Here is a 116,813-nt window from a genome sequence, read left to right on the forward strand (position 1 = left end):
CACATCTAAAAAGAAAAGATTGAAATGGTGAAACATAATGTTTGACACATATATTTCTGACTCCACATACCATCTCTGGGACGATGCAAATGAATGGGTTTCTTACACAGACACCGATGACATCAGCAGGCTTTAAAAAAAACGACCCCCTCAATCTTAGGGCTTCATATTTTGATATTCATCCATATCTATTAAAGCAGAAGTAAGCGGAATATTTGTGTTAATATAAGTCTTAAATAGTTATATCTTCCGACAGCAATCACTTAGGATATATCTGTCAGTCACTCTGCTCTGCTCTGAGCCGAGGAGAAAACTTTCCTTGTATCCTACAACCTTTATCCAATGAGGAGAGAGAACGGCATAAAGGGGCAGTCCTCTCTGTGTGTGCAGCCAAGGGATGCGCGTGAATGTGGTGACGTAGGGACGAGGGCGGGGACTGCTAACTCCATCTGCTGACAGGAAGTTAGACAAAACCACCGGAACGCTGACTTCTGCTTTAACCTTTCTCTGGTGTTCGGGTCACCAGTGACCCGTTTTCAGGTTTTAAATGCATACAAGTACCACATAAATTTGTTTATGGCATCAAGGTTTTTAGACTTTGTCAGGAACCTCTGTTTAAACAAAATAAAACAAAAACTTTTTTCTTTTTTTTCTCCACAAAATTCTAAAATGCTCTGGTTAAAATTATGACATTTGTGGTGATAGGGGCAATTTTAATTTTAATGAGAGTTCAAACTGAAATCATAAGTGCTAAACCAACCTTTTCATGGATAAGGAAGTCTAACAATGTAACCAAGAGATGAGAAACAAATGGGATGATAAATAATTGTTTTAGTTTAGTTTTAGTTTTACAGCCGATTTAAGACTCTGGTCGAAACCAGAATAGAATAGAATAGAATAGAATAGAATGTCTTTATTGTCTTTGCAACAAGCACAAAGAAATTTAGAGTTTCAATCCTCCTTTCGATGCCATTGAAAAGAGAAGTGGCCTACAAAAAAACAGGTAAAAAAATATATATGTGATAAATAAGAAAGAAAGAAAGAAAGAAAGAAAGAAAGAAAGAAAAAGACCAGACTTTTGCCAAAACAATATTTTGTAAGATTTTGATTCTAAGATGGAGAATGGAGGTTGTTGCACTGGATTGTGCCAGAATGAAGCGTTCACTTGTATTTTATTTTGAAGGGACGGGATAATCACCAGGATGGCTTCGCGCGTAAATGGGTTTAACTTGGCGGATTTCTCTGCAGCATCCAAGACACGCAATCTCTCTGCAGAGAAGTGAAGATGAAGATGCACAAGACAAACACAGACGAGACGAGAGGAGAGGAGAGAGGAGAGGGCACCTCTACTTTAACCAGCTCTGTCCTGCTGTAAATCACCGTTTCTCTGCTGTCACCGTCACATTAACGTTACTGCAGCGGCCATCACACAGGAGCAGGAGCACTAGGCTACCTACTGCTCTAACATTGCTGATATTAACACAAATTATGACAATACAATATTTATGAAATTAATATATTATGCGCTCTTTGTATGTGAAACGTGACCTTTTCATGTTTTCCTTGAGCAAAAGATCAGTAGGCTACAACAGAAATAAATGTAGCCTAATGATGATGTAAAGACATTTATTACACATAGATATTAAAATGCAGCCCTTTTCAAGTGGTATGCTCTGTAACTTAGTGTATGCACTGAATGTAGTTTTATAATATTTTAGGCTATAAGACTTTTTATTGATCCCACGTGTGGGAAATTCACTTGCAACAGTATGGAAGCACTGGACAAGCAAACAAGTAAGGAATAACAATATAAAGACTTCTCTATGTAGAAATATATATATAAAACACATGAATGTACAAAGATTATTTAAAAAGAGAAAAATAGCCTACATATTATTAGATCAGGAAAAGGCTACATATTTATTATATAGGCTATTGATTGCAGCACTGCTTTACACTTGCTGTTGCACCACTTGAGGCTGACTTGTTTACAGACACAGTCTCATGTTTCTAGTGTAAATACAGTGAGAAACTCCATACAGGCATTAACAGACTGGCCATCAATTACATTACATTTGAGATTTGTTTTGATAAAAACAGATGTGTTTTGATAAAAACAAATACATCTCAAAGTGTTACGGAGTGAACATAAATCAGCAGTATTGTGTTAAAAAAAATAAACACTTACCGGTAACTCTTTTTCTGTCTCGTATTATACGAAGGTAAAAAGGTAGTTCCCTGACCGGGAATCGAACCCGGGCCGCGGCGGTGAGAGCGCCGAATCCTAACCACTAGACCACCAGGGAGGTGTACACAGTTTGAGTGACTTCCGGTTTATAAATCCAGTACTAGTACAGTAGTGCTATTACTGGTGATAGTAGTAGTATTGGTCAAAGTTGATGGAGTTCAATGATCTATATTATATATTTATATTGATCTTACCTCAGGGGTTGTTGGGTAAACGGGGCATCAGTCAGTGTTTCTGCATGAAGTAAGTTAAGTAACGTTAAGCTAGCATTAACTACCCCACTCAGTCACATGGGAACTGTATCGTGGAGCTGGTTAGCTGGCTGGTTAGCATTAATTAGCCTACCTACAACTATCAGTAACTGGATAAATGTCTTAACTTGCTGATTAATCATCCACGGACAACTATTTTTAACTCGGTTACTGAGTCCTGGCGGCGTTACAGTTAGCGGACTAGCTGGTTTTCATCATGCTACAACAACTGTCGGTAAGCCACGTTAACGTCACTGTTAAACCGTTTTATTTCAAAAACTACGGGGCTAAGAAACGACCCCTCCTCTGCTTATTTATCCCACATTGGCTAGTTCGTTACTTTTACACATTCAGAAGACATTACAAACTACATAAACACGTACACATAAACGGACTAGGTCGGCAGTTATAACGGCAATATGTAACAGCTGTGATACGGGACCTCGTGGCGCAACGGTAGCGCGTCTGACTCCAGATCAGAAGGTTGCGTGTTCAAATCACGTCGGGGTCATAAATTTTGTCTTCTCATTTTCAATGTAAATATAATTATTACGTGTTTTTTGCTTTACTATTTTTTGTTAACAATGTAACATTAGACGCATTTAGAAAAACAATGTAGAAATTCAATACTACAATGTTGGTAAGAAATAAGGAAGGACATAAATACATTTTCAAATGTCTATATTTATCTGTTACCTACAGTCTATGGTTACCTATTTCATTCTTTCTTTTTTTTCAAAAGGTTTTTGAGGCAATTTTAACTTTGACCTTTTAGGCAACAATATGATGCATTTAATATATATCAATTTTGAAAACAGTAATGGAAAGAAAGAGAACAAGAATAGCCTATAAAGAAATGTGAAATGTAATGTAATGAAGTAGCTAATGAAAATAGTCATTAATTGCAGTCCTGAGATTGAGACTGAGGCAGAAATCATGCAGATACATGTAAAAACAAAACAAAAAATAATGTATGGCTTAGAAATGGCAATGATAAATGGAGCCATGTACAGTATCTGAAGATCTTTATGCAAACAGCCAATCAGAGGTTAGAACTGGAACATCTGACGTGAGAATAATCAAATCTACTTTTTGTCCTTAGCCTCATTTCTAACTGTGATGTAGGTTGTTGGCGTCTATTCTTTTTAAAGACAGACCTACATTCTCTGACATAGGCCTACTTCCTCTGTCTTTGTCCCACAAAACCACAGTACACCTCCGTCCACTGTTTGAGAAAGAGATGTTTGAGGGACAGAGCTCAGTGGATCCACAGAAATAATAATAATAATCAGCAACTATTTAATTATAATTATGTTTTTTATTTATTTAATATACTTCACTGTTCATTGACTGATATATTGAGATACCTATCAGCAGTAACCAGTAGCTATACCCTTGGAAACACTGATTACAGCCTAAATAACGCAGAGAGAGAAAAGCTCAACATGTTTTTATTAATGAATATATTTATTAAGCAAATAAATAAAAACAAAGCTCCACACAGGTCATAAACAGGGAAAAAAATCACTGTGCAAAAAAAAAAACACTGTGATGAAATGAATTCAGCTTTGACCTCGGTTCTCGGCCACTGCTTGTTTTTCTAAGCGGATGAGAATGTGGTGAACAGATAAACACGTCTGACTAAAGCAAAACACGCAAAAAAAATACTAAATACAGGTACACAAACTTGTTGAACATGTTGTGATTCATGTCGTGGTTCCCTCGTGGTTAACTTGAATACAATGACACTGTTGTTGACCTTTGTTGACGTAAGGTTCATTCTTTATCTATTATTCATCTCAAGTGTTGCACATACAAAAAAAAACAGCAGCATCACATTATACTCTTTGTTTAAGTTAAAACAGGTAAATAAATCCACATTCACAAGAAAACGGATGTAAAAAAAATAACTGGGAGTTTTCTTTATGCAAAATTAGAAAATGTTATTCCTCGTTTGACCAGCGGTGGCGCCAAAGGAAAGGTTTTAAAATACAGTGAGAAGAGGTCGAGGCCTCAATGTCATGTGAAAAAAAAGAAGCTTTTTAGACTTTAAACCAGGGGTGTCAAACATGTGGCCCGTGGGCCAAAACCGGCCCGCCAGAGGGTCCAATCCGGCCCGCAGGATGAATTTACCAGATTTAAAAATTACATAGAAGACAGAAGAGGCATTATGTTGTTGAAATTGCATGTATTTTTCTCAAGAAATTTCAGGTTGGTCATAATATGTTTTGTAATAGGATAGTTCTTTAATGTAAACATCTTAATAATGCGCTTCTTTGCACTAAAACAAAGAGAAAAGTTAGAGTTCTTTATTATTTATAGGATATTATGCTATTATTTTACCAGTCCGGCCCACTTGAAATCACATTGCACTTAATTTGGCCCCTGAACTAAAATGAGTTTGACACCTCTGCTTTAAACGACCCAAAAAAGGTAAACTATTATCAGTAGATGATGCACAGGGCTTTTGTAATGGAATTGAATGATAAAAAGTAAAATACAGAGTCACATTAAAGCAGAAGTAAGCGATCGGATCGAACTGGTACGACTTCACAGGTCGGAAAAACACGAGTTACGGGCTGCCTTGAACGCACCATAACAGTCCTCGTCCCTACGTCACCACATTCAGGCGCATCCCTTGGCTGCACACACAGAGAGGACTGCCCCTTTATGCCGTTCTCTCTCTCCTCATTTGATAAAAACTGTAGGATACGATAAAAGTTTTCTCCTCGGCTCAGAGCAGAGCAGAGTGACTGACAGACCCGTGTTTCGGTCCAAACACTCTATGTAAGTGATTGCTGTCGGAAGATACAACTATTTAAGACTTATATTAACACAAAAATATCGCTTACTTCTGCTTTAAATAAAGGAAATGTTTTTTCTAAACCTAAACGAAGCTGCTTGTGTTTCCTGTTCTTCAGTTTTTCCCGCTCTAGCCCTCTGAGCCGGAGCGTGACTTGTGGACGCTGACCCTCTTGCGGGTGTTGTCGGTGCAGCGCTCCAGGATGAGCTCTGCGCTCGGCCGGGGAGGGACGACCGGAGCCTCCCTCTTGGCCTCGCCCTCGGAGCTGGAGCCGGACACCTTGGGGATGTTGTCTGAGGGTAAGAAGGCAAAAAGATTGGAGGGACGTGTTAGAAATATAATAATAAATGTCACATTTAATGGGATAGTTCGACATTTTGGCAAATTGGCCTATTGCCATAATCCCTTTAGTCATAGCAGTAGGTTCGTTACCTTTAATTGTCGGTGCTTCTTGGTTTCCCTCATCAAACTCATCAAATACACAATCCAACAACTCCACAACGCTCTGGTGGACAAGTTGTGAGCTGCACATTCACCACGCTATGAGATAATAACACAACGTTACCACACAGAGTTGTTTTAGAGGGAAATACATGCAAAACCGCTGATGTGCGTTGCCTTCAAGGACAGTTTTTCATCAACAGTCTCTGTATTTCCCTCTAAAACAACTCTGTGTGGTAACGTAGTGTTATTATCTCATAGCGTGGTGAATGTGCAGCTCACAACTTGTCCACCAGAGCGTTGTGGAGTTGTTGGATTGTGTATTTGATGAGTTTGATGAGGGAAACCAAAGAAATCCCATAATGAGCCTCTGTAGCGTAGCTCTGAGCAGCTCACGGCTCTGCTCCGCCGTTCTAAAAATAGCTTGCACCGACAATTAAAGGTAACGAACCTACTGCTATGACTATAGGGATTATGGCAATGGGGCCAATTTGCCAAAATGTTGAACTATCCCTTTAACGTGTTGCAGCAGGTTGTTACCCTGGTTCTTCCTCTCCCTCAGCGGAGACTTGGGGGTTTTCCCAGAGTTCCTTTGTGACGGAGCGAGGCGGCCGCCCTTCTGCTCCAGGTACCGACGGCTGTTCTTGCGGTAATTGTCCTGACTGAGCCGCCGGCGAGACCGGTTGTGGATGCTCTTGGCGTTCCTGATGGTGGACCTGAGAGGAGCGAGGAGCAGCAGCAGCAGTGGTGAGTCACACGGATTTGTTGCAGAAATGAATCATCATAGCTGCTACAAACCAGCTCTGGACCAAATGTTCTCCACAGAAACAAGTCAAACTGTTTCGTTTCTGGCAGATGTTTTTGCATGCGCCTTTTTTTTTTTTTTTTACCCGTTTACACCTGGCAGTTTTCTCTTCTTCTATTTATTCTCTTTTTTCTTTTTTAATTTCATTACCAATCCACCTTAGAAACTGCACAAGCATAAATTCATTTAAGAAACAAATAATTCACTTTCTATTGGCCCAATTGAGCACATACTTTTTACATCACCTTTGATTTTCTCTCTCTCTTTTTCTAATTGTTTTATGTTGTTCTTCACATGACTGTAAACCAAATTCATATTGAATGCTTATCTTAACAAATGTATGTTGAATGTTTATTTTGAATTTTCACACAATATTGATTTTCTCTCTTTTTTTTTCTCTTTTTAATTGTTTTATGTAGTTTTTTTTATTCTGTAAATTAAATTTATGTTGAATGTTTGTCTTTAGGAGGACCACTTGACAAGCCCTGAGGGTTTTTTTTGGTTTCTCCGGCACATTTGCTTTATCTACTGTATACTTTGTATGTTTTTTTGTTGTTGTTGTTGTTCCACTTTTTAATGTGCTGTTTTATATATCTTTTATGTGCTAATAAAATACAATACAATACAATACAATAAAATACAATACAATTCACCTGTACAAATATGTGATGGGATCTCAATGTGGACACTGGAGCAATGTTAATATTAATGCCAGGTGTAAACGCTTCTGTCCTGGTTTTATGTCACCTTGAGGGAACCTCTTTACATTTAGTAGCTACAACTTTTCCCGTGGACGAAGAGGATGAACTCTCAATTAAATTTTGATAGTTGAAAAGTCAAAGGTCAAAGGTCACTCACAACTTCAGACAGTAATTATGACCAATTTCACACAAAGCGTTTATGTTTTGTGTGATTGGAGAAATTAGACGTCAACTGAGGTAGGTGGGTAGGTGGTGTGGTCCAGACCCAGAAGGTGGATCAGACTACGCACAGATGTAGTTCACATTATTATTATTAGCATGATTTCAAGTATCACATTTTAATCAAGAAGTATGTATATACATATATTTACATGTATGGTTTAAAGGTTAGGGCATCTATAAGCTTGTAGCTTCAGCCCTGACCTTTCGATCAGCCATGCAGCCCTGCTTTTAGAGGGATGTGTTACTGGTTTTTTTTGTGGTTCTATTTATTTTTTTATGTGCTGCTGATCGAAATGAACTCAAACTCAAACTCAAGTATTTCTGACGTTCATAACAAACCAAACCGTTTGTAAATCGGTCAAAAACTGAGTAAGTTCTGGTTATTTTAGTAAAAGATGCTCCAGAGGCTAAATGCTCTGAGGGAGCGAGTCGGCTGAGCCAAGATGGCGGCTGTGTGGCGACACCGTCTCATTAAGCAGCAGCATCAAGTGAGGCATTTAGTCTTCTTATACAGATCTATGGTGCAGATTCTCTCTGAATGCATCTGTATCATCAGATCACCGGTAGAAACCGGGTCTGAACGTCGTGGTCTAAGACCCGTTGCCGCGCCGCTGCGTGGAGTCAAACTAAACCTTCAGGAGGAAACAGGTGAATTCAGCAACAAAGAGAAATGAAATCACAAGTTGTGGTGAAAGACGGAGGCAGAGAGTGTGACAACAACACACTTCCTCTGAATTTCATAATAAAACACCAGAGTGGCAACACACAGGGCCTACGTGCAAACCTGCACCTGCACATGTGGGGGCGTGGCCTAACACACAGCTGCTCTACAGTACTTTATTTTTTTTTGTTCTTTTCACTTTATTCTACTTGCTATCCAGTTCTGGCTCATATGTGTTTTATATTAGGTATTTGGTTATTATCTGTGTACTGTAAAATTATGTTTAAGGGTTTTGTTGTTTTATTATCATCATTTTAATTGATAGATACATTTCTTTCTTCTTTTAATAGATAAATATTCTATTCCTTCGGCACCTTTAAATTGATGCTGATGGTGGAGTCCACACATACGAAATGGTGCAATTTAGACCCAGAGACTGTGGCAATACTGAGGCAAGATGCAATATATAGAAAGTGCAATAATTATTTATTACTTTGTATGAACTATGAACTTAGTCGTACTGTCTGTAAGTGATCTCTGTTGGTTGTGTGTGTGAGTATGTGAAATGGTGTATGGTTTTAAAATCTGTTTTGCAGGATGTACAGCATTGCACAATTTTCCCTCCGGGGACATTAAAGTTTATTTTGATTTGATAATAAAATATTATTTTTAAAGTTTAATATTGTGTGTGTGTGTGTCAGAATCACATGAATTGGTAGATTTCCCCTCTCACCTGCGCGGCGGTGGTTTCTGTCCCTGCAGGTTTGTTCTGCTCGCCATGTTCTTCTCCTTCTTCCCGGCGTTTTGCAGATACATGGACGGGAAGTGGCCGGTGTCTTCTCCTTTCCTGCACAAAGCAGCATTAACAGAAAGTCCACGTTAATGAGCGGAGAAGAGAGGAGCAGAATATGTACAAAAAAGCAGAAAAGATAAAAAAGATTCTGGACAGGAAACCACTGCAACAAAACGTTTGAGTTTTGACAACCTAATGATGAAACTCTGCAGCTCCTTTTGTACAACTTTGCTCTGAATTTACAGTCAGACCCCTAAGATCTGTTTCCAGGGGCGACTGCGTTATTCCCATGCGACGCTCCCCAATCGGCTCAATCGGCCTTTTCATGGACAACCATCAAAGAAAGCAAAAACAAACCCTTTAGAATTTCTTTCATAACTTAAAACAAAGGCTGGCAATGGAGAACCGAAGTTGCCTGCACTGTTAAAAGCAGGACACCTGTACCTGAAACTGGTTATTTATCTACTTTAGTACCTTTAAATGCATTGAGTTAAATGTAAGGAAATATTTTTAGGATCTTTGTAATAGGATTTAAAATGTTTTACCGTGTTTTGTAGCTCTAAATGACTTAGTTTTTCTTCTTTCATTGACCATACAGGGTAGCGACACCTTGTATCAAATGCATTGACTTGATAATGTGGTAACACTTACAGTAAGGGTCCCTTAATTAACGTTAGTTAGTACATTATTAAGTATTAATATATAAACTAATGTGTTAATTAATGCTGAGTAATGTATACATAATGATAACTAATTACATTATTCAACTTGTATTATTACTTAATAATTGATTAACTAACTTTGAGTAGTAAACATTAATTAACTGCTTACTAATAGGCTACATTAATTCATGTGTTTCCTAATCCTCTGTAATACATAATAATGATTGTTAATATATCTGTAAACAGTTAATTAATGCTTAATAATGTGCTAACTAACGTTAATTAAGGGACCCTTATTGTAAAGTGTTACCGATAATTTTTTATGTGTAAATTGTGTGTCTGTATTGTCTCTGTGCTGTCCACTGTTACTATATCTATCATGTTTTAGATTGTAGTGTCTGTCTGTTGTGTAATCTATTACATGTTGGGACTGCAGATGGAAATTAGCAGCTGTAGGTGAACCTGGTGCAAGTTACCACCTCCTCATTTTCTTACGAATGATTTATGTCATTGCACACGGTCCCTTAATAAATAAACCTTAATAAACTAATCTAATAGTCCAGCGGTGGATTTACTGTACAGACGTCACGTCAACATTCAACACTTTGCTCCATAGTCAAATATCTTACACAAAAGAGTTGAATGGATCTGGTTCCAAACTTAATTCTGTTGTATTCGTTCATGTTGTGTAAAGATAAAGGTCAGATTGGTTCAATGAGTTTGTTTTAATTTCATCATGTGCTGTTGCAAATGTGAGTTCATTCTTCGTTAACCGACTTCCTAAACACACTGCAAAAACTCTAAATCTTTCCAAGAATATTTGTCTTATTTCTCGTCAAAATGTCTCATTTCTAGTCAAAACTAATCTCTTTCCACTTAAAATTAGACTCATCACCTAAAAATTTACTTGTCTTTAGATCATTTTCATTTGTTTCAAACTAATTTTCACTTGAAATAAGTAGAAAAATCTGCCAGTGAAAGCATGTTTTTTGTGCTTGTAATAAGAAAGAAAAACTTGATCCACTATCAGATTTTTCTACTTATTCCAAGTGAAAATCTGCTTGAAAGAAGTAAAAAGTGTCTAAAAACAAACTACTTTTAATATGATGAGTCTTATTTTAAGTGGAATTAGATTTGTTTTGACTAGAAATGAGACATTTTGACTAAAAATAAGACAAATATTCTTGGTAAGATTTTGAGTTTTTGCAGTGTATTGTTATCAATGAGCATGTGTGTAGCCTCCTACTGTGTGTGTGTTCGTGTGTGTGTGTGTGTGTGTGTCATACCTGACGACCCACCAGCCGTCCAGCAGCTTGTGAATGACCTCGATGGTTTCACCAATCTCCAGTGAGATCTCGTCCTGCTGCTCGGCCTCGTAGGCGTCGATGGTGACGTACAGCTCTCCTGCAGGACAAAACACACAACACACAACACACAACACAAACTGTGAAGACGCACACAAATTAAACCTGACATCAACTCAGTGAAACACATTTTTAAGCTTCATGGGTGTTAGAAAGAGCAGCGCAGCCTCTGAGCATAGCCTATGTACAGAAAACACATTTACATCAATAAAAAATGTTGCACAATGAAATGTGTATGTTTGTATGTATGTATGTATAATTAGTGTGTATAAGTAAATTATAAGTAAACGTAAATTAAATTAAAACGTAAAGTAAATTATAAATAAATTATATTCATGATTTCGTAACATATATATGTTTAGACAAGGATCTTAGTTAGTCATATACAAGGAGAGGGAGTGGGAGTTTATAAGTTTTACTTCTTCTCACTCCTTTTCGAATATGTATTCTATTCTATATCTCATGTTTAAATGTTTTGTCTTATTCTCTTTTTTTAATTACTTTATTTTCATATTCGAAATAAACACTTCAATCAATCAATCAATCAATCAATCAAGACCTTCGTAGTCCGGTTCAGCGTCCTCGTCCTCCTCCGGTTTGTCCAGTGGCTCCAGGTAGGAGGCCGGTACCCAACCTCGTCTGGAGTCGCACTGGCAGAACCACCAACCTGCAGGGGAGGAAGTTGTGACATCACAAAGTGACAGGAAGTCCTGACGGCTGGTTTTAAAAAGGCTCAGTTTCTGAATCCAGGCTGTGTGCATTTCTCTGTGGACTGAGGCTTTGATACTTTCACAGTATTAATATAGAACCTAGAGCTGCTTTATAATCACACTACACATGGACATCTACCTTTATACTGTATGGAGCTTTAACACAAACATCTACCTTTATACTGTATGGAGCTTTAACACAAACATCTACCTTTATACTGTATGGAGCTTTAAAGGGATAGTTCACCCAAAATTGAAATTTCCCACATTATCTCCTCCCCCTCATGTGGACTAAGGGCTGGGAGAAGTTTCAGAGTCCTCCGTGGCTTCTCTGAGTTACAGGGGGTCTCGGCGTAGCAGTGCATGTCCATATGACGGTTGCAAATGGATACCAACTGTCTTCGTAACAAAAAGACACACCAGAAAACATCCAAATACCTCCATGCTGCTCGTATGTAATGTCCGTCTTGTATTGAAGCCCCGAAATGCGAAATTGTCCCGAAAAAAATGAAATAAGTCTATATTTCAAACTTGATTTGTAGCGGAAGCTTCTCGAAGCTCCTCTTTCTGGTTTGTCAAATTTGGAAGACAAATTTCTTGAAATATAGACTTATTTCATTTTTTTCCGGAACAATTTCGCATTTCGGGGCTTCAGTACAAGACGGACATTACATACGAGCATGGAGGTATTTGGATGTTTTTTGGTGTGTCATTTTGTTACGAAGACAGTTGGTATCCATTTGCAACCGTCATATGGACATGCACTGCTACGCCGAGACCCCCTGTAACTCAGAGAAGCCACGGAGGACTCTGAAACTTCTCCCAGCCCTTAGTCGACATGAGGGGGAGGAGATAATGAGTGCAATTTGAATTTTGGGTGAACTATCCCTTTAATACAAATAACATAACACATCTACCTTTATACTGTATGGATCTTTTTTAAACCGAGGTTGTTTTGGCTCCTGATCTTTAAATGTTTCTTAAATCTTTTTTTCTTCTTTTTTTTCTCACCGTTTGGATTCTTCTCCACGATCTCCACCAGGTCGTCCGTGTGCAGCTGAATCTCGTGTTTGGTCGTCTTGGTGAAGTCAGCGATCACTCTGTAGGTGTCCAGTATGATGGGGCCTGAGATCTCTGACGGGGGAAACATGGTACATCATCATCGTCATGTTATTTATAGATTAACCTACAGGATATTTAAATTTAAAGGGATAGTTCAACATTTTGGCAAATACTGTAGGCCCATTGCCATAATCCCTATAGTCATAGCAGTAGGTTTGTTACCTTTAATTGTCGTTGCAAGCTATTTTTAGAACGGTGGAGCAGAACCGTGAGCTGCTCAGAGCTACATGTACACTACGGAGGCTCATGGGATTTCTTGGTTTCCCTCATCAAACTCATCAAATACACAATCCAACAACTCCACAACGCTCTGGTGGACAAGTTGTGACCTGCACATTCACCACGCTATGAGATAATAACACAACGTTACCACACAGAGTTGTTTTAGAGGGAAATTCATGCAAAACCGCTGATTCACGTTGCCTTCAGGGACAGTTTTTCATCAACAGTCTCTGTATTTCCCTCTAAAACAACTCTGTGTGGTAACGTTGTGTTATTATCTCATAGCGTGGTGAATGTGCAGCTCACAACTTGTCCACCAGAGCGTTGTGGAGTTGTTGGATTGTGTATTTGATGAGTTTGATGATGAGGGAAACCAAGAAATCCCATAATGAGCCTCCGTAGCGTAGCTCTGAGCAGCTCACGGCTCTGCTCCGCCGTTCTAAAAAATAACTTGCACCGACAATTAAAGGTAACGAACCTACTGCTATGACTATAGGGGTTATGGCAATGGGACTACAGTATTTGCCAAAATGTTAAACTATCCCTTTAAAACGTATCTTACCAGCCACTGTTCCCTGAGCCGCCTCCTTGGTCCCCGCTGACGTCTTGGCTTTTCTCAGTCTAAAGGAAAAATTAAACATTTTTTCATAATCCTGACTTGTAGATTCTGTGTGTGTGTGTGTGTGTGTGTGTGTGTGTGTGTGTGTGTGTGTGTGTGTGTGTGTGTGTGTGTGTGTGTGTGTGTGTGTGTGTGTGTGTGTGTGTGTGATAACTGACGTGCTGGTGGCGCCCGGGTTCTCGTCCTCGGGTCGCACCCTGAAGAAGGCGGTGAGCAGCGAGCAGCGGGAGATGTGCGGCGGCAGGTTGACCAGCGAGTGGCAGTAGTCGGCCAAGGTGCTCTGTCTGGTCTCTGTCGACTTCTGGCTGTCCACCCACCGCGGTGCTGACACACACACACACACACACACACACGCACACACACACACACACACACACACACACACACACACACACACACACACACACACACACACACACACACACACAGAAGATTACATCCAGATCTACTTGAATCGTTTCATAGAGACATCTTCAAGGTCTTGGTCTTGTCACTATAGCGGTGCGGTTGCATATCTGAACGTATTCTTGATGTTGACATCACCACATTGTGCTTTGGTCATTTACCTTTTCCGGATTCAAATACTCCTACACATGTAAAGCAGCTCAAACATGCTTTGCTTTAAAAACATCATATTGACATTTACATATGTGGATGTGAATCATTATGACTGTATAGTAACTTCAGTAACACTTTATAATACAGTAAGTACACACTATTAAGCATTGGTTAAGCATTAAATACTGAATTCTTGATTTATAACACATGGATACTCATTAGTATGTAGTTTATAAACACAGTTAAAATGTTTTACTCATCATTGATCAGCACTAACTGGATTTATAAACTACATACTAATGAGCATTCATGCATTATTAATCAAGAATTCAGTATTTATTAATGCTTAACTAATGCTTAAAGGGTTAGTGTGTAGGAATTCCCCCCATCTAGCGGTGCGGTTGCATATCAGAACGTATTCTTGATGTTGCATTCACGTGAAATGGGGCAGACGTCAGACAGACAACAGACGCTGCATGTAACAGGATAAACAAGCCTCTATGGGTTTTAGTTTTGAATGCAGTGATTATTTTATAGTTTTGCACTGCTTTATCCGTCTAATTTGTTTTGTGTACAATTTTAAACTTTACAGTGAAAACAAACCTGTTTTTTCTTCTTTTTTTTAACGAATCGGCTATAAAATTTTAAGTCAATCCAAAGTTAAGGCTTATTTGCATTCATCAAACCAGATTTCTGTCATTTAAACAACTCAGACTTTAAGTTTAAAGGTATAATACGTAGGAATTCCCCCCATCTAGCGGTGCGGTTGCATATCTGAACGTATTCTTGATGTTGCATTCAGGTGAAATGGGGCAGACGTCAGACAGACAACAGACGCTGCATGTAACAGGATAAACAAGCGTCTATATGTTGTCATGGTGATGTGGTATTGTTTTACCGTCTTTCTCTGGTGGAGTAAAATGACATCCGGTTGGTTTGCCGACGGCCGTCTGCCTGACTGCACCTGAATGCAACACCAGTGCCTCCGTCCTTCCTCACACTACACAGTGGTGACAGTTTTAACAGGCCGAGCCCACAGCTCCGCTCAGTTTCCGTGGTTACCTACGGTCACGATGCAACATGGCCGCCTCGGTTCGGTGCGTCGCCCACTTATGTATTTGTAACGACTTGTAACAACTCATTCTAAGGTACCAGAAAGCTTTCATTTGGATGCAGCTGTGATTCCACTGAAATACTGAATATTTCGACTGAAATACGTTTGAAAGCAATATTTGATTTTTGCTAATAAAAAGCCAAATAAGTTACATACTGCGGCTTTAAAAAAGCATTTGAATCACTTGGATAAAACACCAGAGCTGCAAAAACTCACAACCAGAAGTGGTGAACCTGGTTGTGAGATGAAGGCAGTTTGCTTGACTAGCCTACATTGTCCAATTTGGGCACTTCCATCAAATGCAGCCTCCAAAACTCAAAAAACGACACGGACAGAGAGTCAGTGACATAATGACCTCAGTTGTTTCTTTGCTTTGAGTTTTCTTGCGTTCAGTATTAAAGCAGAAGTAAGTGATATTTTTGTGTTAATATAAGTCTTAAATAGTTATATCTTCCGACAGCAATCACTTACATAGAGTGTTTGGTCTGAAACACGGGTCTCTCAGTCACTCTGCTCTGCTCTGAGTCGAGGAGAAAACTTTCCTTGTATCCTACAAGTTTTATCCAATGAGGAGAGAGAACGGCATGAAGGGCTGTGTGTGCAGCCAATGGATGCGCGTGAATGTGGTGTCGTAGGGACGAGGTCCAATAGATCCATGACGAGGGCGGGGGCTGGTAACTCCATCGGCTGACAAGTGCGTTCAAGGCAACCCGTAACTCGTGTTTTTCCGACCTGTGAAGTCGTACCAGTTTGATCTGGTACGACTTCACGGGTCGGAAGTTACGAGTGGCCGTTATAGTGACTTTCACAGGTAAAACAGGTCGGAGAAACACGAGTGGGTTGCCTGGAACGCTACAAAGTCGTAAGTCGTGACTTGAAGCTGTAATTTACAGTTTCAAAAGCCTGCCTGGAACGCAGCATTAGCCAAAACGACCAGATAGCTTACTTCTGCTTTAAACTGTCAGACATGCTGAACCCTGAGGGTTAAACTCTGCTGTTGCCCCAACCTCTGAGGCTTTTCCATGTTGCCACACATGTTTTGTAATGAAGGTTTCATAAGCTCAATGTGCAAAGTTTGAGTTCTGTTTTTTGTTTTTTATGAAAAACCCATGGTGACCAGGAACAGAAATCGACTGTCAGCACCTGTTGGGCTCAGGGAGGAAGTGGCTCCATATGAAACTCAGTAAACCAATTTCACAGCAGAGCACACAGTGAATTTGTTTGCTGTGTTTGACGCCTCGTCTCATTAAACAGAGAAAAGAGAAGCAGGCCTACAGACAGGTGTTTCCTGACAGAACGACACAGCAGCTAGGGGAACTTTAACTTTAACACTAACGTCACCAGCAGGAAACTAAGCACCAACAGAGGCAGCTCTAATTTAAACGTTTTGTCTTCTTACCTGGTAACGAAGGGATGATCCTGTCCCTCTTCTCTATTTGACCCGACTCGATGGGAAACATCTCCTTCAGAGATTTCTGTCCCACCAAAACAAAAACAGAACTATATTCACTGCAAAAACTCAAAATCTTACCAAGAATATTTGTCTTATTTCTAGTCAAAATGTCATTTCTAGTCAAAACAAATCTCATTATACTTAAAATAAGACTCATCACATTAAAAGTAGCTTGTTTTTTTTGACAGTTTTTACTTCTTTCAAGCATATTTTCATTTGAAATAAGTAGAAAATTCTGATAGTGGAACAAGTTTTTCTTCCTTATTACAAGCACAAAAAACTTTTTCTACTTATTTCAAGTGAATATTAGTTTGAAACAAGTGAAAATTATCTAAAAACAAGTTCATTTTAGGTGATGAGTCTTATTTTAAGTGGAAAGAGATTAGTTTTGACAAAAAATTAGACATTTTGACAAGAAATAAGACAAATATTCTTGGAAAGATTTTGAGTTTTTGCAGTGTATATAAAAAAAAAGCTGAATTTTACTGTACTGTAGTCCCAGGCGAGGACTATAGGAAGAGGCGAGCAGAGCTTTTATTTTGGAAAGCAGAGGAACTCACATGGAGGGTGTGGATCTCTGGGTACGTCCTGTAGATGAGCTTCTCTGTGAGGTCGCTCCACTTCACCATCATCAGGTAGACCTGCAGAGACACGACAGGAGGTTAAACACCGGATCAACTGGACCGGATCGACCGGACGGGATCGACCGGACCGGATCAACCGGACCGGATCAACTGGACCGGATCAACTGGACCGGACCGGTTATCCTTACATAGTGCTGACTGGGGACGTCTCGTCTCTCGAAGCCCAGCAGCTCCACATGTCTGACGTAGATCTGCTCCATGCTGAGACGCCGAGGACAGACTGACAAACTGAGTCCTAGTGAGGAGGCAGAGGCTTTTATAGCTACCCTGTGTGTGTGTGTGTGTGTGTGTGTGTGTGTGTGTGTGTGTGTGTGTGTGTGTGTGTGTGTGTGTGTGTGTGTGTGTGTGTGTGTGTGTGTGTGTGTGTGCGAGCTCTCCTTTACCACAAGAATTAGTTCCTCTTTATCACAGAGAAGAAGAAAAGAGGAACAACTGTGTCAACACTGTGATATACAGTAAAACTCTATTCTATTCTATTCTTTCTATTATGTTATGTTATGTCATAGTATGTTATAGTATGTTATGTTATGTTATAGTATGGTTATGTTATGTTATGTTATGTTATGTTATGTCATAGTATGTTATGTTATAGTATGGTTATGTTATGTTATGTTTTGTTATGTTATGTTATAGTCTGGCAATGTTATGTTATGTTATAGTACGGTTATGTTATGTTATGTTATAGTAAGTATGTCATGTTATGTTATGTTAGGTCATGTTACAGTAACACGGCAGAAAACTCTCAACGCATCATACCATAAAGTTATCACTAATAAGAAAAGAAAAGACTTGTAACACTGAGAAATATCGCAGATGTTCCCGTCCTGTCAATCATCCAATCAGTTATTGGTTGACTATAGTTTTCCCAGTATGGCGGTTTTCCATGAAGCTGTTTCCCTCCTGCCTTAAAATGTATGTAAATGTAAATGTTTGTCTAATGTGTAAATAAACTGAAGGTAAAAGTTGGAGAGACGCTGTAACAGAAGAGTTTCCCCTCTGAAGTGTTTCTCAATCCAGCAGAAGGGGAATCACCCGGAGCGATTCCTCGTCCTCTCACTCAGGAAAGTTCTTTATTTTCAATGTTCATCCAGTAACTTCTGTGATGTCGTCAGTCATGGGCTTTTTTTTTTTTTTTTTTTTTTTTTTTTTTGAGGGGGCATTTTGGCTAAATTTGTAATTTCCTAAAAACCTTTGCAACAGCAACGAGGAACAAAAAGAGTTTAAAAGAAACACAAACCCATAAACCCACATGTCTGTGTGATACTTCCTCAGTAAGTCAGACTGTTTCACTTTCCATTTACATTCATGTGTTTCAGAAAAGAAAAATATTTTGTTTAAAACCTTTATATTATTATATGAATGATTTATTTGAATAATTGTAATAATAGGTCAGTGTCATGTTTGTGTAGTGAAGGTGGTTATTTCTGGAGAAAGCAGATGACTTCCTCTCACATCCACAGTCACATTGTTATTATTATTGTCTGTCACTGAGGAGCAGCTGATGAGTCACGCCCTCTCCTTCCCACAAACAAAACCTCATGCACACGTTGCTGTTGGTGTCTGTTTGTGTTCAATCATATGTTTTGTTTTGATTTTGACTAAAAAATGAAATAAAATCGAGTTGAAGACAGTGGATGGAGGCCTGGATAATATTGTATGTGCGTTCATCACAACTGCCATGTCAGCTCTTTGTGCTTTATTTTATTGTTTTAGCCACATCATTGTTAGTACATGTTCTATTCCTGTTATAAACTTTTGCTTAATGCTGATTTGAGATGTTTTTATGTTTTTTTTCTCAACCAACAAACTTTATTAACATACTAATGACAAAATATAGGGAGTACAGAAATATCACAAGCAGACAAAAATATATAAAAAAGTTATATAAATAAATACATAATAATAAGAATAAGAATAAAAAGGAGCAGCAGTAGCAGCAATATTGTATCTGGCATGATGGTCCACAATGTTTTTCAGTGGACTGGATGTCTTGAAAACTTTTTTTGTTCTTCTTTGTAGCCTACTGTATAGACAGAATAAAAATAAAATAAAAAAAAAAAGTCTGAAGTTAAATATTAAACAGGCTTTTTTCATGCTGAAATCTGCCTTTTCTTTTTCCTGGCTGGTTTCATTTTATCCTTAAAATCTCTCCTTTATTCATTTATTTTACTTATTTATTTATTCTTCACTGGAAAGCGACCTTGGGTTTCTTGAAAGACCCTATACTGTAAATAGAAATTATTATTATTATTATAAAGCAACATGTAGAGAGCAGAGTAGAGAGCTAGTTGTAGTCTAATCATTATAATAAACATCATAATCCTCATGTTGTGGACAAAGAAAACAACTAAACATGAGGCAAAAGTTTAAGAGTGTAGCTACAGTCCGTGGACTACAGAAGGTCCCCGGTTCGAAACCGGGAGGAAACAGTTTTCCTCTCCATGATACATCTGATAATCACTCAACTCATCTGTACAATCGCGAGGGGACTTTTGTAAAACATCGATGGTCTTCACCGATCACCCACCACATAACATTTGTTTGATTTTAATCATCTGTTTTATACAATCTTGAATCTTGTGCAGATGTTTCATATTTACCAAGTTTTATACTAACACGTATGACTAGCACATCTGATGCAGCATTTTGTTTTTATAGGCTAGTAACTATGGGATCAAATAAGGGTCCCATAAGTAACACAATAATAGATAGAATATACAATTCAACCGTGGTTTCCCTAAATCATCTGTTATCTGTTTCTGGATGTTTTACATTCTGACCACAAGATGTCGCTCTGTTCACATGAACCATCGGGACATAAATAAACTCAAACTCAAACCACAGATATTCACTGTGCAGCAACTGTGCATCAATCACGAATCTTAAAAACGTTTTTTTTTAATCCATAGACGAAAGTTGAGTCAGACAAGTTTTTTCCTTTACTTTAAAATAAAAGAACAAATTCTTGCCGAAGCTCAAACAATAATGCTAAGAAAGCAGTTCTTGCTCGGCCATCGTACTTTACCTCTCTACGGTAAATAAGTCGGAAGTCCACAGGCTTCTCTTTTCTCATAGATGCTCTTTTCTGGCCCACACAGACCCTATAAACGATCTGTCGATAGATAAGATCGATCGATGTCCTCTGGCTCCATCCTCGTTAGTATAGTGGACAGTATCTCCGCCTGTCACGCGGAAGACCGGGGTTCGATTCCCCGACGGGGAGGAAATCTTTTTTTTTTCCTAGGATTTATAACGAACCCTAATTAAACTCCTACCTAACCCTAAAGATCATTTACTACCAACCACTATGCTGTCGAGGACCAGGAACCGTGGAGCTTAACTCTCTTAACTTTTACCATTAATTCTCTATGGTAGTTCTTATCACTACGGATGTAATATATTTTTGGCCACAAGCGGATTTTTGGGGGCGCTGTTTCCACATTTTGGTAAGAGTAGAGCAAACTCAACTGATTTTGTATCCTCAGCATGTCCTGAGTGAGGGAAAAAAGGCCCCCGGAGAAGGGTAAAGTTTCGAAAAAAGACCAAAATATAACCCATTCATATGCCTATTAGCCTATTTATTTTTCTCACATGAATAGGGTAACATTTTTAACCTTTAGATATCACCATGAAAATTACTGAGTTGATTACTTACATTAAGACAAACAAAAAATGTAGGCTATTGCAAGTTTTTTGAACTTCTTTGTTCATTTTAACTTGTTCAAACAAAGCCTCTCAGAGTGATATATCATTCATCATTTAATATTTCTATACCTTGTAGGCTACAACTGGAAGCGTTGTCAGTTTATCTCTTGCTGAAACTTCCACCATAAACATCTTGTCATAGTTTATTTCTTTGTCCATTTGATAATCAGTCTGAAGCCTTCATCAATTCTCAGTGTGAATATCTTGTTACAATCATATTTTAGTGCAATTTTAGTGGACTCGGCTGTCCAAACAGGGTCAAAATTCATACTTGTAATTTGAGCTTTGTACACTTGTAACTTTAGTGTTGCAACTTGTGATTTCAGTCGCATGTGAAGGTAGGAAATTTGTGTCAGTCACTTTTTCTTTTTCTTTTTTTGCAGATGCACAAAATATTCCCACAGATACAAAACTTTTTTTTTTTACATGTGCACAAAATAGTTTTACAACTACAAAACTTTATATGTGAACATCACTGTACAAGTGCATCATATTTTTGACCCTTGATCTCATATACTCAGCTGTAATGGAAACCTAAACCGAGCCGAGCTGCATGAATGAATGAATGAATGAATTTATTTATTTTTATTTACCTGTCGTGCACCAATTAAGGCGCCCAGCCTATAAGGGCTTACAAGACACATTTCATATTTAGACACCAAACAAAATCATCAGAGCACAGACAAAACAAAACAAAAACAAAAACCACATGGAATTCACATAAATAATTCACTTTTTCTTTTTGACCAGGCACTTTTTATGAAAGTAGCTCTAGTAAAGACTTCTTTTCTGAAGAACCATTCCAACTTTACCTCATCATTAACCCAAAACAACTCAGGTTTCACATTTTGCAACTGTGTAGTGCGAAGTGGCCACTGGACTGTGATTAAACAGGGTCAAATCAGTGACATAAAGTTTTAAAAAATGTTTCGAGCTTAACTCTCTTAAAGCAGATATCAGTGGAATGTTTTTGTTAATATAAGTCCTAAATAGTCCTATTTTCCGTCAGCAATCACTTACATGAAGTATTTCAGCCTAAACACGAGTCTCTCCGTCACTCTGCTCTGCTGTAACCCGAGGAGAAAATTTTCCTTGTGGGATACAAGTGTTATCCAATGAGGAGAGAGAACGGCATGAAGGGCTGTGGGTGCAGCCAAGGGATGCGCGTGAATGTGGTGACGTAGCACGAGGACCAATTGATGCCTGACAAGGGCGGGGGCTGCTAACTCATGGTGCGTTCAAAGAAACTTGTACTTTGTGTTTTTCCTTCCTGTGAAGTCATACCAGTTCGATCTGGTACGAGTTCACGGGTCGGAAGTTACGAGTGGCCGTTATAGGGAACTTTCACAGACAACAGGATGGTAAAAACACGAGCTACGGGTTACCTGGAACGCTACCAAGTCGTAGTTGTGACTTGAAGCTGTAACTTACGGTTTCAAAAGCCTGCCTTGAACGCAGCATTAGCCGAAACGGCCGTGAAGCTGATATCTGCTTTAACTTTTATCATTCATTCTCTATGGTAGTTCTTATCACTACGGATGTAATATATTTTTGGCCACAAGCGGATTTTTGGGGGCGCTGTTTCCACATTTTGGTAAGAGTAAAATAGACTCCTTACCGCGTGAAGAGGGAGAGAGCAGCGCCAGCATCGGAGAAAGTGATCGTCCGACATTTTACCACAACAACAAAACGTAAAACCTTCGTTTTGGCGTGTGAGGCGAACGTGGTTGGCCACTACACTACGGAAACGATGCAAAAATCCATGTACAGCTCACTCATGGTTTACTTTATAATGACAATGTTCGCTGCTGCGTGGACACCAGTTTCCGTAGTGTAGTGGTTATCACGTTCGCCTCACACGCGAAAGGTCCCCGGTTCGAAACCGGGCGGAAACATAATTTTTATTTTTTTTATTTTTTTTTGTGGAGGGTTTATTTCAGGCGTTTTAACCCGGAGCTCTAACCCTAACCCTCAACATACAATACTGCATCCAGAACTTTAAACCAAAGTCCAGTCGAGTCGAGGGGTTTTCTATTTTCCAGCTGTGTCCCTGTATTCAACCACCAGGTGGCAGCAGTAAATAAATGAAATGTGAGAGGACAAGTAGCTACAAACTTAAACTTAACCTTCAGGAAAAAGACAAACACACAGATACACACATGACTAATTTAATTTAATGACAAATTAAAAGAAAAAAAAACCTTACCTTAATTAGTTTCTAAAATCTAAATAATGATGTATGTAGACTCAGTATTCAGGCCACTTAGTTTGCCTTTTTTCAAAAATGCCTTTTTTATAGGGTTAGTTTTGTGTATGACATCATAAATGGTAAAACTGTGTAAAACATAATATATAATACTTAACAAATGCATCTTAATGTTTTCTAAACACGTTTAAGAAATATATATAGGCTATACTGTATATGTTTGTTATTTCTTTTTCCAATAGCCTACTGGGTCTGTTAAAGTTTCAAAGGACGTATAAAATGTTTAGCAAAAATAAAAATTATGCAAATTATGTCAAACAACATAAATCATTGTGCTGCTTTGATAGAAATGCTGTTAAGTAGCTAGTGTGTCTAAATTTGTCCTTTTTCTGATGGTTCTGTTTTATCGTTTTATTCTGCTCACATTAATACCGCATAATGACCCACAATAAACTTTATTGTTGTTGTAATTAGTGCAATATCTGTGTTAAAATTGACTCACAATATAAGTATAGCCTACTGAATGTGAATTAACAGATTAAATATATGGTTCATTTGCTGGTGAACGCCCAGTGCTGTGTCTAGTGCAGAAGCTGCTTGGTTATATTGTATGTGTCCATTACATAATAACCTACAGCAAACATGTCACAGAGAGGAAGCTGAAGTGAAACCAGAACTTCCCGCTCTGGTTCCCGAAATATAACATATACAACAAGTTACTTCAGCCTGAGTTTGACCCGTATGCTTCACCTCCGGCTGCCACTCTCCTGTACTGACTGACAGCTGAAGGTTTCCTGTGTTGGTAGCCTATACTATATATATGCAGAATTGTGTCCAGATGTGGAGATTATAGCATTTGTTACAATCCAGCTGCTGTATATAGGCCTATAGGGAAACCAGGCCAGAGGAGAACAACTAGGGATCCAAGATGAAAGCTGATGAAAGATGAAATAAAAAGCAGTTGAAGTGTAAAACAATGAAGAGTGAAGTGAAACGCTATGAAGATTCATAAAATGATACAGAAAATCAGTTTGTAATAGAAGAAAAGAAGTTAGTGGAATAACTTTATATTTGATACCGTCAATATTTAGAACTCTGTATGAAAATAAAACTCCTATAATGTTTTATGTAACTTGATAATATTGGGAAAAAGAAGCCAATAATGTCTCTTCTCATTATCAGTCATTATCAGTCAGACTATAATCCCAGTTGTTTCAAATTGATAAAATTAACCCTTCAGGGCTGTAACTCTTATACGCACACACATATACACACTCTCACTTCTGTCCGGTCCTCATCAGAGTTTAGATTTAATCATCTGGCAAATCAATAGCATAGAGAGAGAAGGAAACAAACTTAAACTACTAAAGAAAAGCAAAACAAAAAGAGAAAGTCACAAAAATATAATAATGCTGAGAAAACACCACTGATTTTCATTCTGAGCCAATAATATCAATTAAAACCAAAGGTGTATATTCATATTGTCAATATCGATAACAAAATGTCCAAATGAGAGCCCTTCCCAGATTTTTTTCAAAGTACATTTCCCACAATTGGTATGAAAATTAGAAAAGTTGAGGATGACATCGACCATTTGCAATCACATTTAAAGGAATAGTCTGCAGTTTCTTTGACATATGCAAATCAATCACAGATTATCTTTCAGATTCTTTGATTGGAAAATTACGTAACATCAAACTCCTGCTCTTGTTATAGGTCTATGAGTTCAGCAGTGTGTGTGTGTGTGTGTGTGTGTGTGTGTGTGTGTGTGTGTGTGTGTGTGTGTGTGTGTGTGTCTGGAAGGAGCGCATTGATTTACACAACCGTATTCATCTTGGAGATGTAAAAAGATGTAGCTAGTCTATAGTCCCTTCCATGGGGAACTGGTAGTGAAATAATTCTGGATTGTGATGAAAATGCTTCTTAATCTCAATTTACTGCAGATTGGTGATTAGTCTTGTTGATACTTTATTATGAGTATCGATCCTAAAACCAACACTTTTGGTATTGATCCGCACATCATTAATCCAGTTTTATGACTTTTATGCAACATAAACAGACACATCAAGTCCAAATAATAAAAAATAAAAAATAAAACTAATGATTAATAATAATAATTTATAACAGGTCTAATTAAATTACATTCAACCAAACAGAAGGGTTAGCACAATGAAGTTAAATAAGATAAACCAGTGGTTCTCAACTGGTGGGTCTAGACCCGTCCTGGATGGGTCGCGGACAGCTGGTCAAAAAAGTAAATAATATTTAATGCACATCTGATGTTGGACATGTCTTTTATTTTGAAAAATAACTTATATTGAAAGGCACGAGACACGTGAACACATGCAGTTGTAATGCTCCTCCTCACTTTCTTATTATTTGCTCCATTCGCTCTGAATGCAAAGATATCAGTTTCTTATTAATGTGGCCTGAATGCAGTGAATCTTGTTTTGTTTTGTGGGTCTTTATTTTGTGCAATTTGATATTTATTCACTTTTGTGAACATGCTCTGAATGCAGAGATGCATTAGAAGTCAAATATATTGTTTTGTTGGTCTCCATTTTGTGCAGTTTGATATTTTTTTATTCACTTCCGTACATGCAGTTGTCATGGTAACTCCTCAGTTTCATTCATGTGCTCTGAAATGCACTTTGCTCAATAAAGAGCAAAATGAGTTTTTAAAGGCTTAAAAAAAAAAATTCTTGGTTTGAATTCTATAAAATTGGGTCGCGACTTAATGACCACGGGAAAATGTGGAGCCCAGAGTGAGAGTAGTTGAGAACCCCTGAGATAAACTACAATGAGCTAAGCTAACGTAGCTAACGTAGCTACTGTAGCCTAGCGCACGGTGTCATTGTTCAGGGTTAAACTCGCCTCGCCTCGACTCAGCGGCGGCGTCGGTCGAGGTTTGTTCTCGCATGCAAACTGTGTCAAGGTGAAGGATGACAGCAGCAGCAGCAGCAGCAGCAGCGTTTTACGACCGGCCGCCTCATCAGACTTTCCATACGGAGCAGCAGCTTTATGGGGCTTCGCTGGTTAATGGTTCACCTGAGGACAGGTGACAGAGGGGAAACAGACACAAGATGGCCGCCGCCCAGTTCACACACACACACACGTCCCTCCTTATCTCCTCCACTTCAGTGATCTCTCTTTCCCTCTCTGTCTTTCTCTTTCTTCGTCTTTTCATTAGTTTCTTTTTCTTTCACCTCGTTTCTTTGCTTTCGCTTTAGAAAACTTCAAAAAATAAAGTTCATCAGACGCTTTAACTGACTTTAACTTTCATTACCTTTATTGAACCTGTCTGAGATCATCTGAGATACTGATCTTATTAATAACTCATAAACATATATTTTTTAATTATTATTATAGAAAATGTCTGTTAAAACTAAAATAAAAAGAAATTCTACTGCTTTTCTGAATTTAATATGAGGCCTATTTATTTTATTTTATATTGTCTTTCTCTGTAAAGTTTTCTGTATAAAAGATATTTTATTTTTCATTCTTATATGTTTTTGTAGTTTTTTCAATTAGTTTTTCAATTTTAAATTTCAAAAGACTTTATCCCCTTTACATAGAGTTGGAAATGTTTTTTTTGTTTCTTCGTGTTTGTGACTGTTTATAACCGATGTTTCTAAATATAGGCCTACTGTGTATTTCATGTTTTACTGTATAGTCATTGATTATCTGTTCATACAGGAGCCTCCATAACATTAATAAAACATCTGATTACAGCTGCATTATAAGTCTGTTAAACCATTTATTACCAACATGTTTATGTTCTGTTACAGCTGCTGTTAAGTGTTGTAAAGCCACTTTCACCCTCAGTTTATATAACTGAGGCTAATTCACCTCCGACTGAAGGACCTGTTACAGCGCCGTAAATTGGAAGCATAAACATGATTTTCAGAAGATTATATTACAATATAATTGAATAATAATTACAGACTAATAGCCTATTATAATATCATATTTTTTGTTTTTCTGCAGGCCGGAGTAAAAGTAATTGAGTTGATCAGCTGAAACATTCAGCCAAATTAGTTCAATATCTATTTTCACATCCTTATTTTATTTTATATTGAGTAATAAAATGATTTCAAACTGTTTTATTCTGGGTTTACTGTAAAACTATTTGTTAATGACAATTAACATTAACAATTTTCTCCTAAATGTATTATCAGACTAAAAAAGTGATTGATATTGTTTTTGTTTCTTTTATAGCGAATAATAATAAAAAGCATTTAGGTTTTTTCGATTTTTGTTTTTTAATTTTTGAATCTTACTTCTTTCAGATTTGATGTTAAATGCAGCTACAGTTATGAGTTGTATACAATATAATTGCAGTATAAAAACGAAAGTTTGTGATAATTTTAACATGTTTTAAAATAAAAGATCCAGAGGCAGCTGAAGCCTCGACATCAATCAAACACTTGAAAACACAAATAATCTGTTTAATGAGAACTATTGAGGCTTTTATTGATTTTACTGCAGCAGAAGAAACTAAATACTCATCAGTGTAAAACAATAAATCTCCATAAATCCATAAAGAAGCAGTTTGTTCTTCTCCAGGAGGACAGAGGGATTTATAGTAAAACCCCTCCACTGAAAAAAAGACTAAAAATGAGTCAAATTAAAATTTAAATAATAACAGTAATGGTGACAATTAACCGCAAATATGGCCTCAGTATTGTAAAAGTGTTAGTAGGCTATAGGCCTATTAATGTTTTGTTTTTTTTAAGTTTCATATTTTGCACCATTTTCCCTCAATTTTTCTGTTTTATCAACAGAATTAAAAGATTAGATTTTTTTTAAAATCTAATTTGTCTCTGTTGATTTAATTCATCCAGTTTTAAGACACAGCAGGCTAAACACATAAAAAATTAAATCCAGGACAGAGCAGATAAAACACATAATACTATATAAAACATTATAATCTACTAATTAACCTGCAATAAGTGACACAATAAAATAAAACTGAATGAATGTAATCATCAACAAGTTTCTTCATTATAGGCCTACCTGTATCTTACACTACACTACACAGTAAAAGTGAAAGTATCAGCACGGATATATATTGTAGCTCCTATTATTATTAATATTATTATTATTATTACTCTTAGCCTACTATTGTTATTATTATTCTGCTGTTCGGTGCTCTTCATAAATTAATTCAATGAACATTTCAAACTGATGATGATGATGACTTAAAAGGAAATATGTATGGCTAAATAATAATAAATGGCCTATTGTTATGATTATTATTATGCTTTTATTAAGCTATTAATTATTATTATCAGTAGTAGCTTAAACAAATATGGGCTATAAAGAAGCAGACTGAGAACCTTTGTTATATTTTATTTCATAATGTGACATTTTTCCAACAGAGGAAGGATGTGACCGTGAAAGAGACTGAATGAATGAATGAATGAATGAATGAATGAATGAATGAATGAATGAACCTGTCGTCACTCTGACGGAACATCTCGGTCCTTTTCTTCAGCTCTTCGCCGTCATTTGTAGCTTTTCCTTCTTCCCTTTGATGGAGCCTTTGAAATGCAGCAGCGGACTGTCATGCAAATCCAGGCCGCGGAGGAGAGGCCGCAGCCCGGGGGAGGGAGGGGGCAGAGGGGGGTGGAGGTGGAGGTGGTGATGAAGTGAGATATGAACTACGTGTATATATTTTCATTTCTTTATTTTATGTATTATTATTATTCATTTAATATGAACTACGTGTATATATTTTTCATTATATAACAACTTAATGACACCTAATCTGTGTATAAGAGACACTTCATCACATGCATAGGGTATACAGTATAAATTGATCTTTATTTTATTTGTATATATTTGATTCTGTTTTGTTTCATTGATTCTTCAGATGCTTTGGCAACATATATATAGTTCTCGTCATGCCAATAAAGCAAATTTGAACTGAATTGAAAATTGAGATGAGGAAGGAGAGAGAGAGAGAGAGAGAGAGAGAGAGAGAGAGAGAGAGAGAGAGAGAGAGAGAGAGAGAGAGAGAGAGAGAAAGAGAAAGGGGGAGATGATGATAAAGTGAGATATGAACTACGGATAGGCTATATATTTTTGTTGTTGTTTTTCATTTCTTTATTTTATGTAGGCTATTATTATTATATCTATTATTATTACTATCATCATCATCATGTAATATGAACTACGTGTATATATTTTTCATTATGCTATATAACAACTTACCTGATGACACCCAATCTGTGTATAAGAGAGACACTTCATCAGCACACACATGCATAGGGTATACAATATAAATATATTTTTATTTGTGTCTCTATGTATAATTGAAGTGCATGAAATGTGGGAATGTATGTTAATGTATGTAAGTTGCATTTCTCGAGGCCGCTCTGTACGAAATGGTGAAAACAATTTTCCTTGGAAAGGACAAATAAACTCATCTATCTATCATTATTTTTCTTTGATTCTCTGTGTTGTAGCCTATTTGTTTTTGTTTCATTGATTCTTGATGCTTTCTCGTAACATTCATGCCAATAAAGCAAATTGAAATGAGGAAGAAGAGAGATAGAGAGAGAGAAAGAGAAAGGGACAGAGGGAGAGAGAGAGAGACATGGAGGCGGGAGGAGGGAGATAAGGGCAATAAAACTGCCCCATGTGACTGCAGCACTTTTAACGGGCAGCTGATGGAGAAACCACAAACAGAGAGAGACAGAGGGAGAGATAGAGGGAGGGCAGGTGGAGGTGTGGACAGGTAGTAGAGCAGGTAGTCTAGTCTCTATCTGAATCTCTCTTTACCCCTATAGGCCACCAGCCAGCCAGGTGTGTGTGAGAGGAGCAGCCAGGTGTGTGTGTGCGTGTGTGTGTGAGAGAGAGAGGAGAGAGAGCAGCGCTTTGCAGGCAGGCTGGAGCCGCAGTATGTAGAGGGAGCTGCTCCCCCCTCCTCCTCCTCCTCCTCCTCACCTGGGAAGATGTACTACCTGCAGCTGGACAAAGACTCGTCCATGTACCCGCACCAGCCCTCCGCCGCCGCCGCCGCCGCCGTGGGCCGCCACCCGGGGCTCAGCCTCAGCCCGCAGAGCTTCTCGGTGCCGCCGGCGCCGCCGCAGTACGCGGACTTCACCGGCTACCACCACCACCACCACCACCACCACCCGCTGCCCCACGGCCTCAACCCGGACCCCCAGCAGCAGCAGCAGCAGCAGGCCGGGGGGCCGGGCGGCGGCGGTGGCTGGGGCTCGGCCTCATACCCCCCTCCTCACCCTCACCCTCACTCTCACCCCTCCACCCGGGATGAGTGGTCGTCCCATCACCACTACGCCGCAGCCGCCGCCGCTGCAGCCGCTGCAGCCTCGGCGGCCTCCACGGTGCCCGGCGGGGGGGCCGTGGTGGGGCCCAGCCTGGGCTTCAGCCCCCCGGACTTCCCCGGGCAGCCGCCGGCGCTGCTGCCCGCCTCGCTGAGCGCCGCCGCGGCCGCGCAGCAGCAGCTGTCCCCCGGGTCCCCGCAGCGCAGGACGCCCTACGACTGGATACGACGCACCTCGGCCCCGTCCGCCAACCCAAGTAAGATGAAGAAGATGATGAAGATTAACTGATGATGAGTTAAACTACATTTTATCAGCTGTTTTCTGCACATGCACGACATTAGGCAAAGCAAAGCATCTTTATTTATACAGCGCATTTCATACCAATGCAACTTAATGTGCTTTACAATCAATAGTAGCCTAGTCAATAATAGACTTCTTTTCTTGCTCCATGTTGCTTTTTACTACAACTCCACAAAAAATGTATGAGAAAAATGAAAAATGTTTTTTAACAAATGTTTTGTTAAAAACTTATTTTCTTGCTTGTTCAAGCAAGAAAAGAAGTCCAATTGCTTTTTTACAACTCCATAAGAATAAGATGACCTGATGACTGAGAACCTTCACGGACATAAAACAGCATAAACACAAAAAGCACAGAGTTAAAAGCAGGAGCAAAAAAAAAGTAGGCTAAAAGAAAAGAAAATAGATAAAGTTTAAAAAGAGCTCAGGTATAAGAACATGAAAAGAGAAATGTTTTTAACCTGGATTAGCTGCTTTATTCAAGAATACTCTCTATTAAATACACTTTAAACATCCTTATATTTGCACAGTGGCCTATAGTGTGAGTGTATGTGTGCGTGTGCAGCGTGTCTGCAGTGCAGCTCAACAGACTGTTTCACATTTTAATATGTCAGATAGGAGCCGCAGTGATACTCAAATGTCTGCACAGGTGTGCATGGGGCAGCACGAGACACACAGCACGAGACACACAGCTGGTGGTGGTGACCTGCAGAAAAAAGAAAAAAAACTTCTTAATGGAGGAGAGTTACTGGTCAAACTGTCTCAGCCTCGCTGTTACTGTCATTTTTAGGGATCATTTCTTCCTTTTGGCGTCTTCTTCCTTGTATAGAAGGAAGCTCAGTTGATAACTGATCAATCTCAAGTCGCTTTATGATCGATAATAAGTTATAACAGGAGGAATTAAAGCCTGTTGGCGGCTGTCAGTCAGTCAGTCAGTCGGGGCTCTGGTTCCCATGATGCAGCGGCCGGATCAAACAGGTGCAGCCGGTCTGCAGGAGGTGTGAAGCCGTTGTGATGTAAATGTTTCCCCGCGGCCTTTGTGCTGCTGCTTGTCTCTGGGCGGAGAAAACAACAGTTTACAAGTCGGTTCCCACTTTGAAGTGTGAAGTGTGACCGTGTGTCTGCGGCCCTGGAGCCCACGAGGCCTCCCCACACCCACCGAGTCTCAACCTACAGGCCTATTGATCGATTGATTTTCACAATAGCCTAATTTTTCATCTGTAAAAAAAATTTTTTTTTAAGTAGCTAAAGTTTGTTTTAACCAGTTGAAAAAAAACACTTGGTTATTTGTCTAGTCCAGTCTAAGTCCAGTTGCGTTTGATTTAAATTTCTTTGGGGATAACGATGAGAATATTCACAGGCAGTTAAAAAAAACTTTAAATATTAATTTAAACTAACCTGCAAGTTGCTAAACAGCAACAATAAAAGGCCTAGATAATATTATAAATAACGCATAAACAGACGAAACACCCTCATCCAGCGTCATATTCATATATAGGCCTATTAAGAAAAGGCAGCTTTCTTAAATTGATCAATAAGACACATCTGTAAATTCAAATAAGTTGTGTGTGGTTTTTTTTCCCCATCTTTGTGTTTTTGGCTTTTATCATGTCTATTATTCAGATTTATCATTAGGCCTATTATTATTATTTCATATATCAAACAATTAGCCTAATGGATTGATGAATTCTATTGATATGAAGTATTGATAATCTCTGCTGCAGCAGGTTCTCTGTCTGTTATTGAACAGACAGAAACAACTGAAGTTGATTTGAAGAAGAACAAATGAGCTCAATATTATGAACTGAAACTAAATCAGGCTTGTTCAGGAGCTGTAATGTTCATTTGTTAGACCTTAACTTTATTACTGTAATACAAAACAGCAATACAAAACAGCAGATTTCAACAGATTAATTCATATAAAAGGAAGAGAAACAGCAAAAGAACATGTGGATCAGTTGTGGTTAAGGCCGTCGGGAGTTTCCTGCATTACACTTTTTATAAAAACCCTATAAACTGAGTCCGAGCTGCCACTCTGTCTGCAGCTGATTCCTGGTATCAGCTGTTTGAATATGATTATTACAGTAATTAATTATCAGTTTATACAGATGTTTATCAGTTCTGCCGCCGGTCATTTCTGGTTTGATGGGACGATGTTACTTTGCACATCTGGATTCTGGGTTTTCTCTCCGCCATGCTGCTCCGTCGGCCTGGCTGGCGTCTCCAGATGTTCAACTGGGAACATGTTAGAGGTTTCCTTTATCTCTCCTTCTCTCTCTCCTTCTCTCTCTATCTTTCTTTCTCCTTCTCTCTCTCTTCATTTCATCCAACTGTTGGTTTTACTTTTGGACAAATGGAGCAGAAACTCTTCAGACAGATGTTCCCCCCAAAACCCAAATGTTTGACTTTGAATTTGCCCCAGTGATCGATTACACACACACACACACTGAAAACTGACACTCGACACGCGTATGTGCATGTGTGTGTGTGTGTGAGGAGGAGGAGAGGGACATCATTGTTAGTTAACCTGTGTGTGTTTAGTGTTAATACTGAATCAGAGCGTGTTAAACTGAGCTGACGGCCTTTTAATTAACTTTAACAAAACCATCTGTGTGTTTAAAATGTTTCCTCACAGTCTCTGTGTGTGTGTGTGTGTGTGTGTGTGTGTGTGTGTGTGTGTGTGTGTGTGTGTGTGTGTGTGTGTGTGTGTGTGTGTGTGTGTGTGTGTGTGTGTGTGTGTGTGTGTGTGTGTGTGTGTGTTTGAGCTCACTGATAGATTATTATTTTATATCTTTTAGTTTGTGTTTGCTGTTGGTTTTATTTTCAGTTTTCTCTTCCATTGGTCTTTTATTTTTGAGTGATCCAATAAAAATAGAGCAGATTTCAGAATAAAACCCTCAGATAAACCAAATCCTGCAAGTATCGCAGTATCGTTGTGACATCACAAAGTGACAGGAAGTCCTGACGGCTGGTTTTAAGGCTCAGTTTCTGAATACAGGCTGTGTGCATTTCTCTGTGGACTGAGGCTTTGATACTTTCACAGTATTAATATAGAACCTAGAGCTGCTTTATAATCACACTACACATGGACATCTACCTTTATACTGTATGGAGCTTTAACACAAACATCTACCTTTATACTGTATGGAGCTTTAACACAAACATCTACCTTTATACTGTATGGAGCTTTAACACAAACATCTACCTTTATACTGTATGGAGCTTTAAGTGAAAGTGTTAAAGTACAATCAGGCCTTTGATCTTTTTTCTTTTATCTTTTTTTGAATATTGATTAATATGTTCAGCCATACTTCTGTAAATTGTGCTGTTGGATGGTTTAATTAATAATAGAGCAAGACTTCATTTGCTTGATATGCAAACTATACGGGTTGATAAATGTAAAGACAGTATTTCCCTCCGAGACATTTTCCAATGGAAAGATGATTAAGAAATTACGTATTTGAAGTTACTCAGGTTTGAGAAAACATGAGTCAATGTACTGAGCTACAGAACAAACTTTTTAACGTTTTTATCTATTGTGTTGACGCCATGAAGCAATTATGTTTCCTCCAACCCAAATTTACTGATGAACTGAGTTTTCTGGAGTAAAACTCGACTCATGAGTGTTCGTCAGCATCTTCAGCGTAAGTTTACATTTACATAGAACATTTTCAAGCACAGGTTTGACTCTTGAGTGTTTAAATAAAGTGTATTGGTTTGAACAGCTTGTTAATTCTCTGGTACCAGTAATGATGAAAAATCATCAGCACAGGAAGTGATGATGCAGCAACAGTAGCACAGCGACGCTGCAGCTGTGAATCAATAAAGGCCGATACGACACAGTTTATGCAAATTCAGCTGATGCCGCATGTGTATTTGAATAGAGGAGTCATGGAGAGTCGATGTGAACAGTCGCTGAGGACAGTTTATAACACGTAATATAAAATACAACCACTCCATTTGCCTCATTCATGTTTTTTTTACACTGTTGATGTGATTTGGTGCAGTGATGTTGTTATAGGAGCCAGTTCACAGTCATTTATCACCGTTCAATGACACAAACTGCACAGTTCCTGGGTGGAAACTGATGACCATTTAAAAAAACTAATGGCAGAAGTTTAAAGGGATAGTTCACCCAAAATTGAAATTCCACTCATGATCTCCTCCCCCTCATGTGGACTAAGGGCTGGGAGAAGTTTCAGAGTCCTCCGTGGCTTCTCTGAGTTACAGGGGGTCTCGGCGTAGCAGTGCATGTCCATATAACGGTTGCAAATGGATACCAACTGTCTACGTAACAAAAAGACACACCAAAAAACATCCAAATACCTCCATGCTGCTCGTATGTAATGTCCGTCTTGTATTGAAGCCCCGAAATGCTAAATTGTCCCGAAAAAAATTAAATAAGTCTATATTTCAAGCTTGTTTTGTAGCAGAAGCTTCTCGAAGCTCCTCTTCCCGTCAAATTTGGACGAACTGGGAAGAGGAACAATCGGGACAATTTCACAGACAGACATTAGATACGAGCAGCATGGAGGTATTTGGATGTTTTTTGGTGTGTCTTTTTGTTACGAAGACAGTTGGTATCCATTTGCAACCGTTATATTGACATGCACTGCTACACCGAGACCCCCTGTAACTCAGAGAAGCCACGGAGAATTGAATGAAATTTCAATTTTGGGTGAACTATCCCTTTAAAGCCACTACATAGAACTTTTGACTGGATATGCAAAAGTATCTTGTTTCTGCTAAAGTCTCTGTGTGACCTACAACAGCAAATGAGGCCATCAGTGGGAAGATGTAATGCTGCGTTCGATCTTAGTGAAAGCAACAAAGAACTTTCATTTCGTGTTGATTTTGGCGACCCCTGTGGACAAAAGCGGTAATGTTTTGCTGTGTGTTGCTGTGTGTTGCAGAAGTGGCGTTTCTCTTTCTCCCCCCACCCCCAAGTAGCTATAATGTTCTTCCCCAGCAGTACTTTTTGATGCTTGAAACATATCAGCTTACTGTGGCCGGCTATGTTTTCCGAGGTTGCGCAATGAAAGGCATTTACCTCGGAAGTCGGAATTTCGGAGTACCAATCGAACGCAGCAGTCTTCATTCCGGCAAAAAAACACTACCGCTTTTGTCCACAGGGGTCGCCAAATTCAACACGAAATGAAAGTTCTTTGTAGTTGCTTTCACTAAGATGTAACTTAAAGACCTTTGTAAAGTAAAATCCCAGATTTGATTGGAAACATATCAAATCTCCTTAATTGCCTCTGGCTGTGCCAAACGGCCCCAACAACCACCAAAAAACAATACACATTCACGCGCTTTCACAACGAGGCAAAGTGGGTTCGGATGTCTTGGCCACAGACAGCTTCTGGGATGGAGCGGGAGTTTAACCGCCAACCCTCCAGTTATTGGACGACCCACTCTACCTCTTCAGACACTGTTGCAAAAAAAAAAAAGCTTATTTTTTTTGTACATAAGCCTGTTAAATTTGCATTTAACCGTTTGTTTAATTGTGTAAAATCAGCAGAATGTTTCTTTGAGTCCATCAGATTTTGACCCATTGTTTTTTTTTGTTTGTTTGTTGGTTTTCTCCCAGACGGAAAGACCCGGACCAAAGATAAGTACCGCGTGGTTTACACCGACCACCAGCGGCTGGAGCTGGAGAAGGAGTTTCACTACAGCAAATACATCACCATCAGACGGAAGGCCGAGCTCGCCACGGCGCTGAGCTTGTCAGAGAGACAGGTACGTCAACACGCAGACACTCACATGAAACATGGTCGTTGATGATGGAAGTTGATTTTTTATTTTTTTTGGGGCACTTTCACTTAAAGCTTCATAGTATAAAGGTAGATGTTTGTGTTAAAGCTCCATACAGTATAAAGGTAGATGTTTGTGTTAAAGCTCCATACAGTATAAAGGTAGATGTTTGTGTTAAAGCTCCATACAGTATAAAGGTAGATGTCCATGTGTAGTGTGATTATAAAGCAGCTCTAGGTTCTATATTAATACTGTGAAAGTATCAAAGCCTCAGTCCACAGAGAAATGCACACAGCCTGTATTCAGAAACTGAGCCTTAAAACCAGCCGTCAGGACTTCCTGTCACTTTGTGATGTCACAACAAAGCAGTCACCTAAAAGCCCCGCCCCCCTGGACGCACTATGCAATACTTGTAGGATGTGTTTTACTTGATTTCACCATGCTATGAGATAATAACACAACATTACCAGACAGAGTTGTTTTAGAGGGAAATACAAAGACTGTTGATGAAAAACTGTCCCTGAAGGCAACGTGCATCAGCGGTTTTGCATGAATTTCCCTCTAAAACAACTCTGTCTGGTAACGTTGTGTTATTATCTCATAGCGTGGTGAATGTGCAGCTCACAACTTGTCCACCAGAGCGTTGTGGAGTTGTTGGATTGTGTATTTGATGAGTTTGATGAGGGAAACCAAGAAATCCCATAATGAGCCTCCGTAGCGTAGCTCTGAGCAGCTCACGGCTCTGCTCCGCCGTTCTAAAAATAGCTTGCACCGACAATTAAAGGTAACGAACCTACTGCTATGACTATAGGGATTATGGCAATGGGCCAATTTGCCAAAATGTTGAACTATCCCTTTAAGATAATGACATTATGTTGTATAGATAAATAGTCTATAATGTTTCCTAACATGAGTCCGTATTGTCCCTTCTCCCAGGTGAAGATCTGGTTTCAGAACCGCAGAGCGAAGGAGCGTAAGATCAACAAGAAGAAGCTCCAGCAGCCGGCGTCGTCCACCACCACGCCCACGCCGCCCGCCGGCAGCAACGGCAGCGGAGGAGGAGGGGGAGGAGGTCTCCACGGAAACGGCAGCAGCAGCGTCGCCATGGTGTCGAGCAGCAGCGGCAGCAACGGGCTGGTGTCCCCCACGTCGCTGCCGTTAAACATCAAGGAGGAGTACTGAGGAGGAGGAGGAGGAGGAGGAAGAGGTTGTCTCTATCGGACACTGACGGCGGGGATCAGGACTAAAGCCCCCCCCCCCCCTCCCTCCTCCCCCCTCACACACATTGAACTGAGTACTTCCTGTCCTGTCAGACTCGTGTTGCAGATTCTTTCTTCATTATTATCTCGATGTCAGGACGAAGCAAAAAGACTCTCAGCAGATATTTGGTGTGACGGCAGGAGGAAGCCGCCGCGGAAACACGGGTTTTACTGTAATATTTCACATCGTTTTTTTGTTTTTTTTAAACACTAAAGCTACTTAAAAAAAAAGATATTTGATTATTTGAGCTTTATCATGATGCATTTTGTCAAAGTAAATCCATAAATCCCATTTCACACTGCAAAAACTCAAAATCTTTCCAAGAATATTTGCCTTATTTCTTGTCAAAATGTCTCATTTCTAGTCAAAACTAATCTCTTTCCACTTCAAATAAGACTCATCACCTAAAAATGAACTTGTTTTTAGATAATTTTCACTTGTTTAAAACAAATTTTCACTTGAAATAAGTAGAAAAATCTTTTTTCTTGTAATAAGAAAGAAAAACTTGTCTAAAAGCTATTTTTATGTGATTTTACGTATTATGAGATTTGTTTTGTTTAGAAATTACATTTTGACTAGAAATAAGACAAATATTCTTGGTAAGATTTTGAGTTTTTGCAGTGCAGTGGCAGTGGAAAACATAGATATATACTATAAGAAGACCCATCGCCACACGGCTGCCACTTTGCATCGAGCCGCTCGCTCCCTCGGAGCATTAAGCCTCTGGTTTATGTTTTACTAATATAACCAGAACTTGCTCAGTTTTTGACCGATTTTCAAACGGTTTGTTTGTTTGTTTTTTATGTCAGAAATGCAGTTGTGATACTGCATACTTAAAATTACAAATAATTTAAATCATGTACTTTACTATGTAATTAACAATATAAGTAACATTATGCAAGTAAAAGCTACATACGGTAAAAGTTTCACACAGTTATGAATAGTTATTAAGTGCAGATGACTGGAGTCGACCGACGCAATATGGCCGATATCCGATCCGCTCCCTCGGTGGAAGAGGGAGCAGTTGGTCACGTGACTCTGAGGGAGATTCAGGTGATATAAACACAACACTCGGGTGTGTTGTCTGCTCAGAGAAAAGACACTGCAGACCCACATCTGTCATCGGCGGCGTCGCTGCACCGAGCTGCAGGATGAAGGAGTGAATGGAGCCTCGACCTGAGGATGTTTTGACCTGTTTTAGCAGTTTTTAGCAGCTCGCTCTGTGTGTGTGTGTGTATGTGTGTGTGTCCTCAGCTTTTATCGGTGAAATAAAAAAAACATGCCTATCCACCACTTTCCGGAGAATGACGCTGGGTGTCGCCATGACACTCCATTCCACCGTTAGCTACTGTATTGTTGATAGCATAGACTGGTTGATAGACATTGGCCGTGATGACTTTATTTATAATCATCACGTAATTTTAATGAGAACAATACAGACAAGGTTTTAGCTTTGAACGAATTGTTGAACAAACATTTTAGATTAGCTGGGCTAACCGTTAGCTGTTAGCCGTTAGCAGTGTCAATAAACAATAACTCAATAAACGGCCCATGAAAAAAATATTTTTTCCAGCGGATATCTTAGTTCCAACATGACTGAGCTAACTGGAGTAGTTTCATGTCGTGTCCGACAACGGTCGAGGGTTTTGACAGCTGACGTCCTGATTTTAGTTTGCTGCTGCTGTTAGCTTAGCTGTCAGCAGCAGCAAAGCTAACAACTACGACAACCATGACTAATTACAAAAACGTGCACACAGAAATAGTAATGTTTGTTCAATAATTCGTTTTATAGACTTAACAAACATCAGATTTAGTCAAAATGGTTTTGGCAGCCCGAAGCCCCCACATCTGGTACCTACTACGCCGGTGGCTAACGCTACCAGTTAGCCGCTTGCTAGAATGCTAGCGACACGTGTGATGCAATGGATCATGGGAAAATAAAGTGGTGGATAGCTGCTGATTTTAATTGTAACCCAAAGAGAGACAAGAGAAGTAAAGATGAGTAAATAAACAGTTTCCTGTGTGACAGTGAACGCTCCTGACTCCCTACAGCTGGTGAAACCAAACGCACCTGAAGCACCTGACAGACTGAGGCTGTTTGTTTTTCCTTCCTGCTCCACATTCACTCCAGTAAATGTCTTGTAAATGTTTGTGATTTGAACCCATCAGACTTTATCATGTGTATATTTTCAGATGTAATTTGTATTAAAAAACAAAGTTCTTATTGAAAATATGTCTGCTGCTTATCTTTTCTCTCGTCAAGCCTCCATTGTATTTTATTACACATTATGACTAGATTGTCCAGTAGCAGCCATTAAAGGTATAATGTGTAGGAATTCCCCCCATCTAGCGGTGCGGTTGCATATCTGAACGTATTCTTGTTGTTGCATTCACCTGAAATCGGGCAGACGTCAGACAGACAACAGACGCTGCATGTAACAGGACAAACAAGCGTCTATATGTTGTCATGGTGATGTGGTATTGTTTTACCGTCTTTCTCTGGTGGAGTAAAATGACATCCGGTTGGTTTGCCGACGGCCGTCTGCCTGACTGCACCTGAATGCAACACCAGTGCCTCCGTCCTTCCTCACACTACACAGTGGTGACAGTTTTAACAGGCCGAGCCCACAGCTCCGCTCAGTTTCCGTGGTTACCTACGGTCACGATGCAACATGGCCGCCTCGGTTCGGTGCGTCGCCCACTTATGTATTTGTAACGACTTGTAACAACTCATTCTATGGAACCAGAAAGCTTTCATTTGTATGCGGCTGTGATTCCACTTCAGTGAAATACGGATTTATGAAAGAAATATTTGATTTTTGCTAATAAAAAGCCAAATAAGTTACACACTGGGGCTTTAAAATGATCCATGAGTTGCTAAAATAAAAACCCCCAAGTTTTTAAGTTACAGCATAAGCCCCTCAAAAAGTTTTCAGATAAAACACAAAATATTTTTTTTGTGTGTGTTTTTTTGCACCCCAATATTTGTTCATTCATTTACACAAGACATGACATCAGAGAGAGGGAATAAAAAGAATAGAAAGACAAGGCTCGTATACATACATGCACGTACACACATACACATTTGTTAATTGATGCAGCAGTTGAGGTGTGGTGTCCAAAGGGCGAAGAGGAACACTGGGCAAATAGAGCAGGATCCTGCTATCTGCTGCAGTGTGTGTGTGTGTGTGTGTGTGTGTGTGTGTGTGTGTGTGTGTGTGTGTGTGTGTGTGTGTGTGTGTGCATGTGTGTGTGTGGATGTGTGGTCACATCTCTTCACTCAGACCTTTGTCCTTCTGAGTCTTTCTTCCTCCAACAACAGTCCTATCTCAACACTGATAGAGACTATCAGCAGTGTGCATGTGTGTGTGTGCGTGTGCGTGTGCGTGTGTGTGTGTGTGTGACACAGACTTGGGTGGAGGAGCGCCATCTTTGAACTTCAGTTCAATTTAAAACGGTATCAAAACGAAAATCAATAAGTTGTGTGGTCTTCTTTGGGCTTCAATCAAACGCACAAACACACAAACAAACACACAAGCTGCTCTTACAGTCTTTAAATGTATCGTGATCTAGAATTGAGTTATTGATTTTTACAGTTTCACAGTTTCATATTTGGCTATATGGAAATATGCGGTGGAGAAGAGGCCCCGGGATGGAGCCCTGAGGAACTCCAGTCCACTGGTCTCTTGTACACTTAGGGCCGGATCTACTAAGATCCCAGATAGCGGGCGCAAACAGCGCCCGCTAAAATATTGCGTGTTTGGTTAGTGCACACAAAACAGGTGATCTGTGACCTCAGTATTCAAATGAGGGTTTTGCGCGTGGACAGAGAGCTGGATGGACGAAGAGACAGAATGACATTTGATCCGATGCCGGGACCGGGACCGGGACTGAGAGACTGCAGCCAGGTACTGGAGAGGAGAGGAGCGCACTGCAGGACAGACGTGCGCCGTGCGTAACGGCGCGTAAAAGACTTTTAACGCGGCTGAAAAACTGTTAGAGAATTACCCAGACGTGAGGAAATGCAGAGATGTAAGATCTAGTAGGCATCAAATCAATAAACGCATACGTTTTGGCAAAGTTGTATCAGTTAGTACATGGTTTTCAGACGTGGTGAATAAAGACGCAAAAACAGCCACCGCAATCTCTTCCTGGTTTGGTAAATCACATTGCGCGCGCTAAATCAATCATTTTGCATCTACTACTCCCCGTATTTTGCGCGTTCTGGCTGAAACGCCCATATTTACATATTCATCAAGGCAAACACGCTAAATGGATTTTAGCACGTGCTATTTTGCCCGTTTGAGAGACGCAATCATCGGTGCGTCCGGTTAGTAGATTAGTAGGTTAGTAGAGATGTGTTTGCGCGTGCAATCACGTTTGCACACGTTTTAATACGCAAACCTTTAGTAGATCTGGCCCTTATAGTTTCATGTTACTTCTGATCCTTTCTTTTATAGGCCTACTTTGGTAATTATCCACAAGTTTCCGAACGTCATATGGTTAAAACCGGAAGCTGGTTTTGCATTTCCGGTGGAATTGTACGTTTACATTTCCATGGTTTTCAGTCGTTGTCATAGTTGCGGTTAACGCTGGCTTTTAACACCGATGTCAATTTGTGTGATATCCATTGTTAAAAGCTGGTGTGATGATCCATGTGTTTTACAGATTTCATTGACAAAAAAAAAAAAAAAATCTATGCATTTACCGCGACTACCGAAACCATGGAAACGTAAACTTAAAATTCCGCCGGAAGAGCAAAACCGGCTTACGTTTTTGACGTTCAGAAAAAGGTGGATAGATGTCATTAATATGCAAATGAGGGAGTGACATCAGCTTCAGATACTTCCTGCTGAAAACAGTTTGGACACAAACTGAAACCAACACATCACAAAAGTTTTTCTTAAAAGTTCAGGTAACAGAGAGAAAGTCTGATATTTACACTACTGAACTTAATATTTTACAACTCATTATATTATAATTGCGTTATCTTTTATATAGACTGATATATCGTAACACAACGCAGGTTTGAAGGTTCACATTTTTCATATTTTCATATTCTTGTGCATTTACACAAATGATAATGTTGGATCTGTGGCAAAATTAGCTGCATATTTTATCTGTTTTCTTAAAGACAGAATCGATTTATTGTGTCCATCATGACAGAACGTGTGTTGGATGGACTGAAACAATGTTTTTGATTAATCCATCAAATCAAAGTTCATAAAAGTTGACATTCACAACTCAAAACTAGTTCTTATGCAGAATAGATAGACTGATGGATAGAAGTAATTTACAAAATCAGTGTCTCATTAATGACACAAAACAAACCTAATGAAGAAACTGCTGCATTTTATTACTTATTTTTCATTATTAAATTGATTGTAGTTTTCACTCTGTATTGAATAATCTTATTTATTTAATCTATTGTTTGTTTTTCAATATTTTCATCCAGCAATAACAATAATGATAATAAAAACAATACTGCTGCTAGCCTGTGTGTCACTTGTTGATCCTCATTAATTAATGTAATAATTCTATAAACATTCACACAGATGTCTTTATGTCTTTATAAACGACGGAGTGAAAGCGTCCTCCTTGTGAGTAGCAACTGTTGCATCGTGTCTTATTTTTGGGCAAACAGAGGGTAATGAGAGCAGAGCTGCAGCCATAAACTTTATTGTGGGGGGGGTGGACGCAGTAAAAAAAAAAAAAGGTTTCACCACAGAGACGCAGGTATGTTTGCTGAGGAGGCGTGAGTAGGATCCACTGCTGGAGTTTGGCCAAAGATGTTTTCAAAAGGTTTTTGTCGTGTGGAGAAACGAAACAAAGGTAAGGTCAAGTTAGAGAGAAAACCTTATTCTACAATCTACACTAGCCGTATTCAAAGTGGCTTTATCCAGATAATTAAATAAAAGGATGCTAATTCTTTAATTAACCAGCCAATTAAATCCACTCTACTGCTGTCTGGGAAATATTTACAGCTTCATACAGAGCTCCATAGAGTATAAAAGATGGTTTTAAAGGACAATTCCGGGCAAATTCAACTCAGGGCTGTATTTTACTATCATTTTAGGTCTAAAAGAAGGAATCTGAAGATTTTCAGTTTAATTGCTCCTGTTTTGCGGTAGTTGCGTCTGTCCCTGCGTCGCCACGGCAGCAATGAATGGGTGTGGATGTAAGTTCCGCTGCTTAGGCTGTTTCCATCCCTCAAAGCCACAATTTTTTTCCACAGACAGCGTCAGATGGCTACTCAAACATGTACCCAGAAGTTTATTTACTTCAACAAGCCGACATGTTTGTAAAACTAGATCTAATTCAAAGTCTGGCGGAGTCGAGACCCAAGTTGACGCTTGGTGTGTTCAGGTGCAGTGGGAAGCTCCCGTTTGTGTCATAAACACAGGAATATCAACTCTTGACTTGCTTCAAGTGTACATTTTTTCCCACAGACAGCATCAGATGGCGACTCAAACATGCGCCGAGAAGTTTTTTTTACTTGAAGCAAGTCCAGAGTTGATATTCCTGTGTTTATGACACAAATGGGAGCTTCCCACTGCACCTGAACACACCGAGCGTCAACTTGGGTCTAGTGCGGGACTCCGCCAGACTTTGAATTAGATCTAGTTTTACAAACATGTCGGCTTGTTGAAGTAAATAAACTTCTGGTGCATGTTTGAGTCTCCATCTGACGCTGTCTGTGGCTTTGAGGGATGGAAACAGCCTAAAGCAGCAGAACTTCAATCCGCTCCCATTCATCGCTGCCGTGGCGACGCGGGGACAGACACAACTACCGCAAAACAGGAGCAATTAAACTGAAAATCTTCAGATTCCTTCTTTTAGACCTAAAATATTAGGAAAATGCAGCCCCGAGGTGAATTTGCCTGGAATTGTCCTTTAAGGCCCATGGACCACAAGCCCAATAAAAAAAAAAAACAGCCATCAGGTCTTCTGTGACAAAGCAGCCACAAGCCCCGCCCACCTGGACCCACCACCTTACACTTCCAGGATTTGGTTTCTCCAAGTGTTTTCCCTTTTTTATAGGAAAACTCATAGCCTATAGATGGTTTTTATATCTTATTTTCATCAAAATAAAACACGGAAGACGCATCGAGAAGCTTTGAAGCTGCAGGTTGGAGGAAGTTCAGAAAACAATTCTGCCTCGATTCCAAGTGTGAAGCTGCTCTGAGGAAGCACAGAGACTTTTTATGGCCTTTTTTTTTTCGCTCTGTGACTGACTGTGTTAATGAGGAACAACATCCTCGCCTCTTATCAGCCAGGTCAAATGTTCAGCCAGCGAAGAGCCAAGTGTCAAAGACGTCGGATCAACTGATCGACTGATAACGACAGAAGAACTTACGTAACGGGGGAAAAAAAGGGTGATCGTCTTATTGTTTTAGGCTTTTCTTTTCTTTTTTTTCTGCAACAGTTATGACTGTCAGCTGTCGATATCAGTCGTATCATTATCAATATGCGATAGTCCTGTCGGGAAACCATATAGTCCCATTCTTGTCAGTGTGTGTTTGAGAGCGGACGCCTCCAAACAACGACAGACGGCAGCCATTTCAGGACACTTTTCATCTCCCAAACAAAATGGCCGACGGCTAAAACGCCACCGTGTAGAAACTCTGAGCAGATCCCGCAGGCCTCAGGTCGGACGCTGCATTTATACCTCAACTAAACCTAAATAATAATGAAAAATCCAAGCATTCACATTGAAGAGGTTTGACATTAAACATGTGTAGGCTACATTGTGAGACGGAGAAACGCCTCATTAAAAACGTGTTTGCAGCCAATCAAAGATGTTTACTGCGTCATCTTCGTCAACACAGATGATAATTAGAGCAAATAAAAAGAAAAAAAAGAGCAAATAACTCTCACCTCTCGTCAGCATCCATAAACACTGGGGGAATCATCCCTCGCAAGCAGCTCGTCCAGACTTATACAGCCGCGTGTTTATGGGCCATTTTACCATAAACTTTCATTTACAATACGCGCTTACTGCCCCTAATACGCCCCTGTATTGGCCACATTGATTGTGGATAAACAGTGGAGTTGTAAAGAAGCAGTATTGGAACGGTAGTGCGCCGTAAAGGGCAGATAATACTGAAGACACGACGACACGGCGGCCGAGACTAGACTACTGGTATTCCACCAAGACGTAAAATAACCTGCAGCAGTTTATCCATGAGGTTTGAAAACAATGCTACTTTCAGGAAAAACTGAAAAAACAATGACGCTAAATACATCTAAATCAAATTTTATGATGAAATCAATATAATGCAGCAGTTTTTTTCTTTAAAAAAAAAGTTTGCTCACTTAGTGCAAAAATACAGCTTCTTGGGTGACAGTATGAAATAATTACATTAGATAAGCATCTCAATTTTAGAATAAAAAAAAATGTTGACAGGGGAAAATTTTTACCTGTAAAATATGAAATGTTATCAATAAGATATAATCGTTTCTTAATTGGGTTTAGTTTGAGTTATACTGATGAGACAGTGGTTTATAAATTACAATCACTAACAGAAGAAATGAAAATAAAAATTGATATTAGTTTGCAAGTAAGAAATAATGGACAAAATTTGTTACGAAAAGGCATAAGTATAAAAAAAAAAGAAAAGAAAATTGACCATCGTATAACTGTTAAAATATCAGGTAACAGCTCTATAGAGATAATAAACCAAAATTAAGTATAACAAAATTCTTTATAATTAAGTCATAATTTCTACATTAAAAACTGTAATTGTACAGATTTTTATTTATGCATTTTTATATATTTTTATTTCCTTAACAGAGTGCATTAAATATTTATAAACAATGCAAATTGTACCGTGATATATATGTTTTTATGTTTCTATATCTGCTCACTTTCTCTGTGACATAAAATCCTCTGCACTCGAGTATTCTGGTTAAACAAGGAGTTTTATGAACGCAGTGATTGCAGTCAGTAATCAGCTCGACAGGTTATTGTCTCCAATTACATGTCATCATACAGTAAACTGCTGCAGCCCCATTAACCTATATCGGACAACACACACACACACACACACACACACACACACACACACACACACACACACACACACTTGGAGTGTCTCCCTGTATCAACTGAACTGTTCAATTAAGTTGTAATGTTGAAGTGATGACATAATTCACTGTTATTTAGGCTAAGTCTAATAATAATATCACAAATTTATACATTAACTTGATTCAGAAGAGTTAAAACAAGCATAAAAAATATGAAAAGGTAAAAAAAAAATCTGATTATAATAAAGAATATACAGTAATATGATAAAATGAATGAATGAAATTGAATCAATTTATTAATTTAATTGATTTCAATCAATTTTGATCGCATTGACCATCCAAAGTGAATAGAAAACATCAAATATGAATAACAAACCAACAAAAAAAGAATAAGAAAGAATCAGTTATTTTGATGTGGTGACGCTTTAAATATAATTTTATATTATTTGACCTCCCAAACTGCAGCTTTTTAATGTTTGAGACGTTTCACTCTGCAGCGCTTTAGCTTTATTTGCTTAATTGTGAGCAGCTGTGGGAAAAAAAGGAAGAAGCGTGTGTGTGCCGGGACAATGTGCACTAGCTGTTATAACATCCATGAGCAGCAGCCATAAACACTGCACACATGTAAAGTGGTGAATAAACACCGGGCGACTCGGGAGCTGCAGCCGGTCGGGCTGAGAAGTTTTTTGGGTTCTAGAATCTTCGGTGGTTGCCGGGGCTTTCTGAGCGGTTGCTATGGTGATTCTGGGTGGTTGGTTGTTAATGTGTTGCTAGGGGCTGAAGTGTATTTGCAGAAGCTTTCAAACACCGACTATTTAACGAGTTAGTAATGGGAAGGAAGAAAAAGACAAGGAAATGTAGGATGAAATGTGAAATATTACATTTAATATTGTATTTATTTATTTATTTATTTAAAGGTTTAATAATCAGGGTCAATGCACATTAATAAAACATTGTAACAATTGTAAACATGCCAGAATTAGCCAAAAGGCTGTTTTACATCTGCTTTCCCCTAGCTAGTCACCCTGAAAGAGAATAAAATGATTTAGGCTAGTTATAGACATACAAATAACACATTAAAGGATTAGAAGGCTAAATCTGAAACTATGCAAAAGTCAAGCTAACATAAAATTACACAAGAAACACTAACAAACTAGCAGGTCACAAACAAGCAGAACACTAAACACATTAAAAACCATGCACAAAAAGCAACAGTAGTAGATACTAGACAATAATAAGCTGACAGACAACATGGCAGATGGCATCAGAAAGCACCGACAGGCAGAGCAGCAAATGTGGGGGAAAATTAAAATCTAATGTTGACAGCTTTGACCACTATTTAGCCACTTAAAAAAAAAAAAAAAAAAAAGTATTTACGTAAAAGAGGCATAGTTTGAAAGATTTCTAATGTGAGTTGGAATGGAGTAGCCTACACGAGCAGCCCTGATTACTTTTTCTAAACGGGACAACACAGTTAATTAACAGTTTGATTGTTCAGTGGCAGGAATAGCCATAATAGTCGTGTGACACATTTGTGATTAGTTTTTATCAAAAAAAAAAATGCCCCAAAACGACTTATTAACATTGACATGACTGTGACCTCCAGTGCCCTCCATCCTCTGAAGGGCGTAGGCTAATCCAAATTTTAGCCTACATCTAATAATACAGCCTCTACTTTTTCTAGTTTTGTTTAATGCCTTCAGGACGGCGGTATCTTGCCCCCCCAAGGAAAACAAATAGATGCGCCAGTTTTTTTTTTATTCCTATTCAGCTATCAAGCTGTTAAATGCTGCTGATAGCAGCAATTAGACTCTGATCAGACATTTTAATCCAGCCATAATTTGAAAAGTATTTATTATTCCCTTCATGTATCCTATCCTTGTGTGATTATTGCTGCCCTCACACTAATTTGTTGCCATTGACTGCGTTTACATGCACTTCAGTACCCCGATTTCAATCGGGTTTTTTAAGTAGGCTACCCCGAATTTGTGTTTGCGCATGTAAACACCATTTCCCGATTCCAGAAATCGGACTGGAGCATGTAAACACAGTACCCCGATATCTGAAAGCTGCTCAGCCAGCTGACGTAACTGTTACCATAGATACGTTACGTAACAAAATGGCGGCGACAACAAGAGCGCATTCTGGAGCAACGAGGAGACTATTACGTTTTTTTGTTAGTTTTTTTTCATGCAAGAAAGTAACTGTTTAGATCCCCAATGTGCGGCCGGTTTATCCAAACGACGGCTGTTTACAAGTTTGCTACGACGTTTTTCGGAGGAGTGAAGCTCCACCTGTGTGAGCTGTGACCGGGACGCGATATTTTTTTTCCTACTATGACCAGCCAAGACCCGCCTTACTCCACCTCTGATTGGCTGCCTCTGCAAGGCTAAGCCTATCCTTGCATCTTACCCAAGGGGGCAGTTGTGGATCTGAGAAGTGAAGCTCACTTCCGCGTTCAAAAAACTGCAATCCCCTCGGCTTCCTCTGGGGGCTGGTGTCAGAAGGGAGCATTCCCCATAGACCCCCATGTTAAAATCGCCGATTTTACATCCTCAGTAAACATGTTAAAAGCCTGGTGTCAGCACGTTTTTTTTTCTCAATCGATAGTTTCTACCCCCGCACACACTCTGAGGGGGGTGAATTTTTTTTTAACTCTACCGTTTTACTGTTATTAGGTTAAAACTCTGGCCAATTAGGGCGCGGAAATGTTGAGTGACAGGCCCGAGCAGCTCCGTGGACAGCTGCTTCGAGGCCAGTGGGCGGGTTCTCGGCGGTTCTCGGCCGGCCAATCCAACATGGCGCTGTCCAGGCCGCCATATTTGAGTCACAAAAACGACTCCCCAAAACCAATGGGTGACGTCACGGACGCTACGTCCATTCTTTTTACAGTCTATGATCTTACCCTAACCTTAACCACTCCCTTCACACGCCTAAACCAACCGTCTTTGCCTAAACCTAACCGTCAGAGTCGAGGGCATCGTGATAAGCCAATCAGAGGCCTAGTAAGGCGGGTCTTGGCTGGTCATAGTAGGAAAAAAAATATTGCGACCGGGACATCACAGAGACAGCAACCCCGTCTCCTGACGTGCTCGCCGGCCAGACTACTCCGTCACCTCGGGAGAGAAGACGGTCTTTAATTAACTTACCCGTAGGTTTTTAGATGTTTACTGCCGGCTGGTTATATTATTTTTAGGAGATAAATGCTAGTCTCATTGATGAAATCTAATAATTGTGGCAGTTGCCTTAGTTTGAATGAATGAAAAGTGAAGCTTCATGTATTGGAGGAGCAGCGCTGCCTGGAGGCTCTGTAGCCTAACGTGTGTACAGAAATCACCACTTTTACATCAATAAATGCATGTTTTACAATGGACCGATCAGTCTGCATTGAATTTACCTTTCTTTTATTAAGTTATATAACATGGCAGCATTTTTAATTTGTAAATTTTCGGACATATTTCCTAGTAGTTGCGCTTCCTGTAGGCCTATAATAAACATGAATGAAACACACATACGCACGTAAGACGCAGTAATCAGAAACCGGGATACTGTATTTATCATGTAAACAGGGATACTGAATAACCGGGTTTCTCTAACTTCATGTAAACACCATACCCCGAATTTGATCAATAATCGGGGTACTTAAAAAACCCGATTGAAATCGGGGTACTGAAGTGCATGTAAACGCAGTCACTGACAGAGGGAATTGTTTGGTTGATATACAGTATGTTGTCCTGTTTTTCATGTGCTATCTGACTGGAGACTGCAAACTGAATCGCCCTATTTGGGATAAATAAAGTTGTTTGATTGATTGATTGATTGATTGATTGATTGATTGATTGATTGATTGATTGATTGATTGATTGATTGATTGATTGATTGATTGATTGATTGATTGATGATACTGTACGTCCTCTGAAGGACACATCTTCTGAACTAAACACAGCTACACAAAGTTACTAAAGCCATCGCTGAATTTTTCAACACATTCACCGAATTTGCTTATGACTTGATACTTAACTTCATCTACAGGTTTAATTTAAACTCAGTATGATGAATATGAGTCATTCATTCATTTGCTTTTGCAGAAACGTCTCAACTTTACAGTGCAGCAAAAAGATGAACGAATGAATCGCATCGATTCAGGGAAACAACATTCAGCCTTCAGTCAGTTTCCATTCTGCTGCTCTGACCTGCATTTACCTGCAGTTAAAGCAGGTTTACCAGAAGGTGTGTGTCAATGTGTGTGTGTGTGTGTCCTTCCTGCCTTACCTTTCCCCCTCATTAACCTTCGTCCCTGTTGATAGCGTCGAGGGTTTCGACACGACATTGCAGAACTCTGATTCCTCTCCAAGTTCATGTTTGGCAACGACGACTCAACTCAACTCAACTCAACTCAACTCAACTCAACTCTTCTCCTTCTTGTTGTTTTACACATATAACGTGAATATATAAATATATATAGCGTGTATAGCATATAGCGTGAATAAAACCCAGAAATGTTGGAAATATATGTGGAATATAAATGAATTTGAACGCTGCTCAGTTCACCCACAGGTCAACGGGTCAAGCTGATAGCTGATGCTGCATTTGAAACATTAAATAATATGAAATTTGAATATGAAATGTTTAAAAAAGTTGCAGTTTTTTCAGTTCAGTGGCTGGGTGTGTACTGTACGGTGTCTAGAAGGACAATATTATATATATGGCATCTCAAGAAAACACAGGCAAACAGGAAATAGAGGGTAACGGACTTTCAATCCAAAATCAAACATGAAACTTAAAGGAGTTTGTTAGTGATGTTTTTTGATCTTGTCAGTTTTCTGTCTTTAGCATTTAGCTAAACTTTACTTTACTTTACTTTACTTTATTTGTTTATTTAGTCGGGACAGTGCATATTAATGGACAGTGAGTGCATGAGTTCTCACTGTAAATACACTGGATTTAGCACTAACGCTAAATTACATCCGTAGTCCCCAAAACAATACAACAATTAACATAAAAAGTCCATAAAGACAGAGGACCGATAGATAACATAATAAGTACCTACATTTACATAATTGCAGAGGATTGGACATGATTCATTGAATTATAAAACTATATCCATACAGTTGCGTTAGACATGATTCATTGAATTATAAAACATATAATTACACAAGCTCCGACTATAGATTTACTACAGTTGTATAACATTAAGTTCATAATCTGTTTTACATTTCTTCTGTGTCTTTCACAGTAGCTGTCGTTGACTCTTTTACAGTATGATGTGACAGCGATGTCCTCAGCTCGACCCCGGTTCAGTTCATCCACAGCTTCGTCTGTGTGACACAACGTCGGTTTAAAAAGCAGAAATAATGAGGCTTGTTCTTGTTTGTTCTCTTGATCTGTTCTGTTTGCAGCAGCAGATGGATGGTTTATTTCTACTGAATCATCTGAACCTGACAGTTTCTAAACTCACAAACACACACAACTCTGAGTGTAAAGCTGCATGGAGTAAATGTAGAACAGTGATTCACTTTAGATAGATAGATAGATAGATAGATAGATAGATAGATAGATAGATAGATAGATAGATAGATAGATAGATAGATAGATAGATAGATAGATAGATAGTTCTATGTATTTTTTATGCAAAATATAATAAGGTTTTCAAATAATATAAGAAAAGTCAATTCTTGTCTTCTTTCATCATAGAAATTGAAAAATCTACATCTGATATTTACAGTCCAGTTTATTTTTTCCTCTTTATTTTCTTTAATTGAAAATGTTTAATTAATTTCTTTGCTTATTATGACAAATAATGTGCAATGTTCATGCCTGTTCTTGTACAGTAGGAATGATGAACCCAAATATTTTACCACAGTGTCCATGGTTTTAAAATGCAAAGAAACCATATGACACATGCAGTATGTCCCAATATCATGAGTCACATTTATACAGCTACTGGGTATATTATGTAACTTTACTGTAAATCATATAGATAGATAGATAGATAGATAGATAGATAGATAGATAGATAGATAGATAGATAGATAGATAGATAGATAGATAGATAGATAGATAGATAGATAGATAGATAGATAGATAGATAGATTCTTATACCACTTTGCTCCAAAAGGAATTAGGCTACAATACAAAGAGGCATAAAATATAATCCTACAATGTCTAAAACTATAAAAATATAAACTACTAGTGCAAAAGGAACAACCAAGACACATGAGTAAAATACAGTAGCCTACTACCGAATTTGAATACAAAACGTAATTGAAATACGATATAATACTAGTGTAAACACACAATTTAAAAAGGGCATATATTATTGTATCATGTTTTATTGTTTGATCCAGACTCGTATGTTCACCGTGAACCTTCATGTTGCCGTGACGACGACTTGTAGTGACCTCAGTGATCAGCTGACGGCTCCTCCAGCGTCTCCAGATCAGATCTGATCTGTCAGATAAATCTGCTTCAGACGTTGTTAAGATCAGTGGTAAATACCTGCTACACACACACACACACACACACACACACACACACACACACACACACACACACACACACACACACACTCATTAGCGACATTAAAGATCAAAGCCACGACCCCTCCCTGAGTGTACAATGTCACAAATTAGCTATGAATGTTATAAAATATATGATTGATTCTCTTTCTCTTTCTCTCTCTCTGTCTCACACACACACACACACACACACACACACACACACACACACACACACACACACACACACACACACACACACACACACACACACACACACACTCATACACATCAAAGCGACCCCTCCCTGCTGTGTGTCAGTCAATGAGGCTCCAGAGGTTTGTATCTGTGTGTGTTTGACCAGAAAATAAATACTGTGAGTCTGCTGTAATCTCATCTTGTGGTTCAGTGTGTGTGTGTGTGTGTGTGTGTGTGTGTGTGTGTGTGTGTGTGTGTGTGTGTGTGTGTGTGTGTGTGTGTGTGTGTGTGTGTGTGTGTGTGTGTGTGTGTGCCTTGTAATAATAATCTCATAATTTCACCTCTAACACATTTCCCTGGGTGACACTTTAACGACTCAGTCTTACCTCACTCCGTGTTAACGCGGTCAAAGGTCACGACCCCGCAGTCGACCAAGGAGCGCTCGCACCTCTCGCTAAGAGAAGATGCTAATGGCCGACTCTTCTTTTCCCTTTAACCCCCTTCAGCTACTTCCCTGCACCATTGTTTTTACCCAGACTGCACCTGTGGAGTGTTGGCCGAGGCCGAGATGCAGCGTGAAGTTTAACACCAGGGACAGAGGAGAGACGGAGAGAAGAGAGGAAGAGGCACGAGGACGTCAGATAGATAGATAGATAGATAGATAGATAGATAGATAGATAGATAGATAGATAGATAGATAGATAGATAGATAGATAGATAGATAGATAGTTCTGTTCATTTTTTATGCAAAATATAATGTTCACAAGACAAGGTTTTCAAATAATATAAAAAAAAGTGAATTCTTGTCTTCTTTCATCATAGAAATTGAAAAATGTACATGTGATATTTACAGTCCAGTTTATTTATTTACTTTTTTTTCTTTGATTGAAAATGTATAGTTAATCTCTTACTTACTTTCTTTATTATGACCAATAATGTGCAATGTTCAAAGTCATTTATTGTCATTCCACTTCATGTTAGACGTGAGTCACGTCACGTGACAGAACGAAATTTGAACCCAGGTCCCAGATAAAAGTAAACAAATAAAATCTAAAAACAGACATTTCTATAGACAGACACTTAAAAAAATATATAGTACATTTATAAAAATGGCAAATGGTCGATGCAAGAGAGGCAGCATGTCTGTTCTTGTACATCTCAGTTCCCTCCTGAACTGGAAATGAATTACAAATCACACATTACATTACGAGTTGTTATATTATGATGAGACTAAATGGCAACAAGTAGGAAAGATGAACCCAATAATCAGCGTTATATTTATCAGTGGTTTTAGTTTTTTGTTTTTTTTTACCACAGTGTCCTGGTTTTAAAATGCAAAGAAACCATATGACACATACAGTATCAAGAGTCACATTTATACAGTTACTGGATATATTAACTTTAAATCATGTATGAAATACTTAATACTAAAATAAATGTGTACACCTCTTACAAAATATCTACATGACAATTTGTAGTGGCAACAGTTTAACTTGACATGACCACATTTAGCATATACATTTATGTAAATTATGACATGACTGAAATTTATTATAGCCTAGTTTTTATACATTTGTAACTTTTACAGTTATTTATTTTTTATGTCCATTTCCATAGATAGGCTAATTCTGTGTATATTGTTTTTTTTATTGACAAGATATAGTTTTATAATTTGAATGGAGGGGTTATATTATTATTATATTATTCACAGACTTGAAATGGAGCACTGTGGCATAACAATTTCCCAATAATCTGATATTTTGTCTATGAAGGTAAATGTAAATGTAAATGTAGATGTAGATGAATTATGTTTGACTTGTGTGAATCTGTGTTACGTCGTCGTCGTCCATCTTTTCTTTTCCTGGAGCTGGTTTACGACTCTGGGAGCTGAGTGGGATCGGAGCTGTAAAGGTTAAACATTGTAATAAACACACACACACACACACACACACACACACACACACACACACACACACACACACACACACACACACACACACGGCGGTGTACAGTTGCAGAGGTGTTGTGGTTCTCATGGCTTTATGGCGTTGGATGTGTGTGTGAATGTCTCCATAAACGCAGCAGGTAAACACACACGGACGCTGCCCACCGTCGTCGTTGTGTGTGTGTGTGTGTGTGTGTGTGTGTGTGTGTGTGTGTGTTTGGTGAGGAGATAATATTGATATTCGGTGGGAACGACAACACGTTTCATCACACACACAGAACCACCACAGCTCAGGTTACAGCCGTCAGCACAGAGGTCAAAGGTCAAACGTCCACTTGGGAGTTTTTATTATATCTGGGAGAATAAATCTGACTCTCATCTTGTCTTGTATCACATGATGAGCAGCAGGCAGGTGAAGTTGTGTGACAGCCATCTTGGACTTCTCAGTCTTTGTGCTTTAGCCTACATTTTTTTGTTTAAATGCAACTTTATTTTGTTTTGGTCTTTGGTTTTTTCGCTGGTCAAAACATGGCAACTTAAAGGGACAACGAGGAGTTTCTATTTGGTTATAAAAGAGTCTCATATTAATGTGGATGAATCTCCGTTACCACTTGTTAATGGTCCATTTTAGATAAATCTATGGTTTTGTCTCTATGGTTATTTTGTTATTATTAGTGGTGGTGGAAATGCTGGGCGAGCCGACCAGCGTTTCTTTACTTTCGGTTTCGTGGTGAGTCATGAGAATAACGCCGCCGAATCTCCGTTTATGGTGGGAACTACGACGGTATGTGATCGTCTTCCAACCTCTGACTTTAATTCTTGATGAATGAAAACATGAGTCTGTCTTGCGCCGGTCAAAGAATTTCACGGTGCGGAGGCTCATAAATGTAGTGAGGAAACACTTCGCTTTTACAAAACTCCTCATTGTCCCTTTAAGAAGACACATATAAACTCAGAAAACATTGAAATCTCCAAGGGACTAGACTGTGTAGTCACGATCACGACTACACAGAGTCATAGCATCATCAGACAAAGAGCAGGCCTACATATTTTTTGCACTAGAATATTTTTAATCTATTTTATTGTAGGCTATTTACATTTTTATTCTATCACTTTTTCTTTTTTTTCTTTTTTACCTTTTTTTGTGCCTTTTGTGTCTGCACCTGATACCACGACAATTTCCTGGTGCTGTAAACTGACCTTTAATAGGCTAATAATAATAACTTGTATTTATATAGTGCTTTAACATGTCTGATCCAGATTGTGTTTGAGATTGATAAAAACATTAGCCTAAAGCAATAGGGAGCAGGCAAGGTGGAAATAATTAGGCTATAATACAATAAAAGCCCAAAGAAAAGAAAAAATAGAGTATACAGATTTTTTCTTTATTCATTTATTGCTTCGCCTCTACATCTAGTATTATAGGCTATTGTATTTTTAGCCAGCATCCTTAAAACTATCAAGTCTTTGCAAGAACAAGGATACAAATTGTTGTGGTTGCTAAGCGACAGGAAAGAAGTGCTGCTTTCCATTTACCTCGTTAATCTGAATTCTTAATTAGGGATGATGTCGCATCCGAGTCGACCACGAGCACGAGTTGGTAGCCTAGTAGGAAAAGCTTTGTTGACGTTAACACCAGCAACACATGATTTATTTATTTAGGATTAATTATGCCTTTATTTCGAACATATAAAGTATAAAACTGAGACTGACAATAAAAAAATCAATAAATTATATTAATCAACAGTCTTAACATGTTTGAAAGGGAGGAAGAAGCAAAGAAAAACGTATATGATCCTACCCCTTTTTATAATAGCCTATTATCCTCTAATAATTACTATTGTCAACATTAATACTTATCAAGATAAAATATAGGCCAATATAGAAATCTATTTGAAACCTATTAGTCTACAGCCATATGCAGACCTACATTCATATTCAGCCAGTATGCATCGATATACAACCCATATAGCTATATGATGATTGTTTGCCCATAGCCTAACATCTTCGTCTAATTAATTACGCACTGCAAAAACTCAAAATCTTTCCAAGAATATTTGTATTTCTTGTCAAAATGTCTAATTTCTAGTCAAAACTAATCTCTTTCCACTTAAAATAAGACTCATCACCTAAAAGTTTACTTGTTTTAGATAATTTTCACTTATTTCAAACAAATTTTCACCTGAAACAAAAATCTGCTAGTGAAAGCAAGTTTTTTGTGCTTGTAATAAAGAAAAACTTGCTCCACTATCAGATTTTTCTACTTATTTCAAGTTTTTAAAAAAATGCTTGAAAGAAGTAAAAAGTGTCTAAAAACAAGCTACTTTTTAATGTGATTTTACGTACAGTATCATGAGATTGTTTTGACTAGAAATAAGACAAATATTCTTGGTAAGATTTTGAGTTTTTGCAGTGTGTCATCTTACATCTTAATGTGGTTCCACCTGTCAAAGCACTATGTTAAACCCTTGTTTTTAAAGGTGCTAAGGCTCTATAAATAAAGGAATTGTCATTATTAATCAATCCATGTTTAAAAAAGAAAAGAAAAGGAAAATAAAGTGTTGCGTCTGAACATATAGTTATAGCCCAGGGCCGTTGTATAGGGGAGAAAGGTGACGATAATTCTAGGGGCCCAGCGCCCAGTGGGGCCCATAAAAAACCCCAGTAGTCTAATCTTTGTATGACTGATTTATTCTGCGTAAGACCCTGACTAATACTCATACACTGTAAAAACTCAACATCTTTCCAAGAATATTTGTCTTATTTCTTGTCCAAATGTCTCATTTCTAGTCAAAACTAATCTCTTTCCACTTAAAGCAGATATCAGTGGAATGTTTTTGTTAATATAAGTCCTAAATAGTCCTATTTTCCGTCAGCAATCACTTACATGAAGTATTTCAGCCTAAACACGAGTCTCTCCGTCACTCTGCTCTGCTGTAACCCGAGGAGAAAATTTTCCTTGTGGGATACAAGTGTTATCCAATGAGGAGAGAGAACGGCATGAAGGGCTGTGTGTGCAGCCAATGGATGCGCGTGAATGTGGTGACGTAGCACGAGGACCAATTGATGCCTGACAAGGGCGGGGGCTGCTAACTCATGGGGCCCTAATTTCTTGGCGCAACTCACGGGGGCGCAGCGAAGCGAGCCCTGACGCAGCTGGCGCAGTGGCATTTTCCTCCAGTGCAACAAGGTGCGCAGCGGATTCGGTAAATTGGTGGACTGCTGTGCGCTGAGATGGGAGTGGTCGCGCAGCAGGGGGAGGTGTCGACAGATTCGCCGTGGCGCAGTGACAATTTGTTGCCGATAGACCGCGCGGAGAGTGCGCCGAAAGCTCGCCAGCTCCAACCTGGTCTAATGTCAGCGCAAGGCGAAGCGCAGCCAGCGCAGTGGCAATTTGACTGCCCAGCGCGCAGTGCAGACACGTCACCAAGACCTCACAGGCAGATTTCCACACTTCCAGGCACATTTAAATGCAATTAATAATAATAATAATAATAATAATCATCATCACAATAACCCCTATTTATTGTATCTGAATCAGCACATACACCTATATCTATATAGATTGTCCCGTCACACTGATGACCATCAAAGGCATGCGTAATGGAAACTCAGCCTGACTGAATTAACACAGATGAAACCAGGGAGGGACTGAGACAGCCGTGGATGTCCCAAGAGCAGGTGTTGACACTACACACTGTGCCGTTGCAGATGATCAGCTATTTATTTATTTATTTATTTACTTATTGATTTATTAGGGGCCAGCGCCGCATCGTCACGCGACCATAACAAATACAACTGAAAACAAATAAACTATCATCTCTCACAGCAAACCACAATCAGCCTCGGCACCATAGTGAGCAGATATTAACATCTCCATCTCAGGTAAATTCTAAAGAAAAAAGAAAAAGAGAGACGCTCTGCGATGCCTCGTTACGCCCAGCTGTTTGTTATGTTGTGATCTGTGCACACGTGTTTAAATATAGGTTACTAAATATGAGTGTCTTTATTAATGGAAAAGGGGTGTGTGTGTTTTGTTTTTTATTTTTTTTTACTGGGCAACAGCAATCTGTCAGAGCAAACATCATAACCTCCTCCCTCCCAGACTACTTTTGCACCATCAGCCCGTGAGGTCTGTTCGCGTGACCTGACACTGCCAGCTTGGACCGGACCAGAACATCAGTTTCCTCCCGTCTCACTTGCTCTGACAGATTGAGAGCTGTTGCCCAGTAAAAAAAAACAAAAAACAAAACACACACACCCCTTTTCCATTAATAAAGACACTCATATTTAGTAACCTATATTTAAACACGTGTGCACAAACAGCTGTGCGTAATGGATGCATCGCAGAGCGTCTCTCTTTTTCTTTTTTCTTTAGAATTTACCTGAGAGGGGAGATGTTAATATCTGCTCACTATGAGCACTATGCCAGGCTGATTGTGGTTTGCTGTGAGAAATGATAGTTTATTTGTTTTCAGTTTTATTTGTTATGGTCGCGTGACGATGCGGCTCAATAAATCAATAAGTAAATACATAAATATAGCAGATAATCGTGTAGTGTCAACACAGCAGTAATCCATCCTCATCTTTCATCTGTGCAGCCTTTGATCTGTCATCAGTGTGACGGGACAATCGATATACTGTAGATGTGCTGAATGTGTATGCTGTAATCTGTATGCGCTGATTCAAATCTTCTCTTCCACGGTGAAATCAAACGTCCGCCTTGCGCGCGCGGCGGATTTAAAGGTGAGGAGAGGAGCTCATTTGATTGGTGAAGATCTGACTCGGCTGTGTCAAACCCACTCCACGCCTTCTCTCCTCCCTCTATGCCATTTGCGCCGGTGGGAGGGAAGTAGGCGGGATGCGCTCCGCTGCGTCTCGAAGCAAAATCGCAATCTGCTCCTGGCCACTCCCCGTTGGCGAAGCGAAGGCGAGGCGCAGGGCAGATGCGCCTCGCCTGCACCTAGTCTACCAAATTAGAGCCCATGGTGCGTTCAAGGAAACTCGTACTTTGTGTTTTTCCTTCCTGTGAAGTCATACCAGTTCGATCTGGTACGAGTTCACGGGTCGGAAGTTACGAGTGGCCGTTATAGGGAACTTTCACAGACAACAGGATGGTAAAAACACGAGCTACGGGTTACCTGGAACGCTACCAAGTCGTAGTTGTGACTTGAAGCTGTAACTTACGGTTTCAAAAGCCTGCCTTGAACGCAGCATTAGCCGAAACGGCCGTGCCAGTGATATCTGCTTTAAAATAAGACTCATTACCTAAAAATTAACTTGTTTTTAGATAATTTTCACTTAAATTCACAATAAATAGAAAAATCTGCCAGTGAAAGTAAGTTTTTTGTGCTTGTAATAAGGAAGAAACACTTGCTCCACTATCAGATTTTTTCTACTTATTCCAAGTGAAAATCTGCTTGAAAGAACTAAAAAGTGTCTAAAAACAAGCTACTTTTAATATGATGAGTCTTATTTTAAGTAGAATGAGATTTGTTTTGACTAGAAATTACATTTTGACTAGAAATAAGACAAATATTCTTGCTAAGATACTTGAGTTTTTGCAGTGTAATGCTGCATTAGCATCAAAACAAAGAAGGCTAAATAAAAAACGATAATACATAGTCTAAGAAAAAAAAAGGAAAAGTCAGGGGGAGGGGCCCACTTTAGTATTCTTTACTGTAAGGGGGCCCAGAATTCCTAGCAACGGCCCTGTTATAGCCTGTAACATTTGTGCAGCAGTCTGTCCTGTGCTGCTGCTGTTTGTAGCCTCTAAGTCAACAGCTTTTATCATCGTCCTCCAACCTCGGTTCTTCTGACTGGAGGAACAGTCATCTGAGAGCCGCGGCGCTTTGTCCTCTGTTTGCCGAGGAGCCGATAAGACTTCACTCATCGTTTATGACTTCTGAGAAGATCTCTTATCGACTCAGACCCGATGTGTCACACTGATCATCATGGTTTCATCTGCATCACTCACTGTAACTCTCCTTGATACACGTCCATGAGAAAGATATGGCTTATATCATAGCCTGTATACATGAACAGGGCCGTTGCTAGGAATTCTGGGCCCCCTTAAAGAATACTAAAGTGGGCCCCTCTCCCTAACTTTTCCAGTTTTTTTTCTTAGACTACGTATGTATTATAGTTTTTTATTTAGCCTTCTTTGTTTTGATGCTAATGCAGCATTACACTGCAAAAACTCAAGTATCTTAGCAAGAATATTTGTCTTATTTCTAGTCAAAATAAATCTCATTCTACTTCAAATAAGACTCATCATATTAAAAGTAGCTTGTTTTTTTTTAGACACTTTTTACTTCTTTCAAGCAGATTTTCACTTGGAATAAGTAGAAAAAATCTGATAGTGGAGCAAGTTTTTCTTCCTTATTACAAGCACAAAAAACTTACTTTCACTGGCAGATTTTTCTATTTATTGTGAATTTAAGTGACAAATTTCTAAAAACAAGTTAATTTTTAGGTAATGAGTCTTATTTTAAGTGGAAAGAGATTAGTTTTGACTAGAAATGAGACATTTGGACAAGAAATAAGACAAATATTCTTGGAAAGATTTTGAGTTTTTACAGTGTACTATGAGTATTAGTCAGGGTCTTACGCAGAATAAATCAGTCATACAAAGATTAGACTACTGGGGTTTTTTATGGGCCCCACTGGGCGCTGGGCCCCTAGAATTATCATCACCTTTCTCCCCTATACAACGGCCCTGCATGAATCTACTAAATCCGTTTTGCTCAATTAGCCTTATACAAGTGGTTTTTGTGCATATTTGTAGGGAATTGTTCTTTACTCCCAATGCAAGTTGCTTAAATTAATGAGAAATTTGTTTAATCAGTTGTGAAGGCAAGGCAAGGCAAGTTTATTTGAAGGCTATAGCACATTTTCAACAAGACAACTCAAGGTGCTTTACATATTAGCAAAATAAGAACATAAAAAGCAAACATTATTTAAAAACAGACAAGAGAAAGAATTAAAACAGATATATATAAAAAGAAGTAAAACAGAAAGGGAGACAGAACAACTTAAAACATAGTAAAAAAGATATAAAATAACAGAATGATGTTACAGTGCAGTTAATGAAAGGCATCAGCAAACATGAAAGTCTTCAATGTTGATTTAAAGGCACTGAGGAACTAAATGCTGCCTCGCCTTGTTTACCTCTGACTCTATAGATAGAAGACCAGTACCAGATGATCTGAATGACAAATTAATTCTTCAGAGGTTTGAGCTTCATGTTTTGAAAATTGCTTTTCTCATTTGAGAGTTGAGCCAAAGTCAATGAGAAAATTGCAACAGTTCAGACTGTGGAAACCTAAAAGCAGGAGGAGTTTATACAGTCTTATTGAAGCCCCCTAATGGCATTAATATATCTGCCACACAATTATAGGCTATATAATATAATTATATTGGCTAATAAAACACTTTGTTTGAAGTTGATCGAGTTTACTTCTCTGCTTTCTCCTTAGACTTTATGGTGGTGTTAGTTGTAATGTTTCAGCAAAACACTGGAAAGAAAGAAAGAAAGAAAGTAAAAGACTCTCATGGAGTTCAATGTGTTTTATTGTAGCGCCACCTGCAGGCTTTCTGTTGTTAAAGCTGTTTCAGTGTTTGCACACTCAATTCTTTATCAAAAGATTCCAGATTAAATTTAGACGCCATTCATGACATTTTTAAAAAAAATAACTCACATCATTTCATAGATATAGCCTATTTATCCAGTATTTATTATCTCATTGCACTCATTGTTTATTGCACTACCAACTGGACACCTTCATTCCACCAGCCACTTATAGGCTATTCCTACTTGTATGTGTTCTCCTACTGTGTTGCAGTTGTTGCTCCTCATTCTGTACGTCTTTATATCTATATAAATGTGTGTGTGTGTAGCCTACAAGCGGGTGGATAATCCGGAGTCAAATTCCTTGTATGTCTGCACATACTTGGCAAATAAATGTAATTCTGATTTAATTTATGTATTATTTCATCCACTTCAAGTCTTATCAATGTTAGCCTATATCAGTCACCGTTTTAATGTTGGCCTTATCTTAAATGTAAATTATTCTGAAAAGAAGCCAGTAGCATCAACAAAATAAAAAGTTTAGTAATGAGAGTAAAAACTACATTAAAACATATGCATCTGCACATGCACACAGCATGACTTGCTTGGGTTGATATTGCTTTTACTGTATATTGTCTCCTTGCACTTATATATGAAGAGTTTGTTTGCAAAAGTAGATAACTCCGTTTAAAAAAAAATATATATATATTATTATTTACACCAGGTGATATCAGTCAAACCAAAGATGAGTGGCTTTGACCAAGCAGATGAGATGTACAAAAACAGATGTAACTCAAAAAAATAAAGCTTTATTGAAAACAACACTATGTAAAGAATAATTCAAAAGCATCAGCTCATATTTTTTCAAAGTGGCATTTATCTTCTTTTGCAAATTAACTCTTCATATGTTTTTTTATTTAATTATTTATTTTTTTTAATGTTCTTTGCTACTACCTGAGACAGACTATCAAAAGAAATTTCGTTGTAAATGCAATGAATGACAGTCTATGGTTTAAATGTATGTTTATTGTCATTCATTGCATTTGACAGTCTGTCTCAGGTAGTAGCAAAGAACATTTAAAAAAATTAAATAAAAAAAATACAAAAAAACATATGAAAAGTTCATTTGCAAAAGCAGATAAATACCTTTTTTTTTTGCTATCAGCTGGATGGGCATGTGGCATGTATGTACTGTATGTGGCAAATCTCGCGAGAGTTCGACCATACTCTCCCTGACCAGCGGGCGTCGCTAACGGTTTGCGCGGGAGTTGCTGCAACAGAAGCAGAAGAAGCAGAAGCCGAGGCGGCGGCGGCGGCGGCGCTGTGGGAACTGGAGATCAGTGTTAAGATGTCTGCTCCGAAAACCATCCCGAAAGACGCTCAGGTAAACGCCGTTACCGCGGTCAGGTGGGCGACTGTGTGTCGTTAAAAGATGCAACTTAAACTACACCCGGTCGCGATTTGTCTAAAAATCCCACAGTTTATCGCCAGAAACGGAGGAAGCTGCAGGTTTATCTCGTAGCCGCCAACGGCTGTTAGCCTAGCTGCTAACGTTAGCATCCAACCGCCGTTCACTACAGTGGGAAACCGGCTAGCGCGTTAGCATGTCAGGCTGCTGCTGCTGTTGTTGTTATTGCTGATTGATTGGTTGATTATGGAGGATTAGAGGTCGGTTTTGAAGTCGTTATATAAAACACAGTTGGACACTGAACGAGTTGTTTATAAGGAACAACTCTCTGACATCGGCTCGGTCTCTATTAACTCCAGTTTGGCTTCGTGTTGACATGACAGCGGCGCATCGTTCATGCTGCCTGACTGACTGACTGACTGTCGTCCGCCAGCTGCTGCAGAGATGGATGCACATCTGGACACCAGAGGGTGGAGGGTTTCTGAAAATAGAGCCACAACACATTAATTAACCATAGATTAATTAAGTGTTTTAGTCAAGACCAGCTAACCCGACCAAGACCAGAGCAATACCAGACCATTAACTTACTGTAACTTAGCGTATTCAGTACCAGTACTCATAATAATAATCATGTGGCTCGATATTTACATTATTCCCCAGATGAAAATAATATTTTAGAATTTTATATAAAATCTAAACCATATTTAATTGAAACAAAGTTTAGATAAAGACCAAGACCAGAGCAAACCAAGACCAAGACCATTAAGTTACTGTATGCAGTAGTGCATAGTAATTCATGTGGATTGATATTTACATTATTCCTCAGCTAAAATTGAGTTTTGTAATAACATTTTATATACAAATGTAAACCATATTTAATTGAAACAAAGTTTAGATTGAACAGAGTAACACATCAGCACACAACCTGCTGAAGTCTCCTCTCGCTGTTAACACTGGTGCAACCAAGGTTTTCAGATGGTTACTTACACACATGCATGTACTTTTGTAGGACAAGTTTATTTATCCCAAAGTTATTGAATTACATTACATCAGCCAAAGTGAACGAGTGACAGATAGAGACATTTGTGGTCTTGAGAAGAAATCCATAGTCCAGACTCCAGCTCGACCGAGACAAGACCAAGACTTTGAAAACATGTAGTCGACTCGACACACAGTTAGCTCGTTGGTTGTAAACAGTCTGAGGTGGTTTCAGGTGGTTATGTGATCTAGAGTCGGCATCTCTGTATTGTGTGTTAGCTATTTGGCCAAATGTATATTATTATTTTTGCACAGTTGCCCCGTGGCCAGCTCCTCATCGCTCTAATAATCACTAATAATGTCTGTGTTTGTCATGTTGATTCTTCATCCTGTGACTGTGGTTTGCAGGTGATGATCCAGATCCTGAAGGACATGGGGATCACAGAGTACGAACCCAGAGTCATCAACCAGATGCTGGAGTTCACCTACAGTAAGTCCACAACTACAACTTAAGAAAACACGTTGTGCAAAGACACGAAGATGTTACAATTTATGCTCTGCAAAAACTCATAACACAACAGAAGTGTTTCTGGAGACACAAAAGAAGCGACAGACGCGTCGATGCTTCTTGACTTTAGAAGTTGAGAAGGTCACAATGACCGGAAACTTGCAATAAATTGATATATGCACAGTGTTTTGAGTGTGCGGTTGCTATTTTGTTGTTTTAGAAGTTAAGAAGTTAAAATGGATTAGATTAGATTGTGTTTAATTTATCATGTTGATTCAAATGGGTTGTAATGTTTCAAAAATGAACAGGAAATGTTTAAAACTCACATTGAAGTCTCTTATTACAAGAAGCTATAATTTTAGGAAAAAAGAAATAGTGTGATATGACCAAGTAGGAAGTCGCAGTCTTACACAAATATCGTTATTTTACTCACATACAGGTGCATCTCAATGAATTAGAATATCATGGAAAAGTTTATTAATGTCAGTAATTCACTTCAAAAAGTGAAACTAATACATTATATAGAAACATTACACCCAGAATGTCTTTTTTTATTGAATTTGTTTTATTTCTAATGATTATGGTTTCACATTTAATGAAAACCTAAAATTCAGTATCTCAAAAAATGTGTATATTACAAAAAAAAGCATTTTTTAATATGGAAAAGTATCTCCATCTATATGAACTCAATACTTTGGCTTTTGGACATAATATACTTTTCCATGAGATATTCTAATTTATTGAGTTGCACCTGTATTTATTACATTAGTTCAAGTTAATTATAGTGTATATATATATATATATATATATATATATATTGTTGCTCAGCTGTTGTGTGTCTCTTCTGTGCAGGATACGTCACAACTATAATCGAAGACGCTAAGATTTACGCCACACACGCCAAGAAGTCCAACGTGGACGCAGACGACATCAAACTGGCGATCCAGTGTCGCATGGACCAGTCGTTCACCTCGCCGCCACCACGAGACGTACGTTACCTCCCACATTGTGTTGTTTTTCTTGTTGTTGTTGTTGTTGTTGTTGTTGTGGTCTGTGCTGATTGGTCGGTCCTGTGGTTCCAGTTCCTGCTGGAGGTGGCGAGGCAGAAGAACCAGACTCCTCTTCCTCTGATCAAACCGTACACCGGACCTCGCCTGCCCCCGGACCGCTACTGCCTCACGGCGCCCAACTACAGACTCAAGTCCATACAGAAGAAGGTACTCGCCGACCAATCAGACGTGTAAAGGCGTATTCTAGGGCTGCACAATTAATCGAATTTTAATCACGATCACGATTTTGGCTGCCACGATTAAATTAAGATGATCGTTGCGACATTAACATATTAAAAAACGGGCTGTGCTGCATATCAACACTATAGTCTGTTAATTAAATGTTTTTAATTCGTTCCAAATTGCTGCTGAACCGTCCGTGCTGTGCTTTGGTCCATGCTGGACAGACTCTTGCCTACACATCTCTGTTTATCATTGATGGCAAAAATTCATTTTTACCTATAGACCGTTTCAGAGAGTATAAACAAATACAGGTGTTACCAAGGATACTAATTAAGGCTCCATTCCATTTAGTGTACCAGAGCGTTTTCTAATGAGCCACACCTGTCTTTGTTTATACTCTCTGAAAAGGTCTATACTTTGAAATTACATTTCAGAGCCTGTACTTTCTTACTTTTATTTGAGTAAAGGATCGAGTTGAATCAGCAGCTACTTCTACCAGATTTATTTTTTATTTTTTTGTTTTTTACACAAGTATCTGTATGCTACTGTACAGAATGACACCTCTGCACTCTACAATGGCATTTATTTTCGCTATAGCCCTTTGTCTTGGGTAAATGTTATTTTATTAGGCTATTTATTTTTATTTTACGTTTCATTTTGAACTGAAAGCCTTGTTCACATAGGCTGTTGTTTGTTTCAAATAGAAAGTGCGATAAAAACATGTTTTATCTAACATAATGTATAATCGTGATTTCAATATTGATAAAAATAATCGTGATTATCATTTTGGCCATAATCGTGCAGCCCTAGCGTATTCTCTTCAATCTGGTAGAACTTGATATTGGTACTGCAAAAATTTCCAGAGTTACTGGGATTTTTATTTTGCTGTCTGTCCATCCAAAAAAACACTTTGAAACTTTGTGCAGTATCTGCCATAAAACGGTCAAAATTGGTCAGAAAGACAAACTACAAAATACATTTAATTCAGTCCACCTTTATCTAATCAATTATAGACTTGGGAGTTATTCATAATTTGATGCTTAAACCTGACAATGTCTCAATCTCAGTTTGGCTTTTTTAAAACAGTTTTTTTTTTTTTTTTACAGATACTGCACTTTGCCTTTGTAGGGCAGCTCACCTCTTTCCCCTTCCTTATGAAGTAATAGTATACAGACATAGAACTCAAACCCCCACATCTAACGTTCCCTCAGAGAGGATAAATCAGAATAAATCAAATAAAACACACAATAAAACAAGATTGACAACATAGAAACAATTCTTAGTAAAGCGAAACACTTCATATCACAGTATTCCTGTCCTAAATGAGGACTGGTCCCGTTCACAACAATCAGAGAAACAAAATAATATCTTTCTATAATATATTTTAATTGCACTTGGGGATAAATAAAGTTTTATTGAATTGACTTAGAAAAACAAGAAACAAACACCTGTTCCCCTTGTTTAATTCTCAAACCTGTTCTTTCATTGTTATTTTTCTCCAGGTGTCTTCGTCCGCCGGCAGGATTTCAGTGCCGCGTCTCAGTGTCGGCGCCGTGTCCAGTCGACCGTCCACGCCGACACTCGGTCAGTCTCTGTCCATCTTTCTTTTCTTTCCCACCAACTTGTTTCTTTCTCTGCCTTTCCTCCCTCTCTCCCTCTTTCTTTTTTCATTTTCTTCATCACTGCTCTTCTTCTTGTACATTTTGATTCTATTTTTTTAATACAGTTATTTATTATATTTTATCTGGCTGCTGTTATGAGAGATTGCTGCTAAACAAAATTTTAGTTGTATCTCGTTTCTTGTTTTCTCACAGTTTTGTTGAGAATAATTCGACGTGTGTGTGTGTGTGTGTGTGTGTCTCCTCCTCTGCAGGAACTCCTTCTGTCCAGTCCGTCTCGTCTAAAGTCGGAGCCCCAGTGTCTCTGACGGGTCAGAGGTTCACGGTGCAGATCCCCCCTCCCTCTCAGACCACCACCACCAAGACCAGTAAGACCTCACTCTCAACCGATGGTTTATCAGAATCAGAAATACCTTGTCAATTGTTCAAGTTTACGTTTATATAAAACAGAGTTCCTACGCAAATATGGAAAATGGAAACTATTAGGGATGCACCGAATATTCGGTAACCGAATATATTCGGCCGAATATTGCAAAAAAAGCAACATTCGGCCTTCGGTCACTTGGGTTTTTTTGGAATGTACTTGCATAGATCTTTCAGCACTCACAATGGGCTGATATAGGCCTAAATGAAAAACTTTATTTAACTTGTTGTGCTTTTTTGATGAGCAACTGCAACTATTATTCGGTTATTCGGCCAAGCGTTTTGATTTTATTCGGTATTCGGTTTCAGCCAAAAAATGCCCTTAGAAACTATTATGGAAATCTATTTATCTGGGTTTGGTCTGATCTGACGTTATTTGGGTTAATTATTTTGTATGCGCTATTATACAGAGCTACAATCTCCTGGAAATTGTTCATTGACATAATGGCGCACAAATTCAGAATAAGGAAAACAAATGATTTATTGCATAATTTATTTGCATGATACACATCTAAAAACTCAAATGTCACAAATTATTAGATTTTATTTATTTTTTTACCGAGAAGTCTGGTAATTAGGGCCTGGAATAAGTATGGGAGTTTTGAAATGTCAGATGTGTAGTAGGAACCCTGATAAAAAAGACAAAAAGTAAAATCAACAATAGGACAAATGTATTTAATGAAAATAGACAAATAAGGCTGAAGCATCTGCAGAGACACAATGATCAACATTAACTTGTTTAATTTACACTGGATTCATCCAGGAAAACTAAGACTTCTGTTTAATTTAACATAAATAAAGACACTTTCTTTATTAAATATACTTTTTCAGTGACACATTGATTGGATTTGATCTTTAATTACTGTAAATGGCTAAAAGTTGTAGCTGTAGTTTCCTTCACATTGATTTAAATGTTCATGTTGCCTCCTGACCAGCAGGTGTCACCGTGAGAAAAGGTTCATTTCAATCTGCTTCAGTTCAGTCTCTTTCTCACAGACAGGACCTCTGATCATTTATAAACCTGTTAAAGGGATAGTTCAACATTTTGGCAACAGTCATAGCAGTAGGTTCGTTACCTTTAATTGTCGGTGCAAGCTATTTTTAGAACGGCGGAGCAGAGCCGTGAGCTGCTCAGAGCTACGCTACGGAGGCTCATTATGGGATTTCTTGGTTTCCCTCATCAAACTCATCAAATACACAATCCAACAACTCCACAACGCTCTGGTGGACAAGTTGTGACCTGCACATTCACCACGCTATGAGATAATAACACAACGTTACCACACAGAGTTGTTTTAGAGGGAAATTCATGCAAAACCACTGATGTGCGTTGCCTTCAGGGACAGTTTTTCATCAACAGTCTCTGTATTTACCTCTAAAACAACTCTGTCTGGTAACGTTGTGTTATTATCTCATAGCGTGGTGAATGTGCAGGTCACAACTTGTCCACCAGAGCGTTGTGGAGTTGATGGATTGTGTATTTGATGAGTTTGATGAGGGAAACCAAGAAATCCCATAATGAGCCTCCGTAGCGTAGCTCTGAGCAGCTCACGGCTCTGCTCTGCCGTTCTAAAAACACCTTGCACTGAGAATTAAAGGTAACAAACCTACTGCTATGACTATAGGGATTATGGCAATGGGCCAATTTGCCAAAAATATTGAACTATCCCTTTAAGTTTTAGTTAATTTAAATCTTCTTTTCATGTCTCTGCAGCAAAACTAAACTAAAAACAAAAAAAAATCAATGTAAAAGTTCAGAATCGAGTCCCAAACCTTCTCTGTTTTTTTTTCTCTCGTCCCGACAGCGACGCCGTCCACGCCGGCCAACGTGTCCAACGTCCTCATCAACCCGTCGCTGATCGGCTCCAAGAACATCCTCATCACCACCAACATGGTGTCGCAGAGCACGGGCAGCGAGTCGCTGAAGAGGAAGCACGAGGACGAGGACGACTACGACGCTCTATGACGGCGACGGTGAAGACGAAGACGAAGAGGAAGACGACTGTTTTTAGAATAACCTTTTTCAACATCCTGAAAAAAAAACTAAACAAACCCCCCCAACACAGTTTAACAGTAAAAGACTGACTGACTCCTCCCACTGGTCGCTAGAAATGGTTAAATCAGTTTTAGTTTTCACGTTGTAGTCTGAGGAAAAACCTGCTGCGTGTGATTTACATTAAACTGCATTAAAATAAAAAAAAAAACAGCAGTGTGTCTGTATGTGTGTGTGTGTGTCTGTGTGTGTAAAAGTGTTGCCATGGTTGTTTTGTCTATTAGTTTGTGTCTTTGATGGTCACAGCACAATACTGACAAAAATCCTTCAAAATAAAGGTTGGGTCCATTTTTCGAACACTTTGTCCTTTATTTTGATGATTCTTTTTTTGATATTTGAAGCAAAAAATGTCTAATATCTTATTAATCAATTTATATAATTAATCAGCTTCTTTTATGTGACTGAATTGAAACTTAAGTTCTCGAATTGTTTAAAAACATAATGACCTAATTAATCAGTCATCTATGATCTATCATTTTATTCAACAAGTCGATCCATTAATCAAACTATTTAAAGCTGGACAGAGGAAACATTTGGCATTTTCCCATTGAAGTTATCTTTAATGATTTTCCCAATAACTTATGTCCATAATATGACAGAACATCAACTGAACTGAAGAATAAAATAACATTTAAAGAAAACCATTGAGAGGAATCAACTGGTTTACAAGATTATCTATCATTAAGTTGTAATTTTAGGACAAAATAAAATTCTATGTAGCCTAAATTACATGCATATTTCTGATTTTGTGACAAAATGTTTGAAATTAATATTTAAAAAAAATGTGTGATTGGCGAACCTAACCCTGCAATGAACACACACTATGCTCTTGGTCATTTTCAAAACAAATGTAATTAATTGAGCTGATAAAAAAGCTATTTTTCAAAATAAGAGTCCTTCTTCTTCAAAATAAGAGTCCTTCACAGGGACCTGTAGGGATGCAAAACTAAAATATTTGTGAAGTATTGTGTTGTGAAGTAAAAGTCACACGTTTCTAAAAAATCAATTAACATGTAAAAAATAAAGTGCAAGTGTTGGAAAAATACTTTTTATTAAATTTGTGTGATGTGTAGATAAAAACTTTTTTTTTTCCTGTTGTAATATGTATGTATATTGTCATTTAAAGGCTCAAAATGATTTAAAAAATTATAATAATTAAAAAAACTACTGAAAAATCTACATTCATTCAACCTGAGTGAAGAATTCAGTTTAAAATGTAATAGTTAATATTAAAAGTGACAGATGGGGACGTGACAGTGATCAGACAGCAGTCGGGTCTGTTAGTTCATTTTACCTTTAATAATAAAAAGAAAACTAAAATAGAAATCTCAAAATAAAAAATACATGGCAAAACAATAGACTCTTAAATGATTATGAGAATAATCATGGTCGCAAATGATGATACAGTATAAGTAATAATAATAATAATAATAATAATAATAATTATAGTCACCATAATAATAATAATAATCAGAAGCATTATAGTTGTAATTCTATCTTTTGTGGTGTTCGTCCCACCAGCAGAATTCACCTCCTGTTTTATAGACATTATGGTAAAAGCATCGCACAGGCCGGGGCGTGGCACTTGTCAAAAATATTTTCACACTTATAGCAAAGTTACCCCACATATGCACGACAAAATAAGGACAGAATCACAGCTCGTACGATTCACAGCACTGCTTGGAGAAAAAAAAATTAATAAAATAAATCTAAATTAAAATCAAAAAAATCAAAAACATGCTCCATGTTGGTTTTTCTTCTTTTTCTTCGTCGTCGTTTCTTCATCCCTTCAATAAACTGACTGAGTGAAGGAGGCAGGAATTTGGCAGTTTCAAATAAAAACTAAAATAAAATCAACATGGGTTTTTTTTGCTTGAAGCAAGTCGACATTAATGAACTTCGAAAACAACAAGAAGCTAGTTTTCAAATTGGCCAAGCATCAATAAGAAAAAAAAAAACATAAAATAAAATAAAATAAAACAAAACAAAAACAGATCAACATTCTTTGTTTCCTGAAATAAACTTAAAAAACAAAATAACGTCGTCTGCAGTTCTGTGGGTTTGTTTGTCCAATGAAAAGTGCAGTGCTCCTGTGTTGTCTGAAATGTCATCTGTGCAGTTTGTTTTATTATATATCTTATTGAGAGAGAGAGAGAGAGAGAGGGGGAAAAAACAAAACAAATAAAACAAAAAATTGTTAAAGGGATACGCCAACTTTTTTTTTTTTCTTGTCTTGCCTCACTCCCGAGTCCATGACCAGCAGATAGACACCATCCTTTCCACTGTGCGTGCAGTAACAAGGGAGATAGAGCCGTATCGCCCGTAATTAGCTTAGCTCAAACGCTGGAAGTGTATGGGTAGTGTTAGCCTGCTTCCACATAAAGTCGCTAATTAGCTTAGCTCAAACGCTGGAAGTGTATGGGTAGTGTTAGCCTGCTTCCACATAAAGTCGCTAATTAGCTTAGCTCAAACACTGGAAGTGTATGGGTAGTGTTAGCCTGCCTCCTACCCGAGCTGAAATCAGCAGTCAGAAGCTGATTTCATTTTAGCTCTAAACTCTGTAAATATATCACTTTATCAACATTTCAAACATGTTTAGGTGAGAAAGTAGCCGTTTAGATCAGCAGTGTGTCGTTAATTTGTCTAAATACCAGCTGTTTACAATTTTGTTCGGACGAATTCGGCGCTACTCAAGCTAGTCGTTGTGACCAACGCACTTCTGGTTACTTTCACAAAATAAAACACCTGTTGCCCTTTACATACAGAAAACCATGACGATATAATTTGTGCTTTTACTTTGAAACAGGAAGCTAACCTACCCTCGATGTAGCTAGCTTGAACCAAAATAAAGCGTCTTTGCTTGAACCCTCCGTTTTGACCGATCTCGTCCCGTTAGCGGCATTTGACCGCTCAAGATGCCTTACCGGAGAGTTTTGTAGCTCTGAGACGAAGATCGGCCCGCCGGTTTCCGTTTAGAGTTGCTGAAGAGTTTCTCTGATGACTTTAGGTGGAGGCAGGCTAACACTACCCATAAACTTCCAGTGTTTGAGCTAAGCTAATTGGCGACTTTAGGTGGAGGCAGGCTAACACTACCCATACACTTCCAGTGTTTGAGCTAAGCTAATTAGCGACTTTAGGTAGGAGGCAGGCTAACACTACCCATACACTTCCAGTGTTTGAGCTAAGCTAATTAGCGACTTTAGATAGGAGGCAGGCTAACACTACCCATACACTTCCAGTGTTTGAGCTTAGCTAATTACGGGCGATACGGCTCTATCTCCCTTGTTACTGCACGCACAGTCGAAAGGATGGTGTCTATCTGCTGGTCATGGACTCGGGAGTGAAGCAAGACACGAAAAAAAAAAATGTTGGAGTATCCCTTTAAAGAGTTTGACGATGATGACGTAGAAACGTTGTAAAGAAAGTGAACGTAGAGAGGAGACGGAGGAAACCCGAGCTGCTTTAAGTCCTTCACATCCGGTCCGAGTTTGACCAAGACAATTATAATGAAATGAAACTGGGATGGCGGTTGGAGGAGGGGGAGGGGCCAGAGGGCGAAGGGGGCGTGGCCATGTGGATCTGGAGGGAAACACTGGAGCTGATTGGTTTATTTCAGTCGCATCTCGTTTTGGTTTTTCTTTTTTGGCGGAGGAGTTTTATCATGGCACAAATAAATTTCTTTTTTAAAATTTGGTCATTTTCTTGTTTCTACAGTGACTTTGTGCATCAAATATTAATATAATAACATGACAAAATATTTACCAAGAATACATTTATCAGTCAAATCATGAGACAAAATAATTATTTGAAAAAATAATACATTTAATGAGCAAAATAGCAGATGATATAGCTTAATAAGGCAAAACAGTACTTTAACTTCAATTTACACATTGTAGCTGGATTAAACGGTTTTAATGTTTCAATAATAAACAACGGTGAATGTTGACAAAAAGTGTTTTTTTTAAGAATAAAATCACATTATTCAAAGAAACTGTAATTTTAGGAATGAAGAAATAGTTTTTTTCCCAAAATTTACCAGACAGGAAGTTACAGATTTACAAGAATAAAGTTCATTTATTCATTTAAAATCAGATAATCTGTGTTTTGTTTTTTCCTTCTAACACATTTTGAAAAGTCATTTTGACACAAGTCACTGAGTCATTACTCGTCTTTTAGTTTGTTTCCTGTGATTTAGTGCCGAGCAACGAACAAAACAAGACAAAACAATGAAAAAAATAAAAATAAAAATCACAAATTCTGGCAATTGTCATGGCAACAGTGAGCTGGAGAAGGCACAGAGCAGGTTACCGTGTGAACGCGACGACGACGTGATGGAAACGATAATAAACCAAACACAACCTCAGTATTTCCCCTCGAACGAAGACGAGGAGGAGGAGGAAGAGGAAGAAGAGGAAGAGGAGGAGGAAGAGGAAGAAGAGGAGGAGGAGGAGGAGGAGGAGGAGGAGGAGGAGGAGGTGCTGAGCCGACAGGTCGTTGTCGTCTGGTGTTGCCATGTTTTTCTTTCCATCAACAAAACCTTTAAACCGAAAGTGAAGTGATCCAGGAATTAACAACTGTGTCACCTGCTCCACTAATAATAATAACAATAATAATAATAATAATATTATTAATGATGAATTTTAAGAAATCCACTTTGATTTTATCTTTTATCAAAAGACGAAGCTCAAGTCAAAACATCATGGAGATTTTTTTTTTGTGAAACTGAGAAAATGGAATAAAAAAACTTTGTCATCCTGAAAAAAAGAAGCTCCATTATCCATAACCTCAAAACATGAGCCAAATTCAAATTTCTCAAAATATAAATGATAATTATTCCATTATCTTTAGAAAAAGAAGCTTCGTTATAGTGAGTAATTGTGGAACAAGTGTTTCAAACGTGACATTTTTTCTCTATTTGAGGAACATTAGAGACAAGATTATTTTTGTGAAACTGAGAAAACATACTCAAAACTGTTCTCTGAAAAAAAAGAAGCTCCATTATCCATAACCTTTAAACATGAGCCTTAAAATTAGGTAATTATCCAAATTCCATTATTCCATTATCTTTAGAAAAAGAAGCTTCGTTATAGTGAGTAAATGTGGAACGAGTTTCTCAAATGTGACATTTTTTCTCTATTTGAGGAACATTTGTTTGAACCCAAAGTGAAGTGATCCAGGAATTAGTCCAACGACTGTGTCACCTGCTCCACTAATAATGATAATAATATTAATATTAATGATGAATTAAAAAAAAAAATCCACTTTGATTTAATATTTTATCAAGAGACGAAGCTCAAGTAAAAACATCATGGAGATTTTTTTTGTGAAACTGAGAGAAAACTTACTCAAAACTTTTGTCATCCTGTTCTCTGAAAAAAAAAGCTCCTTTATCCATAACCTTTAAATGTGCATGAGCCTTAAAATTAGGTAATTATCCAAAATTATCAAAATATAATCATTATTATTCCATTATCTTTAGAAAAAGAAGCTTCGTTATAATGAGTAGGCTAACTGTGGAACGAGTTTCTCTCAAACGTGACGTTTTCTTCTCTATTTGAGGAACATTTGTTTAAACGAAACGTCTCCGATTGGATTGTGTATTTGATGAGTTTGAAACCAAGAAATCCCATAATGAGCCTCCGTAGCGTAGCTCTGAGCAGCTCACGGCTCTGCTCCGCCGTTCTAAAAACAGCTTGCACCGACAATTAAAGGTAACGAACCTACTGCTATGATGACTATAGGGATTATGGCAATGGACCAATTTGCCAAAATGTTGAACTATCCCTTTAACCAGCTACTTTCAAAAAGCAGAGAAATTGTTATTAATCATTTCAAACTGGCCCAAAGTAACAATTGTGTTGGATAACTTTTAGCACTTTTAACCATCTGTGATAAACATTTAACTACATTTTCCCATAATAATACATCTCGGGCCACAAGCGTTAACACTGAAATCGCTTTACACAAACAATGGGCCAATTTGCCAAAATGTTGAACTATCCCTTTAATATTAAATCATCTGTGTTTGTGTCATGTGCCTTTAAAATAAAAAACCCCAAATGAAGAACTCTGCTGCAGGTGCAAGTTTACATTGAACATGTGCATAAATATTTCAGTTTCTAAGTTGATTGATGGTTTTGGTGACGACAGAAAGAAAAACACTGACGACCAAACGACGACCTCGTCAGCGCTGGAATGACTCGGAGGGAAAAAAAAGGAGGAGGAGGAGGAGACGAATAATTTCTTTCTTTTCTCTTTTTAAATTTTCTTTTTTTTTTTTTACAAAAATGGACCAAGGGGGGCGGGGCTTAAGATCTGGGTGTGACGAGACGAGACGAGAGCGGGAGAGAGATGGATGCTGGTGAAATCAAACTTCAGTCGCTTGTGTAAGACTGCTGTGTATGTATATGTGTGTGTGTGTGTGTGTATATATGTGTGTGTATATGTGTGTGTGTGTGTGTGTGTGTGTGTCCTCCCTTTGCGGCCATGATGTAAAAAGCATCTACAGTATTTTACTTGAAGAAAACGAACAAAAAAACGAACAAAACGAAACAAAAACCAAAAAAAAAAACGGCGCTCACCACTGAACACAGACCTCAACTCGTAGAAGATTATTTTTTTCTATGTTTCAAATATATATCCTGTTTGTACAAGACCGTGTTTGATCGAAAAATGGCGGCGGCGACGGGCGGCGACGACAACGGGCTGCGGTGGCGGCGACGATGTGACGAATGGCTGAAGAAGCAAGAGAGAGGAGGAAAACACCGACCTCTAACCCTCCAAACAAACCTCATCCATCCATCCCCTCCACCGGGGAATGTAACGTGAAGTGTGTGTGTCTATGTGTGTGTGGGTGTGTGTGTGTGTGTTGTGTGTGTGGTGGGTTTCTGAAGCGAGCGTTATGATGGGATGGCGAGCTCCTAGCAGTCCTCGTCCTTGTCGTCCACGGCGCCTTTGAGCCGCAGGCGGGCGAAGTCCTCGAAGACGAAGTCGTCGTCCTGGGAGATGCTGCTGAAGAGACGGAAAAAAAAAAAACCTTCGTTAGTATCAATAAAGATTTTATAGTTTTAGATGTTAAAGGGATAGTTCAACATTTTGGCAAATTGTTCCCATTGCCATAATCCCTATAGTCATAGCAGTGGGTTCGTTACCTTTAATTGTCGGTGCAAGCTATTTTTAGAACGGCGGAGCAGAGCCGTGAGCTGCTCAGAGCTACGCTACGGAGGCTCATTATGGGATTTCTTGGTTTCCCTCATCAAACTCATCAAATACACAATCCAACAACTCCACAACGCTCTGGTGGACAAGTTGTGACCTGCACATTCACCACGCTATGAGATAATAACACAACGTTACCACACAGAGTTGTTTTAGAGGGAAATACAGAGACTGCTTGATGGAAAACTGTCCCTGAAGGCAACGTGCATCAGAGGTTTTGCATGAATTTCCCTCTAAAACAACTCTGTGTGGTAACGTTGTGTTATTATCTCATAGTGTGGTGAATGTGCAGGCCACAACTTGTCCACCAGAGCGTTGTGGAGTTGTTGGATTGTGTATTTGATGAGTTTGATGAGGGAAACCAAGAAATCCCATAATGAGCCTCCGTAGCGTAGCTCTGAGCAGCTCACGGCTCCGCTCCACCGTTCTAAAAACAGCTTGCACCGACAATTAAAGGTAACAAACCTACTGCTATGACTATAGGGATTATGGTGATGGGCCAGTTTGCCAAAATGTTGAACTATCCCTTAAAGTTTTAGTTAATTTAAATCTTCTTTTCATTCTTCTGCAGCTTTGACAAGAAAACTAAACTAAAACAAAAAAAAACTATGTAAAAGTTTGAATCGAGTCCAAACTTAATTTATTATAAACTTTTGTTGTTTTTTTTCTTAATTTTATTGCTTTTGAAAGTCGTCTGAGATCTGAAACTCACTTTGTGTCGAACTCTATCAAGTTGGTGTCGATGGGCGGGTCCATCTCTGGAACGGCTAGAAAACACACACACACACACACACACACACACACACGTTAGCATGTCTCATGGTTGTTACCATGGAAACTGCCTCTTCAGCCTGTAAACCTAAAGAATATCAAGAAGGATCAACGTGGACTGGGACGGTGTCTGTTTCCATAGTACCCAATGATGAAAGGTGTGTTTGTGTGTTATTATAGTTACCTAAAACTAAGACTAAAACTAGCAGTGAAAAAATAATTTACTAAACTGAAATAAAAATGGAAAAAACTAAATAAAAACTACAATGAACAATGTAAAACTAACTAAAACTGAGCTGAATGTCAGATAACTATCAGCTTAGTTTTAGTTTTTATTTAGAGATGGTTAAAGTTGCAGGAAGAAAACGCCACAGCTCAGTGTGGGCTTCCTCCTAATATCTAAAAAAAACTAAAACTAAAACTAAGACCTAACTAATAAAAGCTAAATAAAAACTAGTCACTTCCTCAAAAACTAAACTAAAACTGCTTCACCATCACCTTTTTTTTTAATGAAAACTAAACTGAAATAAAAAAAATCAAATTGAAAAACTAAATAAAAATAAAAACTAATAAAAAAAGAAGTAAAACTATAATAACGTTGGTGTGTTGGCGAGGACTGACTGACCTGACTGTGGGCGCGACAGCGGCGGCTCCACGGGTTTAGGATGCATTAAGATGAACGGCAGCTCCACCGACACGTCCCTGAAACACACACACACACACACACACACAGACACACACACAGTCAGCGCTCCACACTCTGATTCATCGACTGAAGTTTCAAATAAGTTTAAAAAGTAGTTTCTCTCTCATTAAAGCAACAGTTTAAACCAGATTTTTAAATTAATCTCTGGTTTAAACATGTTATTTTTTATAAAACTTTAGACTTGTTTGTCAGTTTTTCCACTCAAATCAGTTTTAACTCTGGTTTAAATCCAGTTAAAACCACTTTAAACTCATGTTAATCCTTTGTTTTCACAAAACTTTGGGTTTTCAAGTCATTTAACTGCATCAATACAGTTATTAGTGGTTTCACATAACATAACAGAGGGGTATAAACCAGTTAAAACTTGGTCATCTTCAATTGAAAACCAGTTTAAACCCTTTAATCCTTATTTAACTCATTGAGTGCCGCGCTCCTTTCCAAAGTTTTAGTCAAGTGTACCGGCAATTTAGACCATTTTTGACTTTTTATGTAGAGCCACAGTGTATTCTATATTATTGCCACCAACACATACTGTAGCTCAATTGAAAGGTTTAACTTAATGCTTCAAGTGGCCACAAACCGTTTGTTTCTACGTGCCTCTGTTCCTGAGAAAAGTCAAGCTAAACATGGCTGGGTTTCACCAAAATCCCTCCTTTTTTTCTAGAAAAGGAGATACAGCGTCTTTTATGAAAGGTGCTCTGTTTGTGCCTGTCGCTCTTCTGACACTCGCATTTCTGGATCAAAGGGCTCGTATAAGATAAATATATACAACAGTTGTTGTTCTATTCACAAAACCACCAGCGGGGGCGGGGGGGCGCCACTAAACAACAATAACACAGACGCACCGTGCCGTGTCACAGCTTCTCCCCGCGGAGCGTGAGGGTCAGTCGGCCACCGCGGCTCGGGAAGACCGGTCCCGCCGGTGGTCGCGGTCCTTCTGTGGTACGGGTCGGTGATGCCGGTCTGCTTTGGTCCAGAGACCATCAGATTTTACCGCGGGAGGACTTTGGGGAGGACACGGTGTTGCTCCAGCTGAAGACCGGGCGGACTGTCGGCTGAGAGCTTCCTGTTTCTGCTCCGAGCAGCTCGAGCAGCTGGAGCAGCAGCGCGGGTGAGAGCAGAGCAGCTGCGCTGCATCTGCATGCAGAACTCGTTTGCATAAGCCCAGTTATGATAAAAACTTCCAGATCATGAGCTGTCATGTGACTTTGATCGTCATCTATTTCAGTTCTCCTCGTCGTAGAGTCCCCAAATTTACATATAATGTGTATTAAAGTGTCTATTTTCATAATTTAAAAAAAAAGCAAAAAACGTAAAATTACGTTTTCGGCACTCAACGCATGGGAACGAAAAACGAGAAATTACGTGGTTGGCACTCAATGAGTTAAATAATTCACCCCGGGTTTTCACCAGATTCAAATTACAGAACTAGTTTAAACCGGTCTTGTAAATTATTCAGTTTAGCTCAACATTTATCTTTGAATCAATTTAAACTGGTTTTCAAACCAGTTTTAAACCAAACAAACAGACACCCAAAGCCTGTTTTAAAACTGGTTTAATCCAGTGAATCTAAACCAGTTTTAAAGCAGTTTGCAGACAACAACACAAAAAAAAAGTGGGATTGAGACTTTAGTGAAAAGCTGAGGCCGTCGGGCAGATTTACCTCTCCAACAACATGCCTCGCAGCATCCTGGGGGAGGGAGGGCAGGGAGGGAGGGGGGGACACAAAAAGCCAAAAACACAGAGGGAGATGAAATGAAAAGCAGGAGGAGGCAAAACATCGACAACAAAACTACAACACACAGCAGCGCAGAGGGGATGAAGAAGAAGAAGAGGAGGAAGAAAGAAGAAGAAGAGGAAGAAGAAAGAAAGACTGAGCTGAGCCAAGATGGCGTCGATTTGACCCCAGAGTCTGATTAGTTTATACAGTTATCAATCAATCAATCAATCAATCAATCAATCAATCAATCAATCAATCAATCAATCAATCAATCAATCAATCAATCAATCAATCAATCAATCAATCATCTGACAATTATTTCGATCCGACTCCATATGATTAAAAAGAAATTAAAGGACAATTCCGGTGTAAATTCACCTCGGGGCTGTATGTTCTTAACATTTTAGGTCTAAAAGAACAAAAACCGTCTGCTCCACGGACACTGACACTTCCTGTAACTTTTTCTTGAAATTTAATTTTTTTTTCTAGAATTGTTAAACTTTTTTTTTTTTTTGATAATTCTTTTTTTATTTTTTAGAAATGTTACCACTTTTTCTAGATTTTGTTTTTTAACTTTTTTTTTTTGGAAAATTTTACCACTTTTTTTCTAGAAAAGTTTAAACTTTTTTTTTCTTTTTTTTTTGAGGATTTTACTACTTCTTTCTAGAAATGTTTTTGGAGAAATTGTACCACTTTTTTCCCAGAAGTTTCTCTATAATATTTCCAAAAAATTTCACACCATCGGCCCTAATTTGAATGTACAAAACCTTATTCAGTCTCGGAATAAATATTCTTGTATTTCTGGTGTTTGCTTCAAAATTTTGTCCAATGGGGGTCCATGGTCCAAATTGTGTCAATTTAGGGGTCCTTGATGTAAAAAAGTTTGAGAACCACTGTGTTAGAGGACTAATTTATCTGTCTAAACATCATAACTATGACACCTGAAACTGTAAACACAGCTGATCGATCGAAAAAAAATGACCGCTCCAGTGAATTTACTTTCCGTCATTGAGAACAGGTTGTTGAATGTAACTCGGTCAAAGTGAGACATATCCTCTAGATTTCTAGCAGCTCTGTTAGGTCATGCTGCTTTACATGCTGGCAAAGCTAGACATGTCAGACTTGTGTGGGCTCGGAGGAAATCGCTTCGTTACTGCGTCGTTTTTAAACTTTGGCAGCTCTGGTTGGACGACCCTAGGATGAAACCCTATGAAACTAGATAGGTAGGTAGACAGCAATGTTTTCACCAAAAAACTACTTTATAATTTGTCAATATGGTTCAAATGTGTTCCTGCAATAGCGACTCACGATATCTGGAACGTATTCCTGGAGTCATTTTTATCCCGTTCCCCAAACCCAAGACATCAATAAACATACTTAGCATAATATATATTACTTTAACCTTCAAAGTTATCTAGCAAACTTAACATTACCGTTGCTAATGTCTTTTGAACTTTGTGAAGTTTTAGAGATCGGCGGATATGAAGCGTTAGCCTGTAGCTAAAATGTTAGGAACATACAGCCCCGAGTTGAATTTGCACCAGAATTGTCCTTTAATTCTGTTTCATTGAAGTTGTTTCGTTCTGGTTCAACTCAGCCACAAACGTTTTCATGGTTTGTACAGGAAACACCGAGAGGACAGGAAGTGATGTCAGAGTAGAAGGAGAGAGAGTGTGTGTGTGTGTGTGTGTATCTCTGTGCGTGTGTGCGTGAACGTGTGTATCTGTGTGTGTGTGTGTGTGTGTGTGTGTGTGTGTGTTACCCTCCACGTGAGACCACCAGCTTCACTTTGACTCTGTAGGAGACCAGGATCCCCAGAACCTCTTTGTTGGTGACGTCCTTCACACTGCAACACAACAACAACACACAACATATAACAGCTGTGGTCATGTGACTGCACCAACACATCTGTGCACATCTGTGTGTGTGAGAGACATTGAGGTTACCCTCATTTTCAATGCCGTCGAGTTACAAGCCAAGATACAAGACATAGGCTACATTTAACAAGAAACAGGAAATACAATCATTTAAAACAGTTACAGCTCCTAAACTCGCTGAGTAAAGGCAGCTAACTGTCTAACTTCAGGATGTGCTGCAGTGCGTTCCAAGAGTTACGTAGGTGCATCATAACAAAAGGCAATTTCACCAATACTTGTACAGACTCAAGGAACTTTAAATAGCAGCAATAGGACGAATCTCCTTGTTGTTTACAACTACTTCCGGGTAGAAAACCAGCATGAGAACAATAGTGACGGACGAGAGTTTCGCTATATTTATCTAATTTTTCATGTCACTATATCACCGTTTAGACTAATCTGATGTTTGTAAAGTCTATAAAACCAATGATTGGACAAACATTACTATTTCTGTGTGCACATTTTTGTAATTAGTCATGGTTATCATAGATTAGCCGGGCTAACGGTTAGCTACCTGTTTAACTTTAATAACTCAGTGACTCAATAAACGCTCCATGAAAAAATATTTTCTCCAGCGGATATCTGAGTTCCAACATGACGAGCTAACTGGAGTAGTTTCATGTCGTGTCCCACAACGGGAGGGTTTTAACAGCTGACGTCCTGCTGTTAGCTTAGCTACCGCCGTTAGCTTAGCTACCGTTAGCTTAGCTACCGTTAGCTGTCCCTGTCAGCTGAGTCACTGATGTTTTCTAGACACTGTGATTCCCCCCCAACTGAATAAATACAACACATAGCAACACAAAACACACACACAGAAATAGTAATGTTTCTTCAATCATTTCAGATTTGTCTAAACGGTGATAGGGCGTGAAAAATATGATATATACAGTGTTTCCCCCAGAAAATGTGTTAGTTAAGGTGGTGTCTGTCCTGTTGGCGGGGGGGGGGGGGGGGGGTGCGAGCGGATCGATCGAACGTCCCGGGGGGGTTTCGCTTTCTTTCTTTCCACGCGCTGCTGTTATGCATGCGCGCTTCTCTGTGGTGTGTATGTGTGTGAGAAGATGCGGAGATGAATGAAGGCGCTCGTCCGACGGGGGGGGGGTCGCGGCGGCGAATATCGCTACATTTTTATTTTTTTAAGAAGTTTGTTTAGGCGGCAGCTCTTTGTTGTTAAGGCGGCCGCCTTAACAGGAAAGCGCTGCGGGAAACCCTGATATAGCTAAACTCTCGTTGGTTACTATTGATCTCATTCAAATTACAGCTGGTTTTCTACCCGGAAGTAGAATGTAAACAACAGGGCGATTCGGTCTATACAGTATAAAATTGTGTCATCCGCATAACAATGTGTGTGTGTGTGTGTGTGTGTGTGTGTGTGTGTGTTGGTTACATGGTGGAGGAGGCCAGGTTGGTGTCTTCGTGCTTGAGTTTCCCGTCCAGAGCGAGTCCTCTCTTCTCTCTGTTCTTGTCGAGCGTCGGGGTGAGAGTGTAGACCTTACAGAAGGTGGAGCTGGACGACACCTGGTCGCTATGGAAACACGACAACGACAATCAATCACACTGCTGCACAGACTGTAGGTGTGTGTGTGTCTGTGTGTGTGTGTGTGTGTGTTGGACTTACTCTGCCTCGAGTTGAGCCACTGGACATTTATACTGGGCAGTACTGAAGAGGCAGATGTCTGCATACTGACGCACTGAGGGAGGGAGAGAGAGAAGGAGAGAGGGAGAGAGAGAGAGAAAAAGGAAGGAAAGAAAGAGAGAGAAGGAAATAAAGAGAGAGAATGAAGAAAGAAAGAGAAAGAAGGAAAGAAAGAGAAAGAAATAAAGAGAGAGAAGGAAAGAAAGAAAGAGAAAGACAGAAAGAGAGAGAAGGAAGGAAAAAAGAAAAGAGAGAAAGAAAACAGAGGGCAAGAGAAAGACAGAAAGAAAGAGAGAGAAGGAAAGAAAGAAAGAAAAAAGAGAGCGAGAGAGAGAAGGAAAGAAAGAGAGAGAAAGAAAGAAAAAAAGAGAGGGAGAGGAAAGACAGAAAGAGAGCGAGAAAGAAAGAGAGAGAAAGAATGAATGAAAGAAAAAAGAGAGAAAGAAAGAAAGAGAGAAAGGGAGGAAGGAAGGAAAGAAAGAAAGAGAAAAAGAAAGAAAGAGAGAAAAAGGAGGAAGGAAAGAAAGAAAGAAAGAAAGAGGAAGAATGAAAGAAAAAGGAGAGAAATAAAGAAAGAGAGAAAAGGAGGAAGGAAGGAAGGAAAGAAAGAAAGAAAGAGAGAAAGGGAGGAAGGAAGGAAAGAAAGAAAGAGAAAAAGAAGGAAAGAAAGAAAGAAAGAAAGAAAAGGAGGAAGGAAGGAGAAAAAGAAAGAAAGAGGTAAAGACATTAGTTTCATAATTCAACAAAAGCAACAATATAAAACCTGTGAAGTGAAGAGTTGAGCTGGACTTTCAAAATAAAAGCTGGAACAGTTTCACCGCCAGAACAAGATGTGTGTGTGTGTGTGTGTGTGTGTGTGCTGAGACAGACACACACCTGAGATCTTGACTCTCTTGACCGTCTTGGTGGAGTTGTTGGTGACGTGAACATTGACGCTGATGGGCTCGCCGTGGTAATACAGCTGCAGCACGGAGGAGGAGAGGAAGAAGAGGAGGAGAAGGAGAAGAGGAGAAGACATTTAAAACTGTGTATTTAGTGAGACAACGGCCTGTTCAGGTCTTCCATCGAGCTGTATAAACATTTTACTGTGAAGCCGAGCATGTTCAGCCTGTGTAATAATGTTTCATTGTTCTCTAATGTTACAGCTAATACTCCTGATGTTGTTGTTGTTAAAGGGATAGTTCACCCAAAATTCCAATTGCACTCATTATCTACTCACCCTCATGTCCACTAAGGGCTGGGAGAAGTTTCAGAAGCCCCGAAATGCAAAATTGTCCCGAAAAAAATGAAATAAGTCTATATTTCAAGCTTGTTTTGTAGCGGAAGCCAAATTTGACGAACCGGGAAGAGGAGCTTCCGCTACAAACAAGCTTGAAATATAGACTTATTTCATTTTTTTTCACAATTTTGCATTTCAGGGCTTCAATACAAGAGGGACATTACATTCGAGCAGCATGGAGGTATTTGGATGTTTTTTGGTGTGTCTTTTTGTTACGAAGACAGTTGGTATCCATTTGCAACCATTATATGGACATGCACTGCTACGCCGAGACCCCCTGTAACTCAGAGAAGCCACGGAGGACTCTGAAACTTCTCCCAGCCCTTAGTCCACATGAGGGGGAGGAGATAATGAGTGAAATTTCAATTTTGGGTGAACTATCCCTTTAAAAAGAAACATGGACGTGTGTGTGTGTGTGTCTCTACCTCCTTGTCCAGCGACGCCTCCAGGTGCAGGGATCTGTCCGACATCAGGAAGCTGCGAGTCGTCTCCACCATCGGCTGAGGACCGGGTTTCTCCGGAGCGTACTGCACCTTCCTGATCACCAGACGCACTGAGTTCCTGCTCAGAGAGGGAGAGAGAGGGAGGGAGGGGGGGGAGGGAAAGAAAGAGGAAGACAGAAAGAAAGAGAAAGACAGAATGAAAGAGAGAGAAAAAGAAGGAAGAAAAGAAATAAAGAGAGAAAAAGAAGGAAGGAAGGAAAGAGAGAGAGAGAGAAAGAAAGAGAGAGAGAAAAAGGAGGAAGGAAAGAAAGAAAGAAAAAGGGAGAAAAAGAAGGAATGAAGGAAAGAAAGAAAGAAAGAAAGAAAGAAAGAGAGAAAAAGAAGGAAGGAAAGAAAGAAACAGGGAGAGAAAGAATGAAAGAGAGAAAAAGAAGGAAGGAAGGAAAGAGAGCGAGAGAGAAAGAAAGAGAAAAAGAAGGAAGGAAAGAAAGAAAGAAAGAGAGAAAAAGAAGGAAGGAAGGAAAGAGAGCGAGAGAGAAAGAAAGAGAAAAAGAAGGAAGGAAAGAAAGAAAGAAAGAGAGAAAAAGAAGGAAGGAAGGAAAGAGAGCGAGAGAGAAAGAAAGAGAAAAAGAAGGAAGGAAAGAAAGAAAGAAAGAGAGAAAAAGAAGGAAGGAAGGAAAGAGAGCGAGAGAGAAAGAAAGAGAAAAAGAAGGAAGGAAAGAAAGAAAGAAAGAGAGAAAAAGAAGGAAGGAAGGAAAGAGAGAGAGAGAAGGGGGCGGGGCTTAGGTCAGCTGACGTGTCCTGTCATGTGACCTCGGTGCAGCATCAGCGGGGCTAAACAGCTAAACGGCGGTGGAGAGATTCTCACCTCTTGTGAATCTTCTCTTCTATCGACTTGGCGCAGAACGCTCTGATCTCGAAGTCGACGCCGCACGCCTGAAGAGAGAGAGAGAGGGAGGGAGAGAGGGAGGGAGAGAGGGAGAGCAAAATTTCAACGCTGTTCAAGGAACTTTCCATGATCCATTTAAATAATTAATTCCCAGCTAGGGATGGAGTGATTTTCGATCGGATCGTCTATCGGCGATCGAAGGGGACGATCGTGATTTTTTTTCAAATGGCGATCTTTAAGGTGATCTTTAATTACTGCCATAAGATGTTAAAGAAATAATCTCTAGAACCTGCGCTCTACTGTGTACTTGAAAAATGTTTCGTGGAGCAACATGTCTGCATACAGAGCCTTTGGATCTGTGCAACAGAGGAGTGAATATTAAACACACACACTGTGCATCTTTTTTTTTCCTTCTCACTTTTTTTCGGAGGTGCATGCCACGGACGCAGGCTGTGCGGGGTGGGGCGGGTCATTAAAAAAACTGATGATGAAGTCCAGAGGGCGCGCTGATGTTGACGGGAAAGCTGGCGGAGGTGTGAGGGAACCGGGTGAGACGGCGGCTGGGCGCATCAGCAGAGCGGGGTTGAAGCAGAGAGCAGAGCGGGGAGAGGGAGAGGAGGCGGCGGCGGCTGCTGCACTGTGACTCTCCTCCTCATGAGCTCCACACTGACAAGCTACCGGCAACACAGCGCCTCTGTCTGCCCTTTCAAAGTAAAAGCCCGCTGTCTGACGTTTAATTGCGGCGGGACGGGTTGTGAAAATAGATGCGGTGGGGCGGGTCAAAATACTTCATAGATGCGGACCGGCGGGTTGGAAAAAAAACGGACCCACACGTCATGCATGCGCGCTTGTCTGTGTGTGTGGACGACAATAACGGAGAGTGAGCGCTATGCGGAGATGAATGAACGGAACTATATAGCAAGTTTTTTTTTTTTTTTTTTTTAAAGCTGACGTAATTGCAACCCCCCCCCCCCCCCGCGATTGGATCGCCTATCGGCGATCGACAGTGTCCACGATCGAATGATCAGAATATAGGGCCGATTTCCCATCCCTATTCCCAGCTTTTAAAAACAAAACTCGATTAAGGATTTTCATAGTCGAATCTGATGTGTCAGATTTTGCCTTTATTCGACCAATCATGTTGTTTTCCTCATTGATTCATGATCTCATTTGCGTCTTTTCCGCTCCAGAGAAAAAAACTGAAACACCCGAATAAACAAATGATGCATATGTGTATTTTATATGTATGCATATTTTGTTTTTATTCTGTGTATTTTGGTTTTAATATGAACAATTCGACAATATGGACAATATCAGACCTCTCCAAATCGTCAAATAGTCGACTATTCGGGGTCATAATTAAATCAATGCGTGTGTGTGTGTGTGTGTGTGTTACCTTGCCAGTGTCCTCTGGGCCGGGTTGTAAAGTGACTGAACAGGGGAGGTTCTGAGGAATCTGAGTCAGGAGAGAGAGAGAAAGAAAGAAAACAAACTTCAACTTTGAACTCTGTGATTCAGGTCTCTGACCACCGGGGGCAGTGTTCGCCTGCAACAGGACCGACCAACAGGTTGACAGTGATGATGATGCAGATGCAGATGAAGAAAGTTTCATCACAATTCAGCATAATTATTCGTCAGATGTGATATTTACTGCTCATTTGTTGAATAAAACAAGATCATTGATGTCAGTCCATCCATTTAAATCCATTAAGATGAGACACTACAGGTGAATAGGGTAAAAAAAAAATTAAATAACAGATATCCCCATGAAACTTCCCAAGTTTATCACTTACATTAAGACAAATATTATGTGTGTATGTTTAAATATGTAAATGAGGCAATATCTAATGAAAATTGCGCTATTTTGCATACATTTCCAGAACCGAAATCTGAAAAATGGATAAAGCCACTTTCAAAATTCTTGTTTTATTTTGTTGACATTTTAGAGTCAGAAGTTTTTACAGAGGAGGATTTTGGATATCTCTTTTTAACACTCTGTAAATTAGAAAATACTGTCACAAGCCCTAAAAAATCTAAATTTGCCCTGTTTTTAGGAATAAAACATTGTATAAATGAGGCTGTGAATGATATATCAACAATCCCCTCTGTAAAAACCTTCAGAATATAGTCTCGTCTTAAAACACACAATAATCAATAATAAAAAACAACGTAATATCGCTCACAGTGAAGTAGAAGGGATGTGCGTGCTGGCCGAGCTTCTTCAGCAGCCTCTCCTGCAGCCGGCTGTTTGGTTTCCGCTCCTCAGGCACCGGAGGGAAGGCCTGACGTAAAACAACACATGAAATAAAACATGTTAACCTTTATTTAAGTCTTTTATAACGTCCCTTATTATGGGAAAGTGTAGTTAAATGTTTATCATAGATGGTTAAAAGTGCTAAAAGTTATCCAACACAGTTGTTACTTTGGACCAGTTTGAAATGATTAATAACAATTTCTCTGCTTTTTGAAAGTAGCTGGTTTTAATTCTCACTTAAAGTTTCTTAAAGGGATAGTTCAACATTTTGGCAAATTAATCCCTATAGTCATAGCAGTAGGTTCGTTACCTTTAATTGTTGGTGCAAGATGTTTTTAGAACGGCGGAGCAGAGCCGTGAGCTGCTCAGAGCTACGCTACGGAGGCTCATCATGGGATTTCTTGGTTTCCCTCATCAAACTCATCAAATACACAATCCAACAACTCCACAACGCTCTGGTGGACAAGTTGTGAGCTGCACATTCACCACGCTATGAGATAATAACACAACGTTACCAGACAGAGTTGTTTTAGAGGGAAATTCATGCAAAACCGCTGATGCACGTTGCCTTCAGGGACAGTTTTTCATCATCAGTCTCTGTATTTCCCTCTAAAACAACTCTGTGTGGTAACGTTGTGTTATTATCTCATAGCGTGGTGAATGTGCAGGTCACAACTTGTCCACCAGAGCGTTGTGGAGTTGTTGGATTGTGTATTTGATGAGTTTGATGAGGGAAACCAAGAAATCCCATAATGAGCCTCCGTAGCGTAGCTCTGAGCAGCTCACGGCTCTGCTCCGCCGTTCTAAAAATAGCTTGCACCGACAATTAAGGGTAACGAACCTACTGCTATGACTATAGGGATTATGGCAATGGGCCAGTTTGCCAAACATTTTGAACTATCCCTTTAAATGTGCCACAAATGAACTGTAAAACATGTAAATGAGGTAACTCCAGCTGAGCTCTGACCTGGAAGGTGGAGATGTAGAGATCCTTCCTGAACGACAGGCCGAGCACGTCCAGGTCCTCGCGGCCATATCGGAACGCACAGGTGAGTGTGACGAAGACTACGGGGAGAGGAAGAGGAGGAAGAGGAGGAAGAGGTGAGTGAAACCAGGAAAACTAGACTTCTATTTCTGTTTATTTATTTGAATACATAATGGATTTATCTGAATTTTCCATTTGGTTTTAAATCAGAGGCTGAAACTGAAACTGACAGCATCTAAAACCATCAATTAATTAATGATTCATTTAGCTGGAGATTCAATTGTCTGTTGATCGACTCAATTACAACCTGGTTGGATTCATTAATTACAGCCTCGATGATGTCATTACAATCTGGACACAGCGGCTTCACAGTCTCAGGCCCCTTCGCTTTAGCTTCTTATAATAAACCATCAATAATCTATAATCAGTTAGGCTGTCTTTACACTGCAGGCCTTGATTTCTTTGACTGTCTATTTACATGTTATATAGAGGAAATGAGCTAGTGAACTTTTTTTAAAAGGCAGGAGATTTATTCAGTCACGTTATAATTAATTCCATAATAATTATAAACGAAGGTGAGTCAGAGTTTATATCCAACACTTCACTGTTTCACTGTTTACAAATGTACAACTGTAGTCCTCCGGGAGGATGTTAAAAAGACCTCAGGTCATTAAAATACACAAAACAAAACAAAAGACACAGAGGTCGAGACATCCATAGAAACACGATATATCCACCTAGAGAACAGAACCCATCTGACCATTACACTAAATGAGAGACATCTATACAACACTACAGAAACACTAACAAGTAGACAGTAATACAAAACGAAACCAATACACACAGGGTAATATAATACGGTGCAATATTACTGAACACAGGTGTCACTGTCTACCAGTACATTGTTTGTTTTTTCTCTTTTGATTTCCAATCGGCTTGTTTTAGTTATTGCCGGTAGGAAAACGTGAAATCTGCTGTTTCTCCAGCGCGTTTCTCTCTTTCACCACATATAAATGTCATATGTAGTGAGGAAAAAAAACTAAACAGACACGGGCCGGACACCACGAAAATGAAACACTGTAATAATCCTGTAACAGTGACCACAGCTGGCCACAGACACTAATTCAATGTAAAGCTAAAAACCACCTTCTGTTATAAAAGTTAAATAAAAAAAAAAATAGAATAGAAAATAAAACAAGTGCATTAGGAGTGTTATAATAACATTCATTAATTCTAAAGGAGAAAAACTTGCACTTGACAATCAATGAGACCAGCATTTATCTCCTAAAAAGTATTTAACCAGCCGGCGGTAAACCTCTAAAAACCTGCTGGTAAGTTACTCGGCTCGTTTTTCGTGGCTCTGCACAAAAACGTCGGAGGAACGTCGGTATCTGGATAAACTGACCACAGACTGGGCATCTAAACTGTGACTTTCTCGCATGAAAAAATATTAAAACTTTAAAAAGTGACGTATTAACAGCGCTGCAGCGAGAATCAAAAAAAGCTGGCAAAAAAAAAAACTGTCAACTATTATAAAAGTGTTGTTAATTTAGACCAGAGGCCCGTTGCTTTGCTGATGTTTCTGGTGTCTGTGTTCATGTCAAGAGGCTTAAAAGCAGCAGGGATAGGTTGTTGCACATAACTTGTCTGTTTCCTTGCAGCAGTGACTGACATATCGGCGTGATGCCGTCTTATATGCATTAACGTGTTTGATGCGTTTCTAGCAAGGCACCGCACATCCGTGAAATATCGCCAACGGTCCGGTCAACCAGTCACGAGCCGTCACTGAGAAGCCACATGGTGACATGAATGTGACTAACTTCACACTCTCGTCACTTCTCTTCTTCGTCTGTTATGACGGTTGCTGGCAGCTTTTGGGCTCATTACCGCCACCTAGATTGGTTTTAGGGATGTCACAATTACTTTTTTTCACAATTAATCGCGGTATTAAACGGCACAATTAATTGATCGTAAAGATTCCTAAATACCGTCACTTTCCAAAAAGAGATTCTGTATGAACCGTGTTGGCAGATGTGGCGCCAAAGTAAAGGTAAACGCACAGATACTGGTCCATTTACCTACAGTAACGTAGCATTTAATTGGTAGGAAGTGAAATGCTAGAGTGTCATTTGTAATTTAAAAATTAACTTAAACATTTGGTATCGATGACAATTAATGACTTGAATATTTCAAACACTTCCCCTGGCGGATTAATAATCGGTCATATTGTAATAGATATTTAAAATATTTTATAATTAGTAATGTATATTTTAACTATATTTGATTTTACAGATTAATAGTGTTGTAAAATTAATTAATGCATAATAATCGTGATAATTGTAACACCGTGATTATTTCTCTGACAATAATCGTACCAAAAAAATCTATTATCGTGACATCCCTAATTGGTTTAAATATTCACTCAGATGTATTCATTGTATGACTGTGTGCACCGAATTGTGACGGCACGGGACAAATACAGATATCGTTACACCAATAATTTCCACATATGACAAGAGCCTGAATCCGAGTTACGGATTACGGATCTGAGCCACATGAACCTTGTAGTGTAAAAACAGACAAAGTGAAACCGGTCTGAAGCGTCTGGAGACCGAGTGGCTCCAGAGCTCAAGAGGAGGAGGAAGCGACTCACCTTTCCTGTCCTTCAGGTACTCTGGGTCGACGAGGATCACGCCGTCTGTTCAGCAGAAAGGAAGGAGAAGACGTGTCATCATCATCATTATCACAAAGGTCGGCCCACCACAAAGCGTTCAACCCCCCGACTCACTCACCTACTGGGTCCACATGGTCCAGGTGGTCCACAAAGTCCCTCTTTCCCAGGTAAACTGTCACCTGAGCCAATCACAGTCAAGGAGAAAACAGAGAGTCAGAGTTATAGAGTCAGAGCAGAGTGACACATCAGCACTTTGTCCTTATTGGTCGGACGCTTCGGCCAATCAGCTGCTGCTTCCTGGCCTCACTCACCTTACAGTTGGGGCTCGACTTCTTGAAAACTCTTGAAGTTTGGAAAGAGGAAGAGAAGAGGAGGAAGGGGGGAAGAGGAGAGAGAGAGTTAGCAGGGTTTATACAGGAATCTTGAAGTTCATTTTAATACCTTTTTAAGACTTTTTCAAGACCTTCTCAATATTTTTCAACACCTCACCGCCGCTTCAAGCTGTAACCATTTACATCAGTGACACTTTTAACGTAACAGTTCTAGTTTGTGATAAAGACTATAGACCACTATGATGCTACAGGATTCAACGATAATAAATCAAAGGCAGAGTTTATAAAAAAAAAACATTGCTCCACTCTCAAAAAACAAAAACAACAATCTTCTTTTCTTTTTTATGTACCGGTTCATCTTTGTTTTTTAATAAAAATGAATAAATTCACACACTTTTACAATGTTTTTTAGGACTCAAACTCTTGGACAGCTAATTCAGAAAAAATACCTTCAAAATTTAAGACTTTATAAAGTTGTGAAAAGACTTTTTAATACTTTTTAAGGGTCTTAATTTTCCCAAAATTGATTTATCACCATTTAATACTTTTCAAGACCCAGCGGATACCCTGGTTAGTTTTATTTTGAAGGGCAGGGCGTGTTTTATTTTGAAGGGCAGGGCGTGTTGGTGTCGGTTTCTGCAGAAAAGTGAGAAACGTCAAACTGATGTGGAACGAGGAAATGAGCAAATTGTTTATTTCTACAGGGGCAGGAAACCCAGGAGGAAGTGGTTTTTAAAGAGAGGGCCTCGTGTCTCTATGGCCCGGTTATTATGGGATGTCACCGCTGAGGTCTGATTGAGGGGGTGGGGGTGGGGAGGGGCAGGTGGAGACTTCCTATTCGTTCTGCAACAACCCACAGAACCCGATGACGGCCACAAACGTTTCACTTAATGAGGACGAAGAGAAGAGCACACGACAAAACCTTAAAATAAAAACACAGCTGCTTTTTTTTTTTTTTTTTTCACACCTTTTATATATTTTATGCAGTGCTGATGACATCACTGCTGCTCGTTAATACAAACATGTAATGAGGCAGCAGCTCGGTGCATTAATTAATGCATCGACGACCGGTTCAGAGGAAATTAACCTGCAGCTCTTCATCATTTATTATTCAGCTGTTTGAGCTCCACATCTGTTACATCTGTATAGATCAACAATTACTTATCAATAATTAAGCTTTATCACCTTTGGAATAAAAAAAACCAAGTGGGTAACACTTTATTTGATGCCTATCTCTATAACGCATTATAACCATACTTATAATGAGTTATAATGTAGTTATAGCACTGTATAGCTATAGTTATAAACACTCATAAATTATCATAATGCTTTATAACAATAATCCTAACACACTATAAAGCATTTTATCTTGACTTATAAGGTCAGGTATTATAATACGTTATAATTGGTAGTAACATGCTCACATCGATAATGCATTAGAAATAGTTATAATGTGTTATAATTGGCTTATAGACGTGTATAACCATCATTATAAACACTCATAAATTATCATAAGGCTTTATAACAATAAGCATAACACATCATAGAGGGATTATAACTATTATAATACTTGACCTTATAAGCCATTATACAATGTTCTGATGTGTTATGCTTATTGTTATAAAGCCTTATGGTAATTTATGAGTGTTTATAATGACAGTTATACACATCTATAAGCCAATTAACACATTTAACTATATTTATAATGCATTATCGATAACAATTATAACGTATTATAATACCTGACCTTATAAGTCATGATAAAATGCTTTATAGTGTGTTATGATTATTGTTATAAATCATTATGATCATTTATCAGTGTTTATAACTATAGTTATACAGTGCTATAACTACATTACAACTCATTATAAGTATGGTTATAATGCGTTATAGAGATAGGCGTCAAGTAAAGTGTTACCAAAAAGTGTTCAGCAGCAGAATCAATAATACCAACGACGATTATCAGGGAGTTAACAGCTTCTTCTGCAGCTTCTTCTGCATCAGTTTCATTCCCGCTTCACACTTCACTCACAGAGGTGTGAGTTCTGGTCACTTCCTGACACGCGATAGTCGGTGACAACAAACAAACAGGAAGTGACAGAAAAACCCTGTGGCCTCCTCAGTTAAAACAAACTGTGGTTGAGGAGCTCAGGGGAAAAACTGATGCCGAGTCGACTTTCACCCTTTTCAGTGATGAGCGTTCAGACTCAGAGCTGCAGCCTCAGTAGACTAGATTCACATCAACTCCACTTCAAAAGCAAAAAAAAAACAAAAGTTTCTGTGACTCTAGTTTCAGCTGTGACCTGAACGCAGCTTTATCATCTTTGTTTTGATTTAGTTTGGTTGTTTTCCACATATTAAGAAAGCAAAAACGTTATTTAGAGACAGGTTGCTCATGTTTTTCAGGCCAAGGACCCAAAACTGATAAACGTGCAAGGTACAGTGAATAGAGTAGGTCGCGCCTCTGCCGTTTATAAACAGACCTTGTAAACTTAGAGCTGCAACAATTAATCGATTAATCGCACAATAATTGATTATTAAATTAATCGTCAACTATTTTGATAATAGAATAATCGGTTTGAGTAGTTTTTTAAGAAAGAAAAAGTCAAAATTCTCTGATTCCAGCTTCTTAAATGTGAATATTTCTGGTTTCTTGTTTCCTTTATGACAATAAACTGAGTCTCTCTTTGGTTTGTGGACAAAACAAGACATTTTTAAACATCTCATTGACCGAACAACTAATCGATGAATCTTTTAAATAATCGACAGATTGATAATGAAAATAATCTTAAATTGCAGCCCTAATGCCAGTATCAACTATGTCTGTCAACTGCATGATAATGATGCAAACAAACTATTCAAACTGACCTTTTTATTTGAAACATACATGTGGAAACCAAAAGATATAAAACATTGTCGACTCAACCAAAAATTCCACGACCTCCCTGCAGCAGCACCTCCGCAGACCCCCCGTTGAAGACATCTGAGTTAATGTAAATTGTGCAACAGCTTTAAAGGGAAACTAACTATGCAAGTTCCCTCTATCTTGCTAACCCTCCTCCTGGCCATGTGCATTTATTTTCGACGAAGCCGGTGAGAAATCAATCGATAGAGCGGTGGATAACGTTATTTATCACATACGATGTTACGACATGTATATAGTCTTATCCGTCATACACAAGAGATTACGGGTAACAGGGTGTGTTTGTTTGCAGAGACAAGAACACCAGTTTCAGTGTTGTGTGTAGAGGACCACAGCCCGGTAACACTCTAAAAAGGTCACGCTGTATTTCAATCTTTAAGAAAAACTTAAAAAAAAAAAAAACTATTGTCAATGCATGTTTGATTGATTGGTCATGTATACTGGTGGGTAATACGGCACTAGCGCTGTGTTTCCTTTCACCGATGTTGCCCTGATAATTGTTGGTAATGCCGCCCTTAACTGTTTGTTTTTTTCCACACCCAGTCACTGTAGTAATGTAAATATTTTTGTAAGATTTTTTTCAGATGATGTGTGAAATAAAAATCAATCAAGAGCTGAGGACACCGGGTCGGAGGCTCTGATCTTACAAGGTTGGTTTTCAGCCAAGAGACGCTCCATTCTCCCTGGAACTAGTTACTAGTCACTGATTTAACCAGAACTAGGACTCTGGAGCTGGGAGTTAAAGTACAAATGTAGCATAGTTAAAGGCCCCATGGCATGAAAAATGTGATTTTGGTTATTTTTTGGTGCTTGGGGAGGTCTCTGGGCCACGTATAAACTGCCCCATGCATCAAACTGGTCATAAACGGAGAAACACACACCGCCAATTTGTAGGAACTGTCTCTTTAAGACGAGCAGATAGCACTTCCTCCTTTCTGTGATGTCACACACAAGGTAACTCCGCCCACCGCGACCAGTTTTTTTTTTTTCAATTCTTATGAATGCAGCTTAGGTTTCAGTTACTTGCCTGTGATTGGCCCGACCACATGCCACTCAAAAACAGTGAGCCAATCAGAGGAGAGGTTCTCATTCTCTCTTCTGATTGGCCAAATGACCTGTGCCTGCAAGAGCTCCAGAAAGAGGCAACAGAAAGGGGCAGTAGAAACCATATTAAGCAGATCGCAGGTACTCAAAACCAATGATACATCTTGTTAGGGAAATAAACCCAGAGAAAAGTGTACTATGTCCTCTAACATCAGAAAAATGCCACAGGAACATGTGAAAAGCTCAAAAAACACGATTTTCACGGGAGTGGGTCTTTAAAGTAAAAATCCTGCATCGTTCCCTCCTGACCTCAGTCTTTAAATTAGGGAATCACTTAAAGTCAGTTAAGACCTCTCTTCCTCTGTTCATGTCTAAACTCAACAACACGTCTGTTCTCTCCTCACTTCTTATGATTTGCCTTAAAGTTTTCCTTTAAATAAGTTTAATGCTTTTTTTTGCTTTAATGCTTTAAATGGTGCAGCAGCTTTAAGCAGCTCCCTCCTCTGCTGAGGAGAAATTCAAGCTCAAGTGTTAAAGCTCGAGTTGTTGTGTGTATCTGACCTCTGACCCCTCCGCCTCCTCCCACTTAACGCCACCACACACCCGCGTGACGACACCGTGACGTCGAACCCGTAACCCTTGGTGACTGCCTGGCTCGGCGAGTAAACAGGCGGCTGCATGTAAACACCGTTTAAAGGGATAGTTCACCCAAAATTCAAATTTCACTCATTATCTACTCCCCCTCATGTCGACTAAGAGCTGGGAGAAGTTTCAGAGTCCTCCGTGGCTTCTCTGAGTTACAGGGGGTCTCGGCGTAGCAGTGCATGTCCATATGATGGTTGTCAATGGATACCAACTTTATTTGTCCAAAAAGACACACCAAAAAACATCCAAATACCTCCATAGTGCTCGTCTGTAATGTCCCTCTTGTATTGAAGCCCCGACATGAGAAATTGTTCCGCCGGTCAGTACAAAGACACAGGCAGAGCAGTGAACTGAGACACTGGGAGCTTCCGCTACAAACAAGCTTAAAATATAGACTTATTTAATTTTTTTCAGAACAATTTCTCATTTCGGGGCTTCAATACAAGAGGGACATTACAGACGAGCAGCATGGAGGTATTTGGATGTTTTTTGGTGTGTCTTTTTGGACCAAGAAAGTTGGTATCCATTGACAACCATTATATGGACAAGTAGATAATGAGTGAAATTTGAATTTTGGGTGAACTATCCCTTTAACGCTTGGCTGCTGCTGCTGCTGCAGGAGGAGGAGGACGGTCCACGGGGACGCCAGCTCGCCAGGCGTCGTCTCCCGTGACGACTGAAGCTTCATGTCTGGACAGGTGAGGCGTGTTTACCATCAACCAGTCAACAGGTTTCAGTCATTAACGCTTCAGCTGATTTGAACTCTGTGTTTTCATCCGTTTGCACGAATAAAACTCTCCTGAGAGATGTTTCATTTAGAGATATTTCCTTCCCACTCTTTTCTTGAAATCATTTTCATCCGTTGCAGTCTGACAGACGTTTAGTTATCACGCCAAACACTAACACATCCCCCGTCCCATTCATGCTTTGTGCTCTTTTCAACAGTTGTACCCTATTTTGTACATTTAACAAGTTTGTTTCCATGTTTATTCTTCTCTCTCACACCCAGAAGTCTGATTTAAAGGTATAATATGTGACCCGTTCCATCAATATGAGTCGGAAGTCGCAACGTTCTATTTTTAGATAATCAGCTGATAACATGGAAAACCCATAGAAAATCAAAAAAAAATTCTTACCCTAATTTCAAAGCAATGACATCAAAAACAATCTCCCAAAGTTTCACAGTCCAGATAATTGAGAAAAGGCACGTAAATGATGATTAAAGTTGACCTGCAACTTAAACCCTCTGAAAATGAGCGTTGCTTCGGTGCAAAACATGAAATATCTCCTGAACCGTTCATGATAGAGACGAGCTGTAAACTGCATCTGAATCGCGGGATTCTCCGCTTTCCGATGGTCATTGAATGTTGCCTCTATGACGAGAAGGGACGGGTACAGAAACAGATGCTAAACCGAGTAGCATCGACGCTAACAGCGTAGCATCGACGCTAACAGAGCGTAGCATCGATGCTAACAGAGCGTAGCATCGATGCTAAACCAAACGTACACGCTTGCACGTTTTACAAAATGTCAACAAAACATGACAACTTCTGAACCGTTTATGATAGAGACGAGCTGTAAAAAGCATCTGAATTGTGAGATTCCCTGCTTTCCGAGGGTCATTAAATGCTGCATCTATGACAACAAGGGACCGTATAGGGTGCGTATAATCACGTGGTACAGGAACAGATGCCAGAGTCACTGGCAAAAACTTTAACTGCTATTTTCTCAGGTTTTAGAACAGAATAAGAGAGTAGGAGATCGTAATTCAAATGGCCACATCTAGAAAACCATCAAATGTATAACTTTGACTAGGGTGTCATTTTAAAGCTTATTTTCTAATCTTTCCATTGATACCAAAATCTCAACTTTGAAATTTGGGTCACTGTGACTCATTTTGATGGATCGGGTCACATATGTAGGAATTCCCCCCATCTAGCGGTGCGGTTGCATATCTGAACGTATTCTTGATGTTGCATTCACCTGAAATGGGGCAGACGTCAGACAGACAACAGACGCTGCATGTAACAGGATAAACAAGCGTTTATATGTTGTCATGGTGATGTGGTATTGTTTTACCGTCTTTCTCTGGTGGAGTAAAATGACATCCGGTTGGTTTGCCGACGGCCGTCTGCCTGACTGCACCTGAATGCAACACCAGTGCCTCGGTCCTTCCTCACACTACACAGTGGTGACAGTTTTAACAGGCCGAGCCCACAGCTCCGCTCAGTTTCCATGGTTACCTACGGTCACGATGCAACATGGCCGCCTCGGTTCGGTGCGTCGCCCACTTATGTATTTGTAACGACTTGTAACAACTCATTCTAAGGAACCAGAAAGCTTTCATTTGGATGCGGCTGTGATTCCACTTGATTTTTGCTAGTAAAAAGCAAAATAAGTTACACACTGGGGCTTTAAAGATGTGCAGTCTATGGCTCTAACTTACGAAATAATCTCTTACATGCTTAGAAATCCAGGTCCATACTTTTTCCAGACTTTTGGTGGAAAAAAAATTCAAATAATTTGTGACATTTGTGTCATTAGATGTGTATCATCATGTAAATAAATCATACAATTGAATGTTTGGTTATTTTAATTCTATGCCATTATGTCACCAATAATTTTTTATAGCTAATAGCGCATAGCCTACTAAATAATTAACCCAAAAAACTTCACATAAGACCAAACCCAGACAGGTATTAGGATAAATATATTTCCATTTTCCATACTTTTCCAGACCTGGAAATGTACAAAATCAAATAATGCCATACTTTTCCATACTTGTGTAGTAAGGGAACCCTAGAAATCATAACAAATTTATCATACAACACAAATACGTTGTTTTTGTTGCTGCTGCTCCTCTACCTGTCACTCATCGACTCAAAATCGCTAGCTTTCGGCCCGTCTTTGGAAAATTAATCCATAGCGAGGTCTGAATAAGTCAAACAGAGCTCTGGTGGCTGTTCATTTTCCAGGACAACTCAAGCTTTTTTGATTGGTCAACCATTTTCCAGGTTTTCCAGGACATTTTTGCTTGGTTATGAAAGAGATTTTCCACCAAAATAATGCTGCAAATTGTACAAAGATGGACACTCTCTAACCTGGTGTATTATTAAAAATATTCATGTTTACATTAAATTGACTGAAGAGAAGTTACTGTATAACAAATTTCCACACCGTGGACAATAAATGAAACTAACTAACTAACTAACTAACTAACTAAATACACATTTATTCAACATGACCCACTCCAGCAGTAAACAGTGCATAAGATCCATCTGAGGGTTTTATGAATCGATATCAGATCTTTCAAATGAAGATCGATATTAACTGGAAAATTGATTTTTTTTTTTTTTTTCACCCAGGCCTGGTTGGAGCTGTGATTTATTATTTTTTTATCTCTGGTGACCGTGCAGTCAAAGTCCTGCGTCTGTGTTTCTGCCGAGTCAGCTGATGTCTGGACTTTACACTCTGCAGCTTCTCCACGTCACTTCCTCATGGCGGCAACTACTTCCTCTCTGCACTTCCTCTCCATCTCTCTCTCCTCACACTTTGGCCTTTACCCAACGCCCGACCGACCGAAGCTCAGGTTTCTGGGCCGTGAACGTGAACGCAAACACGTCTGCTGCTGCTTTTCATCTGCAGAGGAAAATTCCACTTCCTCTCAGCACTGCGCTTTATTTTGGTAGTCCAGCCCTTTACTTCCTTCCTGTCCTGGCGGTGACATTTGACTGTGTGACACTGTGGCTGCGGACAGAAAAACCAACCGCCGTCACATGATCAACCAACTCTGTTCAGCTGCAACAACTAATCACTGATTTTTTATTATTATTGATTATTACCCTGATGATTATATTTTACTTAATGACTAATAAACAACTTAAAGTATGATGTAACACAACCGTTAACGTCGTATGATGATGGTAAATGAAGCTTCCAGCCTATTGATTTTCCTTTTTTCCTCATATTTCACTGAAAACTCAACATGATCAGCTTTACACTTCTTTTTTTGACCGATCGATTGATAGAAGAAATGTACCCATCAATTTCTAAACGCAGCTGCTGGAGTCAGAAAGATTACACTGTTAAAAAAAATATTAATAAACTAGTTCAACTGGACTTGGTTCTCTTTTTAACTATGACCTGGCACTTTAATACTTTCTTCAGAAGTTGGTTTTTCCTCTCGCATGCTGTGCTTTCATTTATTTATTAACCTTATTAGCTAATTAACTTTCTTTAAAAAGGGATAGTTCAACATTTTGGCAAATTGGCCCATTGCCATAATCCCTATAGTCATAGCAGTTGGTTTGTTACCTTTAATTGTCGGTGCAAGCTATTTTTAGAACGGTGGAGCAGAGCCGTGAGCTGCTCAGAGCTACGCTACGGAGGCTCATTATGGGATTTCTTTGGTTTCCCTCATCAAACTCATCAAATACACAATCCAACAACTCCACAACAAAACGCTCTGGTGGACAAGTTGTGACCTGCACATTCACCACGCTATGAGATAATAACACAACGTTACCACACAGAGTTGTTTTAGAGGGAAATTCATGCAAAACCACTGATGCACGTTGCCTTCATGGACAGTTTTTCCATCAAGCAGACTCTGTATTTCCCTTAATAAAGGTAACGAACCTACTGCTATGACTATAGCGATTATGGCAATGGGCCAATTTGGCAAAATGTTGAACTATCCCTTTAACCAATTATCTCTCTCTTTTTTTTTTAAATGACTGTCTTCTGCCTCTCCCTTTTTAAACTGTTGCTTGTTTCGGACAACTGAATCTAAAAATAAAGGTTTCAATCGCTCAACCTCATCTCATCTGTGATAAATACTATAGCAACTCAACTGTCCATCACAACAGGAGACCAAAACTACAAAAACAACATGGAGGGGGAAAAAAGACTGAAAATGAAGGGTCCAGAAAATCGAAACTAGGATATCTTATATCAAAATAACTATAAAGACAAAACGATACACAGTATTTGTCGAAAATGGACCCATTAACAAGTGGTAACGTAGATTCATCCACATTAATGAGACTCTTTTAGAACCAAAAGCAAACTCCTCTGGATTTTTTTAAGGACCCACAGAGAACAAGAGATTTTATCATACTGTTATAAATACTTACAGTATATTGATAAATGATGAACACACAGGTCTTAATTTGTGGCGTTCGGTGTCATGAGTCTGAAGCTTTTATGATGATATAACAGACTAGTAATCCTCACTAACACTCAGCTGAGAAATTAATGAATTAAACCAGCTGCTGTTTCCACCGTTTCATCAACGTTGAGCAACAAACGACAGGAAAACAAAGTAATTCACCCCACGATTTCTCATGTTCCCAAAATATAAAAGAAAATAAATATATATAACACAATTGTTGCTGCTACAGTACGTGACCTCACCTGGGTTTCCATTTAACTCACATATGTTATTATTATTATCATTATTATTACAGGGTTAGGGAAGTTGATGTGAATGAGCTTTGTTCTTGACCAACAGACGGCTGACGTTAAAACTGTTGAGTTGTGTCACCGAGTCTGTGATAATAACACAACAACCGCAGCGTTACACAAACTCAAACTCAAGCTGAACCAGAGAGATGAGATGACGACGTCGATTCAACCCGACACCTCGACACCTCAGAGACACGGTGAGATGCTATCAGCATGAAAACTCATAGAAAGAGGAAAAGACAATAGAGTTTGTTGCTGTTGCTCCGTTAAACAGCTGACGACACCACAGACACACGATCACAACACTTAATATCATCATCCAACGGACAGAACGAAGCACCTGTAACCATAGAAACCATATAAAACCAAACCAAACCAAAAAGCAATACACTTTTTTTTTTTAGATCTATAGTGTGTAACTTCTGTCGATCCCTAGAGAAATGATGCATAATTACCAAAAAAAACCTTAATTGTTGTTGCACATAGTTCAACATTTTGGCAAATTGGCCCATTGCCATAATCCCTATAGTCATAGCAGTAGGTTCGTTTTACCTTTAATTGTCGGTGCAAGCTATTTTTTAGAACGGCGGAGCAGAGCCGCGAGCTGCTCAGAGCTACGCTACGGAGGCTCATTATGGGATTTCTTGGTTTCTCCTCATCAAACTCATCAAATACACAATCCAACAACTCCACAACGCTCTGGTGGACAAGTTGTGAGCTGCATATTCACCACGCTATGAGATAATAACACAACGTTACCACACAGAGTTGTTTTAGAGGGAAATGCAGAGACTGTTGATGAAAAACTGTCCCTGAAGGCAACGTGCATCAGCGGTTGCATGAATTTCCCTCTAAAACAACTCTGTCTCGTACATTTAACTTTTTTTGATTAAAAAAAATGAGGGAAATTCATGCAAAACCGCTGATGCGCGTTCCCATCGGCGTCTGCAGCAGTTTTTCGGCAAGCAGTCTCTGCATTCGCCTCGAAAACAACTCCAACGCCAATTTGCCAAAATGTTGAACTATCCCTTTAAAACCAAAAATAAAAAAGCAGATGCTGCAGGTGCTTCAGAAAATGCATTGTCTATTAGTTTATTTTGTTAGTTTTGGTCGTAGGCCTAGTTGACATTCAGTAAATCGACCTCAGGCTGCACTTTTAGCTGAATTTTGATTCGAAATAAGTTTATAGTAGGAGTGTAAATGATCAATAATCGGTATTATTGGCAGTACTAGAGGGCCCCAGTATAAAGTTTTAGCTTCGGGCCGCGTGGAGACTGTGAGGCTGCAGGTCAACACAGCTGATCGACCTCTGAGCCGTTTCCTGTTTAAATGTTCCAACACCGAACGTCAAACGGCCTCGTGACGTCCCAGTTTCCTCCCAGTTTCCTCCCAGTTTCCCACCTGTTTCCTATAACAGGAAGTAACTGGGAGTTCATTGTACAGAGAGAGAGTGAGACAGATGACGACGCCCAATTATAAACCTGAATCTCGAAGCAGCCAATCAGAGAGAGACAGAGAGAGAGATAAAGATCAGTTGTTGTCAAACTTGTTTCTATGGATAAAAGAAAAGCAAAACAAGCAACATGTGTTTAAGAGTCAGCACTTTAATCTCTCAGTCAAAGCGTCTTCGTTCATTCAGCTGCTTTTTACTTCTTCAACTAAACACCACAGACCAAACTCTTACTGTACCGACTGTGTCGACCGAACCGATGAGGGTTTATTAAAGCTACGTTTCCTGGTTTTAACAGCTGAACTAGTAGGACTCTCAAAATGAGATGAAACTATTTAAAGGGACAACAAGGAGTTTGTATTTGGTTATAAAAAAAAAGAATGAATGAATGAATCTACGTTACCCACACTTGTTATTCCATTTAGTTAGTCTATTTGCCATAAATATATTGTTTTGTCTTTACAGTTATTTTATTATTATTATTTACTTTTTACTACTTTATTTAATCGGGACAATGCATATTAATGAACAGTGAGTACTAGAGTACCCACAGTAAATACACCGGATTTACCACATGTGCTAAATTACATCCGTAGTCCCCAAAACAACACAACAATTAACATAAAAAGTCCATAAAGACGGAGGACCAGTAGATAACAGAAAAGGTACATAGTTGCAGGGTTGGACATGATTCTTTAAATGGTAAAAAAAAAATATATATATATATATATATATATATATATATAATCTATATAGCTGCGATTAACATGATTCATTGAAATATAAAAATATAAATCTATACAGTTCTGCTTAACATGATTCGTTGAATTATTTATTATTATTTAGTGGTGGGCTCGCGCAGCATTTCCTACTTTCGGTTTTGCAGACGCTGCCCGGCGGGTCATGGGAATAACGCCGTTTATGGTCGGAACTACGACGGTATCTGATCGTCTTCCAACCTCAGACTTTCATTCTTGATCAATGAACGACACGGCCGTAGCCACGGTGATATGACGACCGCATAACTGCTGAGGAGGAAATGTGAAAAACTCAGCTGTAGTGGAAAAGGACCTAAACCGAGTCGAGTAGAGCTGTAGTGGGAACGGTTGCAAGTAATGGTAACTGGTAGTGGAAAACCGGCTTTACATTGTTTTAACATCTAAAAAAAAAGGTACGCTAAGGATCCACCTGTCCAGGAAAAGGACACACACACATTAAAGGAGAATTCCGGTCATTTTTGACCCCTAAGTCGTTGTCCTGATGGTCACCCAGTGTTAGATGGAGCAAAAAAACGGCACTAAAATTGTTGCAGGCAAACCGGAGTTAGCGACAACGCTAACCCATGGGGGCAATTCTTTCAACCACAACAAACACTCAGAAAACAATCACATATCTATGGTACATGACTGGAATCCTTAGAGACACCACTGAACTCATATAGTGTACTGTACAGTAGCCTATAACGATTTAGGGGTAAAAAAAAAAAGAAGACCGGAATTCTCCTTTAAGGAGCCTTTAAAATAAAACAGGCTGTGGCTTGTGACACAAACCTGTTCTGCCATAACGGTGACACGTGTTTTTTAACTTTACCTTTTGTCTACAAAGTGTCATTACTTCTTTATTTTATCCCATTAGCCTCTGGTTTTAAATTGTGTCATTGTCATAACATATGATTTGCAAACAAGTGTTTTTGTTCTGACAGCGACCTTTGACAACCAGTTTCCAGCCAACCAAGGTCCATCGTAGGGCGATGAAACCATCTCCAATAGACCGAATCTCCTTGTTGTTTACATTCTACTTCCGGGTAGAAAACCAGCACGTCATTTGAATGAGATCAATAATAACGAACGAGAGTTTAGCTATATATCATATTTTTCACGCCCTATCACCGTTTAGACAAATCTGAAATGATTGAAGAAACATTACTATTTCTGTGTGTGTGTGTTTTGTGTTGCTATGTGTTGTATTTATTCAGTTTGGGGGAATCACGGTGTCTAGAAAGCATCAGTGGCTCAGCTGACAGGGACAGCTAACGGTAGCTAAGCTAACGGTGGCTAAGCTAACACCAGGACGTCAGCTGTTAAAACCCTCCCGTTGTGGGACACGACATGAAACTACTCCAGTTAGCTCAGTCATGTTGGAACTCAGATATCCGCTGGAGAAAATATTTTTTCATGGAGCGTTTATTGAGTCACTGAGTTATTAAAGTTAAACAGGTAGCTAACCGTTAGCCCAGCTAATCTATGATAACCATGACTAATTACAAAAATGTGCACACAGAAATGGTAATCGTTGGTTTTATAGACTTTACAAACATGAGATTAGTCTAAACAGCGATATAGTGACATGAAAAATTAGATATAGCGAAACTCTTGTCCGTCACTGTTGTTCGAATGCTGGTTTTCTACCCGGAAGTAGTTGTAAACAACAAGGAGATTCGTCCTATCAGGATCGTGATAAAATTATGGCATATATTTTTCCTAGATATCAGCAGCCTGTCAGTCTGCCGTTTGTACGTAGCAAAGAAATACACGGCCTCCTGACGTTTGAGCTGCAACTAAAGCTAAAGAGAGGAAGCTAAAAGAGTAGAAATGGAGCCGATGGTGAACGCGTGGAGCGGTTTAATGAAATGATACGACGGTGAGAAAGTGGAGGAGAAAACAAACTCCGACTGTGAAAAAAACACGGAGCTGCCCGTGTCGTTTATTCTGCGTTAACACGTCTCGTACGTTGGCTCGTCTGTCTGTCAGCGCGGTGAAGTGAAACACCAACCTGCAGATCACCTGAGCCGACGTGAACTCAGCTCGTAGTTATTCAGTCAGAGCAATAAAACTGTCAGAGCAGGAAGATAAATATTCACCAACAACCTGTTCAACCTACAGAAACATTGACATGCAGGAAATGTTTTACTATGATAACAAACAGGTGTAGATGTAGATGATGCTGCTGCTGCTGCTTCCTCCTTCTCTCTGGCCGGTTCAGTCCTAACTAACACAGTCTAATATGGTGAAACAGAGAAACACGACCGTCTTTACTTTGAATAAAATGACACAAATAGAGAAAGAGTTCGGCCTGGTGAACTCATGTCGTCCTCCCACACTGAAACACATTCAGCAGCAGCAAGAAAATACACATCGTAATAAATACCCAGAGAAAAAAATAGGTAAAATGTCCGATGTGCGATGACGATATGACGTACAATAAATAAGCAAATACTCAGGTGTGCATATTGACCGTACAGTTCCTTGTGTCAATTAATCGCGGTATTAAACGCCACAATTAATTGATCGCAAAGATTCCTAAATACCGTCACTTTCCCAAAAAAAAAAAAGATTCTGTATGAACCGTGTCGGCAGATGTGGCGCCAAAGTAAAGGGTAAATGCACAGATACTGGTCCATTTACCTACAGTAACGTAGCATTGAATTGGTAGGAATTTAAATGCTAGAGTGTCATTTGTAATAATAAAAAAAAAAAAGATTAAAATTAACTTAAATATTTGGTATCGATGACAATTAATGACTTGAATATTTCAAACACTTCCCCTGGCCGATTAATAACTGGTCATATTTGAACTGTATTTGATTTTACACATTAATAGTGTTGTGAGATTAATTGATGGATAATAATCGTGATAAACCGTGATTATTTCTCTGACAATAATCGTACCAAAAAAATCTATTATCGTCGTGACATCCCTAGATGAGGATGAAAATAAGATTAATCATGCCGCCCCAGAAACAAATACATCATGATAAGATTTCATGCCTCATCGCCAAACATCGTGTTTGCAAGTCCAAAGAAAGCGCCTCAACGTTCGCCATCGGCAACAATAACAACCTGTCTCTGCTGCAGCCACAACACACCGTCAGTCACAGAAAACATTTGTGTTCAATAGCTACTGATCAGGATGAGTGATTGATCATTTAATCAATTGATTGATTAGTTGATCCACTGAAACTGTTATTTATTTATTCATCAAGATGACAATGACTAGACCTCCTGTTCTGCAATGTGTATATCTCTGTGCACAAATGTCAATAACTGTAGTAGCAGTTTGGTGTGTTAACTGTTAGCGTTGCATTATTAGCTCACATTTAAACTGAACTGTGCAGGTCAAACGTCACATTAAAACTTGGGGCTAATACTTTTTGAGCAGCGGTCTTCATCCAAACAACCGTTAGAGTTCATGTTGAATTAAGACTAAAAACAACAAACAGGGGCAAAACCTGAACAAACAGGACTTTAATCCTGTACAAACTGAACTAACTAACTCGGTTAAACAGACACAGCAGCAGCAGCAGCAGCAGGAACCTGAGCACCGGTCAGTCAGGATGGAAGTATTATTAATAAATAAATATATAAATACATATTCGTGTTGTAGTACTTCACACTTATTCTAAAGGTCTTGGTCTTGTCTCAGTCGAGCTGCAGTCACTTCTTCTTCTTTAAACCGCAAATGTCTCTATCTGTCACTCCTTCACTTTGGTTTATGTGATGTAATTCAATAACTTTAAGATAAATAAAATTGTAGCACAAAAGTATCTGCGATGCATGTGTGATGTGTATAACCATTGTAAAAACTTGGTAGCACCAGTGTACAACAGTAGGAGGAGACTTCAGCAGGTTCTGTGCTGCTGCTGTGTTATTCTTTTAAATCCAAACTTTGTTGTGACAGGTTTACTAGATTTTATATCAAATTATCTTTTATTTTTAGCTGAGGAAAAATGTAAATATTAAGCCACATGATTATTATTACGAGTACTGGCACTGAATACAGTAATGGTCTCAGTCTTGGACTTGGTCTCGCCCCCCTCAAAGTCTTGATCTTGACTTTTTAAAGTAAATTAAAGGAGATATCAGTGAAATGTTTTTGTTAATATAAGTCCTAATTAGTCATATTTTCCGTCAGCAATCACTTACATAGAGTGTTTCGACCGGAACACGAGTCTCTCCGTCACTCTGCTCTGCTGTAACCCGAGGAGAAAATTTTCCTTGTGGGATACAAGTGTTATCCAATGAGGAGAGAGAACGGCATGAAGGGCTGTGTGTGCAGCCAAGGGATGCGCGTGAATGTGGTGACGTAGCACGAGGACCAATTGATGCCTGACAAGGGCGGGGGCTGCTAACTCATGGTGCGTTCAAGGAAACTCGTACTTTGTGTTTTTCCTTCCTGTGAAGTCATACCAGTTCGATCTGGTACGAGTTCACGGGTCAGAAGTTACGAGTGGCCGTTATAGGGAACTTTCACAGACAACAGGATGGTAAAAACACGAGCTACGGGTTACCTGGAACGCTACCAAGTCGTAGTTGTGACTTGAAGCTGTAACTTACGGTTTCAAAAGCCTGCCTTGAACGCAGCATTAGCCGAAACGGCCGTGAAGCTGATATCTCCTTTAAGTCTCATGTGCTTTATTTAATTTAATTATTTAAATGTGTGGTTTGTGTATATTTATATAAAATGGATTTTCAATGGCAAGGGTAACTTATGGTTAAGTACTGTACAGTGTAGGCTACTTCCTCCTATTCTTTGTCTTGTCTTTACATTTTCTTAATTGTCATATGGACTGATGTGTCTGAAATTAAAAATGATATAGGTACAGGAATCCAAACTAACTTTTTTTCTTAAAACGAGCAAACAATTTTAGGAGTGCACACAGAAAATTTAGGGGCTGCGCACACTGTAAATGTAGTGTGACGTTCGTTTACTTCCAGCTGTCAACTTCACCACAGCGCTAAGCTGCATTTAGATTACATATCACACTCTTTATTCTTCACTCTCCATAGTTATGTTTGTACATAATGTTAATAATATAGTAGGTTCAGTTTTGTATACAGTGTTTCAAGCATTTTTTGATCATTTTTAAATCATCGATCGCTTTAGTTGCCCTGTACCTGGAGGAGCCAAAGCTGAAAGTGACTGATGTCCATAGTGTTAAAGCCACTAGTAAATCCCCAATACAACCCCACTGCTGGATAATATAAGGGATTTAAACTTCATGTGTCCAGCTGTATCTGTACCAGTCTTTGTCACTTCAATTTGAATATGTCATGTAACAGAATATCCATGTTATTTTGTGTTACGTGACATATTCAAATTGAAGTATTCAATTAATGGAGCAATGCTGTTGAAAGTCATAGCTACTACATTGTGCAAGTGGTCAATTTCAACAGTGTTACCCTAAATATTCTGTGTAATAAACTGTTTTCTTGTCTGTAACAACATCTATTGCACGTCTGTTGCTCAACCTGAGCTTTTCCCTCTTAAAAAGGTTTTCCATGGAGTTTTTCCTCAGTGGATGTGGGGGTCTAAGGGCAGAGGATGTTGTAATGATGCTGTGTAAAAAGCCCTTTGAGACAAACTGTTTGTAAAAAACGGGCTATAGCCTACAAATAACACTGCCTTGCCTTGCCTTAAAAAAACAAAACAAAACAAAAACCTGCAAATTTCGTGGTTGCACATGCGCAAGTAGATGAGTCTCAGTCAGATTTTAGGGGTAAAATGCCCTCGTTTAGGAGCTGTGATAGAAACGCAGGAGCTGTCTTCTCTCTGCGAGCTGCTGTAAACACATCTGCAGCTGATGAGCACCAGGCTGCGGTACCAAACACAGGCTAACCGAGCAAACACTGCGATGATGGGGGGAAATAATGGATTTTTTTCTTTTTCGAAATAAAAAAAACGAAATAAAACTATTTTTTTACGCATTGCATTGCATTGAATCCCTAAAAGCTTCCGCCTCAATCAGCATCGACACACTTCATCAAATAGGCTATACGGTATCTCTATTTCAGTACAAAAAAAAAAAAATCCTGAGTTGAAGCGGTGGTGGTGCGATTCCGCCCACTATACGACCCGGTCCGTCCGTGTTTTCTTGGAAAAAAAGCACCGTGGGAATCATATTATTGTATTATAATAACACATTCAACAACAAAACGTCTTTTAAAAGCCAAAACACACACAAAAAAAACCAAAACAAAGCACTGAGGCAGCAGATAAGATGCATTTTAGTTGGGTGTTGTGCTGTGTTGTGTTGTTGCAGCAGATTGAATAGTTTGTGTTAATTAAATAAAGGCCTGTCAGCTGCTACTACTGCTGCTGTTGCTGTGTTTTGCATTAAAAGACAAAAATAGACAAAAAGACCTAGCTTCAATGACCAAATAAGCAACAACATGTCGAAATGTGACAGCAGCTTTCTCAGCAGCAGCAGCAGCAGCAGCGGCGGTGGTAGTGTTGGTGTTGGTGGTTAGCTAACCCCACCCTGCTGAGCTAACTTCGCCTCCTGCGGACGAGGTCATCGTGAAGCCTGGTTCATCTGCTTCTCCGTGTTAAAATCTGCTGCTTTTTTATTTTTATTTCTATTTTTTTTTACCCATAAAGTGTGCGAATCTCTGACAACTGACATTAACTAACGGCCGCGGCCCAACAACAACTGTACCGTTGCAACTGTAAGTTAGCAACGGTAGTGGTAGCAACGTAGCAACGGTTGCTCGGCTATGGGCTAACGTTCGATAAGTGCGTTCGGGTTGGATCGAATGCTAACTAGCGCTTAGCTTAGCTTAGCTTTAGCTTTAGCCTAGCCTAGCCGTCCTACCTGGTGCCCGCCTTGTCCCCCATCTCCTCCTCGGCAGACGGCAGCAGCAGCAGTAAGTAATCCCCACAAAATGAGTCCGGGCTCCTCAGCGGTGTCTCGACTTTTGTAGGTTAGGGAGGAGAGGTGTGTTTAGTCCGTCAGTCTGTCAGTCAGTCAGTCAGTGTGTCTGTCTGTCTGACTGTCAGGCAGGCAGCAGCAGCAGCAGCTCAGCTCCGTCCATCCACATCCACATCTACAGCAGCTAACTAGTTAGTATGCTAATTTAATTTAGCGCCGCCCGCCTCGGCTGCGCTGCTGCTCCGGCTTCCGCAAAGGCAGGATCAGTGTGTGTGTGTGTGTGTGTGTGTGTGTAAATGTGTATTTGTGTGTGTGTGTAGGGCTGCAGATCACGTTGCAGAGTCTCCAGGAACATGACAACATGAAGCATTGAATGTTAAAACGACACAAGAAGATGATTCATCATTAAGGGGATTGATTGATTCACAGAACAACCACCAGAAGAACCATGGATACAGGTTTGGATACAGCTCCCAGGTCCCAGGGCCTCGGAGGTCTCCACAAGCTCTGTAAATCTATAGGGACTGTTAAATATGTTTACTGTGAAAGCTTAAAGACAGAAAATGACAATAAAGAGAGGATATGGCACTACTAAGACACAGTAAATGAGAAAATTGGATGTGTAAACAATAAAAAAAAGAGACAAACAGGTGTGGAAATACATGCAAGAGACACAAAATGACCCCAAAGACAAATAAGACAATCACAAAGGGACCATACAAATATGGAAAAATGAATACCAATTGATGTAAAATGATGACAAAACATCAAATGTCCACAAAATGACAATAAAGAGAGGATATGGCACTACTAAGATAGACAAACAGGTGTGGAAATAGATGCAAGAGACACAAAATGACCCCAAAGACAAATAAGACAATTGCAAAGGGAGTCGACCATACAAATATGGAAAAATGAATACCAATTGATGTAAAATGACGACAAAACGTCAATTGTCCACAACAGGAAGAAATATGACCACACAGATCCCAGCTCCCAGGGCCTCTGAGGTGAGGGGCCTCTGAGTCACTCACAGCCTCTGTAAATTTAGGGACTGTTAAATATGTTTACTGTGAAAGCTTAAAGACAGAAAATGACAATAAAGAGAGGAAATGACACTACTAAGATACAGTAAATGAGAAAATAGGATGTAAACAATGCAAAAAAGAGACAAACAGGTGTGACAATAGATGCAACAAGAGACACAAAATGACCCCAAAGACAAATAAGACAATAGCAAAGGGACCATACAAATATGGAAAAATGAATACCAATTGATGTAAAATGACGACAAAACATCAAATGTCCACGACAGGAAGAAATACGACCACACAGATCACGTTGCAGAGTCTCCAGGAACATGACAACATGAAGCATTGAATGTTAAAACGACAAAAGAAGATGATTCATCATTAAGGGGATCGATTCACAGAAGTGTGTTGCTAGATGGAGTAGGCTACATTATCTGCAGGAAGTGACGTCATAGACAACATGCAAACTTTACTTATCTGTGCCTAAACCCAACCAATGGCTTCACTTACTTTTTGCTTTTTTTTCTCCTCTATTTTACACCTGTACATGTCAGTTTTACTAAACTTAACCAGTCGGGAGTTCAATACGATTTTTGGTGAAGTTCTACACCACTTCCTGCAGATCATGTAGCTACTCCATCTAGCCACAACCGTTTATATCCCACCCTCCAGCTCCCAAGACATAAAATGACAATAAAGAGAAGAAATGTCACAGTAAATGACAAAAAATTGGATGTGAACAACTACAACGTAACAAATAGATGCAATAGACACAGAGAGACACAAAATGACCCCCTTAGACACATAAGACAAACACAAATTGACTATACAAATATGAAAAAATGAATATAAATTGAAGTAAAATGACCATGACATGAAGACACGAAACCACAAAGACACAAAAACAGAGATAAACAACTACAAACTGATGTAAAATTAATAAAATACACACACAATGTCCTGAGTCAGACACAATTAGTGACAGGGTCACATAGAGGAGAAATATGAGATGAATTAAACAAAAAATAATGACATAAAGAACAAAAATGACGACAAAGAGACACAACATTGTCATAAAAAAATGTGAAACCACCACAAAGACACAGATTTTCACAACACTAAGAACCAAAGTGTTGTATCTGCACTTATCTCCCATCAGAAGATAAAAAGAACAAACCTGATCAACCTGTCAGACCTGCTGCTACAGTCTCTCAGGTCAGAGGTCGCTGCTGCAGCTGTTCTGCTCTTAAACTTGAAAAGTTTGCCTGAACACTAAAAAACTTCATTTTGAAAAGTGTGAGAGCAGAGCAGTGAGTGGGAATCAATCCACTGCTGAAAACAGACCCCATCAAATGTAAATGCTCTGATTACCTGTTAAAAACTACAATGATCAGCTGTTTGTGTGATTTTAGTTTTTTTTTTTTTTATATATAAATGGTAAAACATGATTATTACCTAATGGGCTTGAAGCAAAGAGCAGCATAAACACACAAAAAACTAGATACAAACTGAGTTTAACCACAAAATGAAAACACCAAACATCAACTGGTCTGTTTGTGCCAAAGTAAAACCACAACACGTTAAACACAAAGAGGAAATATCACTTCATAGACTTTATTATTTACAGGGCGTTCGGTACATTCATGACCGTGATCTGTCTCTGTCTGATTGGTCCGAGCCTCAGAGCGCCATCGTTTCCAAAATGTATTTAAAAACATCATTGAGTCATACACATGTTCCTTCGTCTGTCACACACACACACTGTAATTTACTCTGACTCAGTCTCACACACAAACACACACACACACACACTGAAAATATTCCCAAACAAGCGTACTATTTCCTCCGGTTGGTTAGAAACAGCAGAGAGCAGCTGTTACTGAGTTTTATTTTTCAAATTAAATGACATTTTTGCTTGGCGTGTTTTAGGTTTTAGTGATGTCACGATTACACATTTTCTTGGTGCGATTATTGTCAGAGAAATAATCACGGTGTTACGATTATCACGATTATTATGCATTAAATAATTTCACGACACTATGAATGTGTAAAATCAAATATAGTCAAAATATAACCACATTACTCATTGTTTACACAAAATATTTCAAGTATCTATTAATATATGACCAATTATTAACCCCCCGGGGGAAGCGTTTGAAATATTCAGGTCATAAATTGTCATCTATACCAAATTGGTTTTTGTTTTTAAATACAAATGACACGCTAACATTTAATTTCCTACCAATTCAATGTTACGTTAAATAAATGGACCAGTATCTGTGCATTTACCTTTATTTTGGCTGCACATCTGCCGATACGGTTACGACATAATCTTTTTTTGGGAAGTGACGATATATTTAGGAATCTTTACGATTAATTAATTGTGGCATTTAATACCGCGATTAATTGTGGAAA

General features: G+C 39.1%; 4 protein-coding genes across 5 annotated transcripts; 2 read left to right on the forward strand and 2 right to left on the reverse strand.

Annotated features, from left to right (window-relative positions):
• Positions 1-5,308: 5,308 nt before the first annotated feature.
• ncf1 (neutrophil cytosolic factor 1) lies at positions 5,309-17,608 on the reverse strand. Its single transcript, XM_083986457.1, has 11 exons — positions 17,522-17,608; positions 17,310-17,390; positions 16,696-16,771; positions 13,783-13,948; positions 13,568-13,626; positions 12,673-12,795; positions 11,511-11,618; positions 10,874-10,991; positions 8,866-8,979; positions 6,284-6,459; positions 5,309-5,595 (listed from the first exon to the last, which is right to left on the reverse strand). The coding sequence occupies exons 1-11, from the start codon at positions 17,591-17,593 to the stop codon at positions 5,432-5,434; spliced, it is 1,257 nt and encodes a 418-aa protein (XP_083842583.1). The 5' UTR covers positions 17,594-17,608; the 3' UTR covers positions 5,309-5,431.
• A 12,655-nt stretch (positions 17,609-30,263) lies between these two features.
• Positions 30,264-37,832, forward strand: LOC310996923 (homeobox protein CHOX-CAD-like; the record flags this gene model as incomplete). The annotated part of the gene is made up of 3 exons (XM_083986460.1): positions 30,264-30,855; positions 36,487-36,635; positions 37,587-37,832. The coding sequence occupies 3 exons, from the start codon at positions 30,264-30,266 to the stop codon at positions 37,830-37,832; spliced, it is 987 nt and encodes a 328-aa protein (XP_083842586.1).
• Positions 37,833-64,415: 26,583 nt separating this feature from the next.
• On the forward strand, positions 64,416-71,646 carry taf9 (TAF9 RNA polymerase II, TATA box binding protein (TBP)-associated factor). Its single transcript, XM_083986573.1, has 7 exons — positions 64,416-64,531; positions 65,942-66,023; positions 66,894-67,030; positions 67,124-67,258; positions 68,776-68,857; positions 69,147-69,260; positions 71,121-71,646. Exons 1-7 carry the CDS (start codon positions 64,496-64,498, stop codon positions 71,279-71,281), a joined length of 747 nt encoding a protein of 248 aa, XP_083842699.1. The 5' UTR covers positions 64,416-64,495; the 3' UTR covers positions 71,282-71,646.
• Positions 71,647-77,350: 5,704 nt separating this feature from the next.
• Positions 77,351-113,591, reverse strand: LOC310996922 (arrestin red cell). 2 transcript variants are annotated; one of them, XM_083986458.1, is made up of 17 exons: positions 113,311-113,591; positions 94,171-94,201; positions 93,978-94,038; positions 93,839-93,883; positions 91,168-91,265; positions 90,130-90,228; positions 89,343-89,402; positions 87,926-87,993; positions 87,040-87,175; positions 86,212-86,296; positions 85,318-85,390; positions 85,087-85,224; positions 83,546-83,629; positions 81,727-81,753; positions 79,983-80,059; positions 79,299-79,353; positions 77,351-78,379 (listed from the first exon to the last, which is right to left on the reverse strand). In XM_083986458.1, the coding sequence occupies exons 1-17, from the start codon at positions 113,331-113,333 to the stop codon at positions 78,289-78,291; spliced, it is 1,251 nt and encodes a 416-aa protein (XP_083842584.1). In that variant the 5' UTR covers positions 113,334-113,591; the 3' UTR covers positions 77,351-78,288. The 2 variants fall into 2 exon arrangements, with proteins under 2 accessions (XP_083842584.1, XP_083842585.1); XM_083986459.1 differs by lacking the exon at positions 81,727-81,753.
• Positions 113,592-116,813: the final 3,222 nt, after the last annotated feature.

The sequence above is a fragment of the Trachurus trachurus genome (genome assembly GCF_905171665.1).
Source record: "Trachurus trachurus genome assembly, chromosome: 14".
NCBI classification, from domain to species: Eukaryota; Metazoa; Chordata; class Actinopteri; order Carangiformes; family Carangidae; genus Trachurus; species Trachurus trachurus.

What these genes read in the sequence shown, in the direction of transcription:
- ncf1 (XM_083986457.1), bottom strand. Translation starts at nt 17,593, where the DNA reads ATGGAGCAGATCTACGTCAGACATGTGGAGCTGCTGGGCTTCGAGAGA. An exon ending in GATCATCCCTTCGTTACCAG is followed by an intron (nt 13,949 to 16,695) that starts GTAAGAAGACAA and finishes TGTGTGTGTCAG; the next exon opens with CACCGCGGTGGGTGGACAGC. An exon ending in CGCTGAACCGGACTACGAAG is followed by an intron (nt 10,992 to 11,510) that starts GTCTTGATTGAT and finishes TTTGTCCTGCAG; the next exon opens with GAGAGCTGTACGTCACCATC.
- taf9 (XM_083986573.1), top strand. Translation starts at nt 64,496, where the DNA reads ATGTCTGCTCCGAAAACCATCCCGAAAGACGCTCAG. An exon ending in GATGCTGGAGTTCACCTACA is followed by an intron (nt 66,024 to 66,893) that starts GTAAGTCCACAA and finishes TCTTCTGTGCAG; the next exon opens with GATACGTCACAACTATAATC. An exon ending in ACCGTCCACGCCGACACTCG is followed by an intron (nt 68,858 to 69,146) that starts GTCAGTCTCTGT and finishes CCTCCTCTGCAG; the next exon opens with GAACTCCTTCTGTCCAGTCC.
- LOC310996922 (XM_083986458.1), bottom strand. Translation starts at nt 113,333, where the DNA reads ATGGGGGACAAGGCGGGCACCAG. An exon ending in GGGGACAAGGCGGGCACCAG is followed by an intron (nt 94,202 to 113,310) that starts GTAGGACGGCTA and finishes CCAAACTTCAAG; the next exon opens with AGTTTTCAAGAAGTCGAGCC. An exon ending in CACATCCCTTCTACTTCACT is followed by an intron (nt 89,403 to 90,129) that starts GTGAGCGATATT and finishes CTCCTGACTCAG; the next exon opens with ATTCCTCAGAACCTCCCCTG.